Source organism: Beta vulgaris, chromosome 1, assembly GCF_026745355.1.
Source record: "Beta vulgaris subsp. vulgaris cultivar EL10 chromosome 1, EL10.2, whole genome shotgun sequence".
NCBI classification, from domain to species: Eukaryota; Viridiplantae; Streptophyta; class Magnoliopsida; order Caryophyllales; family Amaranthaceae; genus Beta; species Beta vulgaris.
Window position 1 is genome coordinate 56,256,604 of NC_079202.1, and position 122,066 is coordinate 56,378,669.

General features: G+C 34.3%; 9 protein-coding genes, 1 long non-coding RNA gene and 1 pseudogene across 16 annotated transcripts in view; 1 reads left to right on the forward strand and 10 right to left on the reverse strand.

Moving 5' to 3' along the window:
- The window catches only part of LOC104889589 (abscisic acid 8'-hydroxylase 4), a 14,518-nt gene extending 1,592 nt beyond the window's left edge, over positions 1–12,926 (reverse strand). For 2 of the 4 annotated variants that reach the window (XM_010674850.4, XM_048639643.2), the window contains exons 1-6: positions 12,617–12,926; positions 9,087–9,408; positions 6,994–7,143; positions 380–587; positions 166–245; positions 1–74 (exon numbers count right to left, since the gene is read on the reverse strand). The exon at positions 1–74 is cut by the window's left edge and continues 13 nt beyond it. In XM_010674850.4, coding sequence (XP_010673152.1) covers positions 1–74; positions 166–245; positions 380–587; positions 6,994–7,143; positions 9,087–9,408; positions 12,617–12,843 — 1,061 coding nt within the window. In that variant the 5' untranslated portion in view covers positions 12,844–12,926. The remainder of the gene's footprint in view (positions 75–165; positions 246–379; positions 588–6,993; positions 7,144–9,086; positions 9,409–12,616) is intronic. The other 2 variants (XM_010674847.4, XM_048639639.2) reach the window with 2 other exon arrangements.
- A 1,074-nt stretch (positions 12,927–14,000) lies between these two features.
- On the reverse strand, positions 14,001–16,121 carry LOC104889586 (uncharacterized). Its single transcript, XR_789592.4, has 4 exons — positions 15,827–16,121; positions 15,380–15,575; positions 15,181–15,280; positions 14,001–14,312 (listed from the first exon to the last, which is right to left on the reverse strand). It is a non-coding gene; the product is annotated as an uncharacterized LOC104889586 (long non-coding RNA).
- Positions 16,122–23,989: 7,868 nt separating this feature from the next.
- On the reverse strand, positions 23,990–27,699 carry LOC104889579 (probable jasmonic acid carboxyl methyltransferase 2). Its single transcript, XM_010674839.4, has 4 exons — positions 27,498–27,699; positions 26,597–27,007; positions 25,179–25,445; positions 23,990–24,573 (listed from the first exon to the last, which is right to left on the reverse strand). The coding sequence occupies exons 1-4, from the start codon at positions 27,570–27,572 to the stop codon at positions 24,196–24,198; spliced, it is 1,131 nt and encodes a 376-aa protein (XP_010673141.2). The 5' UTR covers positions 27,573–27,699; the 3' UTR covers positions 23,990–24,195.
- Positions 27,700–46,236: 18,537 nt separating this feature from the next.
- On the forward strand, positions 46,237–55,643 carry LOC104889576 (inositol-pentakisphosphate 2-kinase). Of its 3 annotated transcripts, none has more exons than XR_008969341.1 (9): positions 46,237–46,531; positions 47,083–47,185; positions 48,618–48,821; positions 49,613–49,760; positions 50,340–50,380; positions 50,508–50,618; positions 50,791–51,366; positions 51,993–52,258; positions 55,257–55,643. XR_008969341.1 is itself a non-coding variant. In XM_057394949.1 (9 exons), the coding sequence occupies exons 2-9, from the start codon at positions 47,084–47,086 to the stop codon at positions 55,264–55,266; spliced, it is 1,329 nt and encodes a 442-aa protein (XP_057250932.1). In that variant the 5' UTR covers positions 46,237–46,531; position 47,083; the 3' UTR covers positions 55,267–55,643. The 3 variants fall into 3 exon arrangements, 2 of the variants coding, with proteins under 2 accessions (XP_057250932.1, XP_048495586.1); XM_057394949.1 differs by having other exon boundaries at positions 51,993–52,129; XM_048639629.2 differs by lacking the exon at positions 55,257–55,643 and having other exon boundaries at positions 51,993–52,451.
- Positions 55,644–56,705: 1,062 nt separating this feature from the next.
- LOC125491534 (pentatricopeptide repeat-containing protein At4g01570-like) lies at positions 56,706–60,814 on the reverse strand. Its single transcript, XM_048639623.2, has 2 exons — positions 60,669–60,814; positions 56,706–59,442 (listed from the first exon to the last, which is right to left on the reverse strand). Exon 2 carries the CDS (start codon positions 59,410–59,412, stop codon positions 56,968–56,970), a length of 2,445 nt encoding a protein of 814 aa, XP_048495580.1. The 5' UTR covers positions 59,413–59,442; positions 60,669–60,814; the 3' UTR covers positions 56,706–56,967.
- An 8,368-nt stretch (positions 60,815–69,182) lies between these two features.
- LOC104889550 (phosphatidylinositol/phosphatidylcholine transfer protein SFH8) lies at positions 69,183–73,160 on the reverse strand. The gene is made up of 8 exons (XM_057394951.1): positions 73,127–73,160; positions 72,348–72,447; positions 72,193–72,264; positions 71,962–72,075; positions 70,807–70,939; positions 69,816–70,211; positions 69,448–69,522; positions 69,183–69,356 (listed from the first exon to the last, which is right to left on the reverse strand). The coding sequence occupies exons 3-6, from the start codon at positions 72,262–72,264 to the stop codon at positions 69,967–69,969; spliced, it is 564 nt and encodes a 187-aa protein (XP_057250934.1). The 5' UTR covers positions 72,348–72,447; positions 73,127–73,160; the 3' UTR covers positions 69,183–69,356; positions 69,448–69,522; positions 69,816–69,966.
- Positions 72,590–77,122, reverse strand: LOC130589347 (pentatricopeptide repeat-containing protein At4g01570-like; annotated as a pseudogene).
- A 6,029-nt stretch (positions 77,123–83,151) lies between these two features.
- LOC125495056 (phosphatidylinositol/phosphatidylcholine transfer protein SFH8-like) lies at positions 83,152–85,106 on the reverse strand. The gene is made up of 4 exons (XM_057394950.1): positions 84,949–85,106; positions 83,961–84,355; positions 83,593–83,667; positions 83,152–83,501 (listed from the first exon to the last, which is right to left on the reverse strand). Exons 1-4 carry the CDS (start codon positions 85,073–85,075, stop codon positions 83,484–83,486), a joined length of 615 nt encoding a protein of 204 aa, XP_057250933.1. The 5' UTR covers positions 85,076–85,106; the 3' UTR covers positions 83,152–83,483.
- Positions 85,107–86,333: 1,227 nt separating this feature from the next.
- Positions 86,334–89,802, reverse strand: LOC130589361 (pentatricopeptide repeat-containing protein At4g01570-like). Its single transcript, XM_057394947.1, is given in 5 exon segments — positions 86,334–86,405; positions 86,489–86,588; positions 86,706–87,009; positions 87,268–89,766; positions 89,768–89,802. Coding segments are annotated over 2 exon segments (2,454 nt in total). The 3' UTR covers positions 86,334–86,405; positions 86,489–86,588; positions 86,706–87,009; positions 87,268–87,347.
- A 7,509-nt stretch (positions 89,803–97,311) lies between these two features.
- LOC104889532 (phosphatidylinositol/phosphatidylcholine transfer protein SFH8) lies at positions 97,312–103,698 on the reverse strand. The gene is made up of 15 exons (XM_048639595.2): positions 103,511–103,698; positions 103,297–103,404; positions 102,152–102,452; positions 101,795–101,894; positions 101,412–101,678; positions 101,229–101,306; positions 101,010–101,111; positions 100,863–100,912; positions 100,651–100,750; positions 100,496–100,567; positions 100,265–100,378; positions 99,110–99,242; positions 98,121–98,515; positions 97,752–97,826; positions 97,312–97,660 (listed from the first exon to the last, which is right to left on the reverse strand). Exons 2-15 carry the CDS (start codon positions 103,352–103,354, stop codon positions 97,643–97,645), a joined length of 1,863 nt encoding a protein of 620 aa, XP_048495552.1. The 5' UTR covers positions 103,355–103,404; positions 103,511–103,698; the 3' UTR covers positions 97,312–97,642.
- Positions 103,699–107,482: 3,784 nt separating this feature from the next.
- On the reverse strand, positions 107,483–113,730 carry LOC104889517 (bifunctional nuclease 1). 2 transcript variants are annotated; one of them, XM_019248587.3, is made up of 12 exons: positions 113,278–113,730; positions 112,252–112,567; positions 111,198–111,368; positions 111,049–111,098; positions 110,887–110,943; positions 110,711–110,776; positions 110,539–110,613; positions 109,651–109,766; positions 108,830–108,921; positions 108,108–108,163; positions 107,914–107,952; positions 107,483–107,840 (listed from the first exon to the last, which is right to left on the reverse strand). In XM_019248587.3, the coding sequence occupies exons 2-10, from the start codon at positions 112,550–112,552 to the stop codon at positions 108,111–108,113; spliced, it is 981 nt and encodes a 326-aa protein (XP_019104132.1). In that variant the 5' UTR covers positions 112,553–112,567; positions 113,278–113,730; the 3' UTR covers positions 107,483–107,840; positions 107,914–107,952; positions 108,108–108,110. The 2 variants fall into 2 exon arrangements, with proteins under 2 accessions (XP_019104132.1, XP_010673061.1); XM_010674759.4 differs by lacking the exon at positions 107,914–107,952 and having other exon boundaries at positions 113,278–113,727.
- Positions 113,731–122,066: the final 8,336 nt, after the last annotated feature.

Consider the following 122,066-nt stretch of genomic DNA (forward strand, 5'->3'; position numbering starts at 1 on the left):
GTCATCTCATTAAGTTCTTCTAATGTAAGAAAGGATTTATGTGCAGCTATCTTCTGTTGGTTGTGTACTTCATCCTGTTCCAATAGTAATAAAATACAAATAGTTCAATTTTTTTAGTTTTTACACATTTTCAGTAATGGCATATAGTAAATTTATATTAATAACCAGTAAAACTTCAAGGACTCCTTGATTTTCATCCAAGTATTTCACCATCCATGTCATTGCACTTGCAGTGGTATCTTGACCTAAATATACATATATCAAATTATTCATTCTTACTCCATGAATACTAACTACATCATATTATTGCAAACTATAACGCATTATGAAATTCATAGACAAATATATTTCTAATGATCTTGCTTAAGGGTATAATTACCTGCAATTATCATGGTTAAGATGTTATCTTTGATATGTGCATCTGTTAAGGTTGGTTCTTGATCTGAAGAACATGATTCGCGGTCCAAAGCTAGTAGTAGGTATTGCAGAAAATCTTGGTGATGATGAACAACAGGAACTTGTGCTGAATGTTTTATTCTTCTCTCTTGAATAATCTTTCCTAGCATGTCCATTATTCTTTTTCTTGCCTGCACTTGTAATCTCATCACATTTATGAATAATAGTAAGAAAAATAATTTGAATTATGTATTTGTGTTAGTTGGGATCAGATTACTTTATCTACATATCAAATCCAATTCTCGTGTCTAAGATATTACTTCCTCCGTTTCAAATTACTCGCTACTGTTGGGTATATGGATTCATATGAGGCTCAATGGGGTGTATGGAGTGTGGAGAAAGGTTGCGTAGAAGGAAAACGAAGAAGGAATTGAAATCGGGGCTCGGCACGAGTGGTGCGCCCGCACCAATTGGTGGTGCGCCCGCACAAGTCCAGGTGCCCCCGCACAGGACTGATGTGCGTCCGCACTTCAGATTCGACGAATTCCTGCAGTTGAGGCAGAATGCTTCTGTCCGCCCGCACCAAAGTGATGTGCGCCCGCACATCGGGCTGGTGCGCCCGCACCAATAGTAGGTGCGCCCGCACCTATCGGGCAATACGCGTTTTTCCCGTTTTTCGATTAATGAGGGTATAAATAGGTGCCCTAATTGCGATTAATGTAATTCTTCATCTTTAACACATATTTTGAGAGAGAGAAAGCTTTAGAGAGAGCTCTTGAGTGCTTTTGTAATCTCTATCAAAACATTCATTGATTCCTAGTGCAGATTCGTGGTTTTTCTCACAGTTCTTGGGTTTCCACGTAAAAAGTTTCTGGTGTGTTTTTCCTGTTTTCTTATTTGATATTCTATATTTGTTTGCTATTATTCTACGATTGATAGTCAATAGAACTTACAAGTGGTATCAAGAGCTAGGTTTGATTATTGTCTAGATCTAGAATAATTAACAATGGAGGATTCAAAGATTAGAATTGAGAAGTTTGATGGGACAGATTTTGGATATTGGAAGATGCAAATAGAGGACATCTTATATCAGAAAAATCTGTATCAACCTTTGTCTGAAAAGCCTGCTGAGATGGAGGAGGCTACGTGGAAGGTACTGGATAGGTAGGCACTAGCGGTGGTGAGATTGACATTGGCTCGGAATGTGGCGTTCAATGTCAAGGACATCAAAACAACGGCTGGATTGATCAAAGCTCTGTCAGATATGTATGAGAAGCCCTCGGCTATGAATAAGGTATATCTGATGCGCCGTTTATTTGATTTAGAGATGAATAATGGTAGTTCTTGCTGAACATATTAATGAATTTAATTCTATAATAAGTCAGTTATCGTCTGTTAATATTGCTTTTGAGGATGAAGTGAAAGCCTTAATTTTGTTGTCCTCTTTACCTACTGCTTGGGAAACTGTTGTTACTGCTGTTAGTAATTCCTCTGGTAAAGAGAAATTGGTTTATGATGTTGTCCGTGATCTTATTTTGAGTGAGAGCATTCGAAGGAAAGAGAGTGGAGAATCATCTGGAGCATACAGTGCAGAGGGTAGAGGGAGGGGAAAACAAAAGGGAAAAGGGAAGAATTCACAAAGGAGATCAAAATCAAGGGGGCGAAATAAGTCTAAGGGCAGAACAAATTTTACCTGTTGGAATTGTGGTGAGAAGGGTCATCCAAAGAGGGATTGTCCACATCCCAAGAAGAAGGGTGGAAAACTGATCATAATGAGAGACAGGAGGATAGTGATAACTCATCGATATTTTCTGCATCGAATGAGGTTGAGGATGCTCTGGTTTTGAGTGTTGATAGTTCTATAGAGTCGTGGATCCTAGATTCGGGGCATCATTTCATCTTCACCCATGAGGGAGCTGTTTAAGGACTTCAAGGCAAAGAAGTTAGGAAAGGTCCATCTTGCTGATGATAAGACCTTGGATATAATGGGGAAGGGAGATGTGTGTTGTCAGGACTACGAATGGAGGAACTTTAAAACTGCATGATGTTAGGTACATTCCAGGCCTAGCAAAGAATCTGATTTCTGTGAGTCAACTGGACTCATGTGGCTACAAAACTGTGTTCTGTGAGGGAAAGTGGAAGATTTCCAAAGGTTCCATGATTTTGGCTAGAGGTACTAAGATGGGAACCTTATACACTATTGCAGGGTGTACAGACATGATTGGTGGAGCTACGGTAGATGAGACCAAGTTATGGCATACTAGACTTGGTCACATGGGTGAGAAGGGGATGAAGATTTTAGCTTCAAGTGGCAAGTTGTTAGGGTTGAAATCAGTTGACATGGAATTTTGTGAGAGCTGTGTCTATGGCAAGCAGAAAAAGGTGACTTTCACAAAAGCCAAGAAGGAGTTGAAAACTGAAAGCTAGAATTGGTGCACACTACTTGTGGGGCCTCACCAGTCAGATCCCTTGGAGGCTCACGGTATTTTGTTACTTTCATTGATGACTACAGCAGGAAAGTGTGGGTCTACTTCATGAAGAAGAAATCTGAACTTCATGAAACTTTCAAGAAGTGGAAAGCTGAGGTCGAAAATCAGACTGGTAGGAAGATTAAGTGCATTAAGTCTGATAATGGAGGTGAGTATGAGTTGACAGAGTACACAAAACTCTGTGAGGAGAACGGTATAATTCTGAAGAGAAAAGTTCCAGGGAAACCTCGACAGAATGGAGTTGCAGAGAGGATGAACAGGACACTGACTGAGAGGGCTAGATGTATGAGGTTGCATGCAGGGCTACCTAAGACTTTCTGGGCAGATTCAGTTAGCACAGCAGCTTATTTGATCAACAGAGGACCATCCGTCCCTTTGGAGTTCAAATTGCCAGAAGAGGTTTGGAGTGGAAAAGAGGTAAATCTTACTTTTCTAAAACTATTTGGTTGTGTTGCTTATGTTCAATCTGATAAACGTGACAAGTTAGACCCAAAAGCCGTTAAATGTTATTTTATTGGGTATGGTTCTGAGAAGTATGGATATCGATGTTGGGAACCAAAAGGAGGAAGATTTTGAGACACTGTGATGTCACATTTGATGAGACTAAGCTGTATAAGGATGTATTTGGTGACAAATATGAGATTACTGAAGCAGTGGGAGTTCAGGAGAAGGAGATTGTGGAGATAGGTGGCATTGATGTTAGGGATGTCATTGTTCCAGAATTGGGTGAGCAACATAGAGATGAAGTTCACACTCCTGCAGGGTCTGATTCTGAGGAGTCAGATATCTCACAGCCTGAAAATTTAGAGGATACAATTGTCATACACCAAGAGGCTCCAGTTCTAGTACAGGAGAATTGTCTCTCAAGTTGACTTGAGAAAATCCGCAAGGGTGTCCAAAACACCTGTTCGATATTCACCTTCTATGTATTATTTGTTACTAACTGATGCAGGTGAACCAGAATCATACAAGGAAGCAATAAATTCGACAGATTCATCTAAGTGGGAGTTAGCCATGAAAGATGAGATGAAATCCCTGGAAAAGAATCAGACATGGGAGTTGTCTGCATTACCAAAAGTATGAGAGCACTTAGCAGCAACAAGTGGATCTTCAGACTGAAGAAAGAGCCTGATGGAAGTGTCAGGTATAAGGCGAGACTAGTAGTAAAGGGGTTCCTACAAAAGGAGGGTATAGACTATAATGAAATATTTGCTTTTGTTGTGAAGTTAACTACTATTCGTATCTTGTTGGCTATTGTTGCTGCTGAAAATTTGTTCTTAGAACAGATGGATGTAAAGACTGCGTTTCTACATGGTGATCTGGAGGAGGAGATTTACATGAAGCAACCAGATGGTTTTCAAGTTCAAGGAAAGGAGAACTTGGTGTGCAAGCTCAAGAGGAGCTTATATGGACTGAAGCAGGCTCCTAGGCAGTGGTACATAAAGTTTGACACATTCATGTGTAGCAGTGGGTTCAAGAGAGCTGATAGTGATCATTGTTGTTACTTTCAGAGGTATGAAAATGACTATGTTTATTTACTTCTGTATGTTGATGATATGCTGATTGCTGGTACTAGTATGGATGTGATAAATGGAGTGAAAGGAAAGCTGTCACAAGTATTTGAGATGAAGGACTTAGGTGAATCTACACAAATCTTAGGCATGAAGATTTTCAGGGACAAGTCTACTGGTATGTTGAAGTTGTCTCAGGAGGATTATATTCTTAAGGTGCTGAAGAGGTTTAATGTAGGTGATGCTAAACCCAGAAATTCACCACTTCCTAGTGATCTCAAATTGACAAGGGAGCATTCACCAACTACAGAAGCAGAAAAGGAGCGGATGGCCACTGTTCCCTATGCTTCAGCTGTTGGTAGCTTATGTATGCATGGTGTGCACACGACCTGACATTGCTTTTGCAGTGGGAGTTGTTAGTAGGTTTGTTTCAAATCCAGGTGAGAAACATTGGGAGGCTGTAAAGTGGTTACTAAGGTATTTGAAGGGTACTTCAAGTATGGGGCTTTGTTTCTGGCAGAAGGGAGTAAAGCTAGAGGGTTATGTTGATGCTGATCTCAGTGGAGATATCGATACAAGCAAAAGCACTTCAGGATATGTCTCTACTGTAGGGGGTATTGTAGTGAGTTGGATGTCTAAGTTACAGAAGTGTATCTCTTTGTCTACTACAGAGTCTGAGTATGTGGCTATGTCAGAGGCAGGTAAGGAGATGGTATGGTTGATTGGTTTTCTTGAGGAGATGGGCATTAAACAGGAAAAGGTGATACTTTATAGTGATAGTCAAAGTGCAGTGCATTTGGCTAAGAATCCCATGTATCATTGTAGGACTAAACACATTCGTAGGCGTTTTCACTATATCAGGAGTTTAGTGGAGGAGAATGAGTTGAGTCTGGAGAAAGTGTTGGGTGCTAAGAATCCAGCAGATATGCTCACTAAGAGTGTGAGTTGTGATAAACTAAGGTTGTGCAGGACCTTAGTTGGTCTTCGTTGATTGATGGTGAAGATGGTGGACTAGGAGTTGAGATGAATGAGAACATGATGAAGGTATGAAATTTTTCTTCACTTACACCTATCTCCAAGTGGGAGATTGTTGGGTATATGGATTCATATGCGGCTCAATGGGGTGTATGGGGTGTGGAGAAAGGTTGCGTAGAAGGAAAACGAAGAAGGAATTGAAATCGGGGCTCGGTACGAGTGGTGCGCCCGCACCAATTGGTGGTGCGCCCGCACCAATTGGTGGTGCGCCCGCACCAATTGGTGGTGCGCCCGCACAAGTCCAGGTGCGCCCGCACAGGACTGATGTGCGCCCGCACTTCAGATTCGACGAATTCCTGCAGTTGAGGCAGAATGCTTCTGTCGCGCCGCACCAAAGTGATGTGCGCCCGCACATCGGGCTGGTGCGCCCGCACCAATAGTAGGTGCGCCCGACCTATCGGGCAATACACGTTTTTCCCGTTTTTCGATTAATGAGGGTATAAATAGGTGCCCTAATTGCGATTAATGTAATTCTTCATCTTTAACACATATTTGAGAGAGAGAAAGCTTTAGAGAGAGCTCTTGAGTGCTTTTGTAATCTCTATCAAAACATTCATTGATTCCTAGTGCAGATTCGTGGTTTTTCTCCCAGTTCTTGGGTTTGCACGTAAAAAGTTTCTGGTGTGATTTTCCTGTTTTCTTATTTGATATTCTATATTTGTTTGCTATTATTCTACGATTGATAGTCAATAGAACTTACAGCTACACTTTGAAAATTCCACTATTCATGAATGAGGTTTGACCATGCATTATTTACTACTCCCTCCGTTTTATATTAATCTACACACTTTGACATTTTACACTATTCACAAATTGCACTTTGATCCTCGTTTGTGATTTATACGTGAATAAAAACATAGTCATGTGGGATCTTGTTAGATTCATATTAGTACTTATTTTATTAATATGTACTTTTTATAATTTTTACAAATACAAAACTAAAGATATATGTCCTTAAAGTTTTACATTGGCGTGCGTGAAAAGTGTAAGTGTGTAGATTAAAATGAAACGGAGGGAGTATTAGATAAAATCAAATGTTATAAAGTAATATGTTGTTGGATTTGTCTCAATGTATATTTTTCAGAAAATCAAAATTTCAAACTTTACTGTAATACATAATTAAAGATATTAATAGTCAAAGTAGTGCATCGACAAGTGTGAAAGTCAAAGTGTAGCGAGTAATTTGAAACAGAGGAATAACTACTAATCTTGGATGAATTATTGCCAAAGGTAGAGTCCACATGACTATATTTTTTTTCTCATGTAAAAATCACAGATGACGGACAAAGTAAGATATGTGAGTAGTGAAAAAGTCAAATTGTCCCAATCAACTAAAAACGGACATACTACCATGTATAAATATTTGAACATTTTGTAGATTTGACAAAATAAGATATGCAACTATGATCATTTGACAAGTACCTATATACATCATTCGTTTTGATAAATGATAACTTTTTAAGAAAAGCATTTCACTTATTTCATAATGGATGCAGTATATTATCTTCAATTCCTTAGAGTTATGAATAAAATATACGAATACCATGGTTTAGAAACTTCACCTTAAGACCTTTGCTGAAAGTAGTCCAAGGAAACTTCAATGGAAGTGCAAGCATTGCATGACAAACACAATCAACATCTTTTTGCAGCATATATAGCTCATTTCCAGCTTCTAGACTTAGTAGCATTTTACACATGGCCTTGAAAGTCATCTGGTATCCACATTGATATTTGAATTATACAATTTGCTCAACTAAAATTAGTTGGCCAATAATTAAGCAATTTACTAGCATTAAACATATGACTTTAGGCCCACTTTTTACCAAGTCAAGCTCCTTGAAAGATTTAAACGCTTTGTTTCAAGAAAACAAATTGTTATTAGACAGCCCATTTAACAAGTAGGACTACGCACCGTATGGTCTATGGATTGCTACCTAATAGGACAGCTAAAAAATCTAGATTTAAGACCAATACTAATACTTGTGCTAGTTAATAACACTGTCTTTATTTATATTTATTAAGAAAATTTTACGAGAAATGCACATTGATGTAAACGAGATTTTATCTCAGGTCTTGAATATGACTATTGTAAGACTTATATCAACTAAATTAGACGATATCCATGTTCGATTTGTTTATGATATGGTAAAATAAAACTTAGCAATATGTGGTTACATAATGGAGTACAATAATAAAAGTCCACTACTCTTTGCTTCTTTGGTTCTGCTTTGTTTGGTTTAGCTTTGGTGGGTTGTTTGTTTCACTGTGGTGCTGTTTTGGCCTCCTTTAGTGGTTGTATTTTTGGATGGTTAATTTAAGTACGTGTTTCCTTTTCCCCTTACAAAAGAAAAAAGCCCACTCTAGTTTGGGAGGGTTCTACTCATTTACACTTGAGTAGAAAATAGGGTGTTAGTTTGAGTGTGTTGATATATATGCTTTGAGTAGGAGCAGTAGGTGATAGACTAGTGGTATTGACATCATTTTTGATAGCAAAAATTTTATTTAAAATAATGTAATCTTACCTATTTTTTGAGTTGCATTGGTTTCTTCCCCGATTCCAAATAGTAACAACAAAAGAAAACGGAGTGAGTATATAATAGAGTTGTAGTTAAAATCCAAATATAAACAAATTCTCATTTAAATTATTAGTTATTATTTTTAAAAATAATAAAGTACAATTTATACTTACTACTATTATACCCTCAACTAACAAAAAAAAATTATAACTTCTCCAATTTATTGGTTTTATTAAGAAAATCAAAAGAAAAAAATAGCATGATTTTTTTTGAATAATTTTTCGTCCATGTTATTATGCAATTGACCTTTCTATTTACTTTCGCACGTATCATCTACATATAAGGCTACTGACTTAATGTTTGCTTTGTCCTATAAGGCTTGCTTACACAACCCAAAAACAATAAATATGAATTTTTTTCCATGATAATGTCAAAAGGGAGTATTAATTCCTCCTATGCGCTGAACTTGAAATTAATTCAATGGATATCGTTCACTTAGGACAGCACGTCATAATTTTGGGTTTTTTAGCAAAATCGCTACTCCAAGTAGCGGTTAACACCAATATTGTTTCACCGGAATTGACCACTACTTCAAATAGCGGGTATATCGTGTCTCTTAAACAAGATATAATGCATGCATAGCGCATTCTGGCTACGCCGCGCAGGCTTTGTGCGCTCAACGCACAGCTTACATGGCGCGCATTTCCCCCTTTCTTTCTTGCGTTTGTTATGTTCTGTAATAAGCCGCTATTCTGAGTAGCAGTGTTGCCTCGTAAACCGCTACCTCTAGTAGCGACTTAACTTAAATTTAATCGCTACTCTGAGTAGCAATTTGCTTTGCCCAAAATAAAAAATTTCTCGCGTGCTGTGGACAGTACCCATATAATTAATTTCAATCAGCGCATAGGAGGAATTAGTACTCTTATCGATATTATTCATGGAAAAATTTTCAATAAATATATTCCATATGTTGAAGACATTATTCACTAAAGATCCATTATTAAAGCCTAAAACTTGAAAATCAGCTCCATTAAAACGATATATCATTGTCAAAGTGACAAAGATTCTAGGATGGAACAATAATGTGGTATAAAATCAAAGGGTGTAGAATGTAGATAATGAAATGATTTAGACTATACCTTGAGTGCTTCATCAAGTATGACAACATGTCCTTTATATTCCCAGGTTAAGAGAGTATGTATCACCAATTCATCAAATTGCTTGGTGAAATCAGTAATTGACTTTGATGTGAATAAATCAAGAAGGTGTCTTCTTAGTAATTTGTGACTTTGATGTGATGCACAAAGAAGGCTTTCTGATCCAACAACTTCTCCAATTGATCTTATGTATTTCTTGGTGAATTTACCCAAATCGTTGCTCATTATCTCTTTTGCTGCCTTTGTGCTTGACACAAACACATGGGTCTCCCCAAATATGTGCGTCTTAAAACAATTCCCGTACCTATTTTTGGAAAAAAAAGGTTAGAAGTTTATTGTGAAAAGATTATAATTCTCCCTTTGAAGAAATATTTGTTCAACCCTATATGTTGTATACATGTGAGTTGTCCCATATTGAAAAAAGAGAAGAGAAAATACCATAATATAAAAGGAAAAATTGATTCTAATAATTCAACCTTTGAGCCGTTCGCTCAAAATAATCCAACCTTTTAATTATTATTTAATAATCCAACCTTTTAGGACAATTCGCAAATAATGCACCATGACCTGTTGAAATAGGTAGGTGACCATTAGAATAGGTTAATTGCACACGTGTCTTGCGCTGATTTGTTGTGATCTAATTAATCAATATTAATCTTAATTAAAATAACCAAACAACACCCCACCCCCACCACCACCACTGCCACTCCCAACAATCTCTATTTCACCCCACCACCACCACCACAACCGCAGTACCAACCACCATTGCCCACCGTAGTACCAACCACCACTGTCAACCGCGCGCATTTCACCCACACCACCACCACTGCCAACAACCCCCATTGCACCCACACCACCACCATTGCCAACAACCCCCATATCACCCCACCCCAAACAACACCACCACCACCATCAGCAAGAAGAAGAGAGAGAGAGATTCGAAGGGGGGGGAGGCGTTGCTATGGGATTCGAAGGGGGATGTGGGGGAGCGGGAGGGGGATTCGAAGGGGGATGCGGGGAAGAGGGAGGGGGAGAGGGATTCGACGTGGGATGCGGGAGGGGGAGGGGGATTCGAAGGGGGATGCGGCGGAGGGGGAGGGGGCGCTGCTACGGGGGAGGGGTTGGTGGGGGTGCTCAAAGTGGGGGTAGGGGAGGGCAGGGGAGGGGGCGGGGTGCTCACAGTGGGGTCGGGAAGGGCGGTGGAGGGGAGGGGGTGCTATTGTGCTAACAGTGGGGGTCGGGGAGGGGAGGGGGGTGAGGGAGGGCAGGGGAGGGGGGTTCCTGGTGAAGTGATGAGTAGGGTGGTAAGGGGGGAGGAAGAGAGATAGGAGGGAGGGGTTAGAGAAGAAAAAAAAAAGAAATATGGAAAAAAAAGAATTTACAACTTCAACAGGTTACTGGTTTCATGGATCATTATGAGCAGATACAACTTAAAGGTTGGATTATTAAATAATAATCAAAAGGTTGGATTATTTTGAGCGAACGACCCAAAGGTTGGATTACTAGAATCAATTTTTCCTAATATAAAATAGAGGAGTTAATCCTACTATTCTCAATTGGTTTTAATATGGAACGGACCTCTTTTGGCCTTGTATAATGAGGATTATTGCCTGTTTTCAATTCTATCAAATTTATCAATAGTACATGACATGTAAAATAAGAAAGTATACGATTATACATATCAAAAATGTGATTATTATTTATTTTATTTATGTTGCAAATGGACCAGCTATTAGTATATACTAACCACAAATTATTAGAATAGGCGGTGTAATTTCAACATAAAATTAGAGGAATTCAAGACTGGATTTTTTTAACAAGCTCATTCCATTTGACTCTAATCTAACATTATATATACTAGTCATCCTTTCTCTTCTCCTTCCTTTTTTTTCTAGATATCGAACTATAACAACTAATTTCAAAAAAAATAACTCGATAGTTTTACCGAACATATTAAACTAGTTACTAAATAGATTAAACTAATCACTGAATGGATTAAACAATATCATTACTGAATAGATTAAACTGGTCACGAAATAGATTAACCTGATTTCTAAATAGATTAAACTAGTCACTATATTTAAAAAAAAGTGGCATGTTCTCTTTTTAATATTGAGCTTGGGCCGTGCCTAATTTTAAGTTAAAATTAGACCATCTCTTATAAAACCAACCGTATACTAATAGTATATCTAAGTGACTACTGATGTAAAGCCATGTCCACTGGTTAGCATTTGCGCCTAAATATGAACAAGATTTGTTAATTAGTTAGTAGGTTACGTTTCTTATACTTTTATAAAGTATGACCAAGAGCACGTTGAAGAATCAATCGACGAGAATAATGAAGTGATCATATAAACATTCGAGAAATGCTAATAAGAGTGCTGAGTGCACGTCAAAATTAGAATCGCCAGATATTCGAAAAATGCTAGTAGCTAGTAGCTAGTGTAGGTTAAAATTACAAATGAATCAAAAAATTTTTTATTATGCCATACAAATCCTTATGCCTGTCTTTCGATCGGCCGCCCTAGAGAATGTGCTTCAAAAAGATGTTTTATGAATTGTCTTTGTGCTGTAGAAAGAAGAATTCCGTAGAAGGGAGCACATATATATGCAAAATGTCACTAAATCTAGGCATCCATCATGTTCAATGTACAATTGTAATTTGTACGGTCGATTAGTGGTGCATTGCAATGGCAAATCGTAATATTATTGTTCTCGATAGGGTCATATTGATCTAATTCCTACGAGAAAACTTTTATCCACTGCTAAACTATTCATTACATGTTCTCTTCGGCATAAAATAGTTGAATTGAATTGAACTGACTGAATTGAACTTAACTGAATTGAACTGAACTGAACTAAAATGAATAGTGATATGTGAGAGTAAAAGTATTGTCCAGACTCCAGAGCTGAACTTAACTGAATTGAACTGAAGTGAATTAAACTGAGTTGAGTTGAACTGAAAATAAGCTAGCGAGAACAGGCCTCAATACCCACCATTAATAAAGACTTGTTGAAGGTTGTGGTAATAAAATCCAACTCAACATAATAATTTAGTTGGTAAAATTTAGGGCATGTTCTTTTATGCATAAAACAGCTGAACTGAATTGAATTGAACTGAAATGAATAATAGATAGTGATATGTGAGAGTAAAATATTGAACTGAATTGAACTGAACTGGACTGAACTGAACTGAACTGAAAATAAGTTGGGGAGAACAGACCCTTAGAGAGTAGTATCCAAGAATAGAATCATATTCACATGCCTCCTTATTGAACAAAATAAAATAGTAGCATTCAATTGACTTCTCTTTTCTAGATTTAGCACTCTCCTTAGTTTCTTTTTCTATAAACTATATTATATGCCTAATTTATAAAACAATTACAAGGTTCAGGATGAAATATAATCACATAAACAAAGAAGTAAGACTTCTTAATCAAAGCATAAGATAAAAGTGCATCTGAGGTATATTAACAAATTATCAATTATCTAGAATTGTGATGTTTATATACCTCAGATGGCGAGCTTGAACGAAGCTATAAAAACCTTGTTTGCTATAGATTGCTGCTATGAACTGTAAAGTTTCTCCAATATAAGGGAATAATCCTCTACTTCCTGGTGGAATATTTATCTGTGATTTTCCATAATTATTATAATTATGGCTAATTAACCATAACTTCTTCATCAAATAACCAATTACCAATGAAAGAGGAACAAAAAGAAAATATCTCAATGCCATTTATTCTCATGTAAGTTTTATTAGGTGAAGGATTAGTCACACACATTGTATCAATCAGACATATATGCACCTATATTTGCTATATTCTTTTGGTAGAATTTAGGAAAAAATTATGACTTATTATTCTTTAATATAAGTGGAGTCATTCAACGATGAAAGAAAGGCCACGTTAAGGAAGAATGATGGATGTTGGGATCTTGGCCTGCATGTTGCTGTTTAGTGTTTTCCACTATAAGTAAGTGGACTTCTAAAGTGATTACTTTCTAATTAAATGCTTTTATTCTCTTGGATTTTCATCAGTTAAATTTGGTAAGCAAATCTAGTTGTTGTGAATTTGATAAGACACTGTTATATTACCCAATTAGAACAGGAATTAACACAAGTTATGGTATAATTGTTATACCATAATTTATGATATAATAACCTACTCCCTCCGTTTCATATTAATCTACACATTTTGACATTTTATATTATTCACAAATTGCACTTTGACCCTCGTTTGTGATTTATACATGAATAAAAACATAGTCATGTGGGATCTTGTTAGATTCGTCTTAGTATGTATTTTATTAATATGTACTTTTTATAATTTTTACAAATACAAAACTAAAGATATATGTCCCCAAAGTTTTACATTGGCATGCGTGAAAAGTGTAAGTGTGTAGATTAAAATGACACTAATACAAAAAAGGGCAATGATAACTGTTAAATTAGGCTTTACGTAACAGTTTTGAGGTGTTATCCAAGTCAATGTAATGTAAAGTAAACATAACACATGACGAAAATGTTATGTTTGCCAAAGAAAACATAACAGTCATTTCTAATACACGTTATGCCACTAGATAACACATTTTGTAAATAAGTGTTATGTTTGCTATATGACAAAGTGAAAGAAGAAAAATTTAACACTTATCTTGAATAATTGTTATGTTTTCCTATGATATATATAACATATATTACCTATAACTGTTATCTATGATATTTTTTTTATAAAAATAATCAAATTATCATTTCACACATATATTATTGGCCATAGGCGTTGCAGCACGCAGCACAACAATGTCGTACAACAAAATTCCTTTTTTTTACAAGACATTACAATACATGTATCTGTTGTATAATTAAGGCTCAACCCATAAGATATTAGAACAAATAAATTGAATATCATATTCCAAACTTCAAAAAAATTTTATATCACAAAATAATTCAACTAATATTCATAAGTCTAAACTTCTAAAAAAAACTACTATATATACATATCAATAGTAATCTAAATCATAAACAAGATCAAATCTATCCTATAGCCACATCTACATGATATCAATATCCAAATCCAAAAATATAATGTATGTCCAAAAGTGGATTAAGTTAAAAAATTAGGCAGAAAGTTAGAACTCATTCATCATTTGTGCTTTGTGTTGATCTCCGACATATGTAATCCACAACTCCTTGAGTTCATCAATTTTCTCCTGAGAATAGGTTGGACCAATGCCTTGTTAATACTACAATAAAAGTATCGTAATTACAAAATAAGTATTCATATATAAAAACTTGAAAAGTAATGAAACTTTATAATCAATCATGCACAAATTATTTATCATAGTTGTAGCAAGATCATTCAGATATAAAATAATAATCAAGTGTTTTCAACTAATTTAGCCAAACTACTCTTTATCTATATAATATAACATGGATACAAATCTACAGTCTGAAAGATTCGTAATCATATAGAAATTAAAAAAAACCATAAAACGTCAACTTACAAACATGCATTTCGTAAGCTCGAAATGTAAAATATACACCCCCAAAATAAACAATGTAAATCATCTAAATATCTAATTACTCCTCTATTTCTTTTATATGATACACTCTTAAAACTACAGACTTCTATGTAATTTTTAGAAAAGAGAAGGTTAGATATAAAGAAAAATGAAAACTCATGTACTCCCTCCGTCCCTAAATAGAGTGCCCATATCTCCAATGCACGTTTTGTATCGCTAATATCTTTAACTTCATATTAGTAAAAATTATAAAAGTTTGATTTTCTTAATGTATGTAATGAGACGAATCAAACAAGACTCCACATGACTATGTTTTTTCTTATATATTAGAAATATTTTTTGAGGGCTTTCTTTACCTTTGAATAGTGTCTAAAAAAGAAATGGGCACTCTATTAAGGGACGGTGGGAGTAATCAAAGATAGATGGAAAGGATTTATTTTCCAAAAAAAGAGAATGATGCATCTAATTTGAAACACTCATTTTTAAAAAGTGTAGTATCTAAAAATAATGAGTAAAAGAGCATTTAATTTGACTAATTTCAAGTTTATTCACTCACATAGTGTCATCTTTTATTTGTCCAAATATTGGAACCCCAAGCTGAATTTGCTCCCTTTTATTCGCCTTCATCTGTTTGTTAAACAAAACATATGTACCACCTGCATATTAACGAAAACTACTTAGAAACCCAGATAAAGACCTACATACTTTGATACTATCAGTTATAAAGGTATTGAAGATTTGGAAAGAAGCCACACCTAAGAGATCTCCATTTTGACCAGCAGCTAGGAGTTCAGACTTTGAAATCAATATGAACCCCTTTCGTTCATAGCATTTTTTCATTCTCTAAGATATATAAGTCTATTAACTAAAAGATTTTAAACTTTCGAAAGAAGAACTCGCCATGTTCCCTTTCACTGGCTCCTTGGCTACGAAACCTTTTGTCAACTTGATCTGCGCATGACGAGCAACGCATTCTTTATGATTATCATCTATCATTCATTAGTAATATTTGTATGAAAACGGAGTGAAATTTTCTCGTCTCGTTTTTTTCTCCACCTAATCGACCACCACTAATAAAGCAAAATTGCCAATCTAAGAAACTAGAAAATTGATTAAATTATCAAAATTTTGAACAATAAAGCCACAAATATCAATTTCTTTATGCATTAGGAATACATAAGGGCTTGTAAAAAAAGAATTACCTGTAAATTGTTGTTAAGAATGGCAAATATGGTTGTCGATTTCTCCCAAAACGATTTACTGAATTACTGGGCAGGATGAAGTTGCGAATTTTGATGAATATATCCACGTTGTCTTCTAGAATGAAACTGAGACTGTGACTGTGAGGGACAAAGCCTCATCTGGAAACTGAAGGGGAAATCAGAGGTGCAAGCAAGTGGTTATGTACATTAGAGTTCAGTTACAGAAAATGAAAAGTACGGTTTGTAAAAGAAAAGGGTTTGCAGTTTCTATTTTACGTTTTACGTGTAGAAAGTGATCCTAATTTCTAGCCAAATAAACGGTCTATAATATAATTATTTTGACATATTTTTTAATATTAATAATAGAACAACACATACTAATTTTATAGCAAAGATAACACATATTAAGATAATTGTTAAGAATATATTATCAATACAAGTTAAGATAACAGTTCTGATGTTAAAATGTTAAATTTAGGCTTTACGTAACAGTTGCTAAAATAAGTGTTAATTTAGGGGTGTTATCTTTGCCCTGTTTTGTAGTAGAATGAAACGGAGGGAGTAATAATTATCGCTTTTTTTACAAATAAAAAAACTCACATGACATTAAATAAGTGACAAATTAACATAAAATTCACGTCATTATATGTATAGCTCATACATGTCATATTTGTTGGAATATATGTTATTATATGTGTGAGGTTTTGTTATACAATAAGTTATAATGTAACATATTATTACACCCAAAATGCACTCATTATAGAAATGACATTAGTAAGATGTCAAGCTACATATAACACTTTTAGTTTGATGCCTTGAATAATCTCGTCAAAAGAAGTTTTTGCGGGCCCGCCTGGTCAGGTCAGGCAGGTTCGCCCGATCGGGCGGGGTCACTCGTCTTCAGCAGGCTCTTAAGGCAAGGCACCAGGCGTCCTTCACGTATCACAACCGGGCTAACAACGCCTAAACGTGCCCAAGACATCGGTAGGTTTGAAGAAATTGACCGCCCAATCGGGCGGATGTCGCCTGACCTGATCGGGTGCTTGAGATTTTGACGCGAATTGGTGATTTTCGAATTGGATTCTCTTTTAGGGTTTTGTGTGGGGTTCCTTATGATATAAAAGGACCTCCTTAGTGTTTATTATTATAGACACAACTTATGAAACACTTTTAGCCTCTAGAATTTATGACCTCTTGTATTATTCTCTCTGGGTTTTTTTTCTCCATTATAGCGAAGAAGCTCGAATCTCCACCTATGAACGTAGGTCTATTTTGACCGAACCACATAAATTCTTGTGTTCTTATTTATCTTCTTTATTGTTTTTCTCATACTTATTATTTCATTGACTTATTTCGCATTAATCAAATACTATATTACCCCGTTTCCTACTAAACACAAATATCTAAAATATACATTCCACAGCCATTATTCTTAATTAAGGAGTTGTCATCTACCATTTTTGGTGACAGTAAGTCTCAGTTTCTTACTTATGTTTAGTTATATATAATTATATTATTGTTTAGGTTTCTCTCTTAGTATGAGAGTCATTTGTCCCAACAAGTGGTCAATTATTCTTCTCTTGTAACTTGTAAGAGTCTCTAAATTTGTTAATATTGAGAAGATGTCAAGATGGGGTGATAATGGTTTAATGATGGTTTGTTTTGCTTCTTGCCATGGTTATCAATAATTACTTTGCATCAGTCTGTTAAGTCACTCAAATAGAGCGACAAATTTTACGCGTGATAATGGTTTCAGTTTTATTTACAATCACCATAGTTTATTAGGAAAATTTTATATCAATCATCCCAACTATAATTGGCGCTCTTTCAAAATTAATCCCAATCAAGAATCAGTCTAGTATGATGCGCGATGGCGAAGGATCATTTTACCATAAATGTTTAGGTGGTCTCGAGTCTGTGGGGTTGTGTAGGAGTTATAACAATTTACGAATTGCTAACTCAAATAATTATAGGAGTATATGAAAGAGAATCAAATATGAGTTACAACCCAGGATAAGAAAAATATAATTTTAGATATATGTTATAATGCAAAACTTCTCCTTATATCTCCTTTTCTTTATTTCTGTTAAACTCTCTCAGGCTTCTGCTTTTTTTTATTATTTATTTCATGATTAGAAATGTTACATATATATAGTTATACAATTCTAAATAATTAAAGGATGATAATTGTTCTCATCACAAACCACTATTTAAATTAAACAAATGCTAATTAAAGAAAGCTAAATATAACATCCTAAATTTAAAGTTTGTTTTTCAACACACCCCCTCAAACTTTAATTTTCATACCAAGTAATTCTCTCAACCTTTTGAATGTTTCCAGAGATAGGGGCTTTGTAAAAATATCTGCAACTTACTCAGTGGTATTACAATACTTGAGCTCAATTGCTCCTTGCTTCAGTTGATCTCGTAAGAAATGAAAACGAGTATCAATGTGTTTACTCCTTCCATGTTGAACTGGATTTTTAGCAAGTTTTATTGCAGACACATTGTCGACGTGTATTGTCGTAGGTTTCACTTGAACATGATCAAGTTCTTGTAGGAGATTTCTTAACCATATTGCTTCACAGACTGCAGATGAAGCTGCTATGTATTCTGCTTCGCAGCTTGACAATGCTACCACTGGTTGCTTTTTCGAACTCCAAGTGAAAGCAGTTGAACCTAGATAGAAAGCATATCCAGTTGTACTTTTCCTTTCATCTTGATCTCCAGCCCAATCACTATCTGAATAGCCGTATAATGTTGCTTCATCTCCATAAGCATAAAACATTCCATATTCTAAGGTACCTTTTATATACCTTACTATTCTCTTTGCAGTGCACCAATGTGATTCTTTTGGTGTTTCCATGTATCTACTGACAAGCCCAACTCCATATACAATGTCAGGCCTTGTGATAGTTAAGTACCTTAGGCTTCCAACTAGACTTTTGTACAAAGTTGGATTAATTGATTTTCCTTCTCCAACTTTCGTCATCTTTATTCCTGTTGAGACAGGAGTGCTCATGGGTTTGCATGTAGTCATTTTAAACTTTTCAAGAATCTCTTTTGCATATTTCTTTTGTTGAAATGAAAATTCCATCTTCATTTTGTTGTACTTCTTCCCAAGAAAGTAATTCATCAGCCCACAGTCGGTCATTTCAAATTCTTTGAACATGACCCTTTTGAAAACTTCGAACATTCTTTCATTGTTCCCAGTGAACAATAGATCATCAACATATAAGCTTACTATGAGTATATTATCACCATTCTTCTTCACGTAGACTGCATGTTCATACGGACACTTAACAAAACCATTCTGGATTAAGTATCCATCAATACGTGTGTTCCAAGCTCGTGGAGCTTGCTTTAGACATAAAGTGCCTTTTTCAGCCGAAGCACTTTATTTCTTTCCCTTGATAATAAAACCTTCAGGTTGTTCTACATAAACTTCTTCTTCAAGAACGCCATTTAAAAATGCAGATTTAACATCAAGCTGGTATATCTTCCATTTATGATGTGCTGCAAGTGAAATTAACAATCTCACTGTATCTAATCGAGCTACGGGAGCAAATACTTCATCGTAATCAACCCCGTATTTTTGCTTGTAACCTTTTGCTACAAGTCTTTCCTTGTATCTGTCAATGCTTCCATCAGCACCTCTCTTGATCTTATATACCCATTTCACACCAATAGCCTTTGGCCCTTTGGCAATGTAGCAAACTCCCATGTATCATTTTTCTCTATTGAGTGGATCTCCTCTTTCATAAAAGATATCCATTCTTCTTCTCCAGCGGCTTTTTAAAATTGATTGGTTCATGATCAGCATATAGGCAAAATAAATCTACCTCTTCAATTCAGTTGTATTCTCATAGATGTCTCTTAAGCTTCTCATTTAAGAGGTGTTTTGATGATGAACTTGATCCTCCATTGATGGCGATGGTGGTGATGATGACTGATTATTATTTTGTGGAGTGTTTGGTGGATTTTGTTCAGAACTCTCTCCTTAACATCATCATACCCTTCAAACAACAATTTTCTCTTTCTCTTTTTCTTGGTCATCCATTTCCAGATTCTCCTTCGCTGAATATTACATCCCGACTCAATTAACTTTCCAGTTATTGGACTATATAATTTATAAGCCTTGGATTGTGAACTGTATCCAATAAAGATACATTTTTCACCACGATCATCTAACTTCTTTCTGTTTGCTTCTGGTATTTTGAGCATAGGCAATGCACCCAAATACTCTCAAATGTTAACATTTGGCTTTTCACCACTCCATGCTTCTTGTGGAGTCATATTTTTTCACACTTTTCGTAGGACAACGATTTAGAATATAAGTTGTCCAAGCAACAACTTCTGCCCAGAATTGCTTCGGCAATCCCCTTTCTTTCAAGATGCTTCGTGTCATGTCTAGAATTGTTCGATTCTTTCTCTCGGCAATTCCATTTTGTTGCGGTGTATAGGAGGCTGTGAATTGTTGTCGTATTCCCGTCGCTTTGCAATAATTTTTGAATAAATTTGATTTATATCACCCCTCGATCTGATCTTAGGGTTTTCAACTTATACCCACTTTCAAGCTCCACCCGAGCTTTAAATTGCATAAATGTATCAAATGCAGCTGATTTCTCCTTTAACATATACACCCACAATTTCCTGCTATAATCATCTATGAAGGTAATAAAATAACGATTACCTCCTAAAGATATCGGTTCCAATGGTCCACAAATATCCGTGTGTACCAATTGCAATGGTGCTTTCGCTCTCCATGATAATCCCTTCTGAAATGTAGTCTAGCTTGTTTTCCTGCCGTGCATATCTCACAAACTTGTTTTAGGATCTTCAATTTTAGGCAAGCCAGCACCATATTCTTCGATTGCAAAAGTTTTAGGCCATTGAAATGCAGATGCCCAAAACGCTTATGCCATTTCCATGAATCATTCTCAATAACACCATAGAAGCATTTTTGTACCTCGGTGTTAAGTTGCAGCGGAAACATGCGATTCTTCGCCATTTTTGATTGAGCAATAAGTCTTCCACTTTTATCTTTAAGTTGAAGATTATTACCTTCCATATGAACAATATATCCCTTTTCCAAAAGTTGCCCAATACTAAGGATGTTGCTTTTCATATCAGGCACGTAGTAAAATTAGAAATAAATTCTTCATTTCCATTTGCTTGAAATATTCGTATTTTCCCTTTACCTTCAACTTGTAGTTTGGATGAATCTCCCAAACTTACATTACCTTGTGCATTCTCATCAAGGTCAATAAAATATTCCCTTCTACCACACATGTGGTTACTCGCAGAATCGAAAAACCACATGTCTTGTTGATATATAGCCTCTTCATGTGCTAGTAACTGCAGGACTTTCCTCATTGTTTTGGGATGATTAGCGAAATTTAAATGATTTCCTGATCTTTTTGTTTGCTCCAGATTCAGATGCATAATGTCCATATTTTTGACAATTATAGCATTGAATGTCTTTTCCCTTACCACGTTCATTGAAAACTCTTCCTCCTCTGTTTAACCCTCTACCACGACCAAAACCTGTGTCATTATTTTGGTTGCGAGGTTGGTAGTTATTACACGACCTCTACCTCCGCGTCCTCGAACATTGCCTTGTCGGTTTCCACCTCTTCGTTCATTTGATTGGAATCTTGATTCAAGTGCCTGATCGATTACAGCTGGTCCATCATTCTTCTGAATTCTTTGTTCATGCACTTGAAGTGATCCCATAAGCTCTTCTATTGATAATGTATCAATATCCTTTGATTCTTCAATTGCTGGTAATACATGATTGAATTTTTTATTACACGATCGTAGAACTTTTTCAACAATTTTTTTATCTTCATCTTTTACCATTTTGTTTTTGTTGTGTCACATTCGTGAGAAGCCGAGAAAAATAATCAGAAATAGACTCAGTCTCTGTCATTTTTTTCTCAAATTCACCTCGCAGGGCTTGTAAACGGATTTTCCTAACCTTCTCGACACCTTTAAATATTGTTGCAAGAGTATCCCAAGCTTCTTTGCTTGTGGAGGTATTTGATATCTTCACAAATGTTTCACGATCCAAACCTGCATATATGATAAAATAATGCCTTTTGATCTTTTTTCTGATTTTCTTTCAAATTCTTCTTTTTGTTCTTTGGTTAAAGAAGTCTTTGTTTCATCAGATGGTTTTTCGAAACCATCACTTACAACTTCCCATAAATCCTGGGAGCCAAACAAAGCTTTCATTTTTAATGCACCAATCTTCATTTGTCTTTGGACAATTGGGGTACTTGTGGTTGGACGAAGTTGGTAGACATTTTTCAGGTATTGATACTGAAACGATCACGTGGCTCTGATACCAGATGTAGGAGTTATAACAATTTACGAATTGCTAACTCAAATAATTATAGGAGTATATGAAAGAGAAAAAAATATGAGTTACAACCCAGGATAAGAAAATATAATTTTAGATATATGTTTATGCAAAACTTCTCCTATATCTTCTTTTTATTTTCTGTTAAACTCTCTCAGGCTTTGCTTTTTTATATTTTTTCATGATTAGAAATGTTACATATATATAGTTATACAATTCTAAATAATTAAAGGATGATAATTGTTCTCATCACAAACCACTATTTAAATTAAACAAATGCTAATTAAAGAAAGCTAAATATAACATCCTAAATTTAAAGTTTGTTTTTCAACAGGTTGTAGAAGAAGAAAGAGACGGAAAAGGGGAAAAGGATGTAATGATTTTAAAAGAAAATTATATTAGATAATGAATCTGTTTAGTAAGTCACCGGTCAACTGAGATCGTTTGAAGAAGATGAACCCTATAGTTTGGATTATATTAGGATAATCTTTAGTTGGGATGTTTTCATTTTTTCTTTTAATTGTATTAATCAAGTTATATTGTCAATTTAATTTTTTATCAGGTTTTTCATACATAATTAAGAAGATAAAATCCCCTCAAAAAAAAAAAAAGAAGATAAAATCATTCTCCTAAATTGAATATTTAATTGAAATTTTAAATTCAATTTCCCTATTAACTTGTTCAATATATATATGACAAGTAAGAATAAAAAAAATATTATTTAATGTATATGGTAATTTAAATATATTAAGAATATATCAAACTTCTTATAAGGGGAACATACTCCTCCTACTCCCTTCACTTATACTTCTTCTGTTTAGAAGTTAGTTGCACCATTTGCATAGTATTTACTATGCAATATGCACATGTTACACTTTAATTGTCTTTGGTGATTTACATTTTAGAAAAAACATAGTCATAAGGGATCTTGTTAAGTTCGTCTCAATGTATATATTTTTAATATCAACTTTCTATAATTTGTACTTATAACTCCCTCCGATCTTTATTAGGTTACCCGTTTCTTTTCCACAAAGTTTTTGGAGAAACAATGTTGTGCATGGGACATATAAGGAAAGAGGAACTATATTATTGTATGTTAAAGTTGAATGTATATGTGATAGAAAGTTAGTGGTCTCATTTCAAAAATAGAAACAAAAGATTGGGTTTACTAATAAGGAACATCTCAAAAAGGAATACCGGTAAACTAATAAAGACCGAAGATAGTAATAATTGAAGATATTAATGTTTGAAAACATGCATTGACAAGCGTAAAAACATGAAATGATGTAACTATTTCTAAACGAAGAAAATATGATACTTCTAAACTTCCTTTAAATACAAAAATGATGTGACGTAATACCATATAACTATACCATTAAAAATTGCTTTTAATTTGTGTTGTCCTACCTTAGGGAAGTGAGACAAATTCATTCTGACTAGTGCCTACTTTTATAGGGTGGACATGAAATTTACACGGAGATGCGACAATTTTATTCTGAATAGTGCCTACATTTGTAGGATGGACCTGAAATTTATTTTGTTTGGAAAAAATTAGATATATTGCATGATTGCATCTTTTCTATCTGAAATTCTATTATTTGATTACGACTATGTTTAGTTCACCTTATTTTTGTTTATTTCAGATCTAATCAGATCAGATCAGATCAGATCAGAAAAAAATAAGTTCAGATCAAACTTATATTTAAAAATCACTATATCTTTCATTACATATTAGTAAAAATTATAATAATTGAATATTAATAAAGTACTCATTGAGACGAATCAAACAAGACCCCACATGACTATATTTTTTCTTATATATTGAGAAAAATCTAAAAGATAAGATCTTGTTATCAGATCAGTTCAGATCAGATCAGATCAGATCAGAAAAAATAAGTTTAGATCAGATCAGATAAGTTCATATCAGAAAATTTCAGGTGAACTAAACATAGCCGTATTCTTGTATTACAAATGAAAACTTTGTTTGTAAGCATACTCCCTAGATTTAATTTCTTATTAAGGAAACGACTAAACTCAAACATTTGGAATCAGGTTTATGAGTTAGGTGATCATCCCAAACCCTACTATACCTATGGAAAAGCTCATCCATAATTTCTCCTCCAAAAAAGTGTTCGAGCATTGACCCGATCACAGCTCTATGCATTTTGGCTATTCTTTCTCCTTGTGTAAGAACCTCACAACTATGAAATAATTCATTGTTGTTATGTTTCACATGTTCATGTCCATCCCATTCCACTTCAAAACTTCCGAAACGATAGCCGAAAAATGACGATTCTTCTTCAACCAATTGCTTTAATTCTTCAACATAAGGTGCATAAAATGGCACATTGAAGCTATTCACTTTCTCCTCTTCGATAATCCCCTATAATATATACGTAATTTATACGTTAGCTTATGCTTGTTAGAATTTATTAGATAATGTAAACTCATTCTATTGAATTCAATTGATCAATATTTATAGAGTTACAATGATAGTTCTAATCATAGTACTTAAGAAACTAACAAGATTTATAAAAAAAAAATTATAAAAATATATCATAACTCTAGGAAGATAATATTCTGTGTATATTCTCTATCAGTATTAATTAAAGCAGTTACAATCATAACTACGGAAGCATTACATAAGTTCATATCTTCACCAAAAATCAATGTATATATTTTACTCCCTCCATTCGATAATATAGTGTCTACTTCATTTTTGGTGGGTCGAACTTTAAAATTTTTGACTAAATATTCTCATTTGTATATATAGAAAAACGTATTCATGTGAGATCTTGTTAGATTAATTCGTCTCAATGTGTAGTTTCATAATATCAACTTTTTATATTTTTTTATTAATATGGAATTGAAGATATCAAAGGTCAAAGTTACGTATTGAAAACCGTGTAAAAAAACAAGCATTATATTATGGGACAGAGGAAGTAGTAGTATTAATGTTTTGGAACATAAGTAGTTGAATGAACTAACCTCGGAAACTAGGTTCATAAGACATTGGGAAAGGAACTCCCAAGGATAGTAAGATATGGGATCATTTAATCTCCTGCCCATCAATGTTAACACCATACGCCCCCCTGAAATCATTTCTTCAGCACGAGATTTTAGAAATAAAAGAAAATCCTTTCGGAATTGCAACTTGTATGCATCAACCACTTCACTTGGGCTAGTCACTGATGCATACATCTTTCCTTTGTTTTGCATCATTGGATTATCTTTGCCATCCAAACCTGGTGGAACCTGCACAGGTGACAGGACCATATTATACTAGTAGTATTAGGTTAAGGTGCAAAAACAAAACTAAACTTGAGAAGACCAGGATAACAATAACTTATTGCGCATCGAAAATTATATGATATAGTCCGTTTTTATTTAATATATAGTCAATTTTCGTTTAAAGGAACAATCCTTGAACAATTGGCTTATGAATTTATCCATGTATCGTGATCTAATTAAGTATCTAACCACTATGGAGAGTTAATTATAATGTAAATGACTATCTATAAATGCACTAAATCTACCGAGAAAAACAAGAAATCGATTATCTGGATTATTAATATTTTCATATTAAAAAATATCATCTAATATTACATAGTTTATTGGTTAAAACTTTCATATATTAAGTTTAGATCATGTGGTCGAATCTTATATAGAGCATGTTTTTTTCTATCTTTTTTAATGTGCATAATGATGACTTGGAATGAAACAATTATAAGAAGAATGTCATATAGCGCATAGATTTACTTAAGAATGTTGTTTAGTATATATGTTAAAATTTTGACACGGTTGCTACTAATTTTTCTTTCTAACCTCTTAATGAACCCATCCCTATATATTAACATTATATATTGCTCTTATTAATAGTATTAGGTACTCCTATTACTTTTTTTTAATTAGGAAAGATAATTTGTCTGAATACCAATCTCTACTAGGCTACTAGCATGTTGCTCATACCAGCTGAAAGATTGAGTACAAGGCTAAACAATCCAAAAAACAACAAACCTGAAGACCACTAGAAGTGATTTCTCCAACATATTATTTGGATAAGGATTAGAACCCTAGGCAATCCCTTGAAATTGAGGGTCATACTCATCCACTGAGTTACCACATCACCCTTATATACTTCTAATAATTTAGCACCGAACATAATTAAATGAGGCCAAACACATTATTTGAGCTTAAAATGTACCGTTAATATATACTTCCTTTGTTCTATAATATATGCAACATAATTCATTGTGTATTGACACATTTTTTTAAGAAATCCGTGTAATAGGAGAAAGATGGAGACAATATAATACCAAATAAGATAATATTGCAATTAATGTGAAACTTCCAAATAAAAATGAGAAATATTGCAATTAAAAAAGAACGGAGGAAGTAAATCTAACCTGAGATAGCCAATGCAAGCTACAAGAAGAGTGAACAAAATGCAAAGTGTTGGTAGGAAGCAACCTCCCATAGAACGTCCCAGGGAGACCTGCTATAAAGCAAGGCCCAAAATCATTACCCTTCTCTTCTTTCAACTTCTTTTGGAAACTAGAGAGTGATGCAAAAACCCCATTGAAATCATTTCCTGGTAAATCATTCAAAAACACCATAAACTTGGGTGATGCCGAATTTCGGTCCATTCTAAGGCATCTTGCATTAACCATGTCCATGATCTCCGACACTGCCGCTAGGGCGGTGGGTCCGGACGAGCAACCAAGGTCCGCGATGGCCATGGTTTCAGGAAAATCATTGTCAAAGTAGCCTTGTATGGCTTCTTCTACAAATGACTTTGTTACGGATAATATATTGTTCTGTAACAAGAAATGATAGAAATAAATAATTGAGTACAAAAAGGGGGAGATTGACATATTGATATATAGCAAATATTTTTAGAATATTATTATAAACTAATTGAGTAATTTCTTTGTTGGGATAGGATGCATTAGTGATGAGATTAATATTACTATTTGTATATATACTAAGGATCTTGCCCTAACGAGGTGTCATACCAAAACCAATTGGCGATAGTAGGAGTGGCTCTTTTAGCTTATTATGTGATATTTTCTCTCATATTTCTCCAATATGAAATAACTCATATGTACAGAACATGGGGTTCAACAAAATTAAACCGTGAGAATAAACTAATTGAATTAAACTGAATTTTTATTAATTTCGACCAAAAGAACATAGTATAACTACTTAAAAATTTGTCAGTTCAAAAATAAGAGAAAAGTTCAAGTAATAATGGTTTTGGGAGTATATTGATGGAGAAAGAATGAAAGATAGAGCAAGAATATTTGCCTGAACATTGCAATTCTTTGCGTAACTGTCTTCACCTTGACCTTTGTTCATATGAAATTCTTGAAGCATGTCCATTGTTCCCAACTCTAGGAAAATAAGGATTTGTGAAATGAATAAATGTGACAATAAGAAGTAAATGATCCGGATAGTAGTTATATCCCTAACAAAAAATTATATGGAGTACGATGATTAAGAAGCTCACTTGCAGTTCTTGTTCAATCAAATGACGTACACGAAAGGAGCATTTATAGAAATAATTGAACCATGTCGTTTTCGGTGCCTAGTCCCTTATTTTGCATGGTTCTAATTAATCAAAAGAGAATGCCGATAACGAATGGTTAGACATCTAGTTTGTACTCGTTTGGTATACAAGAGAATTTAATTTATGTAGAAAGTTTCATTTTTACTTCTCTTATGTAATTTCATGAAAATGGCCTAAATTTATTTGGTTGGCATCAAGAATTTGCAATTCATGTGGGAATTTTGATTGACTAGGGGGGTAATAAATTTCCACATTTTGTAGGAATTCAATTTCACAAGGAATTTTCATTGCACCCATTTTCATAATTTATTGTCAACCAAACAACTTCCCAAATGAAAAAATCTTGTGAATTTTCATTGCCTATATAAATTACTGTCAACCAAACAACCATTAAATTTTGGAATATAAATTGAGACGAATATATATATATATATATATATATATATTATATATATATATATATATATATATATAATTATATATATATTAATATATATATATATATATATATATATATATATATATATATATATATATATATATATATATATATATATGCGTTGGAGGTGGATTCTATCTTTTTTTCCTATTATACGTTTAGATACTTAAAAATTAGATATAAGCCTTTATGAGTAGAGAAGGTATTGTGTCAGACTCGTCTGACACAATACAACTGGTCGGACCACTTCAGTTAGAAGCACTTGTGCTTCAGTTAGAAGCACTTGTGCTTCAGTTAGACGCACTTGGGTTTCAGTTGATCTTTATTTATTTTTTTAGGTAGTCTTTATTTTTTTTCCAGGTAGTCTTCATTTTTTTCCATGTAGTCTTCATTTTTTTCCAGTTAGTCTTCTTTTTTTTCAGTTGGTTTCAAATTTTTTTCAAACACCAACTGAAACATATAAAACACCAACTGAAAGAACAATAAGAAATAACTGAAACACCAACGAAGCACCAACTGAATGAAAGGAAAAATAAGAGCAGCTGAAATATATTAAGCACCAACTGAAACATATTAAACACCAACTGAAATAACAACAAGAACTAACTGAAACACTAACAAAGCACCAACTGAAACAAAACAAAACCCAACTGAAACAAAACAATACCTAACTGAAAAATATCAATACCCAACTGAAAAAATTCAAAGCCCTGGTTTTCCTCCAAGCCATATTCATCTTGCTTTACCATAATGTCATCCCTTATTCTAGTAACAACATCATCAAGACAGATGCAATGCTTTTTCGTTGATTTTCTCTACTTTTGCAACTCTTCTCTCTTCCAACTCTTCAATGTTTCTCTCTCCTTCATTTGTTTTTCTGGTAAGATTATCAATTCCGCTAATTTTTTTGGTGCACGATCTAATTTACATCATTTATGTTGTTTGTAATTTCGAGTTTCGGGTTTTTGTTCGTTTTCTAGTTGAGGACAATATGATTCCTCTTCTAATTGTCCCTTTTAACTATAAGAGCCAATAGGAAATGGAGTAGGCAATTAGACAAATTTTCCTATCGCGTTGCAGTGATCTTCTTCGGTGGGGAAGATGACAGGGAGGCTTTGACTTATGCAAACCTAGGCCAATAATGATTTTGATGTATTGGGCTCAGCCCGTCTGACAGTAAACAATATGTCAGACAGTCTGACCCAAAACTTTTACTTATGAGTAACACACAATTGATGGAAACCACTTTCGATTATCAAATATCGACTTTCACTAATGAAAATATGTTCATTGTTATTATTTTTAATCCATTTTATGTATTCCCCTTTTTACATAGAAGCTATATTTTATTTTATTGGGAATTGTGCATGTACATTAAAGATTGAAAACATTGAAAATATTAGGAGGACAAAAAAAAAGTAAAAGTACTTTTATACTCTTCTGATTGTGAGGTGTGGATAAGCCCAATAATGAAGGGAAAACACAAACCATATGTTCCTTAATATTAAGATGGTGAAAAATTAACCCAATCCGTTTAACGAATTCAAATTTGACTTGAAATAGGTGGGTTTGGTTAAGACTTTTGACCAATTTAAATAAATGGATTGGCACGACTTATCCATTTAATTAAATGAGTTAGGTTAAGGTTGATATTTTCAACCCGAAATTAACCAACTTTGACTTGTTTAACTCATTAAATTATAAATTTTCTAAAAATTTATGTTAAAGACTTAAAGGTGGTGAAAATTTAAAAAATACTAATTGTAGCACGCAAATAAAAAGAAAATCTAATTGTGCATGTGAATTTATTGTAGAAAACTAATAAATGTTGATAAAAATTTGATAGTAATACATATGTAAATAGGTTAAACGAGTTATATGGGCAACCCGTTTAATAAACAGGTCAGGTCAATGTTGAGTTTTTCAACCTGTTTAATAAATGGGTTCGATTTGGGTTATGACATGTTCAACCCGTTTATTATTAACCTGAACCCGAACATGATCTGACCTGATTTATTAATCAGCCCTACTTAATAGTCTTTTTATTCAAAATATTGCAACAATCCGACTTGTAAATTGCATTGAGTTGAATCTAAGTATTAAACACCATGTTATTATACGCTAATATTTGTTTTTCTAAATATTAGTATAGCTAGAAATATTTATAGTCAAAGTAAGACAAATGAGTTCAAGGTCAAAGTTGTTGCATTTTTTGATAGAAGAATAAAAAAATGTACTCATAATATGGTCATTTGAATAAAAGTATGCATATAGATTTTATACAAAAACTGTCATACAAGCGACCACACAAGGTTTATGTCTATCATATATTTAGGACAAACTCTTTCATGTTTTTATTGACAAAACATGTATACATTTATATATATTTATTCATATATATTCCTTATTTTCATTGTATTGATCCGTTTTTTACGCATAGTGACCATTTATAGAGGCAATGACCCAGGCACATCCATGAATCACTACCATATACTTCCTCCGTTTCTTAATAAGTGCAACATAGAGAAAGTGGGGGAATACCAAGAAATGTAGAGAGAGAAAGTTGGGACCACAATAAAGTAGAGTAATTCAAGTGATGAAACAAAAAAGTTGTGGTCCCCTCTTGCTTTTTGGTGGCATATTTGTAATAATATTGAACTTTTTTTTTACCATTTTGAGCTTGGTTGCACTTATTGTGACTATTCCAAATAAGGAAAATGTTGCACTTATTAAGAAACGGATGTAGTATATGTTATAAAAAAAGGTTGCTATGACAAAATATGAGTTATTATATGTTCAGCGTATAATTTTTGACACACATAACTTTTTAATCCATCTTAATTTTAGTGTAGACCAGATCCATACAAAACTTTTGCTTTAATAATAAAGGGAGTAGCTATTCTAAATACATAATCCACACTTCCACAGTCCACACGCCTAAATTTAGAAAACTTGTCTTGATCTCAATCCACCATATCCTAGTTGGTACATTTGATTTATAATACCAACTTTTGGAATTTTACGTAGTGTCATTTAGTATCAGAAAAATACAACACGTGAATATCGGGACCAAACATGCGAAAATGAGAAAGCATGCGAAAAATGAAAAAACATGTGAAAAAACTGAAAATGAAAATACTAACCTGTTCGAACACTATTACACTAATGGTACGTAGTTACGTACCAAAGGGTGTTTATAAAATTATGACCTATCAAACGGGACTAAGGAGACAAATTAATTGTGTATGTGCCTAACTTGTGAAAATATTAGGGTTTGTTTGATTAACATAAAAATATATAAAAAGTTAAACAATTGAAACAGTAATCATAAGGTGGGGTTTTTATTTGGTTGACAAAAATGTAAGAAGTCGTCCATTTAAGCTAAAAAAAAGTTTAGACAAGTAAAACTTTCCATGTGAAGATTTATTTTCTACTTCCTAGTAAATGAAACTTTAAAGGAAAAATAATTTTCTTGGAAATACTACTTCCTATAATTTGTACGCATTATTCTCTAGAGATTAGACATGGCACTATAGAAAGTACTGTTGTCAATCGATTAAATGATCGAAAAATATAAATCAATATAACAGCGTTTATTTCTGACAGTAATATAAGAGGTTCAAGAAATGTTTAATTTTAATTAGAGCTTATCTTTACAGTCTACATTAAGGTAGGATTTGATTAATGTAAATGTTTGTTTAGCACTTTATCTAATCAGTGTAGTATATATGCAAATTAACTCACTGATTTATATACGTTCTGTAGCAAAATACAAAAAGTTGTGGTGCAAATTAACTTACTGAAAAGATATGGATGTGGTTTTAGACATTAGTAGGTACAATTACAGTTGCCAACTTGCCATCCATGGTCCTGACATAAGCCAAGTGCTCAACAAAAGTAGGTAAATTCGACACCAGGCTTTGACTGAATGTGAGGTACTGACTACTGAGGTGTATGTTGTACCTTGGGTGACTGAGGCTAAGACACATGAAATGTTTCCTTTGCAATGTTTTTTTTTTATTATTATTATTGAGAAATTAAGTCAGTCCAAGAGCTAATCCCTACCAAGGCTACTAGCCTTGTAGGAACTACCAACACATTGGCTGATAAAGCATGCAAAGCATGCTAAGGAAATACTCCAACATAATGCTGGGGGTAAGGATCGAACCCCTGACCTCAAGGACGATCAGAGGGGAGTGCTCTACCACATGAGCTAGCTCCTCATCCTTGTTTCCTTTGCAATGTGGATCACGAGAATTTTTATCTTACACAGTTACACTTATGTATATTATGTATATGTGGATCAGAGGGGAGTGCTCTACCACATGGGCTCGGCTCGCTGGATAAGCACCCCTAATTTCCGGACAACGAACAACCAATAACGAGAATCGAGTCTCACTGCATGAGCAATCCCAGCAATATGCTATCGCTTGGGCTTTTGGGCTCATGATCTTTTGAACAGTCACGTTCCTTAGTGACTCATTACTCTTTCTCAAGCTATTTCAGGTTTCTCCATTAAGTAGGAGAAAGCAGTTGAGTGGGCGTGCTGAAAACCACCAGATGCAACTTGGATGGCTCCTGTACATTTGAATTTTTCAAGGCAAGGACCATAAATATCAATGTCAAGCTTAAAAGAGAGCTAAGCAAGTTGAGCTCTTGAATACACCTCCGATTTGTGAAACCGGAAAACACACGTCCCAACCATGAAAAACTTCCACCGCCTCGTCCACGCTCACAATCCTCTAGAGTCACCTTTTCCCTCACCGCAAATTCCAAAAAACCTATATAGTCTATTGTTATAACCTTGAACCACCCTTCCTTATCCAACTGACAAACATTTGTCGATGGCCTCAACCAACCACAAACTACAGCTTTAGCAAGTTGAAAGAAACAACTAACTCCTACTTTTTGGAGATTTACCACGCATATTAAGATAAAAACCAACATACTGACAACTAACACAACTAGGGGGGGAGGAAGCCCGACACAGACGGTGGAGAGGAGGGGAAAGGGAGCCCAACACAAGCAGTTGAGGGGAGCTCGACACAAACAAGAGAGGTGAGAGGGGGAAAGGGAAGTCCGACACAAACAGGGGAGGGGGAGGTGAAACGTGGACCAACACACCGACAGGGAAGGGAAACAAACAGCAACGGGGATGGGGTGACTGACCAATGCGCGAAACATGGAAATGGAAAGCGATGGGAGGGGGGAGGGGTGACATGGGGAAACCATCCAGAGAACGACGATGGGTGGCGGTGAACAAGGAAAAGCGGCGAAGGGGAGGGAGATAACAAAATAAACAATCTAAAAACTTAAAAACGAATCGATGGTAGAGATGGGAGTAGGCTCGCCGGCGACCAAGTGAAAATGTTTATACTTGTAATACAAACTTATATAAATGAAAATGTTGACAAAAAAGTGAGGTGCGAGAAAGTAATTTTGTATGATTTTATGCAATAAGCCCATAACAAATGTCTTCAAATGCCCTAAAATTTATTTATACTTTACAAGTTGAGACTTGGGAATTATCTCATAAAAGAGTGTAAACGTTTATTTGAGAAAATTTCTAAAGGATTATTTGGTATAAAATTCAACGAGCTAGGATACTTGCAATTATTAGCTTAAAAGAGAGTCTATAAAAGTCTATTATTAGTCCCCTCAAAAAAAAAAAAAATAGTTTCCCTTAAAAAAAACTTCTATTGAGCCATGTTCTTTTGGACTTATTTTAAGTTCAGTTCAATTTCAGTTAGAGGTATTCATAAATATCTGATCCCGTCCATCCGATCTATGATCTAGTCGATCTGGTTTTTTGGATATCCGATCCGATTTTTAAATTTCCGGATATTTCGAATCGGCTACCTGAAAATTTTCGGCTCGCTACGGGTCATTTTTAAGATATACGAAATATCATAAACATAAAAAAAATTGTGGTTTTTCGGATATCCGATCTGAAATATGTGTTTTCAAGACCGGCTATCTGATATATCCGACGAACCGATCATAAACTTATTTTACTATCTTTCCCTTTTGAAAAATTTCAAAAAAAAAAGTTTTTGGATACCTGATAAGTGCGTTTCTAACGCACTTTATGACCTTCTTTTGGCTTGTTTTAGCTCCCTTTTCCTCCTTTTCTTCCTTCTTTCTCCTCACTTTTCTCTTCTATTTCATTCACGTGATCATACTTGGTCATAGTGACATTTTGCTAGATTTTCGATCTATTTCGATCGAATTTCTAGCACATATGCTTTCACCATGTTTGTTCGTGTTTCTATTGCAGGTAGTGCCCTCTTCGGGGTCGAGAAATGCGAGACATGGCATAAGGGATCGAGCTAGAGGCCGAAAGGTAGCCTGAGGTGCGCTTGGTATGCCCCGCACGCGATGGTGCGCCCGCACAAGCCACTGGTGCGCCCGCACCATCGACCAATTCTGGAGCACAAAACAGACTACATTGGTGCGCCCGCACCTTACATTTGGTGCGCCCGCACCTTCATCTGGTGCGCCCGCACCATTTGACGAAGAGATTTCCACCTTGAGGCAGAAGACTCAGGTGCGCCCACACCTCCTTTTGGTGCGCCCGCACCTCACGATCCGGACAAAAAAAATCGATCATTAAACCCTCTTTTCGAGAGGAGTTGGGGACTTACGCTTTATTCTATCTTTCACACAACTTTTTAGGGTTTTGTATTAGAGAGAAAACACTGGAGTTTTCATTGGTAATTGAGATTAGAGATCATAGTTTATGATTCGATTTACATTCAAGGTACTTTTTATTCAATTCAATTCAAAGTTTTAGTTTTTATTTCATTCTCTTGGTGTTTGTTTATGTTCTCATATTATTTAAGATCTTCATTCTCTTAGTTTATGAATTGCGATTTTCATTAGTTTAATCATTTCTTAATCATGTTTAGCCTTAGATTAGTCATAGATTTTATGTTTAATTGCTTAAACTCCATGATTAGTGAGTAGTTTCATATCTAGGGTTAGGGTGAAAGTATGAATTAGGGTTTTAAAAATGTTGTTGATGTGATTGTGATGTATGAAGAAGTTTATGCATTGATCTTGGTGTTTTGAGACCTTAGGATAGATATTGATCACATTTATACTTTGGTATTTTGATTTCAAACGTTCTTAAATCGGATTTTGAACTCTTTTATCACCCCAAGAATCAACTTAATTTCTATACCAAGATATTGGATGGAAATTAAGGGGATCCTTCATTAGGGGTTTTCCAAACTTATTGAATCTCTCAATCAATTAACTAAAGACCATTCGAGTGAGGATTTAGTTGATTGATTGAGTGATTACTCTTGAGGACCATTCGAGAAAGGACTCAAGTAATTTAGAGGGAAACTAAACCTTGCATAATCGTCTTTGTTGCTTCGCAATCGCATCAACAATCATCATCCGTTCTTATTCATACTAGTAACCTTAACTCTAGTGTCTTTTATTTGATATTTAAACTCGTGATATTTGCTTGTTCTAGTTGTTAGATAGTCTTAATTGTTACCAAACATCTTTCAAACCCCCAAATACCTTTCAATTAGGTAGTCTAGACTAGATAGACTCTAATCAATCCCATTTTCCCTGTGGATCGACCCTTGACTTGCCCTTACTATTCTCTTAGTAGTTGCTTGTTAAGATTATAAATATTGTTTGGAAAGCGGTTCTTAGTGACTGAACGACACACTAAAAACCTCTTATCAATACCCGACTTGAAATTTCGGATATTCAATCCGTTCTAATCCGGGAATTTTCGGATTGGATTCGGGGCACATTTTTCTCGATCCTCCATTTTCGGATATTTGAAATGAGCACTTGTAGTTTTAGTTCAGTTCAATTCTCTATAATTTTGTTTCTCTCAATTTAGTTCAGTTTCTTTCAATCCAAAAAAAAGGAGCCTTAGTTGGTAGCAATTGAGAGTAGCTTGGGACCCTGTTGGTCCCAGATTTTAATTTCTTGGTCCCATTGCATATTGGTATGTAGATATCCCATTGTCCTCCTTTAATTAAATTGTCCATCTGTTTTCTGTTTACTTCTACCATTAACACAAAATTTTGACCAATTTTATCTTTATTTTAGTATAAGTAAAAATTTTAAAAGTTGATATATTTAAATTATATATCGAGATGAATTTATCAAGATCCCATATGAATATGTTTTTCCTTATGTGTAAAAAAATACAAGATAGCTAAAGTAAAATTTATTGATCCAACTGGGAATTGACCTTATCATCCATTTTCCAAAGTTTATTAATGAATTAAATTTGAAGGAAAAAAAAAAGGGAGATGCATGTCATGCTTTTGTACCTAAATATTTGAGTAGTTTGATAATTGTGACTGATAAACTATTTTAATTAGAATCATCTATATAGTTGTATAGCATTATGCACATATAAAAAAAACTATTCCCCCATTTCATAATATAGTGTTTTTTTTCTCTTTCTTAAGGTCTAACTTCAAAATCTTTGACCAAGTATTCTCATTATATATATAAGATTTTTTTATTTTAATAATGGAACCTTTTCGCCATTTGCAACGAATAAGCTATCATTTTAGTTATTCCTAAATAATGCAACTTTTAACAAAAAATTCTCTGAATGGGTAAAAATCGGATGCAACCTGATAAACAAGTTGCCCAGGACACTTGTCACAATTTCATTGGTTAGTTTTTAATTTTTGTTGAATTAAAAAACAAAATTCTTTTTTTCCTCTCTCTTCCATATCTCCCTCTCTCTTCCTTACCTCCCTCCACCAGCACATTAAACTCTTCCCTACCCCATGACCTTACCCAGCCTCCGAAAAAACACCTTCCCTTAGTCCCCTGCCCCAAAATAACTAAAATATTTTTAACTTTGGGGCTGGGGAAGGGGATAGGAGACGAGGTGGGGGTGAGGGGTGAGGTGTCTTTTCTGGTGGGCAGCAGGATGAGGGAGGAGGGAGTGAGATAATTACCTTTTTATATTTTCTAGAAATTTTTTTAACTTGTTTTACAGGTTACCAGTCAATTTGACTTGTTGTAGGAATTTTGATATAAAGGTTGCATTATTTAGGAATAACTAAAATATTATTATTATTATTGTTATTATTATTATTATTATTATTATTATTATTATTATTATTATTATTATTATTATTATTATTATATTATTATTATTATTATTATTATATTATTATTATTATTATTATTATTATTATTATTATTATTATTATTATTATTATTATTATTATTATTATTATTATTATTATTATTATTATTATTATTGGACGGAGAGATTATCATCTATTTCTTTTAAAACGTAAAGAATAAATACCCTAACAACTCATATCCAAATTGGAAAATTAAAACGCGCACTTCACCCCGTAAATCGACTTGAAAGTGAACATTCTCAATGATAATCAAAGTGTTGTTAACCCAATACTGTAAATAGACTCAAATCCAATATGATCAAACCCAAAACCAATGAGACAAACCAAGTAAAGTAATCTTGAGGCCTTACCAACCTTTTATTATACTCCCCCTGTTTTTTTATCTTTCTCACTTTTCTGTGCACATCTTCTAAACACATCTTTGAACTTAAATATCTTTCATTAAATATTAGTAAAAATTATAAGGATCGATTGAATACTAATAATGTACTAATTGAGATGAATCAAACAAGACCCCACATGACTATATTTTTTTCTTATATATTGAAAAAAAAATGAGAAGATTCTCTCTAAGTATGAATAGTATCAAGATTCTAAGTGAGAACGATAAAAAACAGAGGGAGTATTTGCTATTTGTCCCTCCTACTGCCTTCTATCAGTAAATCAATTGACACCCTCCATCGTTCTTTCTTTTGGCGCCAACAAAAAGGGAAAAAAATGTTATTCCTTTAATTGTATGGGATAAATTATGGAAAGCAAAAGCACATGGTGGCTATAGGCTACGCAAGACTTCTCCTTCGGACAAAACCTTCATTGCTAAGCTAGTCTGGAATAAGATGCTTAACGATCAAAATAACATATGGGTAAAAATTATCCGTCCAAGATATTTATCTAATTTCAATTTCTTTCAATGTAGACCCAAATTAAACCCACTAACTCCCAAATATGGAATTACATTTTAGCTCAATTGATGTAAAAGTATATGTTGGAAAACTAGTAATGGTCTCTTCATCTCTTTCTGGCTATATAATTGATTAGCAAATACAAATCTATTATAGACACTTAATATTGCTCCGGATCAAGTAGACCTTAACATCACATTATCGCAATTCATCCTTCCCTCTCGTGAATGGGATATTGAAAAACTTACTACTCTCCTCCCGTCACATCTTCTTCAGCAAGTCAAAGGCATTCGTCTTCCATTGGTCGATATGCCAGACACCCCAATATGGGGGTGTACTCCTTCAAGAGAATAACATCTCAAATCAATTACTTGGTTAAATCACAATTTAAATCCTAGTGAACCTAAATGGATTTGAAAAATGGATATCCCACCCAAATTAATGATTTTTCCTATGGAAAATGTGCCATAATCGTCTAGCGGTACATGATACCCTACATAATAGGAAAATTATCCAAACTAATATATATGCCCACTTTGTAAAACCTATTCGGAGACCCCAGATCATATATTTATACAATGTAGCCTTTCCAGAAACATGTGGGATTTGCAAGATACTCGTTCTTGGCTAAGGTATCACTCTACCAATTCATCATTACTAGAAACTCTAGCTAAATTACGATCCAATTAAAATTTTAATACCAAGATTTTTTCAATATTTTCTTTTCTAATATGGACACTTTGAAAAAAGAGAAATGACACCGTTTTTAATAATAGCGAATTCAATAATTACAAAGTTATCCATAAAGCTAAATTTATTTTTCAAGAATCCCTCCCCCCCCACACCAACATGCTTGATTCTTGTCAGCTCGCGGGTACCCTATTCTCTACCACACCCCCCTCGCCGTCAAAGTCAGCTCTAGGTCCTCCGTTACAAGTACCTTGGAAACCTCCATCCCCATCTTTCTAGAAGCTAAATTTTGACGGATTTATTCGGAAAGATTCCGCCTCCACAAGTATCATATTTCGTGACGCGCAAGGCCAACTCACCCATGCCTGCACTTTTAATCTTGGCACAGCTCCAGTTTATGTAGTTGAAGCCACAACGCTCCACAAAGGTGTTCAATTAGCACTCAACAAATGAATTCAGGATCCTCATATCGAGGGAGATAACTTACTAGTCATAAATACCGCTCAAAATAAATGACGTCCTCCTTGGCAAATCCAGAACATCATACAAGATATACAAACATATGCTCCTACAATTGCGCTCATATATCATCCACCATGTTTACTGTGAGGCTAACCAAGCCGTTAATTGGATAGCAAATTTGGGTCACTTAGTTCATTCCAATTTTGCTATTTCCAATTGTAACAACTCAACTCTAAATTTCGTTCTTGTAAACAATATTTTAGAAATAACCCTCACGAGGAGGGTTTCCTAAAATCTTTTTTCTTACCTTATTTAAAAAAAAAATTGAGACTAACCAAATAACTTTTTGCCAAGTTTAGTAATTAAACAGTACTTTAATGACATTTTGATGGTAAGAACTAGCAAAAAAAAAATAAAAATTGAGACTAACCAAAAAAAAGAACAGCCAAGAAGAAATGACCTCTCTTTCAAAGAGCCGCGATATTCCCATACCCGAGATGGGCGGGTAGTTGCCCATCTCAGGGGCAGAATGGTAATTTCGGCCATAATATAACTGACAAAAGAGCCTTTTCTTCCTCCAAGGTGAAGGGACTGATGACGTGGCATATTTATTTTGAAAAAGAATTTAATAAAGGGAATTTAAATGTTAGGAATGCTTTTGCAGTGATAGGTATTAGACGTGGCAAAAAATTTCTTCCTATTGCCCATCTTTTGCTAAGCTATTTGTGGCTTTCTTTTTGTTTGAAATTGAAATATCTTCAAGTTTGAATTTGTAATGTTTTAAAAAAAAAAATTCGAAGGCAATATGTTTTTATTTTTATGTTGGCAATGTAATAACTCTATTTTCAAAAAAATTATACAGTTTATTTTTGGGAAAAATAAAGGAAATTTGTCAAAATTTTGAGGAAGAGTGTTTACAAGCCTGAGACAGAGTGTCTAAAAGTTGGGGGAAATTTAAAAATAATAAAAGTCACAATTGTTGTGAAATAGAGAAATATGACGTGTCTTTTAATAACGGTTTAGTAACATTATGAACAACCTTTATTTGTAACTGTTACAAAATAGCTTTTTTTTCGAGTAAAACAAAATCTTCTTATGATAAGAAATATGATTATTTGATCTACGTTTACGGTGTATTCAACTAAATTTGACATATCTAGACTTATTGGAACTTGTCTATACTTGTTTGTACTTATTCGAGTTCATCTGGACTTACGCGTGGCTATTGGAATATATTAAAGTTCTACTGAGGATGGGCATGGACCCAACTAACAAAATCCGACTTAGATCAAATTGACTCGACCCATTTTCAAGGGCACAGGCCTAGAATTTTGAGCCTCATTAGGTTTGGATCGGATGTGGTTCTAAGGATAAAATTCAGGAGTATGGTTTGATATATTCAAGTTCAAACCCGAACCAGACCCGCATAATAAACCCATTTTTTTTACACAAACATACGCATATATGTATGAGTAATCAAACTTTGTACCTTTAGTTTTTGATGCAGCCATTGAGTTAATAAACTCAAGTCCTTCACTTTTCAATTTATCTATTATCGAACGTGACTTGAGTCAACTTAATGTAGATGTTTTTTTTAAGATGTTTTGTAGGAGAATTAGACTATTATTTTGGTCTTTTTTATCATTTTCATTAAGATTCTAAAAATACTGCGGGTTAAAAAAACAATAGTAGCTCCTAATAAGTTTGATACCAATAATCTTGGACTCGTAATCTGCCTTATCTATTGAATATGGGTAAGGGTCCGGATTTTTAGAACAAATCTGCGTCGAAATCAAAATTAATGAATGTTAGTTTTGGTATGGATGATGGACCCACTACAGACCCAACTCATGCCATCCCTAAGTAATCTAAACATTTCACCCGTTATCTAAATATTTACTTTACTCCTTGAAAGGTAAATTTAATTCCTTGTATCACTCTCACCTGGTGCAATACACGAAACGTTTAAGTTATCAATCCACTTGTTTTTTCCCTTTTCCAAAATCTCAAGTCTCGTATAGAAGTGGAAGTCTTGCTCATATGCAATTGGACATTGTGCACATTGATTAGTGAAGACGTTTGCAATTGATCTTTACCATCCTTTTCTTATTAGACGCGGTTCAATATTGGAATTAAAACCTTTCAACTCCTTCAACAACAGTCAATCCTGAACTTTCATTCTAAAAAAACATGATGAGAACTTATGTTCTGATATGATAATATAGAATGAGGACACAAATCCTCCCTATACAAATATGATTGACTGAAGTTATGATATGATTAGCTTCTTTAATGATAAATAATGTTAAATTTTGTTTTTCCGATAATAGTCATACCTAAACTTGTTTTTTCGTTAGTAGTCACATTATAGTCGTTTCCTCGGTAATAGTCACATTTAAACTCTTTTAATGTAACTATTTCGGATCCATTAAAAATACAATAAGTCGATAATTTTTTGAGAGGATAAATAGTTTTGGAGAGAAAACGAAAATTGGTATAGAAGAATTTTGATGAATGAAAAAAAAATACACACAAAGGGCTATTTTTTATAAGAATTTTGACAAAATAGTACAATTGGATGTTGGTTGAAGTTTTTGGCATTATTCTAGTTAAATAATCTATATATATCATATATAAAACTATTTATTTGGAACTAGTACAATCTCAAATAAACTCTACATATATAGTAACATAATACGTTATGTTATGATTTTTTTTAATTAACATGAAACAAATAACTTATGCTATGATTCAATCTTCAATATGATTTCTATTTCGATTGATATGATTTTCTCACAACTTGATATGAATTCTGTTTCGATTGATTTGATTTTCTCACAACTTGATGTAATTACCTCAACAAACGTTACCATTATAATAAGTCATATAATGAGGAATTTGACATAAGCAATTCATTACATTTACGAGTCATACAATATCACTATAAGACATACAAACTTCATACGTAACACTACCAGCCCTGTTCTTAACATTTTATGGATCCTAGGCGAAGCGTGAAAAATAGGCCCTATACTGTTTTTATGATTGAATATATTTCAATATATGACGGAAAAAAATTGTGGTTGATTTGACAATAATTCAAATACATAAACACGGGTTCTTATCAATAATCAATTTTACTTTTCTTTGGGGGGGGGGGGGAACTGAATGGGACACACAAATCAATGCAACTTTTTGCTTTATGGCAGAGATCACATGTGCAATTTTGACAAACAAGAGTTGATTTAACAATAATATGGATTTCAAACACACAAATAAGGATTGATTTAACAATAACATGAATTTCAATTGCACAAACATGAGTTTACTTTTTGGCTTAATATTATTTTAATGCTTTCCACAATATTTTATTAGTATAAAGCTGTTAGAGGCCAGGGGTGCCCACAAAGGGCGTGTTTATCCCTCAGACCCTAACTCAACCTTCAGATTATGCCACATCAACTTTCCACTAACGTTTACATACCTTTTATTCTTCAGACTTAGGCTATGTTCAGTTCACCTTATTTTTGCTTATTTCAGATCTAATAAGATCAGATCAGAAAAAATAAGTTCAGATCAGATCAGTTCAGATCATGCTTATATTTAAAAATCATTATATCTTTCATTACATATTAGTAAAAATTATAATAATTGAATATTAATAAAGTATTCATTGAAACGAATCAAACAAGACCCTACATGACTATATTTTTTCTTATATATTGAGAAAAATCTAAAAGATAAGATCTTGTTATCAGATCAGTTCAGATCAAATCAGATCAGATCAGAAAAAATAAGTTCAGATCAGATCAGATAAGTTCAGATCAGAAAATTTCAGGTAAACTAAACATAGCCTTACTTTTAGACTCATTCCAGTTTTACACTTTATCCCTCATACTTTCTCCATACTATCTACAAAAAGTTTAACATATTATGTTATATTTAATCTATTTTATGTTTTTTCTATAACGTTAATTACTTAATTCCATTAAAAATATAGTACGTGGATAATTTTTTGAGAGGATAAAATAGTTTTGGAAAGAAAAAGAAAATTTATATAGAATAATTTTTTATGAATGGAAAAAAATACACACAAAGGGTTATTTATAAGCATTTTGACAAAATAATACCATTGGATGTTGGTTGATATTCTTTTTGTATTATTCTAATTAAATAATCCATATATATATATAACATATATAAAACTATTTATTTGGAACTAGTACAATCTCAAATAAACTACACATAGTAACATAATATGTTACATTATGATTTTTCTTAATTAACATGAAATTAATAACTTATGCTATGATTCAATCTTTGATATAATTTATGTTCCGGTTGATATGACTTTCTCACAACTTGATATGAATTATGTTCCGGTTGATTTGATTTTCTCACAACTTTATGTGATTGCCTCAACAAACGTTACCATTACAATAAGTCATACTAGTGTTCTATAAGAGCATTGTCAATGGTGAACAAAAAGTTCACCAAATTTCCCTCCTTACTCATGTTTTGTTCATTTCATGAACAAAAATATCACTTTCATTCCACTCATAAACAAATAAATCATCACTATACCTCATTTCATTTTAAAAAAAAAATATTCTGAAATATGTTAATATGAGTATCATTTTATAGAGGGAAATAAATTATGAATTTTGGTATATATATATTTTTTTTATAAAGGAATTTTTCGGGATATTCCACGGAAATTTTCACAAAATTTCCAAAAGTTACCCAGGACATGTGGCAACTTGTCATTAACTTGTTTTGTGTAATTTAGGATGAACAATTTGTTCACATGGTGAACAATGAACAATTTGTTCATGTCATGAACAAATTATTATCACCAATAGGAGAGGTGTTTTTTTTTTTGTTCACCCAAAAAAATTGCAATTTCATGAACAATTATGTCACCATTGGCATTGCTCTAAGCACGCACGGCGATGCATTCGTCGATTGTTTGGATCTATACTTAATAAATTTCTTCAAAATATAATTATAGAGATAATGAGGAATTTGACATGAGCAATTCATTACATTTACGAGTCATACAATATCACTATAGGCATACAAACCTCATACGAAAGATTACAAGCCCCGTTCTTGACATTTTACGGGCTCTAGGCGAAGCTTAATATGCCATATATTGTTTTTATGACTGAAAATATTTCAATAAATGACAAAAAAAATATTCAACATAACATGTCTTACTACATAGAAAAAAGAAGTTCTATAAAGTATTTGTCTAAAGTTATATCTTTCCATAAATCATTACTACTCCATAGACGCCCACAGGCCCACAAGTCTCCGTAGTTTCGTAGTGCATTTCATGTTAAATATCCTGACTGTTAGCTTGGTTTGTAGATCACACATTGTAATACATTGAACTAGATTTCATACTCTTCCAATTCCATGACTTGAACCAGATAACATGTTCTAACGGCTCGTTTGGTTAGTGGTAATAATGTAATATCTTGAAAATTAAAACATGTTTAATAAAAAAATAATTACGATTAGGGATTAAAATTTTGTTTAGTAATAATTAGGCCTGTTTTTTCGGACTTATTTTCAATTCAGTTCAGTTTCTCTCAATTCAGTTCAATTTCTCTCTATAATTCAGTTTCTCTTAATCCAGTTCAATTCAGTTAATTTTCAATTTAGTTTAATTTAGTTTAATTCAATTTATCTCAATCCAAAAACGGAGCATTTATATCTATATAATCATATTACAAATCTTATATGGTTAAGCGAAAGTTTTTTTTACAAGAAACTAAACTAAAACGTAATTACTCTGGTTAGTGACGAATTAGTTAACAAAAGAAAAAAAGAAAAGAAGGCAAACCCAACAACACCACCGCCCATCATCTCCCTCTCTCCTTTCTTCTACCACAAGCTTGGAGCTTGTCTCCTACATAGCCATGCATTTCTTCTGCTTCTCTGCATTTTATTTCCATGTCTACCATAATTTGTTTGTTTAGGTAATTTAATTATAGTTTTGTGTTACTTTTTGCCCTTAATAATACATTTCTTATGCTTCTTCTCTGTTTTCTTCAAACGGGCAAGATAACTGTTGCTAACTTTTCTAACACCTGTTCTTTTTCGCGTAATTACGTTTTTGCCCTTGCTTTATAGACGAAATTACAAGTTTACCCCCGGTATATCGGACAATACTTCTTCAGAAGAAATGACCTCTCTTTCAAACTGGTATTCTTAAAAGCTGACTTAAACATTTTCAAAAGAAAAAAAGAAGATATTTTTCAATTCTCCATCTAAAAATAGCAGCATCCTTTCCTTTTCTTCTTTAAAATAATGCAAAGTGATCTTCAACTGCTGAATCTTTTGAAAATCTGACGCACTCTTTTCTTTTTGCTTCTTTATACAAGAGAATCACATGCAGATTACTTAATATTAGCGTGTTTAATACAACCAGAATAATTTCATATTCTGTCTTCATTTTCAATTCTCAATTTTGATTCACTTTTTTCTGCACTTCATTTTTTCTCTGCGAGAATTTTCAACTTCTTCAACCGAATTTTTTGATTCCTCGTAATTTTGCAGTTTTGGGTTTATTCAAAAGAATTCTTGCATTTTTCCTTAAATTTTGAAGTGAATCTAAAGGTCAGTTCAATTTATTTATTTTGAAAAAGTTCCTTTCATTTCGCTTTTTCGTATTATTTTGATCAGTGAATTTTAAATTGTGAACTACTATGTAATTGTGAATTGTGAATTTCTTAGAGATTGTTTCTTTAGTTTATTAGATTAGCAGAAATTAAATTGTGGTTGAATTTGTTTGAATTAGCAATTTATGAAAAATAATTATGAATTGCAGTGCTGAAAAGACTGAGAGAGACTGAGGAAGAGAGAGAGTGAGGAAGACGACAAGACGTCGACGGTCGACTGGAGTCTGGAGATTTACAGTCGTCGGAGCCGACGACGACGACCGGTGAGGAGCGAAGACAAGTCACGAACACTCGAAGTCTCGAATAGGAAGCGAAGAGTTGCGAGTCCTGCGACGGCCGACGGCTGAAGCGAAGCGAAACCGCGCACCGCCACCTACACCGCCGACGCGTCTCCGTCGTCGACTATCCGACTCGCCGGCCGCCATTACATTTTTCAGACAGTTTGTAAGTTTTCTTAACTAACCCTAAGTTTTAGTTTTTTTAAAGGTAATATTTTATATTTACAATTTACATTGTTTGGTTGTGAATTATTGAATTATGATATTTGTGAAATGTTAATTTGTGATTGTGGATTTATGGTTGTTGATTGATTTGTTGAATTGTTGTTGATTTGGAAATTGGAATTGGTCATGAACTCATGATTTAGGAAATTGTTAGTTTGTAATTTGAAATTTCTAATTGGGAAACTATAAATATGAGTTGATTTATAATTGAAAAATTGAATAGTTTGGTTTGAAGAGGAATACTTTGATATGTAATTGATTAATGTTTATCAATTATAAATTGCTAATTAGTTTATTTTTTTTTTGTCATATTTCTCAGATGGTAAGACTACAAGTATTTTGGTATTTTCAATGTAAAATATTAAGTATTAAACAACTTGTGTTGTATTTTTTTACATATTTTTTTTCCGAATGTTTGACGGTCGAATTTTGTCCCCCCACTCTGAAAATCCTGGCTCCGCCACTGGCTGAAATCTGTTGATTGTTTTGCAGAATGGAGTTAATGTTGGAGGAGAAGGATGCAAGTGATTGGATTTATAGAGGAGAAGGAGCCGTTAATCTAGTTCTTGCCTACTCTGGATCTTCTCCTGCTTTTGTATGTTCTGAATTCTCATCGTCTTTCGTTATACACAAATTATTAGAATAGGCAGTCTAATTTTAACACACGAATCCAAGGCTGAATTTTTCTAACAAGCCCATTTCATTTCACTCCAACCCAACACTATCCTAGTCATCCCTTTTCTTTTTTTTTCTTGATTATCGAACTACAATAGATAATTTCTAAAAACTGACTCGATAGTCTTACTAAAGAGATTAAACTAGTTACTAGATAAATTAAAGAATGTCATTACTGAATAGATTAAACTAATCATGAAATAGATTAACCTGATCCCTAAATAAATTAAACTAGTCACTATATTAAAAAAAAAAAGTTGGCATGTTCTCATCTTAATATTGGGTTTGGATCATGCCTAATTTTTAAGTTAAAATTAGGCAGTCTCTTACAAGACCAATTGTTCGTTATATTGGGAGCGATGCGAGTTAATATCCTAGATTAATGCAACAAACTATAACACAAATCTCCTTTTGTATATTCACCAACTATGATTGCATATTCAATGCATAGACTTTATACAAGTATATGGGTAGACTATATATTCAACATTTGATTTTCGTGTGCATACGACTTTCTTTTTTGTTACAAGAAATGCCACTTGATATACTCTTGTGTTTATTAAGGATATGAATCGTATTGCATGATGTTATAATGGGCATGCCATGTTTATGTTTGACTGAATTTTACAAAATCTCCAGCTTCTCTTAAACTGAAATTCTCTTATAGTGTTGTCATCTAGATGGTATTGTAAAAGACTAACAGAAATTTATAAAAAATGTGCATTTAAATTTGTAAAAAACCAACCATGAGGAACAAAAACAAGGGAGGATTCCAATTAGGGATTTATACTTGGGTGTGAAAGGATGAAGAACTTAAGAATAGAATATGTAATTGTCTAGGCTAATAAGAGCTACTCCGTACGACGTCCATATTTGATGAGTGATATATCATCAATAAGGATGCAGACTAATGTAGCAATTGGATGAGTGAAGCAATATATATGTTATAATTTTTTTTTTTATTGTTTTTTCAAATATCTTCATCTAAAAAAAATACCTTCATCTATGTAATTTAAACTTTTTTTGTAGGTAGTCTTCACAATCCCTTTATACTTTAGTTTTTTTCCTTTTAAAAAATAAGCTAGTTATGCAAGAGATATCTTGCTTCTTTTTACTTCTGTCCTAGCTGGATAATTAGATGGGGAGAATAGCTCTGTACTATTCTGTCTATTCCCCACAAACTTTACAATCCCAATCTTTTGTAAGTTCTTGAAAGTGCGTGCTGTACCCAATCTTAAATAGGGGTCTACTTGTATATATGAGCCCGCAAGATTTAGATCAGCTGATGCAGTTGATTTTGCATGCTTTATGAACTTATATGAGTTTATTGATCAGTTTCCATGCTTGCACAGAGTGGAAAAATAATACGGGTGCAGAAGGCTTTGAGGAATGGGTCAAATTATGATACTGGAAGCTCTGTTGTGTCCAAGCATGAATGCATCGTTTGGAAAGATGATGGAGCTATTGTTACATCCCCAAACAGGGAAATTGCTGAACAGTTGTATGTAAAGTGTGTGATGATCCCACTGTTAGGATCTGAGTTTGTTGATCCTGGGGTATGTTGGTCACTTACAATTGTCTATGGCTTGTGTCTATGCTACCTGTTAGGGGTTTTTGTAACTTCAGTTTGTCTATGTCCTGTTTGTAGGCTCTCTTTTTTTCCACATTGCACTGTAACTAATGAAATGTGCTTAAAATATGCCATTGCTAGCCGTATGCATGAATGTTAAGTATATATTCGTCATGATACTCTGCATATCTTAGAGTTAGACTTGCACGTGTTCTGAAGCATATTGAAAAGTAGGATTAGATTGGATAGGAGGAACTTTAGATGACCATAACCTGGAGAAAGGAAAGAAATTTGAAATGCTATTCTGTTTGTTATGGGACTCAAATTTACTAGCTCTGTAGAAAGTGCTCAAATTTACAAGCTCTGTAGAAAGTGCTCAAATTTAAATGGCCATATGTGAGTTCCTTTTTCCCTAAGTTGCTACAATTTTTATTAAAAATTATGGCCATTTGTGAACTATATAACAACATCAAATTTCCTTTTCCCATTAGATGTGGAGTGTGGTTTGATAATGTTACTTTTATATCATCAAAAGTTATGCTCTTGGTCCACCATAGAGCCACCACAACGTATATTTGGGCATGACAAGTATCTCAATTTTCTGTTTTATTTGGATTTCTAGAAGAAAAGTCTGGTAGTGCAGCATGTGCTTTAAATTTGCATCACTGATATTACTGCTCAGTCCTGATTGTAATTGACCCATTCACGATTCAGGATATTAGATAATTATGGACATTCTAATGGCTCACATGATCTTGACTTCTGTCAAACTTTCAGGTACGAATTCTGGTCTCAAGGGAATTTTTGGAGTCGGTTGAAAGAAATGTTCTCTTCCAGCGCCCAGGTTGGAGAGTAAAAGCTGCCAGAGTTGATTCTTGTGCTGATTCTGTGCTGCTAATGTCAGATCATTCAGTATATCCAGATAGTAAGTAACAATAAGAAACATTAATGAATTTTTTATCATTTTGCTTCTCCATTTCATTCCTATTTATGCAATATAGACCTGAGTTTTCCATACTTTGTGTGACCAAACCTACAAAATCTGTCCATTGACTTCTAATATGATGGTATTTGTGTCTGATTCCATACTGGTAGTAGATACCATGATTTTTCACACCCTATATCAAGTTGGTAATAGTCTGTTAGAGGAAGAAATATGATATGGTATGTTATTACTTAAGAAAAAGACGCATACATGTCATCCAAATATTGAATATTTGCTTAACTAACATTGAAAAGATCTGGATACAGTATCAGAAAGACAATTTGAAGGCATTTGTGTGCTATAGCCTGCTAGGGTTTAGATATAATAATCCTTGTTTGTTGCTTCTTCTGATCTGGAAACAGTGTGATTCAACTTTAACTGATTTTATCATTTATAAATGCTCTGTGCCTACTTTTGGTAGAAAATAACAAGTGTTCAGCATGTACCTTGAAGAGAAGGGATTGATCATTGCCTTCGTTAATTTACAGTCTAAAGCGTTCTTGGTTCGTTATCTTGTAGGCACATTCAAAGGAGTACCGTGCATATCTGTGGAAATTAAGGTTGTTTTATTACCATATGTATGGCACATCCCCCCCGCCCTCTTTTATCGATAATTAATCCTCGATTGATATATTAGTGAAACCTTGATTCTATCAGTCTTGTAATTACTCTTTTGTCCATACACAGCCCAAGTGTGGCTTTCTTCCATCTTCAAGCTTTATAGCTGATGAAACTTCCATCAAGAAGGATGTCACTCGTTTTAAAATGCACCAAGTTCTCAAGCTGCAACAACTTCAGGTAAGCCTTATTTGCTCCTTTGACTGTTTTTGTTCAAGGAAATATTGTCATATAATCAAGTTGTGATCATGTACCAACACATAGTAAAGCCGTTACTTTCCACCCATTTTAACTTTAATGTTGATTATCTGGCTTACACTTTCACTGAGACATGGTTCTGTATGTTTCTCAGGTACAACAGTTGAGCGAATATGATCCCTTGGATTTATACTCTGGATCAAGGGAACGGATACATAAAGCTCTCAAGGCTCTCTGTGCAACTCCACAGAATAATCTGCGTGTTTTTCTTAATGGTTCGCTAATATATGGGACAAACCTTGTTAAAGCTGAAGCATTTGAAGATCACCTTAAATCTTTCATACACGGAGAAGATGGGTTGCGTACAAGTAGTTTTGTGCATCTTGTAATTGAAGCAATAGTTAAATTAGGTGTACTTGATAGGCTACTTGAAGTCCAAAAGCTTGACAAATTTGATGTGGAAGGGGCGATTCATGCTTACTATGATGTTGTTTCAGAGCCCTGCAAGATATGTAGAGATTCTGGTGAATCTGGGAAATTAGAAAAATATAGCTCGTTGCATGCCATTTCTTTAGAGGAGAGTGTGAAGATTGTAAGGGACTACTTAATAGCTGCAACAGCTAAGGACTGTAGTCTAATGATTAGTTTCCGTCCAAGGGAAGATGATGATCCAGAATCCCACTATAGAACCATATGCCTAGAATCAACAAAGCAAAGGTTCGATGTCAAGGTAATGATTCCATTCTGGTTTACGCATATATATATATATATACTTCCTCCATTCTGTTTTAAACGAAACGTTTGCTTTTTCATGCAACTCAACGTGCTTCTTTAATCATTAATATATTTAGTTGTGCACACGTAAAAAATATAAAAAAGATAATTTGATAGTATGCATCGAGACGAATCTAACAAGATTCCACTTGACTATGTTTTTCTTTATATAATGGCGATAAATTGGAGTCAAAATTGATCAATAAATAGTGTCGTTTCACCCATGTTTCGTTTAAAACTAACAGAGGAAGTACATATATTCAAGTTACACTAGTCGTATAATGTCACAGGAAAAGACCATACCTTATGAAGTTATGATCCAGTATTGAGTTGGGTTGAATAAAAATGCTTAAGAAATTTGAGACATTTTGAAACACATATGATATGTTCTGTTGACAATATGAATATATATATAATTTATTTGTTCATTATAATTTATTTGCCTCCCTAGTTCCTTGTGATTTGTGATGTTCTAGCTTCATCCAAGAGTATGCTTGACACTTATCCTAGACTGTTTCGGCTAGTATGGACTCTTATTTTCATTTTCTTTTTCATAGTCTCATGTATTTTGCTCTCTTTTAGGCATATTTTATCGACCTTGATATGAAGCCCCTGGAAAAGATGGAATTTTACTATGAGCTGGATCAGAAGATAGTTAAGTGTTACAAGCAGATGGTCAAAGTAGAGCGTGGTGCTGCAAAAACTGGAACCATTGAGGGGTATGAAACTGGATATTGATATTGAAAACGTCTTCTTCAAACATTTTGCTGAGTAAGGATTATGGTGGATTAGTTTTAATTGACACCACTGTATCCTTGCTCAACCTTCAAGAAAATGTTATATCTTAGGTATGCTCCTCATGTGTGTAAGTTCCATCTATATGTGCTACCTATGTGCTGAAATCTTTGCATGTTAGCTTAAGGACATTAGTTCGTTGTCATTGTATGGAGTGTAAACTCTGTGGTAGGTGAACATATGGCTGTGGATCTCTGTCCTCACTGGCCTTAAGCAACTCTAGTGATTACGATGCTAATTGTTTCACTGCTTTGTTATGATTCCATAGTTAACCGTTATTGTGAAGCATTAGCTTGACATTGCTATGTTGAGATTATAGTGGGAGGCAAGTGGATATGGAGTGATGGAGACTTCTTTTTCGGATGCAATGCAAATGATGCATCAACCACTTCAGTGCCTCCCTACTTGTTCAGTTATTCATATTGCTCGAACACTTGAACTGGTGGGCGCAAGATGAAATTGTGGATAGGAGTCCCTTAATCTTTAAGTATTTAGTTGATGAAATGTGTGGAAGTAGAGAATATCATTTAGCATAACTATCATGCTGGTACAGTGGTACTAGATGTAGTCCCTTAATCTTTAAGTATTTAGTTGATGAAATGTGTGTAGCTGTGTGCGTGAATTATTTTTGAGCTTGAAATTGGTCTTTTGATATTGGGGTATTTGTTGCTTTGGGGGTGATCTAAGGGCATTTCAGGAACACATCAAAAAAATAAGGTGCATCTTTTCTGTGAAAAAATAGTGATATTGGAATGAAAACCATTAGAGAACAGGTGATAATGATGCGAGTTGAGTTCGAGTTTGAGTTTGAGCTAGCTCGACTCCTTAGCATTTTGAGTCCAGTTTTAGTTGAGTTGAGCTCACTCGAGTCGAGTTTTGACCAAGCTTTGACCGAGTAGGTATAGAGTAGCTTGCATTGTCTTATGTTAAAAGTAACAATAAGGTAGAGAAATGTTGAATTTAAGTATTTTGCTATTGATAATTGGGTCTTCAAACTTCTCACGAGTTTTCGAATCGAGTATCGAGTTGCTCAACTCACCTCACCAACGTCTCAAGTCGAGCTTACTCGAGTCGAGCTTTGATCGAGTTTTGACCGAATCGATTTCGAGTAGCTCGCGAGCTGTCTCATCTCATTGCCACCACTAAGAGAGCTATTGGATTGAAATATCTAACCTGATATGTACTCGTCTTTCCTAAGTTGTAAAGACTCTAGTCTCGTTTCAATTGATTTACTAGGTTGGTATGCACTGTGAGCCTGTGATGATTCACACTTCCTCCGCTTGATAATAATTACAGCATCTACATTTTGGTATTGAATTGCACAATCTGTTACTGTATGTATATTGAAACAAAATCATCATTTGGGGTTTTTCATTTTATTAAGTTTTGCATGGCAAGAGTTAAAGAACATATGATTAGTGTGGAAGTGTATCTATTACTCGGTTGGTCCTGTAAGAGATGCCTAATTTTAACTAATATTACGCATGTCATAAGCCCAATATTAATAGGAGAATATGCCACATTTTCTAATATAGTAACTAGTTTAATATATTTAGGGATCAGGTTAATCTATTTCGTGACCAATTCAATCTATTCAGTTTTGACATTTTCTAATTCATTTAGTGATTAGTTTAATTCGTTTGGTAAAACTATTGAGTTATTTTTTTTGAAAATATCTATTGTAGTTCGATAATCAAGAAAAAAAATAAGGAAGGAGAAGAGAAGGGGTGACTAGGATAGTGTTCTGTTAGAGTGAAATGAAATAGGTTTGTTAGAAAAATTCAGTCTTGAATTCGTCTAATTTTATGTTACAATTAGACCGCTTATTCAAAAAATTTATGATTTCTATATCTGTTTTTATCATTAATTTGTCAACATAATATCATTTTAATTTTTAGTGTTTGTTAGAGACACATAAGACAATGTACGGAACCAAGTTTTTAACATATTCTGGGTAAATACTAAGGCTATGTTCAGTTCACCTTATTTTTGCTTATTTCAGATCTAATCAGATCAGATCAGATCAGAAAAAATAAGTTCAGATCAGATTAGTTCGGATCATGCTTATATTTAAAAATTATTATATCTTTCATTACATATTAGTAAAAATTATAATAATTGAATATTAATAAAGTACTCATTGAGACGAATCAAACAAGACCCCACTGACTATATTTTTTCTTATATATTGAGAAAAATCTAAAAGATAAGATCTTGTAATCAGATCAGTTCAGATCAGATCAGAAAAAATAAGTTCAGATCAGATAAGTTCAGATCAGAAAATTTCAGGTGAACTAAACATAGCCTAAATAGTGGTCAAAGTTTGACGAATAAAGAAACTTGTGTATTTTACAGCTATGATAAATTGGTAATTCTTGTAATGGATTACTATCTTGTTTTATTTACGCTGGAAAATTCCTTCAGTTGATCATGCCTTTGTTCGATTATATGCTTCATGACAAGTTATGGAGTGTCCCTTGAGCGAAACACCAAACACCATACTAGATGATGTAGATACGAGCTGAGAAAACACATTCTATTAGCTTTGTATTAATGACTATGGTGTTAACTGCATATAGGTGATGTTTATCCGTCTCAATATCCTCCTAAGCATAATAATTTTTGGTCCCTGAGTAACTAGCTGCTTAAGAATTAAGAATTGAAGAAAGTTTTTATCAATAATATCCCGTAAACATATTCTTGCTCGCTTCTAAGACTGAGTGTACTCCGTGAAACTGTATTTGTTCCTGTATTTTTTTTATTTTTTTTGGGCCCCTATTGGAGACCCATTTGTAAGAAGAAGGACCCTATTCGACCAGCATCTCGCTCAGGTTAACCAGCCCACCTACACAAGTTAACGCCTACTCCCAAGCACAAGTAGGTAGTGAGATTCGAGCTTGTGACCTCCACCAAGCAAGCTTGGTCGTATATGTTCCCGTATATTGTCTTTGTATTAACATGTCAACTGACCGTGTTCCCTATCTAAGAGCTATTATACTTGATGGTGGTTTCTTAGTACTTGCTGATCTGAGTAAATTTGTTTTGATGCAGAAAACTGTAGTGTCAGTGGATCAGACAGAAGGTGATGGAGCAAATTGTAGCTGCTCTAAAAGGGATAACTTTGTTAGTCTTGTCATTCGAAAATGCAGTAACAGTTATATAGAAAAATAGGAGTAAGTAGAACAAGAAGAGGTTTGTAGATGAAACTAATATTGGCTACCTTGCTCTTTTTCCTGTACATGTTAGTCGCTGTGCAGTCTTGTAAACAGGGTTGTCCGTTGTAGATGCGATTATTTTGACAATATATGAATTCATCAACCAAATGTTGTTTTAATCTTTTGATAATTAGGTTTTTATGCTGTTTTAAAGGTAATTTTGACCTGGAGGGGGTTGTAGTTTTTCTTTATGATTGTACGTAATAACTTTTTTTAGTTTAAAGTTCGGATTTTGCTATAATTAGTAGTTAGGAAAGATTGATACGAGACAAATCTCTTAAGGCCTATAAAGGTGCGTGGCCTATTTCAAAGGTTGGCTCACACATTGATACGAGACAAATCTTGGTGCCAATTGAGAATATTGGTAAAATTTGTAGGAAAATCTCTTAACGCCAATCCAGTTAATGATATAATAGTAATAAAGTTATATCTATATGGTTTTGTAAGAAAAGTATCATAGCTATATAATAGGAGGCTAGAGGTAATGTCGTGAAAACTCAAAGACGATTTACATAGTGTGTGTGTTCCACTCAACTATGGGAATATAGATGACACAAGGCAAAAGCTTCAAAATTACCTTTGGCAAAAGCCATTCAGGCTCTCAAATCTCGATGTAACCTAGGATTTATACCTATGTTACTCAGACACGGATTGAGTATACTCAGATACGGAGGTCCAAGTGTCCGACTCGGCTACTTTGTAGAAAAAAATCAAGTTAAATGAAGTATCCAAGTAAAGTGTTGTGTCGGAAACGACATGACACCCCGTTTTTTAGGTAAATGAAGGTGCCGGAGTAACATAGATTTATACAGCTTACACTGACGTTAGATAAAGAAGCCAATATAGAAGGTTGTGTACTACGCCCATGTTACCTTTCTAACATCCAGCTGAACATATCATTGAAGACGGAAACAGGTCCTCTAATGTCATTCAACGATGAGAAATATAAGATGATACTCAATACAACATTAATGGCCCCGAGCACGAACAAGTCATGCTCAGAATACCCTTTATAGACACCTATGGAGGATCTCAGTAACTCGAGGAAAGTCTCACTTGACTTCAAGGCTCAAGCAGCATACTATAGTCATAACAGAGACAGAGACCAGAAATATATGAACATATACCCCGTTTAAGCTTGTTATAAGATGTTGCAACCATTTTTTCCCCCTTCCTTTTACTCCCTCCGTCCCAAAGCTTACTTGACATTGCTCTGACACAAAGATTAAGGAGCGAGAATAACTTGAGAAAGAAGTAATGGGTGGGCGTGGGTCGTAACTTCATAGAGAAATCGGAGAAAAAACTAGTCTCATTTCAATCTATGTGTAAATCAAATGTTTGTCTAAAGTCATCATTAGCTCATTGTAGTGAAGTATAGTACATGAGTAGCTTCTACGGATTAGACTAGGTAAGGTTAGCCAGCTAGATAATTTCTTTGTGAAATAAAACAAGATACATTAACATCACTTTACCTGTTAGGTTTCCTGGTCTCAGCAAACAATGCAAACAAGAACCGGTGTCACGACTGCCAGTGGAGAAAAATCATCCTAATCAACGCTATTGCTCGGTGCTTTCTTATGCCGAAACTTCTCCTCCTTCATCTCCTTCCCGAGCTTATCCAGTATTGTGTCAGTCACATGATTTGGTAAACAGCCAGCATCTAGCATCATCCTTAGGAATTTGTGTGCATCCTTTAGCCTGCCCACCTTTGTATGGATTTCAATTAGTGTATTAAATGTGACAATATCGGGGTTTATACCACTTTTCCTCATTTGCTCAAAGAGCTTCAAGGCTTCATCGACTCTACCTGCCTTCCCAAGAGAATTCATGAGAGTATTGTACATAACAATATCAAGATACCCACCCTCGTTGACAAGCTTATTCAGAATGGAGCTAGCCAGATCTGCTCTTCCCATCTTTCCCAAACTTTGAATGATAATGTTATATGTTGCTACATCAGCTGGACAAAGGTTCTCACCCATTTCATGGAGAATTCCCCATGTTTGATCAAAATAACCCTTCTTCACAAATGAACTCATTATGGAGTTGTATGTGTAACTCACAGCATCAGCACCCATATCAGTAAATATCTCAAATAGTTTGCAAGCTATGCTCAACTTGCCCTTTGCTAAAAAGATGGACATGTATGTATCAATCATGTCAATATCAAAAGACTTCATCCCTTTTGCTTGAACTCGTCGACCCTTTGACAAGGAGAACCATTTGAAAAATTGGCCATCAAATTTGACTTCTTTCGCCAATTGATCCATGTAAGGGGATGATGACCACTCATCATCCACATTGGCACGGCCCGACTCCCAATCTGAATATTCATCATCACTTGATCCTATGTCGCTATCTGCTTTACCTTCAACTGAGAGCAAATCTACAATTTCACTAAAATTTCCTTCAGCTGGGAAAATAGGGATGCAATCCTCTCTTTTCTTCTGCTGATGTTTCATTGATGTTTCCATATTAGCTTTCCACCTTAGAACATTATATATTAAATTACCATCTCTTATGTGCCTCATCAATCGTTCTGTTGCATCCCATTGACCTTGCTTATAAAGTCCAATTAAGAGTGAAGTTATAGTCACCAAATCAACAACAAAACCTCTGCCTTCCATTTCTTCCACCAGATGCAAGGCTTCTTCCATTTGGCCCTCCCTACAAAGATACAAAATGATGATGCTATAAGTAATGCCATCAACAAACTGCCCTTTCTTTTTTAAATCCCAGAAAAGTGTGCAGCCAGCTATAGCCCTTCCATTTTTAATCAGCCCGTCAATCAAAATATTATATGTCCAACAAGTTGCTCTCACCCCTTCTTGGGTCATCTTCTCAAAAAGTTGACAGGCTTCATTGAGCATTCTAGCCTTGAGAAAACCATCTAGGAGAGAGTTGTAAACAACAGTATCTAGTTGAAACCCACTGCACAACATTTCATTAAAAATCTTAGTAGCATCTTCAATCCGATATGATTTAGCGCAGCCCTGGATTAGGATACGATAGGTGAAAGCATCAGGCTCATGACCTGAATATTTTAGCTCTTCCCAAATTATTAGTGCATCCTTCACCTTGCCAACCAAGCAAAGTACATGGATGAGGCTGTTATACGTACACAAATTTGGACCATCACAAGTACCATCACTTGATTCCTTCATCTCCCTAAAAAGACGGAGTGAAGTCTCAAGGTCGCCCCAACACCCAAATGAATGAATACATATATTATAACCCCACGTGTTCAAAGCAATTTTATTATCCCTTAAACTGGAAAATACTTTCTTGAACTCTTCCTTCATTTCAGCTCTTCGAAGAGAAACAAGCAATTCATTACAGGCAACAGGCTCACAGAGATCAGGAGCTCCACAACCACTGGACATTTCTAGTAGTCTGTTAAACATAGTCAAAGCTAAACGGAGCTGGTTTTTTCGAACCAAAGCAATAACAACAGAATTATACATCTGCGGGTTCAGGGTAGCTCCTAAATCTTCCATCTGGTCAAGAACACCAAGAGCAGAATCAATCTGACCAGAATGGATAAAAGCATCAAGCAGAAGCTTAAAGGTGGCTGAATCAATAAGGACACCGTCTTGCTTCATTGCACTAAATAAATCATTTACCACATGATCATTAAGGTAAAAACAACTCTTAGAACGACAAAGTACACGGAAAATCTGGGAATAAATTTGTGCAGAGTGTCTAAAACCATGCCTGTCAGAGCACCACATAAAAAAATCAATCTTTTTGAAAGGATCAATGGAGGTCTTTCTAAGGACATGCAAGATAAGACTCTCAGAGAGAGTTATGGAGTTAGCGTCAAGCTTCTGCGTTCCAGATTGATGCAAACTTTTGGTGATATGGGCTGCAAGGAGAAGGTTTCCAAGTTCTAGTGATTGAGGAGGGATGGACTGAGATCTTTTCAGACCCAAAGTGGAGGAGCAAAAGAAGCGAAAGCTCCTCCACGAAACGACAACTGAAGAAGTTTGCATCCCAAATCATTCTAGATCGCCAATCGGGACCTGCAATTAATATAAGATTCTGAAATTAGTGAGCAGAGAGGTGATGCCAAATGCTACAATATTGACCAAATCGCACACAAGCACATAAAACAACTACCACCACCCATCTTCTGTTGGATTGAAATGTAGTAAAACTACCCAAATCCTATCACCAAATGCATTGGCTGATTAGCATTAAAAAGAGAAATTTGAGTAGTGATTATAATCACATAAGCAGCAATGGGAAATGAGGTATATGCTTACTACTTTACCTAAGTCCTAAGCACATTTCTCACAGTTTGCAATCAGATTATGCTAAGGGTCCACTTAGCTTAATAACCAAAACCGAGAAATTAAGGGCAGAGTATACAGATTAAGAGAAGGAAGAACAAGGATTAAGGGAAAACAAGCAAGATATGACTGAATTAATGCTAAGCAAATTGACTGATCACAAATTACAGCCTTCGCCAATCTCTCGAGAGGAATGGAACTCTCCCAAACTACAAACTACTAATTTCTGTCCACAATTTTCAACATTCCTCTCTCCTTCTCTAACTTACTCCTTTATATAGAATATCTCCCTAACAAACTACCTATCATATTCCTCAAGCAAAGACAAACTAATTATCAGTTGACTACCTAGAGTCCCCTTCCCTCTAAAGGTGGATGCTTTGAAAGCATTGCAATACATGATCGTCGCTAAATCGAGGAAAAAGATCTCTTTCAAGAAATGTGAGTAAACTATCATTCAATAGTTGGTACTTCTAAAATTGCTCCAAACTCTTCATCCTTGACAATTTACTTAAAATGAAACAACTTTATTGGCATCACTATTATGGTAGCAACTAGCAAAATACCAAGCCCGCCCCTGAGCGAGGGCAGCTTGAAAAATTGATCTTATGAAATAATCAAGAGCAAGTGAAGAATGGCATGAAAATATGCCCATCTACAAATTGTAACATAAATTTTGTTATCATTTAGTTCCATGAAACAAACAATTAAACAAACAAACATGAATTAACAAGTTATACCCAGAAATTCGAATCATAAAAACATGAAATAACCAAGTATATGAGATAAAGAAAAAATAGGTTGAATTCATGAAACAAACAATAACAACAGCATAAAAACAATGGCATGAATAATCACATGAAGCAGATCTAAAAATCGCAACTTCACACCAAAATTCGCAACAATAACAAAAATCGTCTGGACAAGTAGATTAATCTAAGGAACAAAAGAAGAACCTGGAACGAGCTTCTGCAACTCGAGCACGAGCGAGAGGAAGAGGAGAGAGAAAATACGAAATTTCAGTTTTTTATTTTTCTACACAGAAATTTCAGATTTGAATTGGCGTAAGCGTTGGCGTGTATGAGAAATACGAAAAATTAATAATAATTCGATAAAAAAAATTATTTGACATGTAATTTGTTTATTAGATATAAATTAACCCAATAAAGAAAAATTAATAGATCATAGAATTGAGATTGATTACTTGCCGAATTTTAAATGAATCAAATCATATTGCTGAAAAATTGATCATGTAGAAATATATTTATTTGAAATCACCTTGTATTCTATAGTTAGATTAATTTTTAATCCATTGAAAAAAATGAAATAAAGATATGTTGTAACTTTCCAACAATATTAGAAAAATAGTTAGGTATTGTTTGGTTTGAAGCTATTTCTCTTGAAAATACAAATTCCTAGGAAATACATTATGGGTGGTGTGTTTGGTTGGAGGAAAATGGGAGAAGCATAGGAAATACAAATTCCAAGAGAAATAGAATTTCCCATGAAATATGGGAAATCACTCACCAAACCCCCTCTTGGTTAGTTTTTTTTTATTGGAAAATTAAGTCAGCCCAAGGGCTAACCCCTACCAAGGCTACTAGCTTTGTAGGAACTACCAGCACATTGGCTGGTAAAGCATGCAAAGCATGCTAAGGAAATACCCCAACATAATGTTGGGGGTAAGGATCGAACCCCTGACCTCAAGGATCAGAGGGGAGTGATCAGAGGAAATACCCCAACATAATGCTTGGTTAGTGATTCCCTAGGAAATACAGTTTCCTATAGTGGCAACCAAACAATTTTGTCTAATTCCTAGAAAAATTAACAAGGGAAAGAATTTCCCATGAAATGTAAATTCCCATGAAAAATTACTCCCGTGTGAACCAAACGAGACCTTAGTAAACAATAGTAAACTCAAGTTATAAACAATGCTACTTTTAGTAACAATGTCAAAAGCTCAAATTTTATGTACTTATGCTTATATTATAATTCAATCTAATAATCTACAATATTTTAATCAATAATATAAAGCAATATGATTAATTAGTAAGATTATCAATCACAAAGTAGGTGAATTGTTAAAAGACAATTTCTTGAATAAACAAAAAACTGCTAATCATTTGTTGCTATCAGTTTTGAAGTGGATTTAGTTATTTATAGAATCAGTATTTGCAAGGTTGGGGAGGGAAAAAGAAGGAAATTTTTACGTGATTAATAATCAGTAAAATTATAAATCTCAAAATAGGTAAATGTATTAGGATACTTTAGTTATTTTTACATATTTAAAATGTAAGTTAGTATTTATGACAAGATTGGAGATGTTACTTTTGTTCTACTTAAAAAGCAAGTGTGTAAATTGGTTGATAAATTCGCTTCTAAATTATTAGAAAATCAAGAAAATATATTTTCACTGTTTGATTTTGTTTGTAAACAAAAATTTAACATATCTTTTATAAAGAAAGATTATCAAACACTTGTTGACAAAAGAATGGAAACACACACATAAGTGAGTTCATATACATATATTTACATGAGAGATGAGAATGAATTTTACGCGCTATAACTCTAATGAACAAGTGATGTAACACTAATGAAAAAGTGATGTAACTCCAAATAAAAAATATTTTCCTTTTTTGGCTCAAAGTTTTCTTCGAGATATAACTCTAATGAATAAGTGTTACGTTGTAACCCTAATCCAATCATGTGGTTGAGATTCGTTATCATTTCTCATGTAAGGAGCATTATATAACTCTAATGAATAAGTGTTAATCATGTGGTTGAGGTTCGTTCTCATTTCTCATGTAAGGAGCATTCTCGTGTGATCTTGTCCTATATATATATATATATATATATATATATATAATATATATATATATATATATATATATATATATATATATATATATATATATATATATATATATATATATATATATATATATATATAGGAATAGGATCTTGTGAAAACACTCATTAATGTGAAAACTGAAAACAGAAGATCTGGACCATCAAATAATATTACTAAGATGATCTAAGGGCTGGAATTCTTTGTCCCTCCCCTCATAAAATCCAAAATAAACCCCCCCCCCTTCATCCTCTTCCCCGTTAAAAAAAAAAACCCCAAATTCTCTCTCCTCTCACCATTTGATTTCTATGAACTTCATCAAATTCATGGTAGGTATGCATAATTCAAAGGCAAAATCTGCCATTTCAGATGGATTAATGTATTCTAATGCTTGAATTCGAACCCTAGAAACTTGTGGGTTGAACAAATCAATGGCGAAAACGAAGAACACCGCCATAGCAACGAGCTTCACAGCAGTCGACACTGCTCTTCTTCTTCTTCTTTTTTTTTTTTTTCTGATCTCTGCCCTCTTTTTCTCTCTCTCTCTTATTCATTTGCGAATTTATACAATTATTATTGTGTCTGATTGATTGTTCATATTAGGTTTTCTGCTTGATGGGTGGACTGATCATTTGGGTAGGAGCTTGATCGATGTTGTAGTTGGGGGGCCATTTACCTTAGATCAGCAGATGTTTCACCCTCGACAAAGAGTGATAACGCATTGCAAGTGTTGCTCGAAGCTGTTCTAGAGGAAGTCGGCATTGAGAATGTTGTTCAAATTGTTGCGCACACTTCATCAGATAGCTTAGAGGAAGTTAGCAAGCAGCTGATTGAAAAGTACAGGTCACTTTTCTGGACAATTAGTGCTACACATTGCATCTCCCTTATCTTAGACAAGATTGCAATGACTGATTCAATTACACTAACTTTGGATAAGACAAAAACCATTACTAAATTCATTTACAGCGGTGCTGCAGTAGTAAAGTTGTTACGGAAGTATATCAGTACTCGTGATCTGATTTTTGACTTGTGAATTTTTGGTGGATTTTGGTGTAAATATGTTGAAAACTTAAAAGTTACCCTATGTCAAGTTTTTTATTAGTTTCCAAAGTATTGTTATTAGTTGTTGTTTTAAAGCTATTTGTTACCCCTCTCACTAACATATATTTGGCGAAATTCATACAAAGTATTGTTATTAGTTGCCAAAGTATTGTGATTAGTTGCTGTTTTAAAGCTATTTGTTACCCCCCTCTCACTAACATATATTTCAAGGTAAAAAGTTACCTTGAAAATGGTAATAGTTATTCTTATAATAAATAAAGTTACCCTTGAAATATATAGAACTATCCTTAATATAATAAAGTTACCCCAAAACTGACAAAAGTTACCCTAAAAGTGTTAAAAGTTACCCTAAAGTGGTTAAAAGTTACTTTGTTTTCAGTTTTCAGCCTAAGAGTGGTTTTCAGCGGATCCTTCCCCTATAATTATTATATATATATATATATATATATATATATATATATATATATATATAGTTCATATGAGAATACATACTTACCTGAGAAATGAGAAAGAATTTTACGCGTTATAACTATTATGAATAAGCATGGGCGGATACACTGGGGGTACAATGGGTACAACTGTACCCCCATTAATTTAGAAAAGCAGATTTATATAGTTTACACATGCAGACTTTTATCAAAACTAGTGTTTGTTTCACTGGTAAGGGAGAGGAAATTGATAAAGGAGTGTGAGGTTGCATGTTCAATTCTTGTAATCTACCTTTCAATCTTTTTTTTTTTTTTTCTTACTCTTTCTTTTTTCTCAAATGTTCTTTAGCAACATTTTTTCTTCCTCTTACTCTTTCAGGCCCTCCTAAATAAGTTAAATATGCAATTCTTATTATACATACACCAATATGAACTATATAAAGTTGCTAACTTATATTAAAATTGTCGGGTTATTTTGTATTTTTTTTATCTCATCACTTCTATGTACTTATTAAGTCATCATTTTATCTTCTAATAACCATTTTTCACCTTATTCCATTAACATGATTATGTGACTATATCAAAATAATAATTTATTTAAATTTCCTCGGAATTCAAATTCATTACCTTTATCATCTATCGGAGTCATTTATATCATATGATATTTTTTTCTTATATATTAATGGTATTTTGGTTAAAGTTGACGAAATTTGGCTCCAAAAAAATAAAATATAGCCAAAGATTAGAGAAGGAAAAATGATATATTTTATGAATCTAGTTGCTCATTATTCCGTACCCCCATTTCTGAATTTCTAGATCCGCCACTGTGAATAAGTGATGCAACTGTAGTGAAAAAGTGATGTAACTCAAAAAGGGGAATATTAAAAGAAAAAAATCAAAATTTTTTTGTGGCTCAAATTTTTTTTAGGACGGTATAACTCCAATGAACAAGTGTTATAACTCTAATCCAATCATGTGGTTAAGATTCATTCGCATTTCTCATGAAAATCCAAAATATTGCAAAATGGGTCTATGTGTGTAGAGTTTGGAAAGATAGTCGTTGGTATTTTTTTGGCTTTGTATTTATAAAGATATTGTATTTTTAATATTTGTAGGGGTGTTTTTTCCTTTTGCGGCCAAATGCTGTAAAAAATGTCTTGGCCTAGTGGTTAAATCGAGGTGGTGTTCTATTCGTGAGCGCTTCATCTTCTTCTCCTCAGGGTTTGAGTTCCATGACCCATTTACAAAATTAGTACCGTCTTCAAACTTTATATTAGTTGCACCTGGATTGAGCAATTAGCACTACATGTTCTTCGCAAGTCGCAGCACTCTGTATTTTTCTATGCTTTTTTTCACTTCAAAAGCTAGTGACTTTCAGGGCCATCTGAAAACTATAAGTAAATTTAATTTTCTCTCTTGAAATTGAACTTCAATTATTGGGTTTAATCAATGGGTCTTGATTTTCCTTTTTTTTTGTGTGTGGTTCAATTATGTTTGTGCAGATGTTCACAGTTCAATTTGCTCAAAAATCGCATCTTTTTTGGCGTCTTTTTCTAAATCCCCAGGTATTATATCTCCCATACACTCTAATTCTTTTTACAAGAGCTAAATGATTGTCTTTTAATGATAATGGAGTAATTTGTAGTTTGTTTTCATAATCATAATTCATACATTTGTGATTTGATTTGAGTCTCAGAGCTTGTTTGGTTACCCTTGGAACTTAATTCGCATGGAAAGTCTTATTTCATGGGATGTACATTCCCTAATCTATTTCCTAGGAAATGGCTTTTGGTGTTTGGTTGAGCATAGAAATTTTAATCGACACGGGAATTTCTAATCACCAGGGGGTTGGTGATTAATTTCCTACCCTTCATAAGAATTTCCATTTCCTTGGAAATTCTATTTATCATGAATTCCTATTTTCCGCATACCAAACAACTATCTTATTTGTACTTACTAGGAAATCCAAATTTGAGTGGAATTTGAAGTGAACCAAACGACCTCTCAGTTTCTTGTTATGAGAATGAAATACATAATCAAAGGAAATGCAAATGCTAGTGTAAGTCGAGTTGGAACAATAGATGATCAAATTCATCCCATATTTTACACTGAACTATTGTAACTATATGTTTATATACAAATAACATATTTTAAGGAACTGAAAACTTGTAAATTTTGTTGACTTGTTTGTGCTACAATCTGTTAACTTTTCAGACCAGTTTGATTTCTCATGGAAGTAGCCATGTCAATCTCTTTTCAATACCAACATTCTCAATATTTCGAAATGTGATAACAAGGCATGTATTGCCTTATTCACTTAAGGGTTTTGATGGAACCTCTGTGGATCTTTGCAATGGGAAGACGAACGTTGCGAGGCCATACGAAGTTGTGGTTGCTGCAACTCGAAATATGGGAATTGGTAAGGATGGCAAATTGCCGTGGAATTTGCCTTCCGATATGAGATTCTTCAAGGAGCTCACAACAACCACATCTGTTGATGGTAAGAGGAATGTGGTGATCATGGGGAGAAGAACTTGGGAAAGCATTCCTCAGAAGTACCGGCCTTTACCTGGCCGCCTTAATGTTGTGCTGACTCGTGCAGGGAAGTTGGAAGGTGCAAGTTTTGATGATTTAGTAATTTGCAACGACTTCTCCTCAGCATTAAATTTAATGGCGGAACCTCCTCATATTGAGTCTATTGAGAAGGTGTTTGTAATAGGAGGTGGCCAAATTCTGAAGTAAGTTGGTGTTATCTGTGATAAGTTCTTTTCCTTACGACATTACTTCCTCCCTGTGGAAGTTTTGATACTTTCAATTATAGTCCCAAAAAAAAAATCAGAATAACATGTGATAAGCTTGGTTATATAGGTTTAAGGCTGTTTAATGTTCATTATACGTTACAGGGAAGCACTGAATGGTCGCGGTTGTGAGGCAATTCACTTGACTGATATAGAAGCAAACATTGAATGAGACACTTTCATTCCCCAAATTGATTTATCATTATTCAGTCCATTGTTTTCGTCCTGTCAGATGATGGAACATAATACGCGGTTCTCTTTTGTGACTTATGTTCGTGTGAGTACCCCTTTTCCGGAGGAATCATCCACATCACAAGATGGTGCACACATCGACAGAGAAGCAAGAGGCACACAGAGTTTGATTATCTCAAGAAGATTCAAGAAAGTATTTCTGGTGGGAAATCTAGTAGATGATGATAGATAGAGTGACTGATTTCTTCTGCAAAAATCAGCTACCAAGGCTTCACATCTCAAACTCACCCTTTTTACTCTTCATAACAATTTATGCCTTTAAACTGTAATTCCTGACTGATGCTCAAACAGTGAAAGTGCTGATCTTCCCCCCTTCTTTTTCCTCTAGTTGTTTTTACCAGCTTGCTTGATACATATTGGTCCTTTCTGAACTCTGTAAACTAGACTTCAGTTGTGATATTTGAATATACATTTTTGCCTGGAAAAGATTATTTACTTTTGAAGAAAGAATGAATTCATATGCTTCCATTCTCGCGTCCATTCGTTGCCTTGTTTTATTAAGCAATTGAACATGAGGGCAGCTCCATCTGCAGCATGCTTTCTATTGCAGAACTGCACTCACGACTGTGAGCATAAAGCCTGAATCTTTCAACCACATAGTATATATATCGCCTCGTCTTTGCTGTAAGGATTCCCTTGAAGAAGGTTTATTCAACTAGAGAGCATTGTGTGCTTAGTTCATCAGTTTTGGTAGGATCTATTACATTTTAGTGCTAGCTTCTATCTTCAAGCCTATAACTTTTCTAGATATTAGTAAAGCAAATAGTGATACAAGTTTTAGAAAAGAAAGCTCTTTCAGACTTTCTCATAATCAAACGCTGTAACATTGTGCTATCATACGTAATTAGTATTATTATGCTCACACTGTAATATAATTGAGCAATACAATATATGACTGATAAGACTTTCTCATAATCAAACACTCTGCAGTCTGCAGATGATCTTTTAAAATTTTTATGAGAGAACATGTTATCACTGCCAACACTTAGCTATACTCTTAAGTTATTTTACCAAGTCTGTAGGCGCTCATAGTCCATGGAGATCAAAGCAGCAAGCTTTTATCAAGTGGGCTGCGCAGAAGCCATTCGACCACACCGAATAGTGCGAGGGTTCGGGTTGGAAGGTCTTGATATTATTGTGGATTCTGAAAGACATAGATATAACACCAAATAATTGTCCAATCCCATTTACTTCAAGTCTAAGTGAGTTGAGAATTGAGATGAGCTTACAATAACATGTTACTAGGCTGAAACAACTAATATATTGTACTTCCTCGTAAAATGAGATGCTACACTTTGAGAATTGCGTTATTATGGGGAAATTTTTCTTAGTGAAAGTTTAACAAGGAGAAGGTATGTGTAATATGATCAAGTTTAATCATGAAGAAATTGGGGTCAAAGAGGGTGAAAAACCACCAGTGTACCACCATCAAAAATCCAGCACTCTATCTCCTCTTCTCCTACTCTCTCTCAATGATTTGTGGTAGAATCTCTTTCGGATTTGATGATTAAGGAGATCGAAGGTGGATGGTGGTCGCGGTTGTTGTTTGTTGGACGTGGCTAGTCACCGATGAGGGTGAACACGAATTTTCGGAGGTGATTTTTAGAGTTTTGATCTTGACGAAGGAAGAGGGAGGAAGAAGAGAAAGTTGTGATGGCTGGTGGTCATGGTTGTTTGGTTGTGGAAGAACAGAAGGTGAGTTGTAATGTGGAAGAAGAGAACAAGGGTGATGCTAGAAGATATTATAAAGTAGTAAGAAAAATGGAATATATTTATTAGTTTAATTATTTTAAATTAGATTATATAGTCAAAACTCATTTAAAAAATAAGAATATTTAAGTAATTTTACAGTTCAAAACTTCATAAATAAGGCAAAAAAAGTATAACATTTTATCTGAAACATCTCATTTAGAAAAGTATAACATCTTATTTGATACGAAGAATGTAAGAGATTTTCCCTTAACGTAGTTAATTCACCCTGGCCTCGCAAAGAATTAATGTGAACCCGCTTCTTACAAATAATTATAGACAAACTTTTTTTTTTTCTTTTTTCTTTCTTTTATTTGGTTATCAAGGCTAAAATTTACCTTCGAAGAAGATTGTAAAGTGCATCATATCACTACTGTACACAAATACAAGGAGATCACGTACTGATTCAAAAATTTACCACAGCACTCTACCCAACAAGAGAATAACAAAATGGAAAATATCTCCTTGAATGCAGCAACTCACTCTTCATCAGCAGAACTTTCTCCTCTGCAGCACAAAATGAAATTGTAATTTAAGCAACTAACACACTAAATGTACATTGATAGCTTAAGTAACAAGGTTACATGTAATCATATACCCTGAATCTCGCAGCTTCTTGTGCGTCGATGTATGCAAGCAAGTCTTCCTGCCTCATCAAAGCTTCGTGTAATGCCTGCTCATCAAATGAATAAATATTACGAAACAATGAGACGTCTCACTGAATTATGAATGATTAGGGAACATTTGGTTGAACATAGGAAGTAATGCTTCATGAAATGGTTTCTCCCATGTAGTTTTGTTTCCTAGGAAGTGAAAGAAACTTTTTTGGTTGATCTTTCTTCTGGTGCTTTGTCACAACTAACTAAACAACTCCACAATTTCTCACTTCCCAAAAGCTGTACTCGCTATGCTTTATAATTTCAACCAAATAAGGACCATATAGCATAAAGAGGCAAGACAAGATACCTTTTTAGTTGCAATCAATTCTGCTTCTAGTGCATCCACTCGATATATTGCAGCATTTAGCAGCTCCTCCTTCTCAGAGGGCATCTGCACCGGCTTTGTTTGTAAAGTCTGTACCTTCTCTTCAACTTCGGTAAGCCTTCTCATTATTGAACTAATATCTCTTTCTATGAATTCTGGACTCACTGAGGGTCGTTGTAGATCTTCTCTGAAATCTGGTCCAAGTATCATATCCAGAAGACTGCATACGGAATTTTGAAATAAGCCTGGGAACTCCTTGAGAGACTTTTACTGTTGCCACTCGGCAGAAATTACATAACATCACAAAGAAGGCCAGGATTGCAGCAACAATTCGGAAGCGACTTCGCTCCGCGTTCACAGATGGTTGGGAGGGCGTCTCTGCACAAGTCACAATAGACACGCTAAAAGATCAAATTAGACTATTAGAGTACAGCTGGAGCTATAATAACATGGGAAGAATGAGAGAAAAGAATTGAAGCCAACTAGTTGAAATATACCAAGAATATAATAAAGTCCAAGTCTAATTGGCAGTTACTGAAGCTACACTACATGCAAAAGAAAAGAGAAAACAATGAATTGAAGATCAACAAACCCTGGTAGATGCATTATGCATGGAAAAAATTTGGCTGTTCCTTAGGCTTTTAGGTCATGCTTAGGTGACAAATTTCTAATAAGAGAACCTACTGGCATTTCCATAATTGGATAATATAGTTATGGACTTGATTTTTTCTTTTTCTTTATGGTATCAATTAGGCCTAACTGACAGTGATATTTGAAGGCATAGCTAAAATTACGGCTAATTCAATTGGTGACGTCTTGTTTACCAAGAGGAAGGGTAATATGACTAATGAACATAACAAATTAGCAAGAGGAAGGGTAATAAAGAGAACAGACGTTTTCAAGATATTATCTCAAAACCAATTAGTGCGCATAAGAAATGCAGACATATGATATAAAGTTTTGAGATGCTAACCTCTGGACGGATTACACTGATCCATAGAGACTACGGTTTTGGATCCAGCATCCAAGAGCTTCACAACTACAGGAACATGTTCATCACTATCAGGCAAGTCACCAGCAGACCCATTGTTTCTTGCCATTCTACTCTGCAAAATGTCATAACCATCATTACAATATATCCTTCATTACCCTCTATCTTTGAGAAATAGTCTCGAGTTTTTTTATCATGACATATATTATGAGTAGTAATCATATTAGTATATACAACATCATATTATAGTATATCACATTTATCATTAATTTTATTAAACTACATCAGGTGATATTGATAATAGAGATGTCCCACAAACTAAAATACTAATAGGACATGAGTTTCCTAGAAAAATAAGGAATTCAAGTGTCAACTAAGAAATTACTAAAACATATTCTACACAAATTGTTAAAGAAAAACAAGAAAAATCCATCAGTTTCTTAATAGTATCTTATATTTTTTCCTAGAAAAGGCTAACTACAATAATGTCTTATCTTTCTTCCTAGAATAAGCTAACTACAATAGTATCTTATATTCTAGGAAGAAATAGTATCTTATATTTCTTCCTAGAATAAGTTAACTACAATACTAATAGGACATGAGTTACATAGAAAAATAAGGAATTCAAGCGTAACTAAGAAATTACTAAAACATATCCTACATAAAATATTAATAAAACAAAATATATCCATTAGTTTCTTAATAGTATCTTATATTTCTTCGTAGAATAAGCTCCACAATGTTAATTCTCGTCAGTCCATTTCATGGCATTGTATCTTTGAGAAATATTAAAAAGAGATATGAAGAAAGTATATTGCTTACATCCAAGATAATTGGAATCTTCTATTCCTATTTTCATCACTGTTCTTTGGAGATGGATTCACAAAACTAGCTATGCAGCTTTAAATATCATTCATTATTAATGAACAGTTTCAAATTGTTATTTTGAGATGGATTCGGTTTATAGTTCTGAGAGATATCAAGTGTAGTCTCTTGAAAATCTGTCAATGGTCTTAACCTGACCAAAACATTGAATTTAAGAAACCTCGATGAAACTATCCTAAGAATGCAGACCTATCACAAGACTTGTCTAAGTGAAATCATGTATATCAGGTGCCACTACTTAAGAGTGCTTACTTCTTCATCAACCGGCATCAGTTTTAACTCTAGAGGTGGCCCAGGTGCTCTAGAAGAAAGAAGCTCATCAACCTCGGAACCAGACTCTGCAGTTGATACGTCATTATTTCTAACCTGGTCAATCAAAATTATAGAAATTAGAAGTAATATACAAACAGAACTGAACTCGTTGATGGCAGCCATCAGCTCTGATGTACCCACAAAAGGTTCTGTTTAAGGAATCGAGCATACCATCTTGTTATAAGCAATAACCCTCCCTTCGCTGTTTGATATGGCTACTTCGGCTTCACCAGATTGAATCATCTGCCAGCAATACGTTAGAATTGAGTCAAAACTACAGAATCTAACATTTTGAGACGATAACATGAAAGCTAATTTGAAAGAACCTTTAAGATTTCAGGATCTTTCCATGGCCCCTTGTCAGACCTCAGACAACCTCCTTGATCTGCACAATCACACGTACCGCCAAGAAATTGAGGCAATTGGCTGTATGCGACACAAGTTCAAACATTTAGTAAAGATAAGTGGTACAACTAGAAACTCAGAAGTATTATAAGGAAGTTGATCACACTGAAAATTAAACCAAAAAAACTTTAAAATTACCTTTCCAACATCCAGCTGAACATATCATTGAAGACGGAAAGAGGTCCTCTAATGTCATTCAACGATGAGAAATATAAGATGATACTCAATACGACATTAATGGCCCCGAGCACGAACAAGTCGTGCTCAGAATACCCTTTATAGACACCTATGGAGAATCTCAGTAACTCGAGGAAAGTCTCATTTGACTTCAGGGCTCAAGCAGCATATGATTGCACCCCGTTTAAACTTGTTATAAGATGTTGCAACCATTTTTTTCCCCTTCCTTTTACTCCCTCCGCCCCAAAGCTTATTTGACATTGATCTGACACAAAGATTAAGGAGCGAGAATAATTTGAGAAAGAAGTAATGGGTGGGTGTGGGTCGTAACTTCATAGAGATATCGGAGAAAAAACTTGTCTCATTTCAATCTATGTGTAAATCAAATGTTTGTCTAAAGTCATCATTAGCTCATTGTAGTGAAGTATAGTACATGAGTAGCTTCTATGGATTAGACTAGGTAAGGTTAGCCAGCTAGATAATTTCTTTGTGAAATAAAACAAGATACATTAACATCACTTACCTGTTAGGTTTCCTGGTCTCAGGAAGCAAACAATGCAAACAAGAAACCGGTATCACAACTGCCAGTGGAGAAAAATCATCCTAATCAACGCAACTGCTCGGTGCTTTCTTATGCCGAAACTTCTCCTCCTCCATCTCCTTCCCGAGCTTATCCAGTATTGTGTCAGTCACATGATTTGGTAAACAGCCAGCATCTAGCATCATCCTTAGGAATCTGTGCGCATCCTTTAGCCTGCCCCCCTTTGTATGAATTTCAATTAGTGTATTAAATGTGACAATATCGGGGTTTATACCACTTTTCCTCATTTGCTCAAAGAGCTTCAAGGCTTCATCAACTCTACCTGCCTTCCCAAGAGAATTCATGAGAGTATTGTACATAACAATATCAAGATACCCACCCTCGTTGACAAGCTTATTCAGAATGGAGCTAGCCAGATCTGCTCTTCCCATCTTTCCCAAACTTTGAATGATAATGTTATATGTTGCTACATCAGCTGGACAAAGGTTCTCACCCATTTCATGGAGGATTCCCCATGTTTGATCAAAATAACCCTTCTTCACAAATGAACTCATTATGGAGTTGTATGTATAACTCACAGCATCAGCACCCATATCAGTAAATATCTCAAATAGTTTGCAAGCTATGCTCAACTTGCCCTTTGCTAAAAAGATGGACAAGTATGTATTAATCATGTCAATATCAAAAGACTTCATCCCTTTTGCTTGAACTCGTCGACCCTTTGACAAGGAGAACCATTTGAAAAATTGGCCATCAAATTTGACTTCTTTCGCCAATTGATCCATGTAAGGGGATGATGACCACTCATCATCCACATTGGCACGGCCCGACTCCCAATCTGAATATTCATCATCACTTGATCCTATGTCGCTATCTGCTTTACCTTCAACTGAGAGCAAATCTACAATTTCACTAAAATTTCCTTCAGCTGGGAAAATAGGGTGCAATCCTCTCTTTTCTTCTGCTGATGTTTCATTGATGTTTCCATATTAGCTTTCCACCTTAGAACATTATGTATTAAATTACCATCTCTTATGTGCCTCATCAATCGTTCTGTTGCATCCCATTGACCTTGCTTATAAAGTCCAATTAAGAGTGAAGTTATAGTCACCAAATCAACAACAAAACCTCTGCCTTCCATTTCTTCCACCAGATGCAAGGCTTCTTCCATTTGGCCCTCCCTACAAAGATACAAAATGATGATGCTATAAGTAATGCCATCAACAAACTGCCCTTTCTTTTTTAAATCCCAGAAAAGTGTGCAGCCAGCTATAGCCCTTCCATTTTTAATCAGCCCGTCAATCAAAATATTATATGTCCAACAAGTTGCTCTCACCCCTTCTTGGGTCATCTTCTCAAAAAGTTGACAGGCTTCATTGAGCTTTCTAGCCTTGAGAAAACCATCTAGGAGAGAGTTGTAAACAACAGTATCTAGTTGAAACCCACTGCACAACATTTCATTAAAAATCTTAGTAGCATCTTCAATCCGATATGATTTAGCGCAGCCCTGGATTAGGATACGATAGGTGAAAGCATCAGGCTCATGACCTGAATATTTTAGCTCTTCCCAAATTATTAGTGCATCCTTCACCTTGCCAACCAAGCAAAGTACATGGATGAGGCTGTTATACGTACACAAATCTGGACCATCACAAGTACCATCACTTGATTCCTTCATCTCCCTAAAAAGACGGAGTGAAGTCTCAAGGTCGCCCCAACACCCAAATGAATGAATACATATATTAAACCCCACGTGTTCAAAGCAATTTTATAATCCCTTAAACTGGAAAATACTTTCTTGAACTCTTCCTTCATTTCAGCTCTTCGAAGAGAAACAAGCAATTCATTACAGGCAACAGGCTCACAGAGATCAGGAGCTCCACAACCGCTGGACGTTTCTAGTAGCCTGTTAAACATAGTCAAAGCTAAACGGAGCTGGTTTTTTCGAACCAAAGCAATAACAACAGAATTATACATCTGCGGGTTCAAGGTAGCTCCTAAATCTTCCATCTGGTCAAGAACACCAAGAGCAGAATCAATCTGACCAGAATGGATAAAAGCATCAAGCAGAAGCCTAAAGGTGGCTGAATCAACAAGAACACCGTCTTGCTTCATTGCACTAAATAAATCATTTGCCACATGATCATTAAGGTAAAAACAACTCTTAGAACGACAAAGTACACGGAAAATCGGGAATAAATTTGTGCAGAGTGTCTAAAACCATGCCTGTCAGAGCACCACTTAAAAAAATCAATCTTTTTGAAAGGATCAATGGAGGTCTTTCTAAGGACATGCAAGATAAGACTCTCAGAGAGAGTTATGGAGTTAGCATCAAGCTTCTGCGTCCCAGATTGATGCAAACTTTTGGTGATATGGGCTGCAAGGAGAAGGTTTCCAAGTTCTAGTGATTGAGTAGGGATGGACTGAGATCTTTTCAGACCCAAAGTGGAGGAGCAAAAGAAGCGAAAGCTCCTCCACGAAACGACAACTGAAGAAGTTTGCATCCCAAATCATTCTAGATCGCCAATTGGGACCTGCAATTAATATAAGATTCTGAAATTAGTGAGCAGAGAGGTGATGCCAAATGCTACAATATTGACCAAATCGCACATAAGCACATAAAACAACTACCACCACCCATCTTCTGTTGGATCAAAATGTAGTAAAACTACCCAAATCCTATCACCAAATGCATTGGCTGATTAGCGTTAAAAAGAGAAATTTGAGTAGTGATTATAATCACATAAGCAACAATGGGAAATGAGGTATATGCTTACTACTTTACCTAAGTCCTAAGCACATTTCTCACAGTTTGCAATCAGATTATGCTAAGGGTCCACTTAGCTTAGTAACCAAAACCTAAAAATTAAGGGCAGAGTATAGAGATTGAGAGAAGGAAGAACAAGGATTAAGGGAAAACAAGCAAGATATAACTGAATTAATGCTAAGCAAGTTGACTGATCACAAATTACAGCCTTCGCCAATCTTTCGACAGGAATGGAACTCTCCCAAGCTACGAACTACTAATTTCTGTCCACAATTTTCAACATTCCTCTCTCCTTCTCTAACTTACTCCTTTATATAGAATATCTCCCTAACAAACTACCTATCATTTTCCTCAAGCAAAGACAAACTAATTATCAGTTGACTGCCTAGAGCGCCCTTCCCTCTAAAGGTGGATGCTTTGAAAGCATTGTAATACATTATCGTCGCTAAATCGAGAAAAAAGATCTCTTTCAAGAAATGTGAGTAAACTATCATTCAATAGTTGGTACTTCCAAAATTGCTCCAAAATCTTCATCCCTGACAACTTTATTGGCATCACTATTATGGTAGCAACTAGCAAAATACCAGCCAGGGCCCAGGGATGACAACACTTGAAAAATTGATCTGACGAAATAATCAAGAACAAGTGAACAATGGCATGAAAATATGCCCATCTACAAATTGTAACATAAATTTTGCTATCATTTAGTTCCATGAAACAAACAAACATGAATTAACAAGTTATACCCAGAAATTCGAATCGTAAAAACATGAAATAAGTCAATAACCAAGTATATGAGATAAAAAAAAAAAAAATAGGTTGAATTCATCAAACAAACAATAACAACCGCATAAAAACAATGGCATGAGTAATCACATGAAGCAGATCTATAAATCGCAATTTCACACCAAAATTCGCAACAATAACAAAAATACTCTGAGCAAGTAGATTAATCTAAGGAACAAAAGAAGAACCTGGAACGAGCTTCTGCAATTTGAGCACGAGCAAGAGGAAGAGGAGAGAGAATACGAAATTTCAGTTTTTTATTTTTTTACACAGAAATCTCAGATTTTTTTTTTTTTTTTTTGACAGGACAGAAATTTCAGGTTTGAATTGGCGTGTATGAGAAATACGAAAAATGTATGGGGTACTCATTATTTTAAAATTAAATTTAACTATGTTATGTTATATGAATATTGATAAATTTTATGTGATTGAATAATTATTAATTATGAAGAGATATATGATTTTGAAATACTTCCTCCATTTTTTTTAAGTGACACATTTCTTGTTTTCATGTTTGCCAATGCATTATTTTAACCATTAATATCTTCAATTATTAATAAGTAAAAATTATAAAAAATTGATATTAAAAAAATTCACATTCAGACGAATCTAACAAGATCCCACGTGACTATGTTTTTCCTAAAATGTAAATCACCAAAGCTAATTAAAGTTTAAACTGTGAATAGTAAACACTATGCAAATGTGTCACTTAAAAAGAAACGGAGGAAGTAAGGGCCTGTTCTATTCGGCATAAAACAGCTGAACTGAACTGAACTGAATTGAACTGAACTGAATTGAACTGAATTGAACTGAACTGAACTGAACTGAATTGAACTGAACTGAACTGAACTGAACTGAAATGAATAGTGATATGTGAGAGTAAAAGTATTGTCAAGAGCCGAACTGAACTGATCTGATCCGAACTGAATTGAACTGAACTGAATTGAACTGAACTGAATTGAACTGAACTGAAAATAAGCTGGGGAGAACAGGCCCTAAGTTGCTAATAAAATATTTAAATTACAAATTTTACCAATTAGGCACATTATATAATTTGGTAAAATAATTATTTGATATGTCATTTGTTTATTAGATATAAATTAACCCAATAAAAAAAATTAATAGATCATGGAATTGAAATTGATTACTTGCCGAATTTTAAATAAATCAAATCATATGGCTGAAAAATTGATCATGTAGAATATATTATTAAATCATTCCTGAAGAATTTGTAATCACAAATTTTGTCAACCTATTCTATAATTAGGTTAATTTTTAATTCATTGAAAAACATGAAATAAAGATATTTTGTAGCTTTTCAACAATATTAGAAAAATACTCAAGTTATAAACAATGCTACTTCCAGTAACAATGTTAAAAGCTCTAATTTTATGTACTTATGCTTATATTATAATTCAATCTAATAGTCTACAATATTTTGATCAATAATGTAAAGCAATATGATTAATTAGTAAGATTATCAATCACAAAATAGGTGAATGGTTAAAAGACAGTTTCTTGAATAAACAAAAACTGCTAATCATTTGTCGTTATCAGTTTAGAAGTGGATTTAGTTATTTAGAGAATCAGTATTTGCAAGGTTGGGAAGGGAAAAAGAAGGAAATTTTTACGTGATTAATAATCAGTAAAATTATATATCTCAAAATAGGTAAATGTATTAGGATACTTTAGTTATTTTTACATATTTAAAATATAAGTTAGTATTTATGACAAGATTGGAGATGTTACCTTTGTTCTACTTAAAAAGCAAGTGTGTAAATTGGTTGATAAATTTGCTTCTAAATAATTAGAAAATCAAGAAAAGATATTTTCATTGTTTGATTTTGTTTGTAAACAAAAATATAACATATCTTTTAAAAAGAAAGATTATCAAATGCTTGTTGACAAAAGAATGGAAACACACACACATATAGAAGTGAGTTCATATACATATTTACATGAGAAATGAGAATGGATTTTACGCGCTATAACTCTACTGGACAAGTGATAAAACACTAATGAAAAAGTGATGTAATTCCAAATAAAAAAATATTAGAATAAAATCAAAAAAAATTTTTCCTTTTCTGGCTCAAAGTTTTCTTCGAGGATATAACTCTAATGAATAAGTTTTGTAACTCTAATCCAATCATGTGGTTGAGATTCGTTCTCATTTCTCACGTAAGGAGCATTGTATAACTCTAATGAAAAAGTGTTGTAACTTTAATTCAATCATGTGGTTGAGATTCGTTCTCATTCCTCATGTAAAGAGCATTCTCATGTGATCTTGCCCTTATATATATATATAGAGTTCATATGAGAATACATACTAACTCTTATGAATAAGTGATGCAACTGTAGTGAAAAAGTGATGTAACTCAAAAAGGAGAATATTAAAAGAAAAAAATCAATTTTTTTTTGTGGCTCAAATTTTTTTTAGGACGATATAACTCCAATGAACAAGTGTTATAACTCTAATCCAATCATGTGGTTAAGATTCATTCGCATTTCTCATGAAAATCCAAAATATTGCAAAATGGGTCTATGTGTGTAGAGTTTGGAAAGATAGTCGTTGGTATTTTTTTGGCTTTGTATTTATAAAGATATTGTATTTTTAATATTTGTAGGGGTGTTTTTTCCTTTTGCGGCCAAATGCTGTAAAAAATGTCTTGGCCTAGTGGTTAAAATCGAGGTGGTGTTCTATTCGTGAGCGCTTCATGTTCTTCTCCTCAGGGTTTGAGTTCCATGACCCATTTACAAAATTAGTACCGTCTTCAAACTTTATATTAGTTGCACCTGGATTGAGCAATTAGCACTAAATGTTCTTCGCAAGTCGCAGCACTCTTGTATTTTTCTATGCTTTTTTTCACTTCAAAAGCTAGTGACTTTCAGGGCCATCTGAAAACTATAAGTAAATTTAATTTTTCTCTTGAAATTGAACTTCAATTATTGGGTTTAATCAATGGGTCTTGATTTTCCTTTTTTTTTTGTGTGGTTCAATTATGTTTGTGCAGATGTTCACAGTTCAATTTGCTCAAAAATCGCATCTTTTTTGGCGTCTTTTTCTAAATCCCCAGGTATTATATCTCCCATACACTCTAATTCTTTTTACAAGAGCTAAATGATTGTCTTTTAATGATAATGGAGTAATTTGTAGTTTGTTTTCATAATCATAATTCATACATTTGTGATTTGATTTGAGTCTCAGAGCTTGTTTGGTTACCCTTGAAACTTAATTCGCATGGAAAGTCTTATTTCATGGGAAGTACATTCCCTTATCTATTTCCTAGGAAATGGCTTTTGGTGTTTGGTTGAGCATAGAAATTTTAATCGACACAGGAATTTCTAATCACCAGGGGTTGGTGATTAATTTCCTACCCTTCATAAGAATTTCCATTTCCTTGGAAATTCTATTTATCATGAATTCCTATTTTCCGCATACCAAACAACTATCTTATTTGTACTTACTAGGAAATCCAAATTTGAGTGGAATTTGAAGTGAACCAAACGACCTCTCAGTTTCTTGTTATGAGAATGAAATACATAATCAAAGGAAATGCAAATGCTAGTGTAAGTCGAGTTGGAACAATAGATGATCAAATTCATCCCATATTTTACACTGAACTATTGTAACTATATGTTTATATACAAATAACATATTTTAAGGAACTGAAAACTTGTAAATTTTGTTGACTTGTTTGTGCTACAATCTGTTAACTTTTCAGACCAGTTTGATTTCTCATGGAAGTAGCCATGTCAATCTCTTTTCAATACCAACATTCTCAATATTTCGAAATGTGATAACAAGGCATGTATTGCCTTATTCACTTAAGGGTTTTGATGGAACCTCTGTGGATCTTTGCAATGGGAAGACGAACGTTGCGAGGCCATACGAAGTTGTGGTTGCTGCAACTCGAAATATGGGAATTGGTAAGGATGGCAAATTGCCGTGGAATTTGCCTTCCGATATGAGATTCTTCAAGGAGCTCACAACAACCACATCTGTTGATGGTAAGAGGAATGTGGTGATCATGGGGAGAAGAACTTGGGAAAGCATTCCTCAGAAGTACGGCCTTTACCTGGCCGCCTTAATGTTGTGCTGACTCGTGCAGGGAAGTTGGAAGGTGCAAGTTTTGATGATTTAGTAATTTGCAACGACTTCTCCTCAGCATTAAATTTAATGGCGGAACCTCCTCATATTGAGTCTATTGAGAAGGTGTTTGTAATAGGAGGTGGCCAAATTCTGAAGTAAGTTGGTGTTATCTGTGATAAGTTCTTTTCCTTACGACATTACTTCCTCCCTGTGGAAGTTTTGATACTTTCAATTATAGTCCCAAAAAAAAAAATCAGAATAACATGTGATAAGCTTGGTTATATAGGTTTAAGGCTGTTTAATGTTCATTATACGTTACAGGGAAGCACTGAATGGTCGCGGTTGTGAGGCAATTCACTTGACTGATATAGAAGCAAACATTGAATGGGACACTTTCATTCCCCAAATTGATTTATCATTATTCAGTCCATTGTTTTCGTCCTGTCAGATGATGGAACTAATACGCGGTTCTCTTTTGTGACTTATGTTCGTGTGAGTACCCCTTTTCCGGAGGAATCATCCACATCACAAGATGGTGCACACATCGACAGAGAAGCAAGAGGCACACAGAGTTTGATTATCTCAAGAAGATTCAAGAAAGTATTTCTGGTGGGAAATCTAGTAGATGATAGATAGAGTGACTGATTTCTTCTGCAAAAATCAGCTACCAAGGCTTCACATCTCAAACTCACCCTTTTTACTCTTCATAACAATTTATGCCTTTAAACTGTAATTCCTGACTGATGCTCAAACAATGAAAGTGCTGATCTTCCCCCTTCTTTTTCCTCTAGTTGTTTTTACCAGCTTGCTTGATACATATTGGTCCTTTCTGAACTCTGTAAACTAGACTTCAGTTGTGATATTTGAATATACATTTTTGCCTGGAAAAGATTATTTACTTTTGAAGAAAGAATGAATTCATATGCTTCCATTCTCGCGTCCATTCGTTGCCTTGTTTTATTAAGCAATTGAACATGAGGGCAGCTCCATCTGCAACATGCTTTCTATTGCAGAACTGCACTCACGAGTGTGAGCAGAAAGCCTGAATCTTTCAACCACATAGTATATATATCGCCTCGTCTTTGCTATAAGGATTCCCTTGAAGAAGGTTTATTCAACTAGAGAGCATTGTGTGCTTAGTTCATCAGTTTTGGTAGGATCTATTACATTTTAGTGCTAGCTTCTATCTTCAAGCCTATACCTTTTCTAGATATTAGTAAAGCAAATAGTGATACAAGTTTTAGAAAAGAAAGCTCTTTCAGACTTTCTCATAATCAAACGCTGTAACATTGTGCTATCATACGTAATTAGTATTATTATGCTCACACTGTAATATAATTGAGCAATACAATATATGACTGATAAGACTTTCTCATAATCAAACACTCTGCAGTCTGCAGATGATCTTTTAAAATTTTTATGTGAGAGAACATGTTATCACTGCCAACACTTAGCTATACTCTTAAGTTATTTTACCAAGTCTGTAGGCGCTCATAGTCCATGGAGATCAAAGCAGCAAGCTTTTATCAAGTGGCGTGCGCAGAAGCCATTCGACCACACCGAAATAGTGCGAGGGTTCGGGTTGGAAGGTCTTGATATTATTGTGGATTCTGAAAGACATAGATATTACACCAAATAATTGTCCAATCCCATTTACTTCAAGTCTAACTGAGTTGAGAATTGAGATGAGCTTACAATAACATGTTACTAGGCTGAAACAACTACCCCTAAATATTGTACTTCCTCGTAAAATGAGATGCTACACTTTGAAAATTGCGTTATTATGGGGTAATTTTTCTTAAGGAGAAGGTATGTGTAATATGATCAAGTTTAATCATGAAGAAATTGGGGTCAAAGAGGGTGAAAAACCACCAGTGTACCACCATCAAAAACCCAACACTCTATCTCCTCTTCTCCTACTCTCTCTCAATGATTTGTGGTAGAATCTCTTTCGATTTGATGATTAAGGAGATCGAAGGTGGATGGTGGTCGCGGTTGTTGTTTGTTGGACGTGGCTAGTCACCGATGAGGGTGAACACGAATTTTCGGAGGTGATTTTTAGAGTTTTGATCTTGACGAAGGAGAGAGGGAGGAAGAAGAGAAAGTTGTGATGGCTGGTGGTCATGGTTGTTTGGTTGTGGAAGAACAGAAGGTGAGTTGTAATGTGGAAGAAGAGAACAAGGGTGATGCTAGAAGATATTATAAAGTAGTAAGAAAAATGGAATAGATTTATTAGTTTAATTATTTTAAATTAGATTATATAGTCAAAACTCATTTAAAAAATAAGAATATTAAGTAATTTTACAGTTCAAAACTTCATAAATAAGGCAAAAAAAAGTATAACATTTTATCTGAAACATCTCATTTAGAAAAGTATAACATCTTATTTGATACGAAGAATGTAGAGAGTTTTCCCTTAACGTAGTTAATTCACCCTGGCCTCGCAAAGAATTAATGTGAACCCGCTTCTTACAAATAATTATAGACAAACTTTTTTTTTTTCTTTTTCCTTTCTTTTATTTGGTTATCAAGGCTAAAATTTACCTTCGAAGAAGATTGTAAAGTGCATCATATCACTACTGTACACAAATACAAGGAGATCACGTACTGATTCAAAAATTTACCACAGCACTCTACCCAACAAGAGAAGTAACAAAATGGAAAATATCTCCTTGAATGCAGCAACTCACTCTTCATCAGCAGAACTTTCTCCTCTGCAGCACAAAATGAAATTGTAATTTAAGCAACTAACACACTAAATGTACATTGATAGCTTAAGTAACAAGGTTACATGTAATCATATACCCTGAATCTCGCAGCTTCTTGTGCGTCGATGTATGCAAGCAAGTCTTCCTGCCTCATCAAAGCTTCGTGTAATGCCTGCTCATCAAATGAATAAATATTACGAAACAATGAGACGTCTCACTGAATTATGAATGATTAGGGAACATTTGGTTGAACATAGGAAGTAATGCTTCATGAAATGGTTTCTCCCATGTAGTTTTGTTTCCTAGGAAGTGAAAGAAACTTTTTTGGTTGATCTTTCTTCTGGTGCTTTTTCACAACTAACTAAACAACTCCACAATTTCTCACTTCCCAAAAGCTGTACTCGCTATGCTTTATAATTTCAACCAAATAAGGACCATATAGCATAAAGAGGCAAGACAAGATACCTTTTTAGTTGCAATCAATTCTGCTTCTAGTGCATCCACTCGATATATTGCAGCATTTAGCAGCTCCTCCTTCTCAGAGGGCATCTGCACCGGCTTTGTTTGTAAAGTCTGTACCTTCTCTTCAACTTCGGTAAGCCTTCTCATTATTGAACTAATATCTCTTTCTATGAATTCTGGACTCACTGAGGGTCGTTGTAGATCTTCTCTGAAATCTGGTCCAAGTATCATATCCAGAAGACTGCATACGGAATTTGAAATAAGCCTGGGAACTCCTTGAGAGACTTTTACTGTTGCCACTCGGCAGAAATTACATAACATCACAAAGAAGGCCAGGATTGCAGCAACAATTCGGAAGCGACTTCGCTCCGCGTTCACAGATGGTTGGGAGGGCGTCTCTGCACAAGTCACAATAGACACGCTAAAAGATCAAATTAGACTATTAGAGTACAGCTGGAGCTATAATAACATGGGAAGAATGAGACAAAAGAATTGAAGCCAACTAGTTGAAATATACCAAGAATATAATAAAGTCCAAGTCTAATTGGCAGTTACTGAAGCTACACTACATGCAAAAGAAAAGAGAAAACAAGAATTGAAGATCAACAAACCCTGGTAGATGCATTATGCATGGAAAAAATTTGGCTGTTCCTTAGGCTTTTAGGTCATGCTTAGGTGACAAATTTCTAATAAGAGAACCTACTGGCATTTCCATAATTGGATAATATAGTTATGGACTTGATTTTTTCTTTTTCTTTATGGTATCAATTAGGCCTAACTGACAGTGATATTTGAAGGCATAGCTAAAATTACGGCTAATTTAATTGGTGACGTCTTGTTTACCAAGAGGAAGGGTAATATGACTAATGAACATAACAAATTAGCAAGAGGAAGGGTAATAAAGAAACAGACGTTTTCAAGATATTATCTCAAAACCAATTAGTGCGCATAAGAAATGCAGACATATGATATAAAGTTTTGAGATGCTAACCTCTGGACGGATTACACTGATCCATAGAGACTACGGTTTTGGATCCAGCATCCAAGAGCTTCACAACTACAGGAACATGTTCATCACTATCAGGCAAGTCACCAGCAGACCCATTGTTTCTTGCCATTCTACTCTGCAAAATGTCATAACCATCATTACAATATATCCTTCATTACCCTCTATCTTTGAGAAATAGTCTCGAGTTTTTTTATCATGACATATATTATGAGTAGTAATCATATTAGTATATACACACATCATATTATAGTATATCACATTTATCATTAATTTTATTAAACTACATCAGGTGATATTGATAATAGAGATGTCCCACAAACTAAAATACTAATAGGACATGAGTTTCCTAGAAAAATAAGGAATTCAAGTGTCAACTAAGAAATTACTAAAACATATTCTACACAAATTGTTAAAGAAAAACAAGAAAAATCCATCAGTTTCTTAATAGTATCTTATATTTTTTCCTAGAAAAGGCTAACTACAATAATGTCTTATCTTTCTTCCTAGAATAAGCTAACTACAATAGTATCTTATATTCTAGGAAGAAATAGTATCTTATATTTCTTCCTAGAATAAGTTAACTACAATACTAATAGGACATGAGTTACATAGAAAAATAAGGAATTCAAGCGTAACTAAGAAATTACTAAAACATATCCTACATAAAATATTAATAAAACAAAATATATCCATTAGTTTCTTAATAGTATCTTATATTTCTTCGTAGAATAAGCTCCACAATGTTAATTCTCGTCAGTCCATTTCATGGCATTGTATCTTTGAGAAATATTAAAAAGAATATGAAGAAAGTATATTGCTTACATCCAAGATAATTGGAATCTTCTATTCCTATTTTCATCACTGTTCTTTGGAGATGGATTCACAAAACTAGCTATGCAGCTTTAAATATCATTCATTATTAATGAACAGTTTCAAATTGTTATTTTGAGATGGATTCGGTTTATAGTTCTGAGAGATATCAAGTGTAGTCTCTTGAAAATCTGTCAATGGTCTTAACCTGACCAAAACATTGAATTTAAGAAACCTCGATGAAACTATCCTAAGAATGCAGACCTATCACAAGACTTGTCTAAGTGAAATCATGTATTCAGGTGCCACTACTTAAGAGTGCTTACTTCTCATCAAACCGGCATCAGTTTTAACTCTAGAGGTGGCCCAGGTGCTCTAGAAGAAAGAAGCTCATCAACCTCGGAACCAGACTCTGCAGTTGATACGTCATTATTTCTAACCTGGTCAATCAAAATTATAGAAATTAGAAGTAATATACAAACAGAACTGAACTCGTTGATGGCAGCCATCAGCTCTGATGTACCCACAAAAGGTTCTGTTTAAGGAATCGAGCATACCATCTTGTTATAAGCAATAACCCTCCCTTCGCTGTTTGATATGGCTACTTCGGCTTCACCAGATTGAATCATCTGCCAGCAATACGTTAGAATTGAGTCAAAACTACAGAATCTAACATTTTGAGACGATAACATGAAAGCTAATTTGAAAGAACCTTTAAGATTTCAGGATCTTTCCATGGCCCCTTGTCAGACCTCAGACAACCTCCTTGATCTGCACAATCACACGTACCGCCAAGAAATTGAGGCAATTGGCTGTATGCGACACAAGTTCAAACATTTAGTAAAGATAAGTGGTACAACTAGAAACTCAGAAGTATTATAAGGAAGTTGATCACACTGAAAATTAAACCAAAAAAACTTCAAAATTACCTTTCCAACATCCAGCTGAACATATCATTGAAGACGGAAAGAGGTCCTCTAATGTCATTCAACGATGAGAAATATAAGATGATACTCAATACGACATTAATGGCCCCGAGCACGAACAAGTCGTGCTCAGAATACCCTTTATAGACACCTATGGAGAATCTCAGTAACTCGAGGAAAGTCTCATTTGACTTCAGGGCTCAAGCAGCATATGATTGCACCCCGTTTAAACTTGTTATAAGATGTTGCAACCATTTTTTTCCCCTTCCTTTTACTCCCTCCGCCCCAAAGCTTATTTGACATTGATCTGATACAAAGATTAAGGAGCGAGAATAATTTGAGAAAGAAGTAATGGGTGGGTGTGGGTCGTAACTTCATAGAGATATCGGAGAAAAAACTTGTCTCATTTCAATCTATGTGTAAATCAAATGTTTGTCTAAAGTCATCATTAGCTCATTGTAGTGAAGTATAGTACATGAGTAGCTTCTATGGATTAGACTAGGTAAGGTTAGCCAGCTAGATAATTTCTTTGTGAAATAAAACAAGATACATTAACATCACTTACCTGTTAGGTTTCCTGGTCTCAGGAAGCAAACAATGCAAACAAGAAACCGGTATCACAACTGCCAGTGGAGAAAAATCATCCTAATCAACGCAACTGCTCGGTGCTTTCTTATGCCGAAACTTCTCCTCCTCCATCTCCTTCCCGAGCTTATCCAGTATTGTGTCAGTCACATGATTTGGTAAACAGCCAGCATCTAGCATCATCCTTAGGAATCTGTGCGCATCCTTTAGCCTGCCCCCCTTTGTATGAATTTCAATTAGTGTATTAAATGTGACAATATCGGGGTTTATACCACTTTTCCTCATTTGCTCAAAGAGCTTCAAGGCTTCATCAACTCTACCTGCCTTCCCAAGAGAATTCATGAGAGTATTGTACATAACAATATCAAGATACCCACCCTCGTTGACAAGCTTATTCAGAATGGAGCTAGCCAGATCTGCTCTTCCCATCTTTCCCAAACTTTGAATGATAATGTTATATGTTGCTACATCAGCTGGACAAAGGTTCTCACCCATTTCATGGAGGATTCCCCATGTTTGATCAAAATAACCCTTCTTCACAAATGAACTCATTATGGAGTTGTATGTATAACTCACAGCATCAGCACCCATATCAGTAAATATCTCAAATAGTTTGCAAGCTATGCTCAACTTGCCCTTTGCTAAAAAGATGGACAAGTATGTATTAATCATGTCAATATCAAAAGACTTCATCCCTTTTGCTTGAACTCGTCGACCCTTTGACAAGGAGAACCATTTGAAAAATTGGCCATCAAATTTGACTTCTTTCGCCAATTGATCCATGTAAGGGGATGATGACCACTCATCATCCACATTGGCACGGCCCGACTCCCAATCTGAATATTCATCATCACTTGATCCTATGTCGCTATCTGCTTTACCTTCAACTGAGAGCAAATCTACAATTTCACTAAAATTTCCTTCAGCTGGGAAAATAGGGGTGCAATCCTCTCTTTTCTTCTGCTGATGTTTCATTGATGTTTCCATATTAGCTTTCCACCTTAGAACATTATGTATTAAATTACCATCTCTTATGTGCCTCATCAATCGTTCTGTTGCATCCCATTGACCTTGCTTATAAAGTCCAATTAAGAGTGAAGTTATAGTCACCAAATCAACAACAAAACCTCTGCCTTCCATTTCTTCCACCAGATGCAAGGCTTCTTCCATTTGGCCCTCCCTACAAAGATACAAAATGATGATGCTATAAGTAATGCCATCAACAAACTGCCCTTTCTTTTTTAAATCCCAGAAAAGTGTGCAGCCAGCTATAGCCCTTCCATTTTTAATCAGCCCGTCAATCAAAATATTATATGTCCAACAAGTTGCTCTCACCCCTTCTTGGGTCATCTTCTCAAAAAGTTGACAGGCTTCATTGAGCTTTCTAGCCTTGAGAAAACCATCTAGGAGAGAGTTGTAAACAACAGTATCTAGTTGAAACCCACTGCACAACATTTCATTAAAAATCTTAGTAGCATCTTCAATCCGATATGATTTAGCGCAGCCCTGGATTAGGATACGATAGGTGAAAGCATCAGGCTCATGACCTGAATATTTTAGCTCTTCCCAAATTATTAGTGCATCCTTCACCTTGCCAACCAAGCAAAGTACATGGATGAGGCTGTTATACGTACACAAATCTGGACCATCACAAGTACCATCACTTGATTCCTTCATCTCCCTAAAAAGACGGAGTGAAGTCTCAAGGTCGCCCCAACACCCAAATGAATGAATACATATATTATAACCCCACGTGTTCAAAGCAATTTTATAATCCCTTAAACTGGAAAATACTTTCTTGAACTCTTCCTTCATTTCAGCTCTTCGAAGAGAAACAAGCAATTCATTACAGGCAACAGGCTCACAGAGATCAGGAGCTCCACAACCGCTGGACGTTTCTAGTAGCCTGTTAAACATAGTCAAAGCTAAACGGAGCTGGTTTTTTCGAACCAAAGCAATAACAACAGAATTATACATCTGCGGGTTCAAGGTAGCTCCTAAATCTTCCATCTGGTCAAGAACACCAAGAGCAGAATCAATCTGACCAGAATGGATAAAAGCATCAAGCAGAAGCCTAAAGGTGGCTGAATCAACAAGAACACCGTCTTGCTTCATTGCACTAAATAAATCATTTGCCACATGATCATTAAGGTAAAAACAACTCTTAGAACGACAAAGTACACGGAAAATCTGGGAATAAATTTGTGCAGAGTGTCTAAAACCATGCCTGTCAGAGCACCACTTAAAAAAATCAATCTTTTTGAAAGGATCAATGGAGGTCTTTCTAAGGACATGCAAGATAAGACTCTCAGAGAGAGTTATGGAGTTAGCATCAAGCTTCTGCGTCCCAGATTGATGCAAACTTTTGGTGATATGGGCTGCAAGGAGAAGGTTTCCAAGTTCTAGTGATTGAGTAGGGATGGACTGAGATCTTTTCAGACCCAAAGTGGAGGAGCAAAAGAAGCGAAAGCTCCTCCACGAAACGACAACTGAAGAAGTTTGCATCCCAAATCATTCTAGATCGCCAATTGGGACCTGCAATTAATATAAGATTCTGAAATTAGTGAGCAGAGAGGTGATGCCAAATGCTACAATATTGACCAAATCGCACATAAGCACATAAAACAACTACCACCACCCATCTTCTGTTGGATCAAAATGTAGTAAAACTACCCAAATCCTATCACCAAATGCATTGGCTGATTAGCGTTAAAAAGAGAAATTTGAGTAGTGATTATAATCACATAAGCAACAATGGGAAATGAGGTATATGCTTACTACTTTACCTAAGTCCTAAGCACATTTCTCACAGTTTGCAATCAGATTATGCTAAGGGTCCACTTAGCTTAGTAACCAAAACCTAAAAATTAAGGGCAGAGTATAGAGATTGAGAGAAGGAAGAACAAGGATTAAGGGAAAACAAGCAAGATATAACTGAATTAATGCTAAGCAAGTTGACTGATCACAAATTACAGCCTTCGCCAATCTTTCGACAGGAATGGAACTCTCCCAAGCTACGAACTACTAATTTCTGTCCACAATTTTCAACATTCCTCTCTCCTTCTCTAACTTACTCCTTTATATAGAATATCTCCCTAACAAACTACCTATCATTTTCCTCAAGCAAAGACAAACTAATTATCAGTTGACTGCCTAGAGCGCCCTTCCCTCTAAAGGTGGATGCTTTGAAAGCATTGTAATACATTATCGTCGCTAAATCGAGAAAAAAGATCTCTTTCAAGAAATGTGAGTAAACTATCATTCAATAGTTGGTACTTCCAAAATTGCTCCAAAATCTTCATCCCTGACAACTTTATTGGCATCACTATTATGGTAGCAACTAGCAAAATACCAGCCAGGGCCCAGGGATGACAACACTTGAAAAATTGATCTGACGAAATAATCAAGAACAAGTGAACAATGGCATGAAAATATGCCCATCTACAAATTGTAACATAAATTTTGCTATCATTTAGTTCCATGAAAAACAAACAACATATTAACAAGTTATACCCAGAAATTCGAATCGTAAAAACATGAAATAAGTCAATAACCAAGTATATGAGATAAAAAAAAAAAAAAATAGGTTGAATTCATCAAACAAACAATAACAACCGCATAAAAACAATGGCATGAGTAATCACATGAAGCAGATCTATAAATCGCAATTTCACACCAAAATTCGCAACAATAACAAAAATACTCTGAGCAAGTAGATTAATCTAAGGAACAAAAGAAGAACCTGGAACGAGCTTCTGCAATTTGAGCACGAGCAAGAGGAAGAGGAGAGAGAATACGAAATTTCAGTTTTTTATTTTTTACACAGAAATCTCAGATTTTTTTTTTTTTTTTTGACAGGACAGAAATTTCAGGTTTGAATTGGCGTGTATGAGAAATACGAAAAATGTATGGGGTACTCATTATTTTAAAATTAAATTTAACTATGTTATGTTATATGAATATTGATAAATTTTATGTGATTGAATAATTATTAATTATGAAGAGATATATGATTTTGAAATACTTCCTCCATTTTTTTTAAGTGACACATTTCTTGTTTTCATGTTTGCCAATGCATTATTTTAACCATTAATATCTTCAATTATTAATAAGTAAAAATTATAAAAAATTGATATTAAAAAAATTCACATTCAGACGAATCTAACAAGATCCCACGTGACTATGTTTTTCCTAAAATGTAAATCACCAAAGCTAATTAAAGTTTAAACTGTGAATAGTAAACACTATGCAAATGTGTCACTTAAAAAGAAACGGAGGAAGTAAGGGCCTGTTCTATTCGGCATAAAACAGCTGAACTGAACTGAACTGAATTGAACTGAACTGAATTGAACTGAACTGAACTGAACTGAATTGAACTGAACTGAACTGAACTGAACTGAAATGAATAGTGATATGTGAGAGTAAAAGTATTGTCAAGAGCCGAACTGAACTGATCTGATCCGAACTGAATTGAACTGAACTGAACTGAACTGAATTGAACTGAACTGAATTGAACTGAACTGAAAATAAGCTGGGGAGAACAGGCCCTAAGTTGCTAATAAAATATTTAAATTACAAATTTTACCAATTAGGCACATTATATAATTTGGTAAAATAATTATTTGATATGTCATTTGTTTATTAGATATAAATTAACCCAATAAAAAAAAATTAATAGATCATGGAATTGAAATTGATTACTTGCCGAATTTTAAATAAATCAAATCATATGGCTGAAAAATTGATCATGTAGAAATATATTTATTTGAAATCAATTCCTGAAGAATTTGTAAATCACAAATTTTGTCAACCTATTCTATAATTAGGTTAATTTTTAATTCATTGAAAAACATGAAATAAAGATATTTTGTAGCTTTTCAACAATATTAGAAAAATACTCAAGTTATAAACAATGCTACTTCCAGTAACAATGTTAAAAGCTCTAATTTTATGTACTTATGCTTATATTATAATTCAATCTAATAGTCTACAATATTTTGATCAATAATGTAAAGCAATAAATTAATTAGTAAGATTATCAATCACAAAATAGGTGAATGGTTAAAAGACGTTTCTTGAATAAACAAAAACTGCTAATCATTTGTCGTTATCAGTTTAGAAGTGGATTTAGTTATTTAGAGAATCAGTATTTGCAAGGTTGGGAAGGGAAAAAGAAGGAAATTTTTACGTGATTAATAATCAGTAAAATTATATATCTCAAAATAGGTAAATGTATTAGGATACTTTAGTTATTTTTACATATTTAAAATATAAGTTAGTATTTATGACAAGATTGGAGATGTTACCTTTGTTCTACTTAAAAAGCAAGTGTGTAAATTGGTTGATAAATTTGCTTCTAAATAATTAGAAAATCAAGAAAAGATATTTTCATTGTTTGATTTTGTTTGTAAACAAAAATATAACATATCTTTTAAAAAGAAAGATTATCAAATGCTTGTTGACAAAAGAATGGAAACACAAACATATAGAAGTGAGTTCATATACATATTTACATGAGAAATGAGAATGGATTTTACGCGCTATAACTCTACTGGACAAGTGATAAAACACTAATGAAAAAGTGATGTAATTCCAAATAAAAAAATATTAGAATAAAATCAAAAAAATATTTTTCCTTTTCTGGCTCAAAGTTTTCTTCGAGGATATAACTCTAATGAATAAGTTTTGTAACTCTAATCCAATCATGTGGTTGAGATTCGTTCTCATTTCTCACGTAAGGAGCATTGTATAACTCTAATGAAAAAGTGTTGTAACTTTAATTCAATCATGTGGTTGAGATTCGTTCTCATTCCTCATGTAAAGAGCATTCTCATGTGATCTTGCCCTTATATATATATATAGAGTTCATATGAGAATACATACTAACTCTTATGAATAAGTGATGCAACTGTAGTGAAAAAGTGATGTAACTCAAAAAGGAGAATATTAAAAGAAAAAAATCAATTTTTTTTGTGGCTCAAATTTTTTTTAGGACGATATAACTCCAATGAACAAGTGTTATAACTCTAATCCAATCATGTGGTTAAGATTCATTCGCATTTCTCATGAAAATCCAAAATATTGCAAAATGGGTCTATGTGTGTAGAGTTTGGAAAGATAGTCGTTGGTATTTTTTTGGCTTTGTATTTATAAAGATATTGTATTTTTAATATTTGTAGGGGTGTTTTTTCCTTTTGCGGCCAAATGCTGTAAAAAATGTCTTGGCCTAGTGGTTAAAATCGAGGTGGTGTTCTATTCGTGAGCGCTTCATGTTCTTCTCCTCAGGGTTTGAGTTCCATGACCCATTTACAAAATTAGTACCGTCTTCAAACTTTATATTAGTTGCACCTGGATTGAGCAATTAGCACTACATGTTCTTCGCAAGTCGCAGCACTCTTGTATTTTTCTATGCTTTTTTTCACTTCAAAAGCTAGTGACTTTCAGGGCCATCTGAAAACTATAAGTAAATTTAATTTTCTCTCTTGAAATTGAACTTCAATTATTGGGTTTAATCAATGGGTCTTGATTTTCCTTTTTTTTTTGTGTGGTTCAATTATGTTTGTGCAGATGTTCACAGTTCAATTTGCTCAAAAATCGCATCTTTTTTGGCGTCTTTTTCTAAATCCCCAGGTATTATATCTCCCATACACTCTAATTCTTTTTACAAGAGCTAAATGATTGTCTTTTAATGATAATGGAGTAATTTGTAGTTTGTTTTCATAATCATAATTCATACATTTGTGATTTGATTTGAGTCTCAGAGCTTGTTTGGTTACCCTTGAAACTTAATTCGCATGGAAAGTCTTATTTCATGGGAAGTACATTCCCTTATCTATTTCCTAGGAAATGGCTTTTGGTGTTTGGTTGAGCATAGAAATTTTAATCGACACAGGAATTTCTAATCACCAGGGGGTTGGTGATTAATTTCCTACCCTTCATAAGAATTTCCATTTCCTTGGAAATTCTATTTATCATGAATTCCTATTTTCCGCATACCAAACAACTATCTTATTTGTACTTACTAGGAAATCCAAATTTGAGTGGAATTTGAAGTGAACCAAACGACCTCTCAGTTTCTTGTTATGAGAATGAAATACATAATCAAAGGAAATGCAAATGCTAGTGTAAGTCGAGTTGGAACAATAGATGATCAAATTCATCCCATATTTTACACTGAACTATTGTAACTATATGTTTATATACAAATAACATATTTTAAGGAACTGAAAACTTGTAAATTTTGTTGACTTGTTTGTGCTACAATCTGTTAACTTTTCAGACCAGTTTGATTTCTCATGGAAGTAGCCATGTCAATCTCTTTTCAATACCAACATTCTCAATATTTCGAAATGTGATAACAAGGCATGTATTGCCTTATTCACTTAAGGGTTTTGATGGAACCTCTGTGGATCTTTGCAATGGGAAGACGAACGTTGCGAGGCCATACGAAGTTGTGGTTGCTGCAACTCGAAATATGGGAATTGGTAAGGATGGCAAATTGCCGTGGAATTTGCCTTCGATATGAGATTCTTCAAGGAGCTCACAACAACCACATCTGTTGATGGTAAGAGGAATGTGGTGATCATGGGGAGAAGAACTTGGGAAAGCATTCCTCAGAAGTACCGGCCTTTACCTGGCCGCCTTAATGTTGTGCTGACTCGTGCAGGGAAGTTGGAAGGTGCAAGTTTTGATGATTTAGTAATTTGCAACGACTTCTCCTCAGCATTAAATTTAATGGCGGAACCTCCATATTGAGTCTATTGAGAAGGTGTTTGTAATAGGAGGTGGCCAAATTCTGAAGTAAGTTGGTGTTATCTGTGATAAGTTCTTTTCCTTACGACATTACTTCCTCCCTGTGGAAGTTTTGATACTTTCAATTATAGTCCCAAAAAAAAAAATCAGAATAACATGTGATAAGCTTGGTTATATAGGTTTAAGGCTGTTTAATGTTCATTATACGTTACAGGGAAGCACTGAATGGTCGCGGTTGTGAGGCAATTCACTTGACTGATATAGAAGCAAACATTGAATGGGACACTTTCATTCCCCAAATTGATTTATCATTATTCAGTCCATTGTTTTCGTCCTGTCAGATGATGGAACATAATACGCGGTTCTCTTTTGTGACTTATGTTCGTGTGAGTACCCCTTTTCCGGAGGAATCATCCACATCACAAGATGGTGCACACATCGACAGAGAAGCAAGAGGCACACAGAGTTTGATTATCTCAAGAAGATTCAAGAAAGTATTTCTGGTGGGAAATCTAGTAGATGATAGATAGAGTGACTGATTTCTTCTGCAAAAATCAGCTACCAAGGCTTCACATCTCAAACTCACCCTTTTTACTCTTCATAACAATTTATGCCTTTAAACTGTAATTCCTGACTGATGCTCAAACAGTGAAAGTGCTGATCTTCCCCCCTTCTTTTTCCTCTAGTTGTTTTTACCAGCTTGCTTGATACATATTGGTCCTTTCTGAACTCTGTAAACTAGACTTCAGTTGTGATATTTGAATATACATTTTTGCCTGGAAAAGATTATTTACTTTTGAAGAAAGAATGAATTCATATGCTTCCATTCTCGCGTCCATTCGTTGCCTTGTTTTATTAAGCAATTGAACATGAGGGCAGCTCCATCTGCAACATGCTTTCTATTGCAGAACTGCACTCACGAGTGTGAGCAGAAAGCCTGAATCTTTCAACCACATAGTATATATATCGCCTCGTCTTTGCTATAAGGATTCCCTTGAAGAAGGTTTATTCAACTAGAGAGCATTGTGTGCTTAGTTCATCAGTTTTGGGATCTATTACATTTTAGTGCTAGCTTCTATCTTCAAGCCTATACCTTTTCTAGATATTAGTAAAGCAAATAGTGATACAAGTTTTAGAAAAGAAAGCTCTTTCAGACTTTCTCATAATCAAACGCTGTAACATTGTGCTATCATACGTAATTAGTATTATTATGCTCACACTGTAATATAATTGAGCAATACAATATATGACTGATAAGACTTTCTCATAATCAAACACTCTGCAGTCTGCAGATGATCTTTTAAAATTTTTATGTGAGAGAACATGTTATCACTGCCAACACTTAGCTATACTCTTAAGTTATTTTACCAAGTCTGTAGGCGCTCATAGTCCATGGAGATCAAAGCAGCAAGCTTTTATCAAGTGGGCGTGCGCAGAAGCCATTCGACCACACCGAAATAGTGCGAGGGTTCGGGTTGGAAGGTCTTGATATTATTGTGGATTCTGAAAGACATAGATATAACACCAAATAATTGTCCAATCCCATTTACTTCAAGTCTAACTGAGTTGAGAATTGAGATGAGCTTACAATAACATGTTACTAGGCTAAAACAACTACCCCTAAATATTGTACTTCCTCGTAAAATGAGATGCTACACTTTGAAAATTGCGTTATTATGGGGTAATTTTTCTTAGTGAAAGTTTAACAAGGAGAAGGTATGTGTAATATGATCAAGTTTAATCATGAAGAAATTGGGGTCAAAGAGGGTGAAAAACCACCAGTGTACCACCATCAAAAACCCAACACTCTATCTCCTCTTCTCCTACTCTCTCTCAATGATTTGTGGTAGAATCTCTTTCGATTTGATGATTAAGGAGATCGAAGGTGGATGGTGGTCGCGGTTGTTGTTTGTTGGACGTGGCTAGTCACCGATGAGGGTGAACACGAATTTTCGGAGGTGATTTTTAGAGTTTTGATCTTGACGAAGGAGAGAGGGAGGAAGAAGAGAAAGTTGTGATGGCTGGTGGTCATGGTTGTTTGGTTGTGGAAGAACAGAAGGTGAGTTGTAATGTGGAAGAAGAGAACAAGGGTGATGCTAGAAGATATTATAAAGTAGTAAGAAAAATGGAATAGATTTATTAGTTTAATTATTTTAAATTAGATTATATAGTCAAAACTCATTTAAAAAATAAGAATATTTAAGTAATTTTACAGTTCAAAACTTCATAAATAAGGCAAAAAAAAGTATAACATTTTATCTGAAACATCTCATTTAGAAAAGTATAACATCTTATTTGATACGAAGAATGTAGAGAGTTTTCCCTTAACGTAGTTAATTCACCCTGGCCTCGCAAAGAATTAATGTGAACCCGCTTCTTACAAATAATTATAGACAAACTTTTTTTTTTCTTTTTTCTTTCTTTTATTTGGTTATCAAGGCTAAAATTTACCTTCGAAGAAGATTGTAAAGTGCATCATATCACTACTGTACACAAATACAAGGAGATCACGTACTGATTCAAAAATTTACCACAGCACTCTACCCAACAAGAGAAGTAACAAAATGGAAAATATCTCCTTGAATGCAGCAACTCACTCTTCATCAGCAGAACTTTCTCCTCTGCAGCACAAAATGAAATTGTAATTTAAGCAACTAACACACTAAATGTACATTGATAGCTTAAGTAACAAGGTTACATGTAATCATATACCCTGAATCTCGCAGCTTCTTGTGCGTCGATGTATGCAAGCAAGTCTTCCTGCCTCATCAAAGCTTCGTGTAATGCCTGCTCATCAAATGAATAAATATTACGAAACAATGAGACGTCTCACTGAATTATGAATGATTAGGGAACATTTGGTTGAACATAGGAAGTAATGCTTCATGAAATGGTTTCTCCCATGTAGTTTTGTTTCCTAGGAAGTGAAAGAAACTTTTTTGGTTGATCTTTCTTCTGGTGCTTTTGTCACAACTAACTAAACAACTCCACAATTTCTCACTTCCCAAAAGCTGTACTCGCTATGCTTTATAATTTCAACCAAATAAGGACCATATAGCATAAAGAGGCAAGACAAGATACCTTTTTAGTTGCAATCAATTCTGCTTCTAGTGCATCCACTCGATATATTGCAGCATTTAGCAGCTCCTCCTTCTCAGAGGGCATCTGCACCGGCTTTGTTTGTAAAGTCTGTACCTTCTCTTCAACTTCGGTAAGCCTTCTCATTATTGAACTAATATCTCTTTCTATGAATTCTGGACTCACTGAGGGTCGTTGTAGATCTTCTCTGAAATCTGGTCCAAGTATCATATCCAGAAGACTGCATACGGAATTTGAAATAAGCCTGGGAACTCCTTGAGAGACTTTTACTGTTGCCACTCGGCAGAAATTACATAACATCACAAAGAAGGCCAGGATTGCAGCAACAATTCGGAAGCGACTTCGCTCCGCGTTCACAGATGGTTGGGAGGGCGTCTCTGCACAAGTCACAATAGACACGCTAAAAGATCAAATTAGACTATTAGAGTACAGCTGGAGCTATAATAACATGGGAAGAATGAGACAAAAGAATTGAAGCCAACTAGTTGAAATATACCAAGAATATAATAAAGTCCAAGTCTAATTGGCAGTTACTGAAGCTACACTACATGCAAAAGAAAAGAGAAAACAATGAATTGAAGATCAACAAACCCTGGTAGATGCATTATGCATGGAAAAAATTTGGCTGTTCCTTAGGCTTTTAGGTCATGCTTAGGTGACAAATTTCTAATAAGAGAACCTACTGGCATTTCCATAATTGGATAATATAGTTATGGACTTGATTTTTTCTTTTTCTTTATGGTATCAATTAGGCCTAACTGACAGTGATATTTGAAGGCATAGCTAAAATTACGGCTAATTCAATTGGTGACGTCTTGTTTACCAAGAGGAAGGGTAATATGACTAATGAACATAACAAATTAGCAAGAGGAAGGGTAATAAAGAGAACAGACGTTTCAAGATATTATCTCAAAACCAATTAGTGCGCATAAGAAATGCAGACATATGATATAAAGTTTTGAGATGCTAACCTCTGGACGGATTACACTGATCCATAGAGACTACGGTTTTGGATCCAGCATCCAAGAGCTTCACAACTACAGGAACATGTTCATCACTATCAGGCAAGTCACCAGCAGACCCATTGTTTCTTGCCATTCTACTCTGCAAAATGTCATAACCATCATTACAATATATCCTTCATTACCCTCTATCTTTGAGAAATAGTCTCGAGTTTTTTTATCATGACATATATTATGAGTAGTAATCATATTAGTATATACACACATCATATTATAGTATATCACATTTATCATTAATTTTATTAAACTACATCAGGTGATATTGATAATAGAGATGTCCCACAAACTAAAATACTAATAGGACATGAGTTTCCTAGAAAAATAAGGAATTCAAGTGTCAACTAAGAAATTACTAAAACATATTCTACACAAATTGTTAAAGAAAAACAAGAAAAATCCATCAGTTTCTTAATAGTATCTTATATTTTTTCCTAGAAAAGGCTAACTACAATAATGTCTTATCTTTCTTCCTAGAATAAGCTAACTACAATAGTATCTTATATTCTAGGAAGAAATAGTATCTTATATTTCTTCCTAGAATAAGTTAACTACAATACTAATAGGACATGAGTTACATAGAAAATAAGGAATTCAAGCGTAACTAAGAAATTACTAAAACATATCCTACATAAAATATTAATAAAACAAAATATATCCATTAGTTTCTTAATAGTATCTTATATTTCTTCGTAGAATAAGCTCCACAATGTTAATTCTCGTCAGTCCATTTCATGGCATTGTATCTTTGAGAAATATTAAAAAGAGATATGAAGAAAGTATATTGCTTACATCCAAGATAATTGGAATCTTCTATTCCTATTTTCATCACTGTTCTTTGGAGATGGATTCACAAAACTAGCTATGCAGCTTTAAATATCATTCATTATTAATGAACAGTTTCAAATTGTTATTTTGAGATGGATTCGGTTTATAGTTCTGAGAGATATCAAGTGTAGTCTCTTGAAAATCTGTCAATGGTCTTAACCTGACCAAAACATTGAATTTAAGAAACCTCGATGAAACTATCCTAAGAATGCAGACCTATCACAAGACTTGTCTAAGTGAAATCATGTATATCAGGTGCCACTACTTAAGAGTGCTTACTTCTTCATCAACCGGCATCAGTTTTAACTCTAGAGGTGGCCCAGGTGCTCTAGAAGAAAGAAGCTCATCAACCTCGGAACCAGACTCTGCAGTTGATACGTCATTATTTCTAACCTGGTCAATCAAAATTATAGAAATTAGAAGTAATATACAAACAGAACTGAACTCGTTGATGGCAGCCATCAGCTCTGATGTACCCACAAAAGGTTCTGTTTAAGGAATCGAGCATACCATCTTGTTATAAGCAATAACCCTCCCTTCGCTGTTTGATATGGCTACTTCGGCTTCACCAGATTGAATCATCTGCCAGCAATACGTTAGAATTGAGTCAAAACTACAGAATCTAACATTTTGAGACGATAACATGAAAGCTAATTTGAAAGAACCTTTAAGATTTCAGGATCTTTCCATGGCCCCTTGTCAGACCTCAGACAACCTCCTTGATCTGCACAATCACACGTACCGCCAAGAAATTGAGGCAATTGGCTGTATGCGACACAAGTTCAAACATTTAGTAAAGATAAGTGGTACAACTAGAAACTCAGAAGTATTATAAGGAAGTTGATCACACTGAAAATTAAACCAAAAAAACAATTACCTTTTGTCAATAACCTCTAGCAACTTGCTCTGATATTTGTGGCCTAGAACCTGATATCAAGAAAATGAATTAACGAGTTTTCATGACTAGAAGGAAATCAACTAGTTGGTTTTGGTTCAAAAATTGATTTAAGCACTGAAAAATTACATGAATTTTGGATGTCGTCTGAGGATCAAGAAAAGATTTGATTGCATTCCAAACCAGTTTGAAACCACTGCCAGCATTAATAATATACATTCGGCAGAGAGTCTGCAGGAATGGCAATCCACAACATACATAAGGAACGCCACCGGCAGGCAAAAATCAGAAATAATAGATCCATCGCCATCAAATTCATCTTGAACAGCGCACAAATGCACGACATACCTCAGGATAGTTATCATTATCGATCTTTTGTAACCGCATTATCAGTTCACGAGCAGGTTTTGTTAGGTTTTTATACCCCTGGTGATAAAGATCGGAAAAGAAGATATTAAATGAATTCTTACCATGATCACTCCAGACAAAAGACCAGTCTATTATGAGAAACAAAAGTTTTAGGCAACATACCACGCCTTGAACATCCAAAATTGTTGTATTTGAATCTATATGCCTTTTAGCAGCAATGGAGCAAGCTGGATATTTTACTGCAAAGCACCTTTCAAAGTCTTGTGCATGATATTTGAGGTATCGTTCCATTGTTGTTACTTTCATAAGTTTTTCAGCATCAACTTTTCCCAGCAGATAAAGATAGATAGGCTTTCCATCTTTATCCACACCGTGAAACCCCTGGGGATAGCACTTTAAGACCTCGTCCAACTCATTGTATTCAAAATCCTGACAGTAAGCAAACAAGAAGCCAAAATCTTTAATTTGAGGATTGACAAAAACACAAAAATTCATCCACCACATCAATTGATGCAGCTGAGCAAATACTCAGGTCAATCAATTACCTCAAGGATAGTATCAGCACCAAATTCTTTTCTCCACTGTAGCATATCAGCCCACATTTGTTTTGCCTTCTCAATGTCAAACTTTCTTGCCTTTAAAAACCTGCAAGCACAGAGTTTAATGATGAACTACTTGATGTCAAACAAATATCTAAAGGCTCTAGGCAATCAGCGCTTAGTTGAAGACAAATGATTTGTCACAACACAGCTAGACAGAAGAGCATGGCAACTGAACTGCACAGCCATTAGACAATAACTAAAAAGAACTTCTATAAATGAGCAAAGAAAACAGAAAGCCTAAATAGATGGACAACATGGTATAGCCTGTAGATCCCAGAGGCAACTAAGAGAACAAATAACCTTAGTAACGTGTAATAATTATCATGTCTTGCAGGCAGCAATTCATCCAACGCCAGTGCCTGCCGAAATGCTTGCACAGCCTGTACTTCCTTAACATCTCGCACATCCTCGATAGAAACAGTAGCACTTCTGCCCTCAATCTTCCTCTTGCTTTTTTTCTTGCTGAATGAACGCCTAATTTTACTTGATGCACTAATTGCTCTCTTTTTTAAACCACCCACTTTCTTCTTCTTTTCATCTTCTGATATTTCAAATTCTGATTTGCGATCTTTCCTTTCACGACTTGACGATCCTTCAAAACCTGCAAGCATTATACAACGTTAGAAAATATACCCCCGGTAATGCCTTTGTCCTTCAAAAGGTAAACTGAAATTCATTTCAATGGGGATGCCAAACTTAAGTTTTTGTAGTAATTCATGGATAGCAATAAACACCCTTTAGTCTACACCATGATTCAAAGTCGATAATCTTCTCCCACAAAGGCGGATGTGTATATAAAATATAGAGGTGCCATATTTCAAGATAAATCAACAAAAACACAATCTAACACATGTTCATTGCTTCATGTGTATCCTAGAATACCTTACAATCCTAAAATGGATCATAAAGACCCAATATATGTAGATGGTTCTCGAACCCAACTTTCGAATATCCTCATCCTCCCCTAGACAGCATATAATCACACATGACCATCACAAGTCAAAACCCAAATCGCCGTTAAACAAGATACTATCATCGGTCAAATTACCATCTCCAAACACTTTCTCACAAACAGATGAGCATTTGCTAAGTTTACCCTATACAAATTACCAACAACAATTTCCACATCAACAATCATATCTTATGCCCAAAAATCTCATACTCTGACCACCAATTAATTAAAACATAATGTAAACATTGTTCAAATAATTCCACCAACATAATCCAATTACAAGTCTTTCTCTTCTCAAATTAGGAAATACAAAAATGGGTCCAAATTATGCTCTACTAAGAGTGTAATATACAGTAAACTAATTTAGAACTATAATTCTATAAACCCATAATTTCAGGAACAATATATTGACAAAATCATCATTCAATTTCGAAAAATTTACAAAAACAAAATTAGGGTATTGTAAATTAAAGACAACAATTATAGAACTTACAAGGACGAGCAAAGAGGTCAAGTGGGCCAGACATGCTGGAACTTCTCCTTAACTCCATTTATTATACTTCACCAAAATCGCACCAATTTCAATTTCTCCATTAAATACCTTCAAAAAAAATGTTCAAAATTAAACTTCAATAATTCAGCAAGAAATTAACAAAAATAAGTACATTAAATATTAAAAAAACACAAAAAAAATCATCAAAAATTACCTGAAATAAGATGTCTAACAAAATTTAATTGGTAAAAATACATAAAGAAAATTACTCTTTAGATGTCCACCTGAGAGAGGAAAAAAAGAGGAGAGAGAGAACAAAAAAAAAAGAACAAAAAGCTGGAGATAGAGTGTAAGAGGAAAAGTTCAAAAGAATTAAAGTTGTCTTTTTTCTCTAAATAAATGATTCAAAATTTGAAATAATCAATGCAAATATAAGTTGGTGAAATTAAAGAAGATATTTTTATCTGAGTATTTTGAATTATCCATTTATTAAATTTTGTCATTAAAGTCGTTGATGAATAAAGGAGGTTTCTTTGTGTGTTTTTCTGGGTTTTGTGGTACTAAAGATTTGGCCTTTTTGGCGGGTTTTCTTTTTAGTTTTGGTTTGGTTTATCAAGGTGACACGTATTTAAGTGGGTCCCTTTCGGTAATTGTCTCTTTGACACGTTTGCATCTGCTATTTCTTTCACCGTTTTTACTCCCCGACTGTTTTTTTATTTTTTATTTTATCAATTAACCTAGATCTTCGTGTAAAATTTCTAGGATTTTTTAACAAGAATAATACAAATTTTTGTCTGTTATCTCGTAATAATATAAATTTTTGATTAATTTTTAATAAAATAAACTTCTGATCAAAATTCCTCCAGTAGGGTAATACCGGTTATTAACTTGTTGTAGGAGGTAACAAGTTGAGGTCGTTCAGGTGGGTGGGGGTTAGGGGAGGAGGGGGAAAGAAGAAAGATCATTTTGTAAATTTTTTTGACCTGTTTTACAAGTTACAAGTCAACTTGATCTAGTAGAGGAATTTTGATGTAAAATTTGTATTATTGCAAACGAACGGGCAAAAATTTGTTATTGTAGTTAAAAAAATCCAAATTGATATTATCCGAAAGATTACTAGTGTGTTACAACTAAAATAAAATAGAGGAAGTACTGAATTAATGCTAATAGTGCATATATATATTAATTAAATGGAAATTTTCCTCAAGTATTCCTGAGGTTTGACGTAATTCTGAAATTATCTCTCATATTTGGAAATTCCTCATATATTCCTGAATTTTGTGTTCGGGCTCAAAATACCCTTATCATACACCGAAATTCTTATGCATTAATTTCCTAAGGTATCCTTGAACCTTAAATTTTGAACTTCAAAATTCAACAAGATTATTTTGAGAATTAAGTCAAACCTCAAGGGTACCTCGGGAAATTTCCCAAAAACTTAATATGAATCATGTGTACTTTAGTTTATTGTGCACCCGATCCCATCTCACATAAGTTGTAATGATTACAACTCTCAGTTTTTGTCGCGTTTAATCTTCCATCTTTCTTCTCCCTCCCGTGATAACTTCTCTCTCCTCTGATAACTCTTCTAACTTTGTTCTCTTATGACTTCTGCATTTTCTCTCTCATAAGTTTTTCATCTTATCTCTCATAACTTCTTCATTTTCTATCTGTTCAAGTTTCTACTATGTCTTTCAGTTTTTTCGTTCATTTTTGTTTAATTTTGAAATAATATAGTGTATTTTGAAATGATATAGTGTATTTTGACATGATAGTGTTTTGCTGAGTTTTTTGGCGTGTGTTTTGCATGATATAGTGTATTTGAAAATGATATAGTGTGTTTTGACGTTTTTTTTTGACATGATAGTGTTGAATGATATAGTGTATTTTGAAATAATATAGTGTGTTTTGACATGATATAGTGTATTTTGAAATAATACAATATTTTGCTGTGTTTCTTTTTTTTTTGGCATGATAGTGTTGCATGATATAGTGTATATGGACATGATATAGTGTGTTTTGATATGATATAGTGTATGCTTTGAATAATTGTTTTTGTATAATTGAAGAGGGAGGAAATCGTAGATTTTGAAAAGTGGGAGTGTGTAGTTTGTAGTGGGTCACGTGCCTGAGCCTGGTGCATTGTATTTTTAATGTGAACCAGGTCCATTCAAGTCGGATTGTATATTTGATAACATTTTATGTAATTTCAGAAATTTCAAGATTATTAAGGGGTCGTTTCTTCAAATATATGGAATAGAAAAGAAATATGCAGATAAATAAAGAAGGGGAATGGTAACAAAAATAATGTCTACTTTTATCATGTGTTTGGTTCAAATCATGGAATGAAAAGATGATGAAATCATTAGCACAAAGTAATGATTTTTGTTACTTAAAAAGGGGAGGGAAAGATAACAAAATTGAAAAAATCCATTACCATCAAGTAACGGTAATGGATTGATAAAAATTGAACCAAACAAGAAGACATAACATTGGTAATTGACTCCCTTTTTTGAAACCCAAGAATAAATAAAACCAAACATGCCCTTAAGGAATTGCTTAGAAAAACACTTTTTTTTTTTTATTTGGTAATTAACCAAGTCCAAACAGGCTCATCCCTCATGAGTAAGAAGGGGATCCTAACCTATAAAAAAACTTACAGAAACTGGAAACTTAAGATTTATACCCAAAAGCAAATACCTCAAATATGGAGATGATGATAGTCGAACTCCCGTCCATAAGGTTGGGAGGTGGGAGCTTCAACCATTGGGCTCCCACGTGATTCTCTACAAAAAAAAAACACATTGACATAACAATATTGAATGTAAATTTACTGTTTAAAATAAATGGAGTTGAATAGTTTTTCAGAATTGATAGAAAAGGATAAAAGACTCTTTCTAGTGTGACCTAAAGTACAATATGTGCATGACAATTGTTTAGCAAGACTACCATTAATTCATCATGCCAATTACCTAAATTGCGATTGACATTGATGCGTGTATATAAAACTAGTATTATATACCAAAGGGAAAGTATTAGTATTTGATTGGCAACATGATCTTCAAGAATGAGAATGACAACAATATTTAATTAGTCATCGTAATTACCTCTTGTACGCAAATAATATATATGTCAAAACTTTACACAACAATGACTTTTATTTTTATTTTTACTCGATTTGGTTATATACAATGACTCTCCTACCACCTAATTAAAAGAAGAAGTCCATCAAATATAGTATACAAAGTGATTGATGCTCTAGAGATATTCCAGAATCTTTATTTATCTTCCTTGTGCTTCGTATTATGATGTCCTATTCATAAAATTCAACCCCCTCTTGTCAAGTTGCCATACAATTATAATTATAATAATCATTTTGCATAACCTGTCTATTATATACTCCTAAAGTGTTCTTTTTAACACATAATCGATCAAGTGCATCTATAGGAAAAAGAAAAAACACGTTAATCTTTTGGTTCTATATATAGGAAAATGCAAATTGGTAAATCATTTATTCCACTTAGTAACATATAGCTCTAGTCAACTTGTGTAATAACAGTAGCAATGGAGGGAGACTGTAATAACATATAGCTCTAACGGTCACTGGATTCGTCTGTTGCGAGTTCATAATCTCGTTGTTACCTGGTTGCCACGCTCGTGAAATCAGCTCTCTATTCCTACTCCTTTCATCACGATTTTGGCGATCGTCATCCACCAGAAGAAGCGTCATCTACCAGATCGAGCACTTTTATTCTAGTTTACGTTATTTATGTTTTTGTAGTTGTTGTGTAAGAGCGAGTCCAGCTCAATTTAATTCTTTATGTTCATTTGATTATTTTTAGCATTAGGTTTATACTTTCGATTTTCATTCATGCACAATTTCTCCGATGTAAAAAAAACGATCTTAATTAATGTAGATATCGGCTAATCTAGGAGAGTAATATTTTGTTGCTAATAATATATGAAACTTGATATCAAATCTCGTCTACATTACTTTAATGCATAGAATACACCAAATGCTAAGAAAATGAGTATTTCTTAATTCATAGAAGACTTGAATCTGAAGTCTATGTAGAAATGCACTTTCACAAAATAATAAAAGCATTATGTAGGGACAAAATGAGTATGTAGATGGACTATGAACAAAGATGGGGACTCAAAAAGATGGAAGAAAAAGACTCTGCAATTCACAAGTGATCACCGGCACCAGTGATCACACCAAATCAACAATACTAAGATTTAAGCCAATACAACATCCAACTTAACATTGCACAATGCTTAAAATTGTCGGTGTTCGAACCACAGCCTAAAGGCAAGGCATTACCATTCACTACTCACTAGCACAAACTTGCAGGCCGAAACATAGCGGCAAGTTCCATTTTCATTAGAGTAAAAAACAGTTCATCTATATACTACTTATTCACAAATATAGTTACAACATGAAACAAAGAAAGCTAGAAAAAGAGTTCCACTTGAGAAACCAGCAATCATCCTCAGCTTCCATAAATTTATGTACAATGTACAATATTAGCTTCCTGCAAGAACTGATGCCAAATACAAGTGAGAAAGAAAACATCAAGTTAATATTTGCTTGAAGAGGAACTTATGTTGACTTACATATTCAGAATTCCTCCATCTTGATTTATTTGCCACAAACTTTTTGCACAAATTTTAGCAAAGTGAAAAATTAGAGAGAAATAAGTGATTGGGTGTGTGTGGGGCCCAACTATAGAGGAAAAGTAACCAAATAAAAGGTTTGTGGCAAATAAATTAGACGGAGAGAGTAGCTAAAAATAAATCGAGGTATATACCTGTTAAGCCCAGTTCCTTTTAGATCGAAATTGGGTGAGTTTGTCCCGCCATTGAGCTGGTACAGAGCATATAACCATGGTGAGTTAAGTAATACAATCTTCATATTAGAAGATAGAAGAGAATCAAGCAAAATCTAGCCTTATAAGTAAGAAATGGAAGCTTATACTAAATTTCTTTAAGTCATATAGCTCGAATCAAAGTTCGTTCAAGAGCTAAGGTACAGCCACCTGCTAGGGTGTGGAAATTGATCATTTGCACAAGGCCACTTCCTTTGGGGGGGGGGGGGGAACTAATATCTATGTTGCTTGGAGATGTGTACAAACATGGGAATTTAAGATATAATTCCCATTACTTGAACGTAGAATATGTGTTTGTGTATTTGAGACGTGTTGGTATCTGAGTTTTGGACACTACAGTTGCCACTAAAATGATAAGCTCGATTACTTTTTGGCAAAAAACAACCTCTTTTCTAACTAAATTATGGGTTATGTATATGTATTTTAAAAGTGTGATCCATTTCATAGGGGTCTTTTTTTTCCAGTGAAGGTATAAGACCCCCATAATATACAAAATTTAAACGAACCTGTTAAGTTATAATGAAATATGAAGCATGCTGAGCTCTAGTAGCCTTCAAGAGCATAAAGAAACTTCAACTAATACAGAAACAAAAAGTAATCATACTCCCTTTGTCACAAAAAAAAAAAAAAAAAAGTAATCATACCTGCATCTTGATAGCGCTCTTCATAAGCAGCACTAAGCATGTTGCGCAGCAGGTTAAATTCTGTTGTCTCTATACATGGCTTACCATTAGGCCTGGACCAAAGCCGGGAGAATTACTATTAGCTTCACTTTTCACATAATGGATCACGTCACAAGTAATATAAACCATATTTCCAGTTTAAGACATTAACTATCTAGTTAGAAAGCGACTTTTACAGACAGCACAAACCTCGCAGTAGAGAACATTGAGCAGAACAAACAACTGTTTGCTTAAATACCTCAATACAGCATGGAAATCAATAATCAGAAGTAAAAAATGTGTAATCAGTTAAATGTTTCCTTGTAGCACCTCCATATTCTTCTTCCATTCTTCTTCTAAGCTAGATATCACTCAATATCAGTAAAAAAACTATAAAGCAGCAAAAAGTAGAGAAGGAATGTACAATTCAGTGATTCACAAACATAACCAGATTCTTCTTGTTTCAACCTTTATTATGAGATAATACAAAACAACTAAATGCACCAAGTCCGGGTACTTCAGAATGGCAACACAAAAATTTGGTAGATTGAATAATAACTGTTCTAGTTCTTGTCCTGTTTGAACTGTAATTATGATAAAATTAGTCAGTATTCTTCATGTCAAATGTTTCAAATAGGAAAATTTTTGCAGTAGACTACATTCAGGACTAATATGATGTCTTTTTCCATGAGATATCCACTTTCCGAAGCAAAGTAGAACTTTTGTCACTTCCTCATGAAAAAAGGCGAGGTATAGCTAATATGAGTCAACAAATGGGGGAAAAAAATAGAACCGAAACCTACCGATCCAGTTCTGTAAATAACAAGTCTGAAGCAGGGCCCACAATTGTTGCCTTTACAGATTCAACAACCTTCATTCCATCACTATGAGCCAAGCTCCTGTTTACTTGTATAGGCACCTGGGTAGATACACACAACTCATAAGCTTCTTACACTTGCAACGACAGGTACAATTTGTCTCATGTAAAAAGCTGCTACACATTCTTGGCCATGGAGATCTTAGTATTGAGAGACCATTGATGCAACAATAATAACCCTTTTCCTTTTAGTATATTTTCCCTTTATGGTTCATCTACTAAGAACACTTTGAAGTAGAAATGTGTACAAGGAGGAAGTCGATTTGCAAGCGGTTATATGTAGAAAGATCTAGGAACTCTTGAATATGGAGTGCTTTCTATCAAAATCAAACCACAACAGTTTGTGGAGCATATGCACCAACTTTAGTAGATAGTTAATGTCAGACATGTAACAAAATTAACAAGCACATCAAAGGTGCATCAAATTTTCTCCTTGCCTGGAATGCTACTAAATTATTGTGCATTTTGTATGTAGCTTAACAGAGACAGTTTTACTCAAGGTCTCAAAATCTGAAGGCCAGTTAAGATATAAATATTATGCAAATTGCAACATACATTAAATATAGCATGTCAACTACCTAAAAACATAAAGATCCAAAATCTGAAACAGGAAGTTAATAATATTGCAAACTTGCTCTGAATCCAAGTAATTCAACAAGAGAATGCAGAATATACATTAGTTGGAAAGATTCCAAATTCAAAATCACCAAATAAATGTGTTTAATACTAAGAAGTAAACTTTTACGTATTGAGGCTGAATGAGGTATCATTACAAAGGTCTAGAAGGAGTGGCAGATTGGGATATATAACGTACCTTGCATCTTACAGCAATGTTAATTGCGTCTGAAGGTCGCAGGTCAAAGCTAATACATTCATCTTCATTATCTACCTGTAGCAGCCCAAAAAAAGTTGAGCAACTACTTCCATTATTCTCCACAAGGAAAACGTAAATAACAAGTAAATTGAAACAAACACAAAACACGTACCTTTGTAAGAAACATCTGCGCAAAATATGCTTCATGGACTCTCTTAGTCACACGGACAAGTTTGACCTGCAGAGATATATCGGAGCGAAATATGTTTCATGGGTTTTAAAAAAAAGAATTGCACTTTCCACCAAGAAGCAATGGGGGAGGGAAAATCTTTAATTTCACCCACTTACTGCATATCCCATCTTCTCAATCATCTCCTTCATAACTTGATACATGGTTGGCCTAGCCTGTACATTTCATTTGAACATCTATGATGAAAATTCAATAACTATGGACAGTAGGTGACTAGCTTTACAAACTAAATTGACTTGCAAGGAAGGATATGTACATACAATATGTACATTACGGATAGCAGCCATGAGTAACACACTGGGCATCTCCACTGCAAAAACATATGAACGATGACAGTCACCGAATTGTTTTGGGCACAGTTCAAGAAATGCATAGATTTGCTTGCAAATAAAGAGGTCAGTGTACATACAAACAATTATTGGAAGAAGAAGACCAGTTCCATCTTCCATCTTAAGCACAATGGCGGGATGTGGTGCATAATCTGGTAGATGGCCACCTTGAGGGCTGTTATGGATGCATTTTATGTACTTCCCATCTCTCATTTTAATTGTGAAACCATCTGAACCACTTTTCACCTCAACTACAATAAACCGATACAAAGATGCTGATTAATACTTGATAGTTTGCTCAAAATAATACATGAAAAAAAATCTAGGATCCACACTATGAGCCAGTATTATAACAGCCAGCACGTTATCTGACAAAGTATTAACACTGGATAGTGCTACTTCGCACTGAGGTATGCAAAGTTAACATTTTCTACAGATATGGAAGATTATATGGGTAAGCGGGTGCAACTTTAGTCCTAGTTGACATGCATATCCTCTGAAAATAAATGTCTACTAACCATCTCCCACCATATTCCAACACAAAATAAGGGCGACAAAAGAGACAGTGCAAGTAGACAGTATTGTTGATTTACACTTAGAAAACATGCTGACTCAGAGTGCTAGTGATTTCACATCAATACTTTTGTTTTGATAACAATTATTGAGGAAAAGGTAGGGGAAGAAAGGAGGGGGACGGGGAAGGAAAGGAATCGCAGGGAGGAGTGAGCTTACAAAATTCCTTCCAGACATTTTCAACAGTAGAAGGATTTGCTTTATTAAGAGAAGGCAAACAAATCCTTCAAATTCCCTTCCCTTCCCTTCCCTTCCCTTCCCTTCCCTTCCCTTCCCTTCCCTTCCTCCTCTCATGTTATATTTAAACAAGGGAAATGAATCCCTCCCTAATCTTCCAAATGCCTCTATCCAAACACACTCAAAAAGACATTAGGCACAATGCATTGTCTCACTTTATATTTTTTAAAGCTTAAATAGCCAGATATGCTATAGTTTCTATAGACATAGGAAACGCAAACACAGGTTAGCCAGCATTAAAAAACAAAATTATGAAATGAAATCCATTGTTGATCAAAACAATCTCATTTGATCTAATTTGATGGTAAATGGAGTACATCCTACCAGCTTCAGTAACACTCGAGTTGACATAATCCTCATCATTCTCCTTGAAATTCTCAGCTCTACTACCACTTCCATTGGAAGACGAACTGAAAGTGCAATGAACTAAACCAAGCCTTCGGATATTAGTTGGGCTAGCAAGCATGCCAGCATTAGAAACTCGTTGACGTACACTCTTATAACCCCAAAACGTACTTCTGAGCATGGCATTCTTCATCAAAGAGCTATTAGTTGGTACTTGATAAACACCGACCTGCTTTGCACGAATTGTGGGGCAAACGACTGGTCCATGTAATGACCCCATCTCCTACTTCAACTCCTACCACCATCACAATAATTTACATGAACAATGTTATAATAAGTTTACAAGAAACCCAAAAAGGATCATCAGGATATTCACCAACAATAACTGTTTCCTACTTGGGTCATGTTTAACTTATTACTTTCAGAAATAAATCAACTTAAAATAAGTTCAAATAAGTTCCGATAATGAGTTCTGAATTCTGATAAGTCCCAATAAGTTCATATAAGTCAAAATCACACTCTAAGCTTATGATCATAAGATAAGACATAGTTTAAATCTAGACAAGCAAATTCATCAATACCCAGAAAAGATTTTCCACTTGCAACTATTTCATACCCTCCCAAAAAAAATCTCACTTTCTTTCATTGCTCTAAAATTAAGTTTTTTTCACACTTTTTTCTAGCTAGTGATAACCTTCCTGGACCACAAAGCTAATTAACAACCTGATATAGAAAACACAGCCAAATAAAACAAACAATTCCCATCTTTTAGAACCCACAATATATTTCAAGCAACATGAAGTACAAATCAATCAATCAAAAATTTCCAGCCAAAAATAGATATATAGTAACAAAATGAAGTCTTTATTCATAACCCACAAAGCATAATAGTGTAAAATCATCTTAATCCATCTGTTTTTTTACATATACATATATATATAACAGTTAATTGATTTATAGTAAAGTACAAAATCAAGATAAGATGTTCAGATTCTGGAATCAAACCTGTAAAGATTATATATTTTTTGAAGGAATCAGGGAATTTTCCACCGATCAAAGAGACTGAGGTTCTACAGCTAAAGAGCTCAGAGATCAATTACCTGTAAGAAAAAGTATAACCCAATTTCCAAAATTTCTAAAAAAAATTACTTCTATATTATGTACATATATGCAAGTTAGATCATATAGTAAGTGATAAGAAATTGGGAAATTTTGATGGGACCAAATTTGAGGGATTTTTGGAGGAGAGAGAATGAATACTAATCGGATGAAAGTGGAGAAGTGGGGGTTCTTAAGAAAGGACCAACGGAAATGAATCAAGCAAAATAGATAAAATTGGATAAGAGATTCTTCTACTTTCAATTATTTATTTTGAGGATACATTACATGGAAGATATTTCTTTTTATAAAGTGGACAAATAAGGAGAATTATCTGTATTCAGATTTCAGAGAGATTTAATTTTGATGAATGACAGATGCATCCTCTGCATTTCATCAAAATGGCATACTCTCTTGACTTACTGGCTACTAGTGTGATTGGTATACTTTTCAGTTTTCACTCAACTTGCTATAAAAAATCTAGATTGTGAAAATGACTTTTATGAAAATGATTTTGGATATATAAATTGGAGATTACTCTATAAAGGGTTGGTTTGTCAATAAAATGTACTAATATTATGGATACTTTGTAAGTTAGGTACATTATATTTAGAAAAGTATACTAATATGTGTTAAAAAGGCAAAGGAAATTAGAGGTGCGTTCACTTCACCTGAATCAACATAAACTGAAATTATTTGAATCAAAAGGAACTGAACTGAATTGACTTATTCGACCTGATTAGTCGTGGTTCAACTTATTGGGCCTAATTGAATCTGATTGGAACTTATTGACATTATTGGAACTTATTAGACATGATTGGAACTTATTAGACCTTATTGAACTTGATTGGAATTTATTTGATCTTGTTTAACAAAAAAAATTGATGAGTAATAAATAAATATACCCCTAACATAAATACTATCTTTCAAAATTTATTATAACATAATAATCATTAAAAAAATTCCTTCAAAAAATTAGTAATTTTTAGTTATCTCTTATGATTAACATTTTAATAAAAAAAATGTTATTTAATTACTCCATCCGTTTCATTTTAATCTACACACTTACACTTTCCACATATGCCAATGCAAATTTTTGAAGACATATATCTTTAGTTTTGTATTTGTAAAAATTATAAAAAGTACATATTAATAAAATTCATGCTATGATGAATCTAACCAGATCTCACCTGACTATATTTTCATCCGCGTATAAATCACAAATGATGGTCAAGGTGAAATTTGTGAATAGTGTAAAATATCAAAGTGTAACAATTAAAATGAAACGGATGGAGTATATGCTTGCCTATACACAACTTTCACCAATAATATATCTAATAGTGTTATAATTATGATGCTTATTATTGTTAACCTATATGACCATGATTATAATATTTTTCAGTAATAACATAATCAGCCAATACTAATATGAGTAATAAAATAATAGATTATAATGCAAATATAATATTATATAATCATAACGGTATTTTAATTACAATTTTTAGTAATAACATATCAGTTAAACGTAATATAAATAATAAAATATTAGATAATATTACAAATATAATACTATATAATAATCATAGTGGTACTTTATTTATAATTTATTGATCATTGATTATTTGGACCTTATTGAAACTTATTGCACATGATTGGAACTTAGTGGACCTGATTGGAACGTATTGTCCAGAATCCTTATTGGATCCGATTGAAACTTATGTGAACTGAACTGAACTTATCTGAATTGAACTAATTGGACCTGAAAATTAGGGTGCATTATCTTCACCTTAATAAATTAAGTTTCAGGTGCAATCAGTTCAGTTTAGATAAGTTTCAATTAGGTCCAATCAGGACAATACGTACGTTCCAATTAGGTCGAATAAGTTTCAATCAGGTCTAGTAATCTCCAATAAGGTCCAAATATTCAATGATCAATAAATTTTAATTAAAGTACCACTATGATTGTTATATAGTATTATATTTGTAATATTGTCTATTATTTTATTATTCATATTAAGATTAACTGATATATTATTATTAAAGTACCGCTGTGATTATATAGTATTATATTTGCATTATTATCTATTATATTATCGATCATGTTACTATTGATTGATTATAGGAAAATTGGAATTTAATAATCCAACCTTTAACCGATCTTCTTAAAACAGTCCCACTTATAAGTTATTTTTGAATAACCCAACCTTTTGATGGTATCTTCTCAAAATGGTCCCAGGTGACTTGTACCTGAACATCAGGTAATTTTTACCCCTCCTCCTACTCATTTCTCTCTCTCCCCCTTCACCTCCTTGGTTCAGTTTGACCCCTCAGATCTCTTCCACCGGCCGCCGCGCTATCGACCATTTCCATCTTCATCGCCGCTTTTCTGTTTCTCCAGTCTCTCTCCTTCTCGAGATTCATCCGTCTTCGTCGGTCGTTCAATCACCTGCATCCTTCCACTCGACCCCGCACTAGCCACTAGGCTCCGGCCCAGCCACCAGGCTCCTACCCCATCTCTCTCTTTGTCGTCGCTTCTCTCTCTCCTCGAATTGCGTGTACGATCGTCATCAATAGTGGTGGTGTCGGGAAAGCTCAGGGAGAGGAGAGGGGTATAAAAGAGATGTAGGGAGAGAAAAGGGGAGGGATGTCGGGGTACGGGCAAAGGGAAGGGGGGGGGGGTGGGGGGGTAGGCTACCAGCGAAGGGTGGGGGATTACAGGGGGTTTATGTGGGGGTGGGGGTGGATTCAGGGTTTGCAGCAGGCTGGGTTAGGGGTGGGAACTAGGTGGGGGCTGGGGTGGGGGTGGATTTAGGATTTGCAGCGGGCTGGGGTGGGGGTGGGTTGCTGCGAACTAGGGTGCGGGTGGCAGTGGGGTGCAATGAATTAGGGTGGTGGGGTGGGTGGGTGGGGATGTAACGGCTTTGGGTGGGGTGGGGATGCAGCGGCTTTGGGTGGGGTGGGGATGCATCGGCTTTGGATGGGGAGGATGTAAGGGGGTGGGGTGGGGTGGGGTGGGGTGGGGTGGGTTGGGGTCGCAGGAGGTAGGGGTAAGGGGTGGGAGTAATGGTGACTAGGTGGTGGTGGTTGTGGAGGAGAAAGGTATAGGTGGAGAAAATGGAATGACCAACGAGAGTGTGACACGTGTTATAATTGACCTGTTATACAGGTTCCAACATGTCAAGGACCATTATGAGAAGATAGCACCAAAAGATTGGATCGTTCAAAAATAACTCATAAGTGGGACTGTTTTAAGAAGACCTCTTAAAGGTTGGATTATTAAAATCTAATTTTCCTTGATTATATTATTATTAAAATATTCTCCCTCCGTCCCATTATATAAGTCCCCTTTCCTTTTAAAGTGTCCCAAAATATAAGTCTTGTTTCTATTTTCAATCAATAATTATACCCAAAATACCCTCATGAAAATAATTTAACCCCCAAAAAGTTCTCATAATTTCAGCTTCCAATGCATCATTATTAATGATAAAATAGAATCTCATAACCTATTAAACTCCTCTACACATTAAACTATGCAATATTAATGTTAAGTTTTTATTTTTTGTTAAAAAGAAAAAAAACAATGTAAGTGTTTCTCAATAAAAATGAATCTTTTTATTTAAATAAAACAAGATTCTAGTTTACCTTAATTCCCGTGTAAAAACAGAATCAGGACTTATATTATGGGACGGAGGGAATATTATAATTATGGTCAAATAAGGTTATCAATAATAATATTCATAATTATAATATTTTGCAATTTGTCTTTAAATAACTAAATATAACATGTTTTCGCTACTAATAACAATGAAAGATGTAAATGTTATTAATTGATTTCCTACTAGTGCTTTATGAAATCAAAGCAACACTATTTTATATATTAATGGTGAAAATTGTGTATAGACAAATATATAAATAGTTTATTTTTTGCTAAAATGTTAATGATAAGAGATAACTAATAATTACTATTTTTTTGAAGGATAAATTTTAATGATTATTATGTCATAATAAATTTTGAAGGATAATATTTATGTTAGGGGGTAATATTTATGTTACTACTCATCAATTTTTTTTGTTAAATAAGGTCAAATAAGTTCCAATCAAGTTCAATAAGGTTTAATAAGTTCCAATCAGGTCTAATAAGTTTCAATCATGTCAATAAATTTCGATCAGGTCCCATAAATTTCAATAATCAAGTCCAATAAATTAAATTAGTCCAATCAGATCCAATAAACTCCGTTCAATTTTTAATCTAGGATAATTTAGATGAAAAGAACACATTTTTAATAAACTTAACAATAGGGGTGGAATCTTAATGCCGTATGGTCCCCGTTAGTTATGGATAACATCAGCAAAAGTAGATAAACATGGCCAAGAACATGGGGCTAGCTTTCTCAGATGATCATCAAAGCATATCAATCTTGCCCTATGGAAGTGGAGATTGGAGAGTTTATGTGCATCTACCCCATTAGGTCCTTCCTACGGTTATGTTGTTTGTTTTGGAAAATTTGTCAAAAGAAATTTCTTAAAGGTTTAATTTTGAAAAAAAAAAAAATCTTATAAAGTATTCTTTGTAAAAAAAAAAAACCCACAAACTTATATGAATCCTAAAAACCACACCGAAAAATGGTAATAGGTTTCATCTTGCAAGAAAAATTAAGTTTGTGGATTTTTTGCGCCAAAGAATGTTTTTATAGAGGTGAGTACATAATACTTTTATCATCTCAGCCTCTTATAATAAAAATATAGCAAACAATAATAGAGATACAAAAATTTTGTATTGTTGGATAATTTATTCTATGCATTATCGCCTTTTTTTTTTTACAAAAAGTTAACCAATGCATTAATTAAAAGGCGGAAGTACAACCTACCTTTAATACAACAAAACTTAGCTGAGCAGTGCTTGCTCTTACAGAACCATTACAAAAGCAAAGATAGCTTAAAAAATTAACTAGGATAGAGCTGCTTAATCTGGAGGTTTGAGTTGATAGATAACTATGTGGAACTCTTCTGCTAGTGGATGACGATCGCCAAACCCTCACGAAGGGAAAGGAATGGGAGGGTTAATCTCACAAGCGAAGCAACAAAGTAATATCAAGATTATGATCTCGCAACCGGGCCCGTCCCCTTGACCTTCTGTTACATGGGATTTTACAACTGGGCTACTTGGAAGAGTCATATTCCTGTGTGACTTAATACCATGTTGGAAGGGTATAACAGGTTTCTCCTTTGATGAGGAGCTCAAATGAGTTGACGCGCTATATATCCAATTGACAAATTGGTGAGCCACCTTTAAATATGATTTTTTTGAAGACAATGATTAATAAAATCATTACCAAGAATGATTGAAATCTAACTATTATTAGAGCTACTTAATCGGATTTTTTGAAGGCAATGTTTGTCAATTGCTAGAGATAATCTTTGTCTTCAAGTTTTTGGATATGGGTTTTGTGGTTGGTTAGGGTATGCATTGTAGGATCCACCTTATATAAAATTTCTATATTTTTTCTTTGGAAAATTCATAAGAGAGGGTCTAAATATTACCCATTCTCTTTTATAATCCCCAATTATGGATTATTCCTTGTAAGTCCCAAGTTTACCACTTTGTGATTTTTATAGGTCATGACTTAGGGTCTGTTCTCTTCGGCATAAAATAACTGAACTGAACTGAACTTATTGGAGCTGAACTGAACTGAACTGAACTTATTGGAGCTGAATTGAACTGAACTGAATTGAATTGAATTAATATTACTTAAATTGAATTAAATTGAATGTAATAAATATTAAATAATATTTTAAACAATAATAATATGAATATTAAATAATAATTATAATGATAAGTAATAATAATGAATAATAATAGTATTTTGGATATTTTTAAATGATAGTTATAAATAAATAATATTAATAATCATAAATTAATGATAATAATAATAATGATAATTAATAATAATAATTTGTATTAATATATTAATACTTGATGACGATATATAATAACAATAATATCTAAGAAGTAAATTAATATTATTATTTTAATAATTAGATTTAATAATATAAAGATATGTAGTAATAAAAATAATGATTGGGTTGGACCGCAAAAATTACATCATAAAACATCTTGACGCGATTTGATTGGTTTATGGGCTAAAAAAGTGGGTTTATTTGTGCTTTGACTTAAACCATGTTCCTCCTAATAATAATGAGTAAAGGTATAATAAACAAAATAATAATATTTAATAGTAATGATATATATTTAAATAATAATAATAATAATAATAATAATAATAATAATAATAATAATAAGAGTAATTAGTAAAATAAATTATACCAACATAATAATAATATTTAACAAAATGATTATAAAAGAATGGAGCTGAACTGAACTGAATTGAACTTATTGGAGCTGAATTGAACTGAACTTAACTTAACTTATTAGAGCTGAACTGAAAATAAACTGAGGAGAACAGACCCTTACTTATAATCGGTTTAAAAGGTAAGATTTTTAAATGTTGGTCCTAATTTATAGGTCTTTGTCACTTGTTGGAAGTGTTTGAAGATGGTAAACATTTAAAAATCTCACCTTCTAAACCGGTTATAAATAGCCCAGGACCTATGAAAATCATTAGATAGTAAACTTGAGATCGGCAGGAAATAATCTATAGCTGAGACTTATAAAAAAAAATGGATAATAGTTTGACCCTTTTTAATGAATTTTCCCTTTTTCTTTTCGTACGTACTTTTGGGGGGGGGGGGTTACTTTGATTAGTATTGTGCAATTTTTAATTATTGATTTAAATAACCAATGATAGCTGTTTAAGTGACTTGAAAGCAAAGTTGAACTATTCGGGTAATCTTCCAAGTGAGGTTGCTTATATTTACAATTAAACAGCTAATCATAAACGTTTAGCTTGTAAATGAAGTTGTTGCTGTATTACTACTGTTGTTGTTATTTTTCTACTTTCGTGTCTTTTCTTATAATTGCACACCATCTATATCGACTATAATGACCACTGTACTTCCATTCAATTCTCGTGAATCAGTTAGTAACTAGTATCTATCTTCTTCTTTTTCCATTTATATGGCCAAAATAATATTGGATCTTGATGTTTTCACACTTTGACTAACAACTTTGATTTTCAAAGAGAAAAAACCATACCAATTGGATCGGACATGGAAAGGAGTTAGAATAATTGAAGAATTACAAGGGGTTCTCAAGCACCAATCTCAAAATTTAAAAATGTCGGTTTGATGAAATAGGTTTTCTAGTTACTAAAATTGCTATTTGATCTTAAAAATCGGAATTTAGGATCAGATATAACAAAGTTGATGTGTCCTCTAGTATGAGTGTGAGTTGAGACATTTAAAACTATTACTTTCAAGTTTTTGCGAGTAATTACCCTTAATTTTAAAGGTAATTAACTTTGAATATGTTCACTTAAAAAAAAACTATTGAATATAAAAATCCGAAAAAGTTGCTAAAAAAACTTTTTACAAGTTCATTTTTGAGAAAAAAAACCTTCTAAAGCATTTTTTGTGAAAACAAACCAAAATCAAAATTTTTTTCCGAAAACAAACCAAAACCAAAATTATTTTTGCAAGATGAAACCTAGCCACCACTACCAGCAACCCCTAACCCTCCCTCCACCCCCTCAGGCGGCACCCCACCCCCCTTCGCCCCTACCCCCTCTTTGCCCCTACCCTATCTCCTCTCCATTCTTCCCTCTTTCACACCTCCCCCCTTTTCTCTCCCTTCGTCTACCCCAACCACTGCGTCCCCCAGAATTCTCCAATCGCTGCGCCCCCAGAACGCCCCAATTGCTGCGCCACCTAGACCCTCCCACTGCTGCTAGGCATGGCAAATGGGCGGGGCAGATGCGGATACCCCTAAATCCACACTCACCCCCACCTAAATTTTCCATACCCACCACTTGCCCGCCAACCATGGCGGGTACAAGTTTATATATCCACCTCCACCCACGTGGGTATAAGATTATACCCACATCCGCTCCACCACCCAAGTGGATATCCATTACCCACTTATACCCGCCCATCACCGAGGTGGATTTTCCACCCGTCCACCTGATTTATTTTTTATATGTAACCTATTATATAAATTAATTATTAGAAACACCCATTTCAAAGAAGAAAAAAAGTACACATTCTTTATCATACATAAAGTGCAGTAGTTCAACCTCAAGAACAGTTGAAAATTGTTCCAAATGACAATACAAAGTTCACAAAACACTAACAAACAAAACATAAAGTGTAGTATTCATATTACTTAATTTTATTTTTACAATTTTTTAGATTTATGAACATAATTCTTTTATTTTATAAAGGGGAAATAGTATATATTATACGGGGCGGATGGATATGGGGCGGGGCGGGCGGATTTGGGGCGGATGTGACCTCATATCCACCACCTACCCACTACCCATGGCGGATTTGACTTTTCATATCCATACCCACCCACTACCCACCAAAGTCATATCCATACCCGCCCCAACTAGGGCGGATGCGATGCGAAACCCGCCAAATTATACCCACCTGCCATCCCTAACTGTTGCGAGGGGGGAGGGAGGGAAGAAGGGATAGCAGAGAGGGTAGGGGCGAAGGGGGTTGGGGGGCTGTCGCCTGAGGGGGTGGAGGGAGGGCTTTGGGAATGATGGTGGGGGTGGGGTGGACTGCAGGTGGTGGGG

Bases quoted from the DNA above. Each gene is read 5' to 3' on its own strand.
- LOC104889579 (XM_010674839.4), bottom strand. From the start codon at position 27,572: ATGGACATGCTTCAAGAATTTCATATGAACAAAGGTCAAGGTGAAGAC. The intron at 25,446-26,596 runs GTTAGATTTACT...TCACCTGTGCAG, and splicing joins GCTTGCATTGGCTATCTCAG to GTTCCACCAGGTTTGGATGG. The intron at 24,574-25,178 runs GTTAGTTCATTC...TATATATTATAG, and splicing joins TTATGAACCTAGTTTCCGAG to GGGATTATCGAAGAGGAGAA.
- LOC104889576 (XM_048639629.2), top strand. From the start codon at position 47,084: ATGGAGTTAATGTTGGAGGAGAAGGATGCAAGTGATTGGATTTATAGA. The intron at 47,186-48,617 runs GTATGTTCTGAA...ATGCTTGCACAG, and splicing joins CTGGATCTTCTCCTGCTTTT to AGTGGAAAAATAATACGGGT. The intron at 48,822-49,612 runs GTATGTTGGTCA...TCAAACTTTCAG, and splicing joins CTGAGTTTGTTGATCCTGGG to GTACGAATTCTGGTCTCAAG.
- LOC125491534 (XM_048639623.2), bottom strand. From the start codon at position 59,412: ATGCAAACTTCTTCAGTTGTCGTTTCGTGGAGGAGCTTTCGCTTCTTT.
- LOC104889550 (XM_057394951.1), bottom strand. From the start codon at position 72,264: ATGATTCAATCTGGTGAAGCCGAAGTAGCCATATCAAACAGCGAAGGG. The intron at 72,076-72,192 runs GTATGCTCGATT...TTGATTGACCAG, and splicing joins TTATTGCTTATAACAAGATG to GTTAGAAATAATGACGTATC. The intron at 70,212-70,806 runs GTTAGCATCTCA...TGACTTGTGCAG, and splicing joins TCAGTGTAATCCGTCCAGAG to AGACGCCCTCCCAACCATCT.
- LOC125495056 (XM_057394950.1), bottom strand. From the start codon at position 85,075: ATGGCAAGAAACAATGGGTCTGCTGGTGACTTGCCTGATAGTGATGAA. The intron at 84,356-84,948 runs GTTAGCATCTCA...TGACTTGTGCAG, and splicing joins TCAGTGTAATCCGTCCAGAG to AGACGCCCTCCCAACCATCT. The intron at 83,668-83,960 runs GTATCTTGTCTT...TTTGATGAGCAG, and splicing joins AATTGATTGCAACTAAAAAG to GCATTACACGAAGCTTTGAT.
- LOC104889532 (XM_048639595.2), bottom strand. From the start codon at position 103,354: ATGGAGTTAAGGAGAAGTTCCAGCATGTCTGGCCCACTTGACCTCTTT. The intron at 99,243-100,264 runs GTAAGCACTCTT...GACATTTTGCAG, and splicing joins TGATGCCGGTTGATGAAGAA to AGTAGAATGGCAAGAAACAA. The intron at 98,516-99,109 runs GTTAGCATCTCA...TGACTTGTGCAG, and splicing joins TCAGTGTAATCCGTCCAGAG to AGACGCCCTCCCAACCATCT.
- LOC104889517 (XM_019248587.3), bottom strand. From the start codon at position 112,552: ATGGGGTCATTACATGGACCAGTCGTTTGCCCCACAATTCGTGCAAAG. The intron at 111,369-112,251 runs GTAGGATGTACT...GGTTTATTGTAG, and splicing joins CTCGAGTGTTACTGAAGCTG to TTGAGGTGAAAAGTGGTTCA. The intron at 111,099-111,197 runs GTATGTACACTG...ATGTTTTTGCAG, and splicing joins TCTTCTTCCAATAATTGTTT to TGGAGATGCCCAGTGTGTTA.